Source organism: Suncus etruscus, chromosome 6 (assembly GCF_024139225.1).
Source record: "Suncus etruscus isolate mSunEtr1 chromosome 6, mSunEtr1.pri.cur, whole genome shotgun sequence".
NCBI lineage: Eukaryota > Metazoa > Chordata > Mammalia > Eulipotyphla > Soricidae > Suncus > Suncus etruscus.
The window spans coordinates 134541636-134683752 of record NC_064853.1 but is presented as its reverse complement, the minus strand read 5'-3'; the positions used below and the strand labels follow the sequence as shown (position 1 = coordinate 134683752).

Here is a 142117-nt window from a genome sequence, read left to right as displayed (position 1 = left end):
GGAATTCTGTCAAACTTTTCCAACAAAATCTAAATGGCTGAGGTGAATGAACTAAGCCACACTGTGTGCTCCCTAAACAGTTCAGACCCAGTAAAATCAGAAGAATGGAATGTCTGCCTCTCAGTGCCTGGTAAACCCCTATGAAGCCAGCTGGATTCTAGTGCTCATTTTTCATTTAGGTGACTGTCTATTGATGGCACCTCCCTTCTCTCAGCAGCATTGAGGTGTTTAATACATTACCTTTACATTTAAATGCATTTAATACATTACCTTACATTCCATTCCATTTAATCAGATTAAAGCTATTCTGACATGAGGCTGTAACCGTCTCCACTTACTGAGTGCCAAGATGCACCACATCACACTAAATGTCAGACTTGATCTCACTTCATCTCCATGATCACCCTATGAAGCAGGGAGTATGGCCTTTGTTCCATCCTTGGGAAACAACTTGAGGAGTTAAGATCACTTGCTCCAGCTCCCAAGCATCTTGCACAGAGTTTGGGGCCATTCTGCCTATGTATAGGCCAGGACTCCTGACCTCGTTATCTGCAACAGAACATTCTAACTCACTAATACTTTTTTTTTTTTTTTTTGGTTTTTGGGCCACACCCGGCGATGCTCAGGGGTTACTCCTGGCTGTCTGCTCAGAAATAGCTCCTGGCAGGCACAGGGGACCATATGGGACACCGGGATTTGAACCAACCACCTTTGGTCCTGGATTGGCTGCTTGCAAGGCAAACGCCGCTGTACTATCTCTCTGGGCCCACTAATACTTATTTTTATAATGACACTTATCATTAGAGAGAAGGACGGGTATAGAATGTTCCAGAAACATCCTGCAAGCTCACTGCCCTTTTGAACGGCAAAAAGATGCCCTTGCAGATGGACGAGCAAAATATAGGTCAGTTAAAACTCCTGGAAGGTCTCTTCCAATGTCCCCCAAGAAAGCCTCTGAACAGTTCTAGAAACTGCAGCTTCCTCAGGTCTGCACCCTCTCAGCAGTCCACACCAACACAGGAGCCAACTCCTGCCTCCAGGACACCAGGCTGCCTCGTTTATCTTGGCAAGGCTGCCCAAGGGATTACGTTTATATATTGAGGAGTGATTTAGACGTGGTAATATTTTATTCTCTTCCCATTTTTTAATCAAGGATTTGACTTGAAGACCTCCAATTGGCCAGCTGAGGAGTAATCACAAGCCAGAGTGGAGAAAGTGTGTGGCTAATGAGAGCCTTCAATTTAATCTCAGAGCACGACAACATGGAAATGGCACCACTTAACACCCTTATCTTTTTGGGCTCACACACCTTGCTGTGGGAGAGATATACACTTGCAAATTCTAAGCTCAAACAAAGTAATATTTCTGCATTTAACCAAGCTTCAAGCTGCTAAAAAAAAAAATGACTGTTGCACTTGGCACTGAACTTTGTTCAGTGCAAATAAGTGGCATCTATGGGGATTAAGGAAGAAGAAATATATAAAATTGAGACTGCCCAAAAGCTAAAAAAAAAAAAAAAAATGGGGCATTCATGGACCATCAAAACATACTCAACAAGGCACTTCTTGTATTTCTGCCAATTTGTTGTTTTTGGTTTTTTTCTTGGTAGGGATGATGGGGCCAAAGCAACAGTACAGTAAGGGAGGGCACTTGCCTGGCACAAAGTTAAGCCCACTTTGATCCCTGACATTCATATGGTTCCCTGAGCCCCGCCAGTAATGATCCATGAATAGAGAGCCAGCAGTTACCCTGACAACTGCCAGGTGTGTCCTGCCCCCGTCCCCCAAAATATAACTAGCAACTCTAACCAACCCCAGAGACCTGGGCCCTTCCCTTCTTTTACAAATATTGAAATGAGAAGTGGGGCATCTTCAACAATGACCCAAAGCCATGCAGGTCTGAAGAAGCAGAGCTGAGGTGTCCAAGACTCAGAGGCTGCCTCTATGAAAAGTCCCCAAAGGTAGTCCTGCCCCAAGTCACCTCACCAGCACCCTGCACCAGGAGACAGGGCTTAGGGTGAGCCTCCTACCCTGGATCTTCTCTCTTCCCCCAGGACTCCAGGCACACAGAGGCCAGAGCAGTGTACCAAGGACACCATTATCTATCTCTATCTCTTCACCTCTGTTCCAGCCTTTCATGTGTCCCTGACACAGCATGAATGGAACCCCATCTCCAACATCACCTCCCCCAGCAGTCAGGCCACACCAGAGCTCCAGGGGCAAAGCAAGTCCAGGATAGCTCCAGTAGGCAAGTCTCATGCACATCACCATCCCCACCTCCAAGCTTTAAAGGTCCAGAGACAAGCTGGTCATGATAGTGACTGTGAAGTTTGAGTCTGGGAAGAAAACAGACCATATTCCCTTCTCAGATTCATTTTCACACTGAACTTGAGGGAGAAACGGGGTGATACAGCTTCCTACCACCAGGACCCCATGCTAAGGCCTGAGGATGGAGGTCTCCATAGCCACCAGAATTACAGCTTAGAGGAGGTAGGTGGAGCTGGCTTGGGAGCTAAGTGTCAGACAGTCACCATGTACTGAAGTTTACACATGCCGCAATGGCTCTTGGGTGGTTACCGCTAAAGAGTGGAATATTTACACTGCTCTGTAATGAGGGAGGAAGCAATCATGAAACTCCTTAGAGCCCCACTGAGATTAGTTGATTATTTCACAGGAAATGCTGAAGAGTTATTGAAATTAAACTTCTCTTTTATTCCTAAAAATTAGATTTTTCTAAGTTTGTAGTGCCCCCCCCAAAAAAAAAACAATAATTCTTACTTTGGAAAGAGCACTTTGAAAACAGATGTTGAAAATGTTTCCCCATTGTCTACTTCCTAACTTATGTCCTGAATAAAAATTCTATTTTCTAACCCATGAAAATCTTCCAAAAGAAGGTTTTCAGTAGTTTGAACCCATTTTTAAAAATAAACCAGCTAATCTACATCTGACATCTAAGAAGATAAAAATTTCCCAGTTAAATTTCAAGCAAAATCTTTCCATAATGTGGTAGGTAGAATTTTAAGTGAATATTATGATTTGCCAAGTGAATCCAATTATACCCACTTCTCTTTGCATCGAGCCTCTGTGCAGTATTGTTTTGATTTTGATAAAAAAAAAATTTCAAATAGCCATCACGCTAGTCTAAAGTAGGGCAAAAACTCATCAAAATCAGTCTTTTACCAAGTTGTTTAAAAGCATAGTGAGGCATTAGTTCAATCCCATTGATCTCTCTAAAATATCATTATATACAACTATCCTATATCCTGTATTAATATTTAACTAAGAGCAAAAAATATTTTGCTTTTACCTTTGAATGTTTTGTTTCCACTCTCATAATTTTACAATTTCCTTGGCGAAGTGTTTTATCAGACATCAAGTATTAGCATACGGCAGAACCTGAATAAAACTTAAGCCAGACGAGTTGAGCACCATTTTAACCACACACGCACATATTAAAGATATGTGCACGGTATTTCCCTAGGAGGAAAACTATGCAAGTTTGACAGCTTCTGTTCCAGAGGCTCATGGTTAAGGGTTGAGAAATACAGAACACCAAAGCCTCCCTGCTCCCTCGAGGTCTCTGCCAGAGCCAGCACAGCTTCCAAGGCCAAATTCCTGCCATGGTGGCAGCAGATAAGAACTAAGCTGTGTGAGTTCCCTGAGTCCAGAGAAAGCCCCAGGGTAGCCCTCCAGCTATCTCAGTCTTAACAGGACTCAAGCTCCTAGAAAACCTTTGTAGAGTTTGAAATTTTGTGCCCGGCTAGTGTCCAATCATACTGATCCTGTCCTTGAGAGACTTCAAAATGCTCCCTCTGCCCAAAGTTTATAGCTCATGAATCATCTTCATTTTTCTTTTTTTTTTTCTTTTTTGTTTTTGTTTTTCTTTTCTTTTCTTTTTTGTTTTTGTTTTTGTGTCACACCCAAAAGTGCTCAGGGGTTATTCCTGGCTCTACGCTCAGAAATTGCTCCAGGCAGGCTCTGGGGACCGTATGGGATGCCAGGATTCGAACCACCATCCTTCTGCATGCAAGGCAAAAGGCAAATGCCCTACCTTCATGCTATCTCTCAGGCCCCTCATCTTCATTTTCAACTGATTTCTCTTACTAAATAAGAAATAAATACTGGGGCCAGAACAATAGTAAGCGGGAAGAGGGTTTGCCTTGCACACGGAAGACCAGGGTTCGATCCCCAGCATACCATATGGTTCCCCTGATCCCACCAGGATTGATTCCTGAGTGCAGAGCCAGGCATAAAACCCTGAGTACCACAGGGTAGCCCCCCAAAAAGTAAATATTGGGGCAAGAGGGATAGAAGAGTAAGGAGGGTGCTTGCCTTGTCCATGGTCAATCTAGGTTCTACCCTGGTATCCCAGATGGTCCCCTTAGCACCACCAGGAGTGATTCCTGAGCACAGAGCCAGGAGTAAGTCTTGAGAATCATTGAAAATGGCCCAAAAACAAACCAAAAAACTACAAAAAAATAAATCTTACAAGAGGAAATAAGGAAATCAGTTAATGACTTAGAAGTACATAAATTCAATGGATATGTGGGTGGCAACTAAAATAACAAGGTAGAAATTATTATTAATGTTGAGTCATATCTCCAATATATTCTAAATATATTTTAAGATATTCAAAAATATGTATACAGGACCTCTACAAATCATGTAGACTTTTCGCAATACACATTAACACACCACACATACCTACATACTTCATACACTACATGCATAACACACATAGTACATACATAACTATACACAAATACATGTATACACACATAATCACATTTAGTCAACTTACACTACACACATATTCATACCACATAACACACAAAGGCAAACACCATACATTACACACATATACAGACCACAATAACACATATACCCAAAATGCGCGAGATAAACCATATCCATTTACATGCAGAGCAGACATGCATACTCTATCACCACACATCAAATTAGAATCATCTCTGAGTGCTGGAGGTAGGAGGGGCCAGGAGTTTTACTGCTCATCTCTATTTCTTTACTATGACAACTATAGTAATTGCATTTTTTTTTCTTTTGGTTTTTCGGGCCACACCCAGCGGTGCTCAGGGGTTCCTCCTGGCTATCTGCTCAGAAATAGCTCCTGGCAGGCACGGGGGACCATATGGGACACCGGGATTCGAACCAACCACCTTTGGTCCTGGATCGGCTGCTTGCAAGGCAAACGCCGCTCTGCTATCTCTCCGGGCCCAGTAATTGCATTTTTAAGTTGATTTACTGGCCGGATTGAAATAGGAATTTCCATTGAGCTGGCCTGAGAGGGGTTTTATAACAACTCCCCCTCCCTGGGGTTTTTAATCCATTATCCCTTCACCCTGGCAGCACAGCAGCACTCCTACAACTACCTGAAATTGTCTTTCCTCCTTCAAAACCTTCTGACTTGGTCCACTGTGACAGAAAACAACAACAAAATCACTTATGATGTCGAGACCTTTACAATTTGCCTTTCACCACCCTCAGCCTCGCTTCCTGCTACTCTGTACCATGGTGCAGAATTCAGCCCCGCTGGGACTGAATTCACAATCCACTCTCCTGCCTCTTTTTATGCTTTTCTCTCTAAACTGAGCTTCATTCTCTGTATGTTCTGCTTTATTAACTCCTGTCAGTTCTCCAAAGGCAGACCCGATGTTTCTCTGCTGAGAAGTAATTTCTCAGACATTCTGTGCCCCCTTTCATTTTTTTTCCAGCATATTTCCCTGAGGGCCAGAAAGCTCCTCAAAGGGGGATCTGTTGCCACAATTTCAGGTGTTCAGCAGCAAACACCTGGAACTTTGACACCTGGAATTCTGACACCTGAGAACTTTGAGAAAATCAAGAGTCTCTGACCCCAGCACAAGTCATAAAAAATAAAGAGTTTGATTAAGTCCTTTTCCCCATAGGCCTGCAGTCAGGCCATCTTGCCCATGGTGTCCATAAAGGTGACTGCCTGCTGCTAATATGTCAGATACTGAATCCTTTTTTTAAGGTTAGTGGAGTGCAACTTGATGGGAGCTTTCCGTGGTTCTGAAGTGATTACCATATTTTCCGGCGTATAAGACGACTTTTGAAACAAAAAGTCAACCGAAAATCTGGGGTCGTCTTATACGCCGAGTATATCTCGAGTAATGTTTCAAAATGCCGCTAAACAAAAATTGTCTGAATATTGCCACAAAACAAATTTTCCAACTCGATCCTGCACCAATCACTGCAAGGTTGCTCGGACTGCCTCTAACTCAGCCAATCCAAGCAGGCTTTTGATGCATGCAAATTAGACAATGTTCTGGACCCGAATCTACACTGTCAAAAGCCTGCTCAGATTGGCCAGAGTCAGAGAGGAAGTCTATTCCAGTAGAACCTTTGAACCTTTGCTTGTTGTGATTGGCTCACGGTGGTACATACAGTTGCAGCACAGGAACATTCTGTCTGATACAGCGAATATAGGCCTAAACCTATGTTTTAACTGCAAAATTAGGGGGTCGTCTTATATGCCCAGTCGTCTTATACGCCGGCAAATACGGTAGGCACTAGGCCATCCCTCACCTCTCTTTCTTCACCCAGTAAGGGATTTTGGTGCCCTTGAAAATCTGAAAAGTCCCAGGCTCCAGATCAGGAACACAGTGTTAATAAAACAAGAATTAGTTCTGGGGCCCGGAGAGATAGCACGGCGGCGTTTGCCTTGCAAGCAGCCGATCCAGGACCTAAAGTGGTTGGTTCAAATCCTGGTGTCCCATAGGGTCCCCCGTGCCTGCAAGGAGCTATTTCTGAGCAGACAGCCAGGAGTAACCCCTGAGCACCGCTGGGTGTGGCCCAAAAACCAAAAAAAAAAAAAAAAAAAAAAAAAAAGAATTAGTTCTGAATTCTTGGTACTTACTCTGAACAAAGACTGTAAAGAAGAAAATTATATATGCCCACTCCTGATCAAGGTGAGTCAGGGCATGGGAATAGGCACCAGGGTAGATAAAAAGCAGTGAGTTTAATGCTCTAAAGACCATCCTTTCTGAGGCCAGAGAGATATCACAGCAATAGGGCATATGCCTTGCATGTGGCCAACTTGGGAGGGAGCCAGTTTGATTCCCGGCATCCCATATGATCCCCCAGCCTGCCAGGGGCCATTTCGAAGTGCAGAGCCAAGAGCAACCAGGTGTGTTCCAGAAATAAATAAATAAATAAATAAATAAATAAATAAATAAATAAATAAATAAATAAATAAAGTTAAAAAAGAAAGACCATCCTGGAGCCGGAGAGATAGCAAGGAGGTAAGGCGTTTGCCTTACATACAGAAGGACGGTGGTTTGAATCCCGAATCCCATATGGTCCCCTGAGCCTGCCAAGAGTGCTTTCTGAGCGTAGAGCCAGGAGAAAGCCCTGAGCACTGCCAGATATGACCCAAAAAACAAAACTAAAAAAGACCATCCTTTCTGCTCTCTCTGAAGGTAACACTGGAATGGGTTGGGAGACAAGTCACTCCAGACAAAATAAGAGAGTTCCAGGCAAATGAAGGTCCCAACAGAGAAGAGTTTGGTATCTTCAAAGAAACAATGGCAACATAGTTACATGAGTGAGGGTTCAGAGAGAGCAAGGATGGTAAAAAAAAAAGGGGGGGGGGCCCTCAATGCCAAAGTAAGGATTTCAAGTCAGTCCCACTGTACCGTGATAGTCTTGTGAATGAGGAGAGTGGAGAGTGCCATCCAGGCAAGGCCCATGAGGTGGACAGATGGTTCTAATATTCCACAGGTTTCATCCTGAGATTTTTCTGATTTCGGCCTTAATCAGACCTCAAATTGGATTTGGCAATAGGACCAGAGGGAGTAGTATGAGGAGCTGAGAAATGAGAGAACATTAATTTTAAGTGAGACATTAATTTTAAGTGAGACGAACTTAAAGGCAGGAGAAGTGAATGGGGCACAATCATCAGATCACTATGATAATAAACTCCCCACTTTCTGCCTGGTAATCTTTTCTGTTTATTATTAGATCTCAGTACTAATGATCCAACCAGATGCTCAATATGTAATTAACTACAGGGCAAGAGGTAGGTGAATAGCTCAGGAAATTATCACTATGACAATGATAGACAGAAGTAGCCACTCTGAAGATAGGTGCTAAAAAAATGTAAAGTTATATGCATAATACCTTCTCAGCAACAGGATTATAAACTGTAGTAAAACAGCCCTTAGATGGGCTTGGATGGATGGAGGCCTTTGTCCTTAGGCCCCGGCCACATGGCTCCATCCCCCATTAACCGGTGGGTCAGCAACTTCAGGTGGTCACGGCGGGTAGAAAACTCATCCAGAGACAGGCATCAGGAAATATAAGTTTTATTTGGCCTGGCCATCACGTGTGTGGCCTATATCATAAATCTATTTAAGCACACGCCATTCTTTTTTTTTTTTTTTTTTTTTTTGGTTTTTGGGTCTCACCCTGCAGTGCTCAGGGGTTACTCCTGGCTCCATGCTCAGAAATTGCTCCTGGCAAGCACAGGGGACCATATGGGATGCCGGGATTCGAACCGATGACCTTCTGCATGAAAGGCAAACGCCTTACCTCCATGCTATCTCTCTGGCCCTGCACATGCCATTCTTAGCTTGCCCTACGTCTTAACTTCTTTCAGCCATGTCTCCTCCAATCTCCATGCTGGGAAATTCCTTTGCCCTTCCAGTCAAAGGCCTTATCTAACCTTCCCAAGACCCCTCCCAGAAATGGGAGGGGTCTTGCAGATAAGATCAAGTTACAGAGGAAGAATGGGGGGATGGGGCCACATCTCCCCCTCCCTTAATATAAATGAATGATAACAAGGTTTTACAATCCTGACTCTGTCCTCAACCAAAGGCGGGTAATATTTCCATAGCAACAATGTAATAAAGTGAAAATTAACATACCAGCCCTTTTCAAAAATATAACATTTCTGCAAAATATACCATATACCTGTAACCTAAAAACTTTTTTTCGGGGCCGGAGAGATAGCATGGAGGTAAGGCGTTTGCCTTTCATGCAGAAGGTCATCGGTTTGAATCCCGGCGTCCCATATGGTCCTCCGTGCCTGCCAGGAGCAATTTCTGAGCACGGAGCCAGGAATAACCCTGAGCACTGTCGGGTGTGACCCAAAACACACACACACACACACACACACACACACAAATTTTTTTCAATGCTTTTTAACAAGTACTATCCTGGAACTTCTTTTTGTTCCTATACCTTTAAACTATTTGGGGGAACTTTTTGTTCCTATTAACTTTCCCTACACACAAGTACAAAAGCATAAATACAGAACATCCATTTTAAAAAACAGGCTAATACATCAAAATACACAGTAAAACATTATACCATTGGAAACATTAACTATGGAAAACAATAAAGTACATTTAAATCATTAAGAAAATGACTTAAATCAAGAGATACACATGAAGCAAAGTTAGATGCAGGTGGTTATAATAAACCACTGTATCTAATAGGAAAAAAGAAAAGAGCATCTGCCATAGATGCAGGCTGGAGGCTCGAGGGAACCTGGACACTGGTGGAGGGATGTGGACCATGGTGAAGAGATTGGTGTACAACTGTGCCTGAAGCTAATCACTAATCACTTTGCAATGCAGAACAATTCCCAAAAAAAGGCAAATACATTGTTAAAAGGAAAACTACTGGGATCAGAGCAAGAGTACAGTGGGCAGAGCATTTGCCTCGCTGGAGACCAACCAGAGCTCTATCCCCAGCATCCTACGAGATCCCCTGTGTCCCTCCAGTGGTGATCTCAATGCAGAGCCAGGATTGGTAAGCTCTAAGCATGGTTGTGTACGGAGGGGAACCCTTCTGACTAAATAAGGAAAATTAAACCAAAGAATTGGTGTCCACAGACTTGCCTCACACACCCCAGCTACAGGCGGCACAACCCACCAAGGACCGCCACCAATGACTTCACAATGTGCCTGACGAGTGAAAGAGCCTCTGAGTGTCCATTCCCTGTCTTGGAGGCCAAACAGGAAATCCGAGCAAAAGTTGCTGCATTGCACACAGGAGTGGGTAATGCAATGCAGTCTGAGAGCTTGGACCCATCTCCTTTCCCACTGCTTTCTTTCATGATACCTTTGGATATCTGGTCCTATCCAGGCTTCTGACTCTTGGGAAAGTTCGGCCATGTAAAGGTAAAAACTAAATGCCAAGTGAACTACCTCCTGGGGAGCGGTGGATATTCTTCATGGACCTCTTTCCTCACAGAAGTTGGGCATCCCTGAAGCGCATTAGAAGGCTGGAGCAGCACTTGCTCCCAACTGGGAGACAAAGATTCTGAACAATCTTCCTTCTTCTTCCAATTCTTACTGAATAGAGGCTATGTTGCATCTAGAACTCAAACACCAGAAATTTTTATTTTAAATGATCTTGAAAATGTGGTCCTCCATAACTACAATTTCCTAATTCAAAAAATAAATAATAATTATAACACTTCCTTCTAAATGTGCCTTGAACTGAAATCACTTAATAAAGAAAACAATGGATGAAGATTGCAAAATAGCCATGCTGCACATGACAGGACTCAAATCTCTTCCATATCCTTGGTCAGGTCTGATTCTCCCAACAACCACAGAAATTAAGTGCAGAGAGAAATAGTCTCTGTTCCACAAGTGCGAAAGAGAAAGAGCAGTTTCTTCAGAATTCACAAAAAATACAGATCCCAGATCTAGATCTGGGTGGGGTACAGACCCCTCCCTCATGTCACAACACCTACATGTTTGTTTTCTGGTTTTGTTCATTGGGGTAATTTTAGGGTTTTCTTTTTTTATTTATTTTTTGTTTGTTTTGTTTCATCTTGGTTTGGTTTTGGGGTCATACCCGGTGCCACTCAGGGGTTACTCCTGCCTCTGTGGTCAGAAATTGCTCCTGGCAGGCTTGGGGGACCATATGGGATGCTGGGATTTGAACCACCATCTATCCTGGATTGGCTGAGTACTGCTGTGCTATCTCTCTGGCCCCTCTATTTTTTGTTTGTGTTTTGCCTTCCAGGCAAACTTCCTGCCTCCTTCTGACTAGTACATCTCTCTTCCACTTTCAGGTCTTGTGGTAATTTTGCAATTCACTCCAGCCCTATTCCAAAGGTGTGAACCAAGAAGGTCCATTCACAGCACTGAGTCCCCCTTAGGGGCACCTCAGTTTACGGAGACCCACTGAGAGTCACTGAACCCATGGCTGACTCCAGGAAGAAAAGATATTGTCTAAGATTGCTAAGCTGTTGGACTGCAAACTATATTCCCCCATGGGAAATCCCTGTCTGGGTAAAATAATTCAGTAAAAAGGAGGACTGAGGGCAGAAAAACATAAATTTGCAGTGATTTCCTTTAAATACCTAGATCCAGCTATGCCTGAAGCTATGGTTGCCACATAGACTTTACTTTGGGAGAGCTAATAAATGCCATCTTCAAATATTTTGATAGCTTGGACTGTGTTTCAATTGTCAGAAGCTTGACAAATTGAGCCAATATTATGTTAGTTGGGATAGGAGCAAAGGCACTTCAGAAAGAAAAAAATAGTAACAATAAATAAATTTTATGGCTGAGATGTGGAATGTCAAATCACCTCATGCAAACCGGTGCCCTCAGCATTTTTTTATTCCCCATTTCTACCAATGGATGGAAGATAGAAGCAGAGTCAATAGACTTCAAAGCGTTTTTTTCTTGAACTTCAACAAATCAGTGGGATAATTCTCCCTGGGCATGTTAATGTCCTGGACAAAAAGAATAAAACACCTTATTTTTAATTCCATGAGCTTTAGATGTGGAAGGAAGGATAGCTGGTCACTGCAGAAAAGAGATAAAAAGAAGAGGAAAAAGTTTATCTCTATAAAGTCCTCAGAGGGAAAAGAGGAAATACTTCCACTCCATGCAGGATGAGGTTAAGCGTAGTTATAGTCTTGTTCTCAACACTGTCACATTTATCTATTTTTCTCCAGACCACTTATGGTTGGCATCCAAAAATCACTCCTGCCACTGCCAGGGATTGAGCCAGGATCAACCATGTGCAAGGCAAGTGCCTTAACCCCAATACACTCTCTGTGGCCTCTCATTTACCATCTGACACACAGTACATTAACTTATTGCCTACCTTCCCTTTAACAGCAGTTTCCACTGATTAGGGAGCCTGTTCATTCATGAGACCACTCCAGCTCCAAAACAAAGCAGGCCCACATGGCTAGTACTAATAGATAATGGTTAGACAAGGTAGACAAGGAGTTTACATTCTTCTTACTCTTGTTTAAATTATTTATTGCAACACCATTAAAATGTTAAATCTAAACCAATTGATGGTTATGTTCCACTATTTAAATAGAGTTTTAAATTCAGACCAAAAAAGCAGAAATGTGTGTAATAAGCAACATCTCCATTTACCATACCAATTGGGACCACAGCTGATTGAATCATGAATCACAGCAGCTTTGCTTTGCAGCCGAAACTACTCACAATCTGCACATACGCTGCAGACCTGGACACAAAATACAAGCACTTGTAATGCTGGGTCAGAATTCAGATGGACTGAAGTAAAAAGACTCGTCGGATTTCCCGGCTAGAACATAAAGTGACTCATTACAGGTCCTGGGGAATGTATGCAAAGGGTTTGGCACATGCAAAGTGTGCTAGAGGCACATCTAGAGGTCACATCGGCGCTAGAATCTGAGTTCAATCCCAGGCACTACATGGCTTCCCTGGTACTGTCAGGCCCAGCAGCCTTGAGATGCTGGTCTATGGCCTTTTGGGATGTGGGGTGCCAACCTGTTGTCCTGGGCAGGCAGAGACCAACCACCCATCAAGAGCTTCATGAGGGTGGGCGTGTGTCAAGGCAACGGAAGAGGTGCCAGAGCAAGAACAGAGCAAAGGATGCTTCCAGTCTCCCACCACAGGCACTTTGTGGCTCACTGTACACTGGAAGCTGCTGGCCCACTGTGCCAGAGATGGGACACAACACCCCAAACTCCATCCTGATGGAACTCACCAAGTCAGAGAGTCCACTGGCAGAACTTTCCGCATTTCCCAACACCAAGGTGCGGGGATAGTCTCAACCTGGCAGAACTTTCCATGTCTCCAACCACAGAGTGTGACATTGGCTCAGGAGCTGCAGAATTTCCAGATCTCCGACATGGGGTGGGGGGAGATCTCAAGCTGAGGGAGCACTGGGCCCCTGAGCTGCGGAGAAACAGAGACCGCCTCCCTGAGCGGCCCTCAAGGTACTGACACTGTGCACCCTGGGCACAAACATGTCAAACAGGCCACTTGGAGGGCATATGTCCTTCAGGCACGCCCACCACGCCAGCCACATCCACATGAATCCTGGGATGCCTTTGTGGCCACATCCATCACACCAGCCACCAGGAGAGCATGACCACAAGGAACACAAGGCCAGGACGCACCCATGCACGTTCAGGCTCGGAACAGTGTCCACCTGCTACAGATTAAAACTCCTGGTTTCAGGGGCTGGAGCAATAGCACAGTAGTAGGGAGTTTAACTTGCGCACGGCTGACCCAGGATGGACCTGGGTTCGATCCCCGGCATCCCATATGGTCCCCCAGCTAGGAGTGATTTTTGAGTGCATAGCCAGGAGTAACCACTGAGTGTCACCGGGTGTGGCCCAAAAACAAAACAAAAAAGAGAAAAATATATAAGATTCCTGGTTTCAACTGGTGATACTGTTGTTTTACTACTGGTGATTGAAAATTCACCACTAAACAAATTTTTTTATTGTTTTTGGGTCACACCCAGCAGTGTTCAGGGGTTCCTCCTGTCTCTACGCTCAAAAATCGCTCCTGGCAGGCTCGGGGAACCATACGGGATGCCGGGATTCAAACCACCGACCTTCTGCATGAAAGGCAAACGCCTTACCTCCATGCTATCTCTCTGGCCCCACTCTATACAGATTTTTCCACCAGTCAGACTGCACCAGCTGAAACCTCTTTGGTTTTCTATAACACGGACCTGACCATGGACCAGCTCACCACTCCACTTGTGCACGGCTACAAAGCAATGTTTCCAGCCTCCTGAACCGAGTTCACACCTGCCCCTGCCTCAGCAGAAGATGGGTCCAGAAGGTTCCTGTGATGTGAAGTCTCAGCAGGGCCTTGAGTATGATGGAGCTTCCCAGGGCTGGCCAGAGGAGTCGGGAGGGGCGAAGTTGGAGCTTGTAGGTTCAAAAGAGCGCAATTACCCAACACTTGCAAATCTCGGAAAGTTGCGACATAATTCTTCCTTGCACACAGGTTCTAATGATCTGCAACAGAGCAGAATTTGCTGTTACTAGAGCTTCTTTGGTAGCAATAAAATATTCCCTCTGAAATCTTCAAGATCCAGGAAAGTGAGAAAATGTTGAAAAAAATGAAATGGGGACTTTTCTGGGTAAGATGTGTTTTAAGTGACGGTGATGTAAATTAAATATGACCTTCCAGAGAACTGTGGAAAGTGGAATTCCATTGCACATATGTGTGTATATGTCTGTGCGCATAAATATGCATAACTGTGTATCAAATGTGCTTATTAAAATGGAGAGTGGAAAACAAACGAAGAAACATTGTCTCTCGGGGACTCGGTAGAAAACTCTCCAGTAATTCAAGGAGCATTTGCAGAAACAGTTTTGCTCTGTATGGTCACGAGGTTAGCAGGAAAGCAATGGGAGGTGGAGTGGAAAGTAATTCTTCCAACTACAAGCTCCTGGAACACTGAAGCGGACCAGTGTGGCAACTCCAAGAGAGCACCGACTGCTCTGGCTTCAGAAGAGACCGAGGTTTGTGTGTATTTAAAACGTGCTTGTTTTTGTTTTCTAAAGTGATCGAAAATTCTTGGCATCATCTGAGAACTACCTCAAGGACTCCAAGATGCAGCTTCCCTCAAATATTTTTATTCACATGAGTCCTTGACAGGTCCCCTCTGCCTCCCTGCTCTGTAGACTCCCCTGGGGACCTTTTCAATCACCAGTAGTAAAACAACAGAATGCCAGTTGAAACGGGACATTTCCTTTCAACAAGTAAATATCTTTTAGAATTAAAAAAAAAAATCTTTTAGTTACCAACCCCAGGGGAAGCCTGCAAAACAAAATGGGCCCATCTGTTATCTGCATAGCAAAGATGTGATGCCTGGGGAGAGTATGAAATGTCTTATAAGAGAACAAATCAATCTCTCTTTCGTGTGTGGCTCCCTCCCATGCTATTATGCTGATAATCATCTATTAGCAATTTCCTTTACAAAAACTGAAAACTTGAATGTCTGGGGTAAGGCAAGCCTTGTTAGGCTCAATGGGCCTGGAGAGTTGCGAAGAAGAGATGGAATTTCTCCTCTGAGTCTGGATGATAAAGGAGCCCGTTGAGAGATGAGGCCGCCAGCACACGGACTCTTGTAGGAAAGAGGTACTGAAAGCCCCATCTACAAGGGCCTCCTGTCTGCCTCCAGCATCCTTATCCTGAGGAGGGAGAGAATGGTTGCCTTCGAATAGCTCTGAGAGAAATCTTATGTTAAGACGCACTTGATGTTTCTATCTGCCATAAATCAGAATGTCGAGGCACACAGCACACGGCAGCTGAGATGCAGTGGGTGGGTTCAGAGGCTGGCAGAGTCATCTCTGTCCTCGGAGGCTGAGCAAAGCTTTTCCACTCACCGTCTCAGTTCCCCAAGTGCAGGGACATCCTCCCCGCACCAGATTTCTGAGTGCCTAACTGTGTTCTCACATATGTTAAAGGATGATGGCCAGGAATCTACAGGAGTTATTGGAGAGAGGGGGAAATATGCAGGGTCAGAGTTTGGCTAGAGCGTGGGAGACTGTCAGGAATCCCCATATTCCTACTTCTCTGGAGCAGCAACCCAAAGCAGCAAAAGAAAACCAGGGGTGGGGCTGGAGAGATAGCATGGAGGTAAAGCGTTTGCCTTTCATACAGGAGGTCATCGGTTCGAATCCCAGCGTCCCATATAGTCCCCCGTGCCTGCCAGGAGCAGTTTCTGAGCCTGGAGCCAGGAATAACCCCTGAGCACTGCCGGGTGTGACCCAAAAAAAAAAGAAAACCAGGGGTGAAGCTGGCTATGCACTGTCATCAGAGCATCCACTTTTGTCTGTATTTGCACACCTGTGTGGTATGTGTGTATGTTTGTATATGTGTCCATCCTAGGACAGAATTAAAGGGGAAAGATTATTGCAAAAAGAAAAAAGATAATTCAGTCTGTGAACCTCATTGGAGACAGAGAAGCCCTGGGAGTGAGGCATAAATTCAACATTCCTGGGGGTCAGAGCAATAGCACAGTGGGCAGAGCATTCGCGTTGCACATGACCAACCTAGGTTCAATCCCTGGCAGTCTCCAGAACACTGCCAGGAATAGTGCTATGGCAGAGCCAGGAGTAACCCCTGAGCACCACTAGGTGTGTCCCCAAAACAAACCAAAACAAGGGGGAAACAAACATTCCTTTCCTATGTGGCCTCTGAAAGGAAACATCCCTCATTTAGACCCTTTTTTGTTTGTTTTTGGGTACACTAGGTGACACTCAGGGGTTACTCCTGGCTATGCACTCAGAAATCGCTCCTGGCTTGGGGGACCATATGGGACACTGGGAGATCGAACCACAGTCCATCCTAGGTTATCTTGTGCAAGGCAGATGCCCTACTGCTTGCGCCCCTGCTTCGGCCCCTAGACCCTTTATTTATTTATTTATTTATTTATTTATTTATTTATTTATTTATTTTGTTTTTTTGGGCCATACCCATTTGATGCTCAGGGGATACTCCTGGCTAAGCGCTCAGAAATTGCCTCTGGCTTGGTGGGACCATATGGGATGCCAGGGGATCGAACCGAGGTCCTTCCTTGGCTAACGCTTGCAAGGCAGACACCTTACCTTTAGCGCCACCTCACCAGCCCCTAGACCCTTTATTTTTAAGGAGGAAGTTATTCCATGATGTACCCCAAGGTCATCCTCCTGCAAAGCCAGCACCTTAACTCCTGTACTATTTTTCTGACTCCCTAGAAGCTTTATTTTCAACTTTTTTGTTGTGGAGCCACACCAAGTAATGATCAGGGGAGACAACCTGGGTCTCCTATATGTTCTGTATATGCTCAGCATGCCAAATTCTTTGGCCTTTCACCCTGCTGCAGTGGATTGGGGATGGCTTTCTCCAGGAAATGTTCTCTCCAGCTCTGGATGTTTAGAATGCTTTGGAAGAAGAGAGAACTCAGGAGGAGGCCAACTTCCAACAGAGAGTCCCCCAAAGCAGAATGGCTAACATCATCTTCAGAAAAAGCCAAATGCCTTTTCCTCTCCCACCTCAGACATCTGTGATGTCCCAGAAACTTCCCAGTACACAGGGGATGAGGGACATGACTGTCCATCTTCACGAAGCTGAAAGCCTTTTCTTCTGGACATTCAACTTCAAGCCCAGGGTCACCCTGCATCAAGATAGAGGGCCAGGGACTAATGTGCAGCACTAGCTGGCTGCCTGCCCCACCCACTGGAAAGGATTGGTATGCCCAGAAATCATGAAAAAAGTAAAGACTAGGGCTGGAGAGATAGTATAGCAGGGAGGGCACTTGCCTTGCATGTGTTCAATCCAGGTTCAATCCCCAGCACCACATAGGGTCCCTGAATGTCACAAGAAGGATCCCTGAGAGCAGAGCTATATACCGAGTACTACCAGGTATAGTCCCCAAACAAAATAAAACAAAAAAAGTAAAACCCAGTCTCTGGGAGTTGGAGATAAAGGACAGCGGGTAGGGAACTTGACTAGCACACTACTGACCTGGGTTCAATCATTAGCATTCCATATGGTCCCCTGAGTATTTCTAGGAGTGATTCCTGAGTGCAATCCAAGCATTGCTAGGTGTGGCCTCAAAGCAAAAAAAAAAAAAAAAAAAACACTTTGGGGTTTGCTACTGCTTCACAACTAATCTTGGAAAAGACACCAAACAGAGTCTTTGGGTTGAAAACTCTGGGGCTTTGTCTGAGTGGAGGTGGGTAGCCTCCTCCTACCCCACCCCATCCCATAATTCCAGAAGCCCCAACAACCACACCTGCACCCAGAAACCTCCATCCCCATATAAACAGCCCAGCTTCACAGCTTCATGACTCATCTCTAAAGACACCAAGCCAAAGAACAGTCCCAGATCTACAGCTTTGGAGCACAGGATGCCTTCCAATTCCACAGTACTAAGAGCCCAATAGGAGCACAGCAAATTAAATGGAAAAGTAGCACAGAGTCAACTAAATAAACAAAAACAGGGCCGGAGTGATGGCACAAGCCTTGCCCGCGCTAGCCTAGGACGAACAGCAGTTCGATCTCCAGCACCAGGGGTGACTTCTGAGCGCATTGCCAGGAGTAACCCCTGAGCATCAAAATAAAAACAAACTAACAAACAAACAAAAAAGTAACACAGATTCATCTAGCACCAAACAGCTTGGTAAAGCCTCAGACAATATTTGTAACACCACCGTGAGATAAAACAATTTTCTTTCTTTCTTTTTATTTTTTTCTTTCTTTTTTGGTTTTTGGCCCAGACCCAACTGCTCTCAGGGGTTACTCCTGGCTCTGCACTCAGAAATCGCTCTGGCAGGCTCAGGAGGAGCATATGGGATGCCAGGAATAAAGCCTATTGGGTCTGAGCTGGGTCGGCCACATACAAGGCAAATGCCCTACTGCTTTGTTATCACTCTGGCCCATATAGAACAATTTCCAAAATTTTCTTTAACTAAATTATTTTTGATCATTTCATTTGCCATTTGGTTGTAACAAACAATATAAAATAAATTATTTTGTGCCTGCTAGGGAGGATACTTGGGGGCATAGGGAGGGAAACTGGAGACACACTGATGATAAGAAAATCTCACTAGTGTTAGAAGATTGAACACCAAAACAACTGTATTATGAACAACTTTGTAAACTACAGTTACTAAAAAATAAAGTTAGGAGGAAAGAGATTTAAAAACACAGTACTACACTTCACTTAGTAGTAAGAATGTGTCATGATTACAATAGAAATAATCAGTGAAAATTATCAGTGGGAAGCCCTAAGAACTGTTGAAATAACATGCAAACATATGGAAACATATTCAGCTTTACAAGCCATTGAAGACATGAAAATTTAAATGTTCACTCCTTCCAGTTTGGTAAGGATTGTTTCTCTAATTCAGAATCTATGGACAGGGCAGGGAGCAAATGAGGGAGTTCAGTTAGCAGCCCAGGAAAGTAGGACCAGCCTCTTGGAAAGCAATTTGCAGTACTTCTCAAATATCTCTAATTCTTTCATTTATTCATGTACTTTGGTGCAGTATTTCTACTCTGGGGAAATTTTCCCCAACAAACCTAAATAGAAATGTAAATAGATCCACATACATGTTCAGCAAATCATATTTATTATAAATAGGAATTTTAAAACAAAATACATCTCTTTCCACCAGGGGATAGCTTGGCATATCTCATGACAGAATTATCATGAGACATTAGTGTGTTTTATAAAAAGCTCATCATAATGCAAAAGCAACTTACATTTTTGAATATGTAAATCTAGATAGAAAAATGTCACGTAACAATTGCATATGGATATGTCAAAAGTCAGTAAAAGAAAATGAGAAAAAAAAATCTATTATAAATTGGGGCCGGAGAGATAGCATGGAGGTAAGGCATTTGCCTTTCATGCAGAAGGACGGTGGTTCGAATCCCGGCATCCCATATGGTCCCCTGTGCCTGCCAGGGGCGATTTCTGAGCATAGAGCCAGGAGTAACCCCTGAGCGCTGCCGGGTGTGACCAAAACAAACAAACAAACAGAAAAATCTATTATAAATTCTTAGATATGCAAACAATAAGAATGAGGCTGATTTCGGGTCACTTCCAGCAGCAGCATTGGAGATGGTGCCAGGAATCAAACCCCAGATCTGCAGCAGTTCTCATACTGCCATGTATTTTCTAGATGCTAAACCATAAGCATAAGTCATGCCCATGGCTAAAATCTTCCTGAAATTCTTTTCTAGGTCTGAAGATCTTCTAATCTGTTCATTCTAGTTCCCCAGAGATGATGTGGTCCCATCAGCAATTTGTCCCCTCATGCAGACCCATAATCCCTGAATGACATCAAACCTTACCACACTCACTGGCAACACTTGCAAATTCCCCATAGCTGCTGACACCATTGAGGGGCCTGGTGTCCCTTCATGACCATCGACTCATGGTCCAGTCCATGAAGTGACCCTAGTCCAGCCCATCTCCAAAGCAGCATCACCTTCATCATCCAGGCTTACCCTTGAATGTTGGCACTTTCCATTCCATACCTGATTCCCTTGTCCGGGTCACCTCACAGTGTCATGGCAGCTGAGACACAGAATGGCTTACAACTGACTACCAGTAAATCTGATCACTAATCACTAATCAACATCATGGAGAGAACACCGTATCTGGATCTCACTGTGACTGAGGTCGTCCTCCCAACACATACAGCATCCAATCCTCCTTGCCAGCACGGTGTGTTAGGTGAGTTCCTGCAGAGGCCTAAATGGACATGAAAAGGCAAGGCCCATGCAGAACCCCTTCCCCAAACCATGTAAATAACACAATCAGTCATGACTTTTGCCTCCAAACCCATAATCTTCCCTTTGACCTCATGCTCAAACCAGGAACCTATGGGGCCAAGACCCTCTTCTCAGAGTCATCCCAAACCTTTCAGTCATGGCCTCCTGCTTTGTGCTAGACTGAACCTACCTGGAAGGAAAAAAAAGGACTCTGCCAAGTCTCATAGCCACCTTCTGGGCTGCATCATGCACACTAGCTTTCCAAGCCTGATTCATCATCCCCTTCATTCCCTTGTTCCCTGCACCACCAGCTCCCAAAAGCCATGCCACAGTGTTGGAAGAAATTCTAGGGCTTGGGCGGGAGATGGCCAGGAGGGTCGGCCGTGTTTCCATGTGTCCAGAGACCTGTTTCAAGGGAAAGCGAACCTGAAGAAAGTTCTGAGAGCTGGCAACAGAAGAAAGACTTGAAAAGAAGACATATGAGTTCAGGCAAGAAAAAACAAGAACATTGATTGAAATTTCCCTGAGGCTTTCAACCTCAGTGGTTGGATGTACTGTAGAAATTGCAGTGGATTTATCAAATGCACAGTTTTCTTCGTCTTATTAACAAAAAGGCTGAGGACTGGCCTGACTCATGGAGGGATGGGGGTTCAGTATTGGAACCTGGCTGAGTGATAATCAGTGAGATCCAAAGGTATCCACACCAGAAGAGTTGGTATGGGTGGTGGTCTCTGTACGGGTTACCTCAGTTTCCACTGGTGTCCTGTGCCCCACATGGGCCCTCAGTAATGCACTGAGCCCAGAATCCAGCCACTTCAGCTCCTCTGAAAAACATCCAAGAGAGCCCTTCTAGACCTGAAAGTAGCTCCTGGATGCCTTCACACTATATCATCAGCCTCTGGTCACCACCATCCTCCTCAGGATCAGAGGGGATAGGAGGCAACTGAGTCAGCACCCAGGGACCAGGAGTGCCCGTTCACCAGAGCTAGCAAGTCGCACCCCTCAGCTGAGGCAATCCCACACAGAATGTCAACGCTGGGGCGTAGGAGGGAAGAAGCTGTGCTGAACTCCAAGAGCAGTACACAGATTTAGGGCGCCAAGACTTCCACATTCATTGTCCCATGCCGCCACCTGCTGACAAATAGAATGGCCTGCGTCTTCCCACATTCATAGGTCAATGGCACCACCTGTCTGTCACACTGGAGCCTTGCAAAAAGGGCGCCTCATCATGGGCTGGGAAATCACTCATTTTGCTCATTAGCTTTCTCACCAGCATTAATCCCATCTGGGACTTCCAAAGGCTACCCAGAGCTGCCCTGTGTCCCAGCTGCCTGAGGAACTTCAAACACCTACAGGAGCCTTTCCCTCTTTGGGCAGGACTTTTGCTTGATTTCGCAATGGTTAGCTTGTTCTGAATCTCCCAGTCTTCTTACACTGGTTGTGTTTGTATGGTTCTGTTCTATGAAATGGAAATGAAGGTTGGGTAGGTTTCTGAGAAGGGTCTTCCAAGAGGAGTAGAATAGGGGGATTAGAAAGAGGGGGAGAGAGAGACAGAGAGAGATAGAGAAAGAAAAAGACAGAGAGAGACAGAGAGAACACACAATGAACTAGAGTATATACATGTTTGCTTGTTGGCCACACCCAATGGTGTCCAGGGTTTACTGGTGGTTCTGTGCTCAGGAATTATTCCTGACAGGTCTCAAGGGACCCTATGTAGTGTCTGGGTCAGCCATGAGCAAGGCAAATATACTTTACCTGCTACCTATGTCTTTCTCCAGCCCTAAGAGCACATACTTTGTATGCAGCAGGCCTGGAGTTTTGTCCCCTGAGCACTAAGCCAAGAGTAGCTTCTGAAAGCTTCCAGGTGTAGCCTGAACAAAATGCAGGAAGTGGGTTATCTAGAAAGCACTTTTGTCCTTCCGACCTTCTGCCTGGAATACAAAAGTAATGATGGTCACTTCAGCAGCTGCCTTGGGAACATAAGATACAATACCACCACCCATCACTGAACTGGTAATCCCAGGCCAGAAGTACTGACCTGCAAGCTCCTCTGGACCAGTGGGACGTGGCCTGTCAGATACATATGCCACCATCCTCAAACTCTGTCCCAAAGGCCCCTCACTATTCGCATAGAAGAACCATGGCCATTCCTTCCTCACCAGTGGTCCTAGAAATCTCCAGCAAAGAGCAACGAGCAAGGACAGATAAGGGTACCCACAGGCTGGCTCCCCTTCCCACGGGCACTGAGAGGCCAGCATCCAGCCCAGTGACATTTATGAGTGCCATGAGGGAGCCCCAAACTCCAAAGGAATGTTAATTGGCTAAAGTCGCATGCCAGTTCTCCCCCACCCCTTACTGTTGTTTGTTTCCCCAGAGGTGCCTGGAGCCAGCCTGGGGAGGGGCTGAGCCAGGGGGTGTGACAGGGGGCAGGGCACAGGTCAGAGATGGGGACGGGATGGGGAACAGGCCAATGAGAAGCCGTAACTGGCCCTGACCTCTCCAGAGCCTTTCTCTTGCTGAGGGGCTTGGGGAGAGCCATGTGGATAGAAGGGTATACATGGGGCTCAGGCAGACCCTGGCCCTGCCTGGCACAGCTGCCACAGCCACCCCGGCAATGCACCACAAATGCTGGAAACCACCACAGCTGGGCATGTGAGCACCCCAACAAAGGCTGCAAATAAAAGACGATGTGTGAGCACCCCCAGCCCAGCCAGAAGCCCCTTCCCATACAGACAGTGTGTGATGTGAGCGCAGATGCTGTGAGCTGCCACCAGCATCACAACCAAGTGTACAAGTGACACTCCCATTCCTCCACCCCCAGAAATGATGCCCAAGGTCTGACCTTGGCTCTGCTTCCATTGACAAAAGAGGGTGATGAGAAAAATAAGCAGGAAACAGCTTGGAGTCCTAGCTCACAGTCTTAGAGAAGAACTCACAGGAACAGAAAGAACCAAAGTGCAGAAGAGCAAGAGAGAAAGTCTGCATGAAAGGCAGCCCCCATGGGTGCAACGAGCCCAGCGTGAACAGGCCAGCACTGACATCAGTTCATAGGGAGACCAGGGGTCCCCAAAAGCCAAACCAGGCCGAAAACGTGGTGGTCAACCTCTGCAGTGGACAACCCCTATGGTATCCACAGGCTGCAGCAAATGGGGTCTGCTGACATTTGGACCATCACTTCCATGAAGACACGGAAGTGTGCAGAACTGTGCTTACATGTATGTGTATCACGTGTGTGGTGTGTGCAGGTATATGTGTGGCTGTCGTGTGTATACAGCATATGTGTACATAGTGTGCATAAAGTATGCAGTGTATGATGTATACATGTAGTAATGCTGTGTGTATGTGTGTGGTACAGCCATGCCTTCTTGTGTAATGCGTGTAAGTGTGTAGTCCTACACATGCAGTGTGTGCATGTACTGTGTGATATGTACACAGCGTGCTGCTTTCATGTGTGTAGTGCAAGTTTGATACTGCCTGCGTGTCTATGTGTTTAGCGTGTGCCATTGTGTGGCATGTGCATTCTATCATGTCAAGAGTGGATGCTGTGGGTGCAGGTGCGCTTGTGTATGATTCAAGTGTGCTGTGAGGTTTGCAGTGATGTGTGTGCTGTATAACATGTGTATGAGTGGTGTCTGCTGTGTGTGCATACATTGTGTGTGTTTTGCCATGTGTTATGCCTATAGTACCAAGCATGTACACGTGTGCACATGTATGGTACTAAGTTCAGAGTGGTGTGGCCCATGTTTGGGGTGCAAAATATGAGTTACCTCTGTGGCTCTTTTCTTCTGTGGGGAGGGGGAGACTGGACTAGGACTAGGAAGGACCTGGCCCTATGACCCCAAGCCCAGCACTAACCCCCTTCGGGCCAAAGACCAGTGTGAAGGATCGGCTGGGAGCCCCTGAGCAAGGCTGGGTCAGCCCCTCAAGGCAAGCACCTGGACCCCTCAGCCCAGACGCTCTCCCTGCCCTGACCACGATGTGTGGGGACAGGACAGACAGAAAACCCTTCCAGGGCTCACTCGGTCGGAGTCGTTCTGCAGTCAGAACAATAGGTGGCGCTGTTGTCTGCAGTACTCTCAGGCTGAGGCCTTTCCCCCCCCCCCCCCATCCCTCACCCCAAGGCTGCTGGCAGCACCCAGCTGGGCAAAGCCCTTCTGCTCTCCTGAGCATCCCCCCACTCTACAGGTGAGTGAGCTAGCGAAGTTCACCCCAACCTGCCCCACAGCTTCTGGAGGGGCAGCACTGCGACAAAAGGGTGTGTCCTAGCAAAGGGTCAGTCCTGGCAAGTTCTGCTTGCTGGGGTGGGGGCACTGGCTTCTCACAGCGTCCCCAAGTTCCTACTCACAATTTGACACTTCTGGGAAGCCCCCAAACACCAGCCCTCTAAATCCTACCTACTAAGGAGTTCCCTAACCTCAGGCCAGTGTCACCCCTCCATGCCCTGCTGCTCCCAGATCACAGGAAACACACCTTGCAAAGGTACCTGCCCCTCAAGACTACTGTCCCCTTAGCCCATATACTCCCACAGCCCACTGTTCCTTCAGTTTCACTGTCCTACAGTCCACCTTGGCCTCACTGTCTCCCAGTCCTCACAGTCCCCCAAACCATACACAAGAACCCTGCTGTTGCCCAGTGTCCAGGACAGTGGCTACCACTCTGCCCCTCCCTTCCAGGGCCCCCCCAGTCGCCATCCTGATGCAGGCACAGAGAATGTGGGTCTGTCCTGGTGGGATGGGTAACAGAGCAGAAACAGACCCAAGGAGGTGGGCTGAGCCAAGGCCTTTGGGTCATGGACAGTTCCCATGGGTTCTACAAAGGTGGGTGTGGAGGTGAGGCACCCTGCTGGCAGCAAGCCCTGACCTTTTGCTGCATGATCCCTGGAGTTAATGATACCCCAGCAGCCCTGGGGAGCAGCCTTGACATCCCTGAGAGTCTGTACTTACCCCCACTGGCTGCTCTGGGCTTTGACTTCCAGACCAAAGGAGGAACAGGGGAAAGAAAAAGCCCCATAGGGTGGAGACCTCATACTGGCGATCAGAGTCCCCAATATCTCCACAGCAGGTGTCGGTCTCCCCCAGAATCTGTCTGTGCGTCTGAAATTCCCACTCCTGGACCAGGAACCAGACGCTGTCTGCAAGGGCTCAACTACGAAAAGGGTACGGTGGAAGCCTCCCAACATTCAGCATAAGGCTGGTGCCTCTGGGAGGAGGGCTGCAGTATCTCTGAAAGGCAGAATTCATGGGAGCCTGAGTTGCTCCTGAGTGATGGTCCTGAGTAAGAGTCCTAAATACACTCCTGAGTGCTGCTCTTGAATAACGGCCTACCTCTAAGTCTTGCTCATGAGTAATCATTCTGAGGAACACTTCTGAGTGCTGTTCCTGAGGAACAGACCTTCTCTGAGTGCTTGAGCTTCTCTGTTCCTTGAGTGCTGAGTGCTTACTGAGGTGTTGTGTGGTTCCTCAGCCCCGAATCAGTGAGTGCTAAGCAGTAAATGGAGTACTGACTGGTAACTGGGATTCTGGGCCCAGTATTACTGGAATACTGATGATTAGTGTGGTGCTGAATCCTTACTGAGGTGCTAAGTGGGTACTGGGATACTGAGTGATCCTTTAAGATCACCTTCCCTGGGTGCTAAATGATCATTGAATAGTTACTGAGGTGCTGAGACCAGAGCTTCCATCATGGGAGATTCCCCCCAACACACACTCCACGCCACCTGGTGGTGAGGGACCTCTGAGGGTCGCCCTAGTCCTTGGGCCCAGCCACACTCTCTGATCGGGCTCTGGACCTGAACCCCCAGGCCCCCTCTGCCAGGAAGGTCCCCTTCATGATCCGATGGTCACTGCTCTGCTTCCCAGAAGACACCCCGTGTCTCCCTGTCACTGCTCCCTTGGGCACGCAGCTGTTCCCCACCAGCAGCAAGGTCAATGCAAGCTTCGGGGCGATGGGGCTCCTGGCTGACCCCCATTCGCGCCCCCTCTCAGCCTCAGAGTCTCCACAGCCTGGCTTAAAGAGGAGCGGGGGCCCTGCAGGAGGTACGTGGTGACCTGGCATGCCAAACCCCACTTCTGCGTCCTGAGCTCTGGAACCCACCAGGGGTCCCACCCGCCCGCCCACTTCACAGATAGAGTGGCTGAGGTGGAGGAGTAGGCGGCCAGAATCTCCCCCTGGCCTAAGGGGGCCCCGGCTGGAAGGCTGGAGTAGAGTGTTCTCTGACTTGGCTCCGAAGCAGTGGAAGGCCCACATTCACGAATCTTGCTTCGCCAAGGACGGGATATGGCAGGGCAAGCCTGGGGGGCTGCAGGCCCGAGGCCCAGGCCACCCCCCCCCCAGGCGGCCCAGACTCCGTGTCACCACCGTGATTGGTAGACTAAACAGGCCGGGAGCCCACAGCCTCAAAGACCAGCCCCGCTGCTATCTCCCCATCAGCTGCGTAGCATTTAACCACTTTCTTCAGACACCCGCCAGGGCATGGTGGTTATCGTCAAAGCTGGCAGCAGTCATAACCCACAGGGCTGGGACATTTATCACCCCGGGGCCCCTGGGGACTTCAAAGGGACCTGAGGGTGGGGAGGGGCTCAGAGCGGCTGCTCCCCAGAGTAGGGGGTTCCTGGGGCTCCCTCCAGCTGCTGCCCCAATCAATAGGAGTGACTAGCAATAAGGTCATGTGTGCAGGGATTGTTGATCAGGCAGTGGATCCAAGGAATCAACTGCAGCACTCTCCCTTCCTTCCCTGTGCTGACATGTTTGCCCTTGTACATGGACAGCAGGAAACAGGGCTCAGAGTGGTGTGGCTGTGGGGTTCATACAAAGAAGGGTGAAGCACACACACCCCAGCTGCTAAGGATAGGCAGGCGGGTGCCAGCACCCAGATAAACCACCTCTTCTCTCACTGCAGTGACAGGCATGCTCAGGAAGAGGGGTGCAGCAGGCAAAACTCAGGAAAGCAACAGACACCGTTTTGACAGCACCGAGACTTGAAGGAACTGGCTCACACACAATATACCATGTGTACATGTGTATATGTGTGCATGTGTGTGCGTGTGTGTGCATAAAAATACATGCAGGGGAGGTGACCAGGTAAAAACTTGTGAGGTAGCAGGATAGAAACCTGGGTTTGGGTGTGAAGAACAAATGCTCTAGAACAATCTATTATATTGCTGGAAATAGAGATGGTGCCAGGCAGCATTCCTCAAAGAAGAGACATTTTACCAGTCTTAACTGGGATGAGAGGACAAAGCCAAGGGAAACTCAAAAAATAATCCAGGCTTTGTTTGTTCTTTCTTTGCTATTTTTTTTTTCATTTTTGTTGTTACGGCTTTATTGGTTTTCTTTTTCTTTTTTTTTCTTTTGTGTTGTTTTGTTACCTTTTCCTCCTTTTTCCCTTTTCTTCTTCTAAATTTATTTAACATTATTATTAACATTAACATTATAAATTCATTCATTATAACACCTAGATTTCTTCTAGGGTTTTTTTTTCTTCTTCCCCTTTTCATTTCTTATATTTCCAACAGAACCACATTACTGAAATCATCTCGCTCAGCCTCATAATTTGAAGGGGATAAATGGAAGGTACCAGGACTAGGCAGTCATATGAACATTTAGTGGAAATAAAAAATGATCAGACTTGAACACCAAACCCTAAGTCAATGACAACAGAATCAATATTCAATCTACAACAAGCTGTACAAGGGGGGAACAGTTACACTAGCATGGGGGGGGGTAAAAGAGGGAGAAGTGGGTAAATGCTGGGTAAAGGGATGGAAATGGAAGGAGGACACTGGTGATAGGAATTCCACTTTTTCATTATCACTATGTACCTTAAATAGTACTGTGAAAGATTTGTAACTCACTTTGGCCACAATAAAAATAAAAAAATAAATAAAAAAAAAACCCAGGCAGACAGGACTCAAGGGCAAGATTCAGGTGGGGAACTTACTAAGCAGATACTATTCAAGCATAGAATCTTCAGGGGCCATGGGGCTGGAGAGATAACACAGCAGTAGGGCTTTTGCCTTGCACGAAGTCGACCCAAGACGAATGGTGGTTCGAATCCCGGCATCCCATATAGTCCTCCAAGCCTGCCAGGAGTGATTTCAGAGCACAGAGCCAGGAGTAACCCCTGAACACCACCGGGTGTGACCCAAAAACCACCCCAACAAATAAATCTTCAGGGGCCAGAGCAGTAGCACCAATAGCACACAGCAGGAAGGGCACTTGCCTTGCACATAACTGACCTGGGTTCAATTGCCTGCACTGCATACGGTTGCTGAGCATAACAAAAAAGCAGCTAATTTCCAGGCGCGTCATTGTCCAACCCATTCATCTACTTTTCCCTCCCTAATTCTTCCAATTATCCAGCATCCATTCATCCATCCATCCATCCATCCATCCATCCATCCATCCATCTACTCATCCACCCATTTACTTATCCACCCACTCATCCATTTAATACCCATTTACCTGTTTATCTTTTCTTCCACTTCCTTCTTACATACCACATACACACAAACACACAGCACACATATACACACACATACAAAACAGATTTCACTAAAATCAAGACAGTTCTGTGCCCAGAGAATGAAAGATGCAGCACAGGAGCCATTAAAACAGGAGAAAACTTATGCAAATGGCAGACAGGCTGGGAAGGGAGATCCAGAGCATCTAAAGAATGCAGATAACTACCCTGACCAAACCGCACAACTGAGGCCAGAACAGGCACAGGCCCCAAAACTCTGACATTAAGATGCCACCAAGAAGCCATTGAGATGGCCTGCAAGTGCCCATGGAGAAATGCTTGTGCCATCATCGCCAGGAGATGAAAACCAACACCACAGCCACTGGGACAGTGACGCCCATAAAAATCCAGAACATATAACAGAATACCAGAGAGCAACAAGCTGGCTGAGACGTGCAGAAATGGGAATACTCAGGCACTGCTGGTGGAAACGTAGCCTGGAACAGATGTGATGGAAAGCTGGCAGCTCTTCAGGAAGCTAAAGAGAATTATAACACGATACAGCAGTCCCTAGGCGCAGACCCCAAATAATTGGGAACAGGGCCTGATACAGGACTGGTGGCGCCCTGCCCCAGTGGTGGCTCTCACAGCATCCTCCCACGGGGTAACAGGAGAGCCCACCCACAGAACATCACCCAGTCACAAAAGGGGATGGGACTTGAATGCCTGCTAGCACCAAGCAAAGCTTAAGAAACGTGGACAGGGGCCGGAGAGATAGAATGGAGGGAAGGCGTTTGCCTTTCATGCAGAAGGTCATCGGTTCGAATCCTGGTGTCCCATATGGTCCCCTGTGCCTGCCAGGAGCAATTTCTGAGCATGGAGCCAGGAGTAACCCCTGAGCACTGCTGGGTGTGACCCCAAAACCACACACACAAAAAAAAAAAGAAAAAGAAACGTGGACAAGCACATGTGAAGGTGTGAGACTCTGCGACTAGGGGACAGCAGATCAACTCTGTGGCGGGAAACAGGGTAGCAGGCCCAGGGACAGCTGCCTGAGCAGATTCTGTTCAAATTTATGAGATGGGGGACCAGAGCAGTGGCACAGCGGTAGGGCAAAATTTGCCTTGCACAGAGCTAACCTAGGACGGACCACGGTTGGATCCCCGTGCATCCCATATGATCCCCCAAGCCAGGAGCAATTTCTGAGCGCATAGCCAGAAGTAACCCCTAGGCGTCACCGGGTGTGGCCCAAAAAACAAACAAACAAAAACACTTATGAGATGGACTGTGATGATGGTCACATGGCGGCATGTACAGACTTCACAGCAGCCAGATACGCACTTGAAAATGGGAGTCTGGGAGCCTGGAGCTGAGATATGATTTTTCAAAACATAACAAGGCCCATTTCTGGGGCTGAGGATGCAACTAAGGAGAAGAGCATTTATCCTCCATGTCTGAGGACCTGGATTTGATCCCTGATACCACACACAACACACACACACACACACACACACACACACACACACACACACACACACACACACACATATATATATATGCTGGGTAAAAAGTAACTGAGGAAAGGGAATAGGTGCTGCTGAATTCCCCTTAGCTGTTTTTCTGAGACTGAGTTCTCAGAACGTCAGAAAAACAGCTAACTCTGGGGCCAGAGAGATAGTATGGAGGTAAGGTGTTTGCCTGGCATGCATAAGGACAGTGGTTCGAATCCCGGCATCCCTTATGGTACCCTGAGCCTGCCAGGAGCGATTTCTGAGCGTAGAGCCAGGAGTAATGCCTGAGCTCTACCAACCCAGCTAACTCTGATCCCCACCAGGTTCTGCACTGCCCTCTCCTCTTCCACCCAAACGATGATGTCTGCTCAGCAGGCCTCGTGCCACACCATGTATCTCCCGCAGAGGACAACTCAAAGAGGCCACCCAGGCTTGGCTTGGGCGGGACAGGATGAGAGAAATCTGGAGCCAAGGGCCTGCAGATGTGCAGGCCTTGAGAGCAAGAACTGTTTCCACATTCTGTAGCAGTCCTGGATGTTTACCCAGACCTAGGAGAGGTTATCTGTGTCTGGCCACTGTGCAGGCTCTGTGTCCATCCAGCTGCCCACCAGGCCCAGTCCTGAAAGGAGCCAGGATCTCATGCAAGAGGGCTGGCGTGCTGTGCCTGCATGTAGCATGTGTGTGCCTGTGTGTAAGCACATGCTCAGTCTGTCCGTGTATGCATGTGCTAGTATGAGTGCAAGCATTTGTGCATGTGTGTCTGCTTGTTGTAGTTGTGCTGGCATGTATGTATCTGTGCACACATGAACATGTAGATCTGTATGCGTGCGCATGTATGTAAACTTGTGTGGGTGTGGGGCTGGGTCAAGTGAGGCCCTGCAGGTACAGAGTCTGTCAAGCCCTGACTCACTGCATGGAATCCACACGTCATTTCCCTGTCCTGGGCCTCAGTTTCTGGCAGTGGGTGGGGGAGGGTGAACTAGGCTGAACTAGGCCCATGGACTTTCTGTTTCTGCCAACCCTCAGACCCCCAGGAACCCGAATATGTCAAGAGGGACCTTTACAGGGTGACCCCACCGTTCACCTGCACTCCGAAGCCGACACACCCTGATGAGACTCTCTGACAGTGCCCGGCGAGGCTTTCCTCTGCCACCCCGCCCAATAGCCATCACCACCCACACTCTCTGGCATGTTCCTGGCACCAGCCTGTTCTGGGAAAGGGCCTCTCTCCCTGCTGTCCAGCGCCCTGGGGGACAGTAGGACAGAGGCTCCTGAGACCCACACCCTTCCCTGGGGCGCTCAGAGATGTTATCTGCTCAGTGACTCACCCATCCGACATCACCCTCAGGGCAGGCGGGCACACAACTGGATACAGACTCAGACACAGCTGCGGGGGGGGGGGGGGGCAGCCCTGGGTGGGGTGGCAGGAAGGTGGGCCTTCCGGAAGATTCTAGGGTGGAGGTTCAATCTACAGGTTCTGGGAGGGGCGGGGTTCCTTCTGCATTGTTGAGGAGGGACAGAAAATTTGGTATCTGTACTCGGGAGTTCAGCAGAAGACTGTTAAGGGTATGGAAACTCTTGGTGGGCATGAGGGACCCTTTAATGCCAGACCCTGTCACTGAGGCAGGGAAGGGGAGAAGTCAGGGGTCTCCTCAGTGTCAGCAAGGGCCTTCTTAGGGTTCACAGGGATCAGGTGCTAACTTTCCTAAGGGAGCACCATGGCTGAGAGCAGAGATCACCACAGATCCTGTCTGAGACCTGCTTTTTAATGACCTACCTGTCAGTGAGTGACTCAGTTTCCACACCTGCAGCACCATGTGAACAACTGGAAGATAAGGTGGTAAGAATATGAGAGCAGGGCCAGAGATATTGTACAGTGGAGAGGGCACTTGGCTTGCATGCAGCAGAAACATTCAAGCCCCAGTACCCCATCTAGTGCCTCGAGCACTGCCAGAAGTAATTCCTGAGTGAAGAGCCAGGAGAAATCTCTGAGCACTGCTAGGTGTTACCCAACCCCCCCAAAATAATCCTGAGCAGATCCCAGGTTGATCACACAGAACTGGGGCACCTGACCCAGTTCAATCCCAAGCACCACCCCAACGACCTTTTAGACCGGAGCTGGGGGCAGACCCTCCCTCAGCACTGCCAGGTATGCTCCCCAATTCCAAACCAAAGCCACATACCAGGACTGAGGGGAGCCCCAGCACCCTTCTCAGCAGGACTTCTAGTGCAGCATACAAGGTAAAGCTGTACTATTTCTTTTGTTTTATTTTGCTTTTTGGTGTTATACCTGACTGTGCTCGGGGGTTATTTCTGGATCATACACAGGAATACTCCTAGAGGACGTGGGGAGCCTTCTGGGATGTTGGGGATTGAACCCGCAATGGCCATGTGCAAAGCAAGCACCCTCCCTGCTTTGATATCGCTCTGGCCCCTAAAACGGTACCATTTTTGAGGCCACATCTGTTTGATCTTAGCAGCAATGCAAATATTTCCTGCAGACTTTTTTGTTTGTCTGCCTTTAGATTTTTGTGTTTGGGGGCCATACCCAGTGGTGCTCGGGGTTGCTCCTGGCTTTGCAGTCAGAGATCACACCTGGCAGTCTCTAGAGACCATGTGGGAATCTGGGGATTCAACTAGGGTTGGCATGTGTAAGGTCAGTGCTCTACTTGCTGAACCACCTCTCTGGCCCCTGCTTGTTGTTTAAGATTAGTTTCACACAGACTCTGAGTGCTGCCCATTTGTGTCAGTCACATCTAAGTGTGATCTACCTGTGGCCCACATAGGCAGTCCCAATGTTCACGTTTCAAATGAACCCAGAACAGGGAAGTGGTGAGATGGGGAGAAAGCAGAGACTTTCCAGTCTCTCAGAGCCATCAGCTCTCAGATCTGCCATCAACACACAGCTCAGAGCCCATCTTGAGTTTTGCTCACTGATGATTTCAGTTTCCAGCCATAGAACCCTGTAAAGAGACATAAAGGTCAGCAAACCAATGAATATCTGGGTCTGGGTCTGAGGCCAGAGCTTGTCCTACCCCTCAGGGGGGAGAGGTGGCAGGGTGTGGGTGTGTGTGTGTGTGTGTGTGTGTGTGTGTGTGTGTGTGTGTGTGTGAGAGAGAGAGAGAGAGAGAGAGAGAGAGAGACAGATACAGAGACAGAGAGAGACAGACACGGAGAGACAGAGAGAGACACAGAGAGAGAGAGAGACAGAGAGAGACACACAGAGAGAGAGCCTCTGGCCCCTGAGAGCTGCCAGAAGGATGGGGCTAGTGGCCACATGCTGAAAGGAACCTTGTCAACAGGGAGGAGATCAAGGCACGGGTGCTGAAACCCACAGCCCTGGAGATAGGGTGGCAGCACCCCACAGACCTGAGCTCCCCACACTCCCCTCCAGATTCCAAAGGGCTCTGCAATCACTGCCGTCTCCTGTTCCAGAAAGGCTGCTCCATGGAGCCAGGCCTGCCCCCATCCATCACCCTTATCAGGGCTCTGAGGCATCAGGTCCTGGCCTGGATAGGCCCAGGGGGTGGGGGCCCTCGATAACAGGAGACACAGCTGTCCCCTGGGGGTGGGGGGACTTCAAAGTGCCGAAACTGAGATTTATGCACCAAGCGGCTCCCTCAGCCTAGTTCCCACAATCCTTCTAGGCATCTACTGGGCTCTGGTGAGTCCTTGAGACCCACCCACAGACCTATCACAGCCACCAGGCCTGTGCCGGCATGGGGTGAGGGGGCACTGCCCAGCTCTAGGAGGGGTCCATGAAGGGCAGGGCAGGCCTAGCAGACAGAACCCTAAGAAGTCCAGTCCCAACTGCTGCTTCTGCTCGCCTTCTCCTCCTCCTCCTCTTCTTTCTGGACAAGACCTTGCAGTGCTCAGAGCTTACCTCCAATTCTATACTCAGGGACAGGAATCACTCCAAGTGGGGCCCAGACAGCTATGGGGTGCGAGGGATAGAATCCGAGTCTGCCACGTGCATGGCCAGCACCGTCCCCACAGGACTATCACACAGTCCCTCAGCCCAGCTTCTTAGCTGCAGTAGTGGCGTCCAACCACACTGGGAGTGGCAGAGGTGGAGGTATTGGGGAACTCATACAGGGCCTGTCCACATTGGTGGGCACCCTAAGAGTTGTGGATGGAAAAAAAAATTGGAGGCCAGAGAGATAGCACAGTGACGTTTGCCTTGCAAGCAGCCGATCCAGGACCTAAGGTGATTGGTTCCAATCCCGGCGTCCCATATGGTCCCCTGTGCCTGCCAGGAGCTATTTCTGAGCAGATAGCCAGGAGTAACCCCTGAGCACTGCCGGGTGTGGCCAAGAAAAAAAGAGTTGTGGATGGTTGGTGTCAGTGTCAGGGTGTATATGCCTTGGCAACTCCTCAAGGATCTTCCAAAGAGACTGAGGATTGGAAAGAGGAGAAGGAGGGGTTGCGGTGGGGAGGGCTCTTGCCTGGCACATGGCTGGCCTGGGTTTGATCCTCTGAGCCACTAGGAGGGATTCCTGAGCACAGAGCCAGGAGTAAGCTCTCTCTTGTTGGGTATGCCCCCTCTCCAATACAAAGGAGAAGGAAAGGGAGGAGGGTGAGGAGGGAGAAGAAGGATGAGGAAGGAGCTAGGGAGCAAGCAGGGGGGTTGGTACACACTGTCCATGTGGGATACCTGGTCCTACCCCAGCACAGCAGGGCCCCCAAGCACTGCCTATAGGTGTGGCCCAGGTCCTCAAGCACTGGCAGAGCACTCAACCACCAGGGTGCTGAGTCTCACCAGAGGTGGCCCAGAGTCCTGAACACTGCTAGAAGCTGCCCTGGAAGAAAAGAAGAGGGAGGAGAAGGAGAAGGAGGAAGCAGAGATGAGGAGGGGGAGGAGAACTGAATTGGGAGGGACGACTGCAGGAGCAGGGGGAGAGGAGAAAAGGAAGGACTGGGGGAGCAGGGGAGGAGGGGGCAAAGATAGGGAGGAGGGAACAGAGAAGGGGAGGAGGCTGGAGCAGGTGTCCGGAGGATCAGTCACCGCTCTCAGCACTCTGGGAAGTTCTGCAAACATGAATGGGCAACAGTGGGTGACTGCTCCCCCGGATTCAGAGTTATCAAGTTCGACTCTGGAAAGTTATGACGGGCTTCATGAAATCATCACAGCAGAGAGTGCCTGTGAACCGTGCTGAGGGTGCTGATTGCTGTGCCCCCCAAACTCACAGGCTGGAGTCCTGGCCCTAGGCCTCCAGATACAAGCATCCCTGAGAGAAGGGGCTGGACATGGGCTCGGGGAGCTCACAGCGGCTCTGCAGCCTCCAGCCTCACGCTCACCCAGACCCGCTCAGGGTGGGGAGAATCTTCAGCTGCCCTGTGAACCCCCGCAGTGCTGTCCTGGGAAGGGGGGCACCAACTCCTCTCCAGAGCCTGGGCCAGTGGCATCTCACCAGCCCACAACTGTCAGCACCCTGAGAAGTGACCCTGTGTTCTTGGTCTCTAGGAGCTGGACTCCCCTGTAGGACACACGGTGCCCCTGAGACTGAGGTTCCCCAGAGATTATCCCTGGACCTGATTCCTCCTTCATCTCCTCCTCCTCTCCTTCCACGTCTCTTCTCCCTCCTCCCCTCCTCTCTCTGTACCACCTTCTCCAGCTCCTTCCTTCCTCCTCTCTTCTCCTTCCTCCTCTCCTGTCCTCAACTACTCCTCCTCTCTTGCCCCCCTCCTCCTCCTCCTCTCCCTCTTCCTCTTCTTTCCCTCCTCTCCTTCCTACTCTCCTCCCCTCCCCTTCTTTTCTCTTCTCCTCTCCCTCCTCCCATCCCTTCTCTGGGATTAAGTACTCAAAGACCCCCAGAACCTCCCCAGCACCCCTGTTCCCAGGTACCCTCACCTGGTGGTTCCTGGGAACCAAAGGACCTCAGCAGAACCAAAGGACCGCCAGACCCCCGGTTGCCTTGGAGACAAGACCAGGCCTGCCGCACACAAGGGAGGAGAGCAGGTCTCCAGAGCTGACTCTGCAAGCACCTTCCTGGGCGTGCGCAGCGCCCACAGCCCATGATCGCATTTTCCTTAATTGCATTAGCGCTGATGCCTGTGGGCCCCTGTGCTTTCGATCAGGTCTGGGAGCTGATAATCCATCCTGGCACAGTCTAGACACAAGTCACTTTGAAGCCGGTTTCAGCGGCCCAGAAGAAACCCTGTTCCCAAATACACATTAGCGAGCAGGCTGGTGGCTGGCACAGGGAGCCTGACTCCAGGCAGCCCTGAAGGGGGAATCTTGGGTCTGTACTCCTGGACACAAGGAGCTCAAGTCACACCCTCAAGTGTGGGGCCTGTCATATTCACCTCCTTCCACCAAGGGCAGCCCACTTGCTGGTCCCCTTTTCCAGGATCCCACACTCTGCTGTTTCCACACATGTCCCTGTGCTCCTGCCCACAGGGGCTGGTGTCTAGAGAGGTCTCAGGGAAAATATGATCCATGCTTCCATTCCCTCTCTCTGCCCAAGAGCCATCGATTAGAGGGTGCCTTTGGCCATAGAATACCCAGAGAGCTGCCTCAGAGCTGGAAGAACACATGAGAGTACATGAAAAAGCTTCTCTCTTCAGCCAGCAGAGAGAGCTTAGGGCTGGCCCAGAGCCCCTCACACCATTCCCAAGCTGTGTCAAAGGATCACCAGCCCTGTAGCCAGTATAGTTCCACAGGACTGCAAGCACATCAGGATCATATGGCACAGAACCCCAGCAATGGGAATTCTAGCTAAAGCATATGTCTCAAATCCCACCCATAAGGAAACTGAGGCAGGGAAGCAGGGCCCTGCTGAGGTATCTCGACAAGTAGGGGAAGATCCCCAGGGCCAATGCTGCCCATCCAGGTGGCCAAGGCTGGAGGCTGGAGGCTGGCGCTCAGGCAACGGGCCTGGTCTCTGCAGCTGGCTGGCCCCAGGGCAGTGCATTAGCTCCAAAGCCTGCACAATTGAAGGCAAATGTGATCCATATGGCTCAGGCTCATTGACACTTAAATCTCCCAAATATTGTGTTTTAGGAGCTGTTACTCACAGGGCCTCCAGAACCTACTAAAGAGGCAGGCCCCTCCCACACCCCCCACACAATCCTCTCTGCCCACCTCTCTAGGGAGGCTCCAGAGATGCAGGGAGTGAAAGAGACTCGGCCTCAGAGCTGGAAGGACCTACCTGGATGTGAGGACCAGACAGCAGGAAGTAGGGCCCCAAGTTGAAAGTGCAGCAAGTGCCCATCCACCAAAGCGGGGCAATTCACAGCAGGTGAAAAGAGGGCTTCAGGCTGAAATAATAGTATAAAGGGGAGAGTATTCACCTTGCAATCCGCCGACCCAGGTTTGATCCTTGGCACCACAAGGAGTAATTTCTGAGCAGAGATCCAGGAGTAACCACTGAACACCACCAAGTGGTTCCTCCTTCCCCTCTCCCCCCAAAAATGGAACTACAGTGAAGACTAAAGGATACAATTTTCGGATATCAGCCTGGATGGATTTCCATGTGGGAGACATGCTGCCTGCCACATATCACACCTGTCCTCGAGAAACACAACTGCCCATGTAAGTTACACAATGAATGAAGGCTCAGAGAAAGGGCTGGGAGCCGGAGGGAGGAGAACATTGGCTTTGCAGGCAGAAGGTCCCAAATAGTCTGATCCCCAGCACCATCCCACATGATAACCCCTAGAATAACACAAGCAAAAGTGTGAGCAACACGGCTCAAGTGTGCTCCTGTCAGGCACTACGACCACTGCACCAACCTGAGAAGAGTGAGACAGACAGGTATGCACAGAGACTGGAAGAGGATGAGAATTAAGGGAATGGGGAAGCAGAGAATGGGCTCTTCCACTAGTGGGGACACTCCACCATGGAGTGTGAGTACATGGGTGCTTGTTCCAGTCTGGCTCCATTACTTTTTTTTTTTTTTTTCATTTTGGTTTGGTATTTGGGCCACACAGTGGTGATCAGGCTCTGCCTCAGGATCACTCCTGGCGGTGCTCGGGGGACCAAATGAGATGCCAGAGATTGAACCCAGGTCAGCTCCATGCAAGGTAAATGCCCTCCCCACTGTACTATCACTCTGGCCTCTTCCAATTTTATCTCATTTTGGAAAACGACATAATAGTGTGCAAAAGCTCCAGACTGATGGGAGCCAGAGCGATAGACAGCGGTAGGGCATATGCCTTGCAAGCAGCTGACCCAGGACTGACCTTGGTTCGAATCCCAACATCCCATATGGTCCCCGGTGCCTGCCAGGAGTGATTTCTGAGCACAGAGCCAGGAGTTACCCCTGAGTGCCGTTGGGTGTGGCCCAAAAACAAACCAAAAAAAAAAAAAAAAAGCTCCAGACTGAGCCTGGGCAAAAATTGCTTAGGGCTTATTTCTGGCTTTGTGCTAAGGGATCACTTCTGGAGGTAAGACAAGCACTCTGCCATCTCCTTCTCTTGGCTAGGTGGCCTGTACACCAGATATGAGATTTACCATTGAGGCACACACCTAACTCTTCAGCAAGAAAGTTTTGTTTTTTGTTTTTGTTTTGTTTTGAGATTCCATTTTGTTTGGCCAACGTGTTCAATTCCAGTGCTAGGGCAGAAATGCTGAGAATGGTGGGGCCCTTCCCAACCCACAGTCTCCTTCATAAAGCAGGCCCCCAGGAATGAGGAGGGACGTCCAGCAGTTACCTCCTCTGGCAGGGATTGGAGAAGTGTGTGTTCAAGAAAGAGAACAGAGGCTTCTCCAGAGTGGAAATAAGCAAGGAGGGAGAGACATGTTCAAGGGAGAACACTGGCTTGAACAGTGAGTCTTTTGCAGTATCCTTTGGAGAGAAAATGTACCTTCCTTATTGTATTAACCATGGGCAACTGGACATCTGTTACAGCCTGGATACATTATTATAATTTTGCAGAACACAACAGTGTGGAAAACCTCTATCTATACTTAATGTATCTATCCATTTGTTCATGCGTCCCTTTCTTAATGCCCAACCATCCTGAAGTCACTATTCTTTCATCACCCAGCCCCCCCCACTCACCATCACTCATCCACCTTACCATCATTCATCTGTCCATGCATCACCATCCATCACCACCCATCGTCTGTCCATACGTCCCTTCATAATTCACCTACCATCCTCCATTCATTCATCTATTACTATCCACCGGTCGCCAGCCAGCCATCTGTCTGTTCATCCTTCTATTCATCCATCCTTCCTTCCATTCATCCATTAGTCCATCTTTCCATCTATGTATCCATCTGTCCGTCCATCTACCCATCCATCCGTCCATCCATCCATTCAATTAACCAACCACCCATCCATCATCCATCAGGCACGGGAGAAGCTCACGCAGAGGAGGAAACTCAGGCCCAAGACCCAAAGGCTTCAACCAAGTAACATGGAAGATCCCATTAAAAGGTTACCCCGGAGCCAGTGGGGTTGTGAGCTCGACACCTTTCCTGCAGCACTCCTCAGCCTCAGTGTTGGAGAGGGAGGCTGGGGGGCTGGAGGGAAGCCATGCGGTTGTAATGAAGCTCCATCCAAGTGCAGCCTCCGGAGCAAGGTGGCACTGTGGGCGCAGTTAGATTTAAGGATCTGTCAGCTTATGGTAGGTTTTTCTTTTTAAGGATTTCAAGGCAGCTGTAAACACGCGCTGCAGATGGAAAATCGCCTACCAACACCTGAGGGTTGCGGGGCTAGCGATGGATCTAGGGCAGGGTAGGGTTTGGGTCCAAGGACTGATGGAGCCGGGGAAGGACTGGACTGCCGTTGGCTGGAGATGGGCCACATGTCCATCCCACTGCCAATCGCTGCAGGGATGCAGATTAGCTGCTGCAGGGGTCAGGGAAGATTGCAACCCAAGAGTCGCTGAAGGCCTGGGGGAATCTCCCCTGAGTTGAGCCCGGCTTGACCTTCCAACACCTTCCAAGGAGACCTCCTGCGCCTTTGCCTCCGAAGGGCAGAGCTGCAACCTGCTGGTGCAGAAGGTCCATGTTTCTGGACGTGTGAACACAAAAGAGGAAGGAAGGCTGAGGGATCTGCCCAGGGCCACTATCGCAACCATGAGATTGGGGGAAGGGGTTCAGGGGCCTCACTAGCGGTGATCAGCTGACTCCTGGCGCTGGATTCAGGAATCCTGCGGGGGTGGTGGAGGGGCCTCGACTCTTCCTCCCGTCCCGACCCTCCCTGGGCCTCCTTGTCCAGTCCTAAGACTCGAGCCTCAGGGCTCCTGGGCAAGAGCACTGCACGCGCGTACAACGGGGTGGGAGGGCGCCCGCGAAGGCTGCCCGGAGCGGGGCGCGCACAGGCCCTCTCACCTCCACCGGGCAGCGGCTGATTTAGGAGCGCGCTCAGGGCCCAGAATGTAAACTGTTTCTCACCAGGAATGTGTAAACAAGCCTGAAAGCGACGGATTTGGGGCGGGTCACGTGGTCCGGCCGCCCATAAAACCAAAGCATTGATCTCAGCTCTCCAAAGCAGCCCCTAAGCTCCAGATGATGGACGGGCTGGGAAGCCGCAATCTCCCGCCATACATCTGAGGTGGCATGTTTGAAGTCCTCAAGGGAGTTATTTATATTATTTTTGCAACATGCACTCCCCGTCCGCCTGGCCACGGGATTTACAGGAACAAGGTTAAGACAGAAACAAGGTTCGTGGCCAGCCACTGCTAACTGGCTCTCTGTGCCAACCCAGGGCCTGCGCTGGAGCAAGCGGCCTCTCTAGCTTCTCTTTGAATCCCGGACATTTTCCTCTTTTTCCTTTATTTCTCCATTTTTTGGGGCGGGGGGAGAGGGACCATTCAGCAGTGCTCAGGGATTATTCCTAGCTCTGCAAACAGGAATCACTCTTGTCATATGGTAGTCCAGGGTAGAACACATACAAGGCAAGCACCCTACATGCTATACTGTCTATCTAACGGCCTGACATTGCTTTCTTTGCTTTTGTTGGTTTGTTTTGTTGTTTTTTTAATTTATTTAAAGGAAATATATCACACAGTTGACACAATTGTGTTTGTTTTGCTTTTGGGCCACACCCATGGCCCAAAAAACCGCTCAGGGATTGCTCCTGGCTAAGTGCTCCGAAATCACTCCTGGTTAGGAGGCATATAGGACGCTGGAGATTAAACCAGGTCCGTCCTGGATCTGCCCTGTGCAAGGCAAACGCCCTACTGCTGTGCTATCGCTCCGGCCCCTGACATTGCTTTCTAAAGGATATTTCAATTTAGTTTCTTCATGTACACAGACATCTGTGCATACCTAAAACGACCAGAATGGGGTGGGGAAAATATAAATTAAAATGATCAGAAATACATTAATTTTTTGACAGTTTGGGGGGCAAACAGTGATGTTCAATGCTCACTCCTGTCAGGCATCACTCCTGGCAGGGCTCCGGAGACCCTACGGGGTGACAGGTCAAACGCAGATTGGCCCCATGCAAGGAAGTGGCCTGCTCACTGGACTATCTCTCTGGTTCTCCAGTTGTTTGTTTTTTCGTTTTAATTTTATATATTTAAGGAGCGGGGCCTCCCTTAGCTATTTCTGGCTCTGTGCTCAGGGGCGACACCTGGTGGTGCTTGTGGTAGCATGTGGTGCTCGGATGGAACCCAGCTGGCCGGATGTAAGGTCTTGGCCCTTCCCATCTCTCCAGCCTAGAAACGTAGCTTCTTTAGGTAGCATGGGAAATTCTCGCTTCTTCTCATGTAGGGGGTGCCCCATCCTTGCCTCTCTGGTCCTGTTTCCTCCCCTCTACTGTATCTGACAGCCCCCTGAATTCTGCCTACGTTACCGCCTTTCCTCTAATGTGCATCTGTCCTTGTCAGTTTGGAAGGGAGGCCAGACCCTCTGACAACTGCTAATGCCCGAAGCCTCCATGGCCCACACTTCCCCAGGTAAGCTAAGATGCTCAGCCCCATTTCTGTTCTTCCTCCTACCTGGGATCCCTATTCAGCGTCACTTGGAGGGGGATGGCCCTGACCCCAGATTTTCCCACTAGGATTCTGCTGTGGGGAGAGTGGGATGTCATATCTGGAGGTGCTCAGGGCAGGGCTCAGGTACCCTATAGGGTGTCTCGTGGATCAAACCAGGGTTAGCCACACACAAGGAAAGCGCCCTGGTGTTGAGCTCTCTCTCCAGCCCGAACGTTTAGATGTTTTCCACCCATCTCGAACACAGCGTTTATGGAGATGTGGTATGAGGGCACATTTTTCTTTATCCTGCCTCATCACCCCCCATGAAACAGACCTCCCCTTTCTGCAGTAATGAGCCCCCTCCTCTGCAGAACATGAATCTCTAGTGCCGGGCCCTGATATAGGTCACTTGTTGGGCCCTGTGGGGCCCAGTGCCTCCCTCAAGGGCCTGGGATGGGGACTGAGGGGCTATAGCGTGTGTTCTGTTTTCTGGAAAGGAGCCCCCACCATGTTCTTTCCTCTCACACTTGACCCGCAGCCAGTGGGCTTATCAACACAGGTTTCTCTCCAAGCTTAAAAGCCCTTAATGCATTCCCACTACTCTTGCACTTAGGCCCAAAGTGGCATGAGGGAGGCGGCTGAGCTCTCCTGGGACCTGCTTCCACTGCTAGCCATTTCCAGGACCCCTTAACCCTAATGCCCAGGACCTTTTCACTGTCTGTCACTCTGTCCAGTCTCCTTTGTCACCAGAACTGCACCTTTACTTCACTTAGACTCTGGACCACCTCAGAGATACCTAACCCAATCCCTTGCCCACCCCACCCCCACAATGGTATTTGATATACACACACACACACACACACACACACACACACCACACACACACACACACACACACACACACACACACACACACACACGGTCTTGGTCCACATGGGTGTTCCTTGCACCAGTGGATGAAACCATGACATGAACTAGGAGTAAGGCCAATGTCCGTTCACTTGAAGACACAGTGTCTACCTGTCCCCAACCAAGCACCTAGATTTATCTCTGCCGCCTCCAGCCCAGACCCATGATAGAACACTGCTCCCTAAAATAAAGCACTGGTTCCCACCATGGAGCACTCCCCCCACCCCAGTCCTGGTCCTGCCTCCAGCCTCCCAGCCTTCCTGGCCTCTGCAAACCCCAACTACCACAAGTGGCTAATTCTCAAGGCCGACACAGAACACCTGGCTGGTGCCAGACCCCTCCTGGCTATGCCACGGGACTCCAGAAGGCCCTACTGAGCAGAAACCTGGGAGGGTCCAAGGGGTCCCTGAGACAGCACAGCCCAAAATCAATGCCAGAGTGCCCTGAAGACTAGCAAGTAGAGGTGCTGCTGCTGTCCTGTACACAGGCTCCCAGGAAGGGCAGTCAGGCCCCGTGACCCCAAAACCCGACCTCCAGCTAGCTGCAAGTCATCAGCCACTTTTTTTGTTTGTTTGTTTGTTTGTTTTTGGGCCACACCCAGCGATGTTCAGGGGCTACTCCTGGCTGTCTGCTCAGAAATAGCTCCCGGCAGGCACGGGGGACCATGTGGGACACCGGGATTCGAACCAACCACCTTTGGTCCTGGATCGCCTGCTTGCAAGGCAAACGCCACTGTGCTATCTCTCCAAGCCCACATCAGCCACTTTTGAGGACTTATCTGTGCTGGCCACAATGTCCACAGTGGGCCCAGGTGCTGGAAACACAAGCAACCCTACAGACTGATTTCTGGTCTCATAGGGGCCACATGGGCCTGACCAAGAGCTGTAGAGGAAATCTGAGCCCAGCACTGGGGTCAGAGTTCAGCGGGTCACAGTCAATGGGTTCACAGATCAGGCAGAGCTGGGTTCCTGAAGTCATCTCAGGTGTGGAGCCTCTGTCTCCACAGGTGTCAGGAGAAAGGTATGGGCTGGGGCACCCTACGTCTGTGTCCACCTCCCTCCCACTACTACTAAAGGCACTTCTGCCTGCCCAGACTCTAGCTTTTGCTTTGATTTATTTATGTAAATAGTTGTTCTTAGCAAATCAGCCTTCACAGGCATCTAAGCCCATGCCATAAATGGCTCACACTGCTGCACCCACCTTCACCGTTCTGGGAAGTTTCATCTTGTCCAAGGCCACCATAATGGTGACTCCTGAGCACAAGTTGACCGCTCTTGCTGAAAGATCTTGCTTTGAGGGAGCACAGTGCCCAGGAATATGAGGAGCCACTAGACTGCCCAGAGCCACACTGGTCAAGCACTGCCACTTATCACAGATCGTGGGGTCCTGTGTGCCTGAAGTTTCCATGGAGGCCCGTTCCCAGCACATAGGAGCACCTGCATGTCTTCCGGGGGTTAGGGAGAACTGTCACACTGATGCCTCCAGATCTAAGTTAGGGGGACTGGCTAGGGACCCAGAATCTTCACTATCAGAGCTTCTTGTGGGTCTAGAGAGTTCTGGACATTCCTCATGTGCCATCTACTCCTTTTCACAGGGACCAGACACTGGGACCAAACACTGCATGTGGAGAGAATGCAACAGAGCTTTAAGCCTGCTGCAGGGAGGTCTGGGGGTTCAGGTCCCAGGACCCTGAAGCCCTGCAGCTTCCCTGGGTCCTTGTGGGAACTCCCAAAGCAGGATCAGGTGCCAGAGAAGACTGAGGGTCTGGGCAAGGGGCGCCAAGCAGGGGCATTTGAATACACCCACGTGTATGGTCTCCCGGGGTCACTCATCTCTCATCACCCATTTTTCGTTTTGTTTTTGTTTGTTTTGGGGTCACACCTGGTGGTGCTCAGGGGTTCCTCCTGGTTCTGTGCTCAGAAATTGCCCCTGGCAGTCATGGGGGATGATATGGGATGCCGGGACTCAAACCAGCATCCATCCTGGATTGGCTGTGTGCAAGGCGAATGCCCTATCTCTGTGCTATCTCTCCAGCCCCAACCCCTTTTTCCAGAAAAGGAATTCAAGTCTTGCTGCCTGGACCAGATATCACCAAGGAAGCCCCTATTCAGTACCTAAGATAAGAAGAAAAGGCTCAGAGAGGGCCTGTTACTTTTAGCGAACACACAGCCCTGCCACACAGAGGGAGGCAGGGGAGTCTGACAGAGCCCCTGTGCTGACACCCAACCCTGCTCCAATTCATGTCCCCATCCCTCAGTTGCACGCAAAGGACTGGACTGGGCATTGCATATCTCCCAGGAGGCTCTAGTGGTGTCTATAACTGGGGGGTGGGTGCTGATGATATTGAGAATTCCCAGCCTGCCGGATTCTCAGTTCTGTGTCTTTTGCAATGTTCTTTCTGAAGTATTCTGGAGCATTCTGGGAGAGAAATTGCCAGCCCTCTGGCTCTCAGCAGTCAGCAATGCCTCATGTCAAGGAAGCCTTCCCAACATTCCTCACTCCCCCATAAAGGCCCCCCAGGCAACAGCTCATGGAGCACCCTGGGAGGCCCAGCCCGGAAGGGCCAGAACCCTTAGCAAGAGGTCCCTGGCTCATCTGTGGGCAGCCTGGAGGAGGGGGTCCCACCACAGCAGGCTCCAGGGAGCAGTGTCTGCTCTGGCCAGAGGCAGAGGGTGAGGTCATCCCCTTATCAGGCTAATTGCTACCCCAGGATAATCCAGTGCTCAGCTGGAACCCTCGGAATGGACTGGAGACAGGAGCTGTTATTGTCCAGATGAGGGGTGCGGGTGGTTGGGAGGGGCCAAGCCCACCCTCCTCCATTTCCCAGAAGCCTGGGGGCTGGGAGGACGTAGCTCGTGAAGGCAGAACTGAGGAGGGGGCACTAGTATGTGGACAAGCAGAACTAGCTTTAGAAGTGGCCAAGCAGATGCTTCTGATGGGGGACCCCCACCCAGCAGTGTTCAGGGCTGCTCCGGAGCTGCTCTCAGGGATCACTCCTGGTGGAGCTTGGAGAAACATGGGGTGCCAGGAAAGTGCTTCCATCTTTGACCCCAGCCAGTTCCTTCCTTCTGCACAGGAGCTTCAGAGCAGATGTATGTTTAGGAGAAGCTAAACCCACATGGCCTAGGAACCTCAGGGACAGGTCCAGGTGGGAACATAGTTTTGTCCCTCCCATTGCCAGAACTGGTGGAAGACCAGACACCCAGCCCAGGCTGACCCTGGCCTGAACTTGGGAGTCTATATCCAGAGCAACAAGTCCTGGCCCCTGCCTGCTTTGTGCCATGACCTCAAGAGAGAGGCAACTCTGCCCTCAGGAAGCGAAAGGTGCTGAGGAGAAAGTTCGGGAAGGTGATGAATGAAGGGATGATAAATGAGAGGCTGATTCAGTGGGTGGATACACAGATGGATGGTTGGATGAATGGATAGAGGGATGGCTGAGTGAATGAATTCATGTTGGGATGTATGACTGAGTGCGTGGACAAATGGGTAGATAAATAAATGAGTGAGTTAATGGATGAGTGAATGAATGAGTGAGTGACTGCATGGATAGATGGATAATTTAATGGATACATAAACTAGTGAGTGCATGGATGGATAGATGGTGAATGATGGAGTGATGAATGAATAAGAGCATAGATGAGGGCCAGAGAGATCATATAGATAATATAGAGGGTAGGGTGCTTGCCTATCACAAGGCTAACCTGGATTTGATCTCCAGAATCCCATCCCAAGCACTGCAAGGAGTGGTCCTGAGTGTAGAACCAGGAGTAACCCCCTGAGCATCACCAGGTGTGGTCCCCAAAACAAACGATAAAATAATAATTGAAAAAATGGAGATTGAGGAGCCAGAGAGATAGCGTGGAGGTAAGGTGTTTGCCTTGCATGCAGAAGGACAATATTTAGAATCCCAGCATCCCATATGGTCCCCCTGAGCCTACCAGGAGTGATTTCTGAGCTAGGAGTAACCCCTGAGCACTGCCGGTGTGACCCAAAAACCAAAAACCAAAAATGGAGATTGAAAAATAAGGATGTGGGGCCGGAGAGATAGCATGGACGTAAGGCGTTTGCCTTTCATGCAGAAGGTCATTGGTTCGAATCCCGGCGTCCCATATGGTCCCCCCGTGCCTGCCAGGAGCAATTTCTGAGCATGGAGCCAGGAATAACCCCTGAGCACTGCCGGGTGTGACCCAAAAACCACAAAAAAAGAAAAATAAGGATGTGCCAAGGGCACTTGGCAGCCTTCAAGTCGCTCTCAGGATGATGGGGCAAAGATAGGCAGGGCTCTGGCAAGGACCCAGTCACATTCCAGAAGTTTCTGGATTTATCTAAGACTCCATGAGCAGCTCGAGCTGCAGGCAGGATCCACCTGACCTAAGAATGCAACTTCCTCCTCATGAGATGGACTTGAGACTCCCATGGGCAACTTTGTGTCCCACATGGCTCTGGCACAGCCATGCCCCATTGCCAGGTGGACACCCACAAGGCCAGAATGCAGGATACAGTTCTTGCATCCACTTGACGCTTCCTCTCTCCTCACCACATCAGACAGCTGGTGGGCATCTCCTCACACTGAGTTCGCCTATCCTGTGGGTTTTAGATAGCCCATGACCCACCCATGTTTCCTCCCTGATGGCTGTATTAGTTTCAAGTCCTAAAACTTGTGCTGGTGGAAGGCAACCACATGGCATGCGGAGGCCTTTTCAGGGTTAAGTGAGTGCTGGGGGCTGAGACATACAAGCAAAGAAAGGCATCACTCACTCGCTCTCTCTCTCTCTCTCGCTCACTCGCTCACTCTCTTTCTCTTCCGGTGTGTATGTCTCTCTCATACACACACACTAGTCCTGGGTGCCAGATTAGGAGTCAAAAGAAGGAGGTAGGTTACACTGCAGAGCCTTAGGAACCCTGAGCTGTGACCCAGTGCAGGTGGACAAGGTTTGGGAGAGGCTTTGAAGCCTCTTTAAGAAGCTTAATGGGCCAGAGAGGTAGCACAGTAGGTAGAATGCTTGACTTGCATACTGCTGACCTAGGTTGGATCTCTGACATTTCTTTTTTTTTTTTTTTGGTTTTTGGGCCACACCTGGCAGTGCTCAGGGGTTACTACTGGCTGTCTGCTCAGAAATAGCTCCTGGCAGGCACGGGGGACCATATGGGACACCGGGATTCAAACCAACCACCTTTGGTCCTGTCTCTGACATTTCTTATGGTCCTTTGAGCCCACCAGGAGTAATTCCTGAGTATGTTGGGTGTGGCCTAAAAATAAAGAAGAGAAAACTTCATGTTTTTTCAGCCACTAAGGACCCCCCTGGAAGCTGGGAGCCAACATAGACCCACTCCAGCTGTGGTGAGCAGGGGAGATCAGAGGGAAGGAGGGTTGCTGAAGGGGCCTTATCTCTCCCTTTCTGGTCAGCCCAGCCTTATCTCATTCTTCTCCAGATCTCCTTGCTCCAGCTAAGGCTGTCTCAAGCCTATCCAGGGGGGCTCCATCCCTGGGGATATTGGGAACAACCCTTCCTTCATGGTCTGTGCCTGTGTAGTCAGTGTTTGACAGGGCACGTGTGTTCAAACACACCCTAATTCATGCGTTTAAGGAGCCTGGCCATAGCCTCAGACTGGTGCATCCATCAGCAGAAAGATGGGCCCCATAAACACAGATTGGGGGGCAGGCATTCCAGCCACTCTCTAGGATGCTGCCTCACTTCATAGTGACCAAATCAAGCCTGGAGATGTCCAGGAGATGAGGGTCCCAGGGCTAGCCCAGCCCCTTCAAGATATTACTATGCACCCCTAATAAAAGGGTCTCTAAAGTTGGGGAGATGCTTAAGGGGCTATGGTCAACCTGGCAGCAGAGGTCTTGGGTTTGAGTCCTGGCACTGCAGGACCACTGGGTTAGCCCTGAGCTGAGCTGGACCAGGAATGATCTCCGTGCTCCTAATCCCTATTTGGAATATCCACCCAAAAAAAATAATCTAAAAAAAGAAAATAGAGAGGTAGGTAATGGGTAAGCGACATGCAAGCGACCAACCTGAGTTTGATCCCCTGTACCCCATATGGATCCCCAAACAACACCAGAAGTGATCCCTGAGCAAGGAACCAGGACAAAGCCCTTAGCCTCAGGTGTGGCAGTAAACCCCAAAACAAAAAAAAGAAAGGCGACTCAGATCCATCCTTTGGCTGCATGATGTGGTGAGGTCAACCCTGCTGTGCCCCCATGTCTCAGGTGAAGAAACTGAGTCACAGGAGAGTATAAATGATTACAGAATGTGGCTGAGAGCAAAGGGAGCAGCACAGTGCTTCTGCTGCTGCTCTAATCTCTGGGATCCCTACAGCTGCTCCCCTTTCACCTCTACTTCACTGCCACCCTAATGGTGAAAGAAGAAGTCATGGCCTGGAGAAGGAGCCCAATGGACTCTGGCTTTGGTGCCCACAACAGCCAGGGTATGTAAGGGGGAATGCCACCAGACTCAGTTTTCCCTCCATTCCCTGTCTCAGTCCTGTCATCAGACCTCTGTGATGGGCAGTGAGGGAGAGTGGGTTAGTTTCTGGGCTGTAGACCCTGCCCCCCTCCGTGGAATGTCCAGGCTGCCTGTTCGGGGGCAGGGGCCTGCAGCAGGGTGAGACCCCCCACCTTGGGCTCCAGCCCAAATTGCCAGGCGCAGGCCTGAGAGGAGTGCCGGGCCCTGCAAGCAGTGACCAGGAGCCAGCCGGCCTACAGGCCATTTGTCCTCAGATGGGTGAGCAGATAAGGGAGTCTGGAGATAAGGTGGCGCTGCAGGCTCCGCAGAGAGTGGGGTGGATGAGGCCCCCACTCTGTGCTCCCTCCTTCCCACCCACCCCAGCCCTGCCTCACTCCCCTAAAAACAAAAAGCATACAATGAACCCTAAGAGGGAGCTAAGGCAGGGAGCTAAGTCTCATTAAATGGCTGCCTAAAAACAAAAAGCATACAATGAACCCTAAGAGGGAGCTAAGGCAGGGAGCTAAGTCTCATTAAATGGCTGCCTCAAGTTCTGAAGTCAAGACAGTTCCCCAGGGCCAGAGCTGTGGTGCAAGCGGTAGGGCATTCACCTTACTACGTGCTAATGTAGGACGAGCCTCGGTTCACTCCCACAGCGTTCCATTTGGTCCCCCAAGACAGGAGCGATTTCTAAGTGCATAACCAGGAGTAACCCCTGAGCGTCACTGGATGTGACCCAAAAAGGGGGGAAAAAAAAAGAGAGTTCCCCACAGTTCACAGCGTGGTAACCCTACTTATGGAGCAGGTGGGGTTATGTCCCATGGCCTGCAGGAACACAGATGCACATACAGGCCTTTGATTCTGGGGGAGGATCCCCACTTCTGCCTAGATGTCCTGGCCAGGAACAGGGCCAATGGACACCTTGGGCTGGATCCACTGCCCTCCACATGGGGAGCCTGAGTAAAACTGTGTGGTTGATGTCCACACATCTGCACAAATACCAGGGCCTGGCCTGGCCTCCCTCTGTCTCTCTGCAGGTCCTACAGGCCTGAGCACTGGGCATCAAGCAGCAGGACCCTGACCCTCCTCATCTGAGAAGCCATCCTCCCACATTCTGCAAGGACAACTAAGATTTCCCTGGAGGACCAGCTCCATCCCAGTCTTGGAGCTCCCAGAGAAGACAGAGGAGAGCAGAGTAGGAGGAGGCCGGTGCGGTGGGGACAGGCACTGGGGGTAGCCATCTAGCTGCAATTGGCAGAAACGAGCAGGCTTCCCAAGACCCCCAGTCACCCCACTTCTGCTGCTCCTCTCCTGGCCACCACCCCCAGCTTCTGCCCTTCCTCCATTTATCTGTGCTGGACTTTCAGGGAACAAAGAGCCCTGAAGACTCCATCCAGCACTGCGGTGCCGATGCAGCGGCGAGGATGTGCCACCATGCACCCCTGCCAGGGTCGCCTACTTGTGAGGACATGTGTAGGGCCCATGAGGCCAGGCATGTACTATGGGCCATCCTCAGGGTCTCCTGAGCCCTGGCCACACTCACCTCCTGAAATGAAGTGCATTCCTGACCTGGACTGGGCTGGGGTCAGCACAGCTGAGTGGATGCTGGTGGAGACACAACCCTCGTTTTCCTGTCAAGAAGCCAGGCTCAGAGCGGGGCAGTAAGTTTCCCATTGTCACACAGCAGCAGAGCCAGGACAGCTGATATCTGAGATGTTGAGCAGCCTTAGGGCAACTCTGGAGGCCTCTGAGATGAGATATACTGGTATTCAACTTCAGATGCTGTGCTTGAAAACCTGGGTGCAGAGGTCTAAGCAGGCACAGAACCTCCAGAAAAATGCAGGGAATAAACCTCACTTTCAGAATCCCCAACATGTGACTTGGCCTCTGCAGCATCTGCTGGGGTGGGGTGATTCTGGATTCTGGGCAACTGCTGTGTCCATCACAGTGGTTGGGTCTGTTCCCAGGAAGAAGTGGCACTACGAGGAGCCCCTTCCCTACTCTGGGCCTTGGTTTCCTGCATGTGTATCCCTGCAGCACGTTGGTGGGCAGCAAGACGGGCCATGGTGGCCATGGTGCACTGAGTCTTCTGCTGTCTGTGCCCACCACAGGGCTGGGGCCCAGGGGGCTTGTAGGGGGTGGGGCTGCCAGGCTTAGGCTGGGTCAGGTTGCGGGTCTGGTTAATGCCTCATGCATTAGGCCTGCAGCTCTCTGACAAGATGGTTGTTTCATTGGGAGCAAGGAGACAACCTTCTGTGGTCCACAGGGTTGCAGGAGCTCATCGAGGGGACTCGCAGCAGGGGGTGGAGGGTGGAGGGAGAGAGGGACTGCAGCCCCAGGAATGCCCAGGTCGTCTTGCAGGACGCCTGGGCTGCAGCCCTCAGAAGCCCCCTTGCCTCAGTGTTGCCTAGGAATGACAAGTTCAAGCTCCCATCTCATCCATATCTTTGGACCCAGAATCTCTGGGGTGGACGGGGGGTGGCACATGGAGATCCTGCTTTATCCCAGATGACTGGCAGAACTGGGCTGTCAAGATGCAGGTGCGGCTGTCACACAGCATGGGGATGTGGAGACGAAGGTCCACGGGCTTCCACAGCCACAGAACACGGCATCACAGGCACAAGGTCACAGGTCCATGGGGCTCCTGCACTGCTCTTGCTCGACTGAGGTCAAATCTGAGCGTGAGCACTTCCAGCTAGCCCGATCAACATAAAGCGCCGCCGCTCGTCCCTCCTTCACAGGTAAAGACAGCATCAGGGCTCCAGTCTCCAGGCCTGTGCAGCCGGCCAGACACACATGGACAAAAAGAAATGTGTAAACACACACGCCTATGTACAGAGATACATACATGTGTAGGCACGTATGTACATAGAGGAGAAACTCAAACCTTCCTGAACCTTTATCTCCTTAAATAGCAGAGCCAGCATGGCCCTCCTCCGCAAACTCCCTCCTCCCTGGCTTCTCACAGCAAGAGCCCCAGCAGTGCTTTGGTCAAAACAGGCTCTGCCAGCTGCTGGACCATGCTGACCTTCCCAGGCCCACCACCGAAGCCCCCACCTTCCCGGAGCCCACCACCACAGCCTCCACTGTGGTCAGCAAGGTAGCTGGGTGTGGGTGGTGGACACGATCCAAGGGAGGCCGGAGGAGCCCCAAGGGTGCCCTACCTCTCAAGCGGAACAGCACAGCCGTGCTCTCCTGCCACCACCACACCCCTCCCCCGCTGCCTTATCACGCCTCACACTTTGGGGGCACTTTGCTGCATGAGTTGACAGACCAAACGAAACAGAGGCGGCAGCAATGACCAGATGCTTTTCTGGCCACACCCAGGCCTTTGCCAAGGTGTCTTGTTTCCCAACACATTCCACAGTCATGTTCCTCCACTACAGACCCACACCCACGCCCTAATGAAAAGGGCCCTTCCCCTCTGCAGAGGGCCAAGCAGCTAGAACAGCCCTGTGCAGGGGGCCCTGATGTCAGGGTTCCAGGAGGATCCATTTCCTACTCCCAGTAAGGTGGGTTGAAGGTAGAAGGTGTCACAGAAGCAGATAATGAAACAAGGGCCCAGGGGGCACAGATTTGACCCTGTGCCACACAACACAGCTGGACAAAAGGGTCCTACTAGTGGAGGACTGCCACCAGGGTATGTGGAACAAACAGACGTACACTCACTGTCACACAAATTCACAGACATCACACAGATTCTCAGATATAGACACATTCTGTCACAGTAACACACATTTTAGGTTTTTTGGTTTTGGTTTTTGGGCCACAACCCGGTGATGCTCACTGATAGTCCTGGCTCTGCACTCAGAAATCTCTTCTGGCTTTGGGGGACCATAGGGAATACTGGGGATCGAACCGAGTCTGTCCTGGATCAGCTGCATGCAAGGCAAATGCCCTACCGCTGTGCTATTGCTCTGGCCCCAGAAACACATTTTTAATTTTGCCTTTGTTTTGTTTTGTTTTGTTTTGTTCTTACAGTTACAAAGTTGTTCACGATTGAGTTTCAGTCATACAATGTCCAAAACTCATCCCTACACCAGTGCAAACTTTCCATCATCAATGTTTCCAGTTTCCCTCCTGCCTTCCCCCGCTTACTTCTCTGCCTACCTCTATGGCAGACACTTTTCTTATGTGCGTGCGCATGTGCTGTGTGTGCTTCTTTCTCTCTTCCTTTTTCCTTTTAGACACTGTGATTTGAAATATTGCTGCTAAAGAGGTATCATACATATAATTTTGCTTCGTTCCAGCACCTAGTTCTTGTCTGGAGTGATATTTTCAACTATCGATGTCATAGTGGGCCTTTCTCTGCCTTACATGCACTCCCCTACTACTTTAGCAAATTTTCTACCATGGAATGGTCCTCCTAACCCTAGTCTTTTTTTGTTTTGTTTTGTTTTGTTTTTTTGTTTTTGGGCCACACCCGGCATTGCTCAGGGGTTACTCCTGGCTGTCTGCTCAGGAATAGCTCCCGGCAGGCACGGGGGACCATATGGGACACCGGGATTCGAACCAACCACCTTTGGTCCTGGATTGGCTGCTTGCAAGGCAAACGCCGCTGTGCTATCTCTCCAGGCCCTAGACTAGCTTCTTATTTAGAGCCATACACACTCTCATACAGGCACATATTCACATACTCTCACACAAATTCATAAGGCAGGGGCCAGAGCAATTGCCTCGCACGCAACCAACACAGGACAGATGGCAGTTCAAATCCTGGCATCCCATATGGTCATCCAAGGCTGCCAATGGTGATTTCCGAGCACAGAGCCAGGAGTAACCCCTGAGCTGAGTGCCGCCAGGTGTGACCCAAAAAGCAAAATAAAAAAAATTCATAAGGCACACACATATACAAATTCACACATACATTCATGCATATATTCACACACATGTTCTCTTACACAGAGACACACATACACACATATACTCAGAAACACAGGCATGAATATTCAAAGACACTGACAGACAGTCACATTCACACATAGAGACGCACGTTCCCTCAAAGACACACACAGACATATTCACCCACTTTCACCTTCACATATCACACAAATTCACACACTCACACATATACTCAGACACAGACACACACACACACACACACACACACACACAGATACTCAGATACAGATTTCATACACATCCTCCGTGCTGAGCCCCACCCCTGCCCCTTTCGGGTAGAAGGTGATGCAAGAGAGGGGGAAGGGCTGGAGTGGCTCTTGAGTGCTCTGGGGGAAGCAGTACTGCATTTGATCCATTCAGCTGCTCTTGCAGCCCCATATCCAAAACTTTATAAATCAGTGTTCCTCACAGTGCTCCCTGACCCAATTGATGGCCGGTTCTCACTACAGAGGGACTCAGCATTCAAGAGCTGCCTGGCCTGCGGTCAGAATGTACAGGGACCCAGGGAATGGTTTACAAATGCAGGTTCAGGCTCTGTGGGCTTGAGAAGGCATCCCCAAGTGAAACATTCTCTTAAGGGTGAAAACTTGAGAAAAGGCAAAAAATGTCATCCATTGGCTGGAGATATGGTATAGGAGGATAGTGTCTGCCTGACACATGGCTATCATATATGTTCCCCTTAAGCACCACCAAGAGTATTCCTAAGCACTGGACAGGGTGGGTCAACCCTTCCCCAATATAATATCCATAATCTCCCCTTGGGGCTAGAGAGATGAATCAAAGGGCTGGAACACAGCTTTGCATGTAGGTGTCCAGGTATGATCCCCACAACACAGGGTCCCAGGAGTGATCACTAGGTGTGACTCTAAAGCCTGAGAAGAGTGAACCCACGATCCCTTTGCTAGTACCAGGACTGCTGTGCTTTTCTGAGGGGTTTCTTTCCCGAGCCCATCAGGCTGGAGCTGTGATACTCTTTCTTCTCTTTCACTCTTTCTTCTCCTCTCTGAAATGCGCATGGGGCCTGGTACTCCTGTCAGCTGAAGGATGGGGCAGACCTGGGATCATGGCATTGAATGTGGCTGTGGGCCAGCTGGATAGGTCCAGTGCCCATCTCAGGGTCAGTCACCTGCAAGGCAAACACCTGGTCTGCTTTATGATTGCTCCAGCCCCAAGGATTGCTGACATATGGTCAGAATATAAAACTTTAGTAGGGACTGAAGCAATAGCTCAGTGGTAGGGTGTTTGCCTTGCATGCAGCTGCTCAGGAAGGACCTGGGTATGATCCCCGGCGTCCCATATGGTCACCCAAGCCAGGAGCAATTTCTGAGCGCATAGCTCGGAGTAACCCCTGAGCGTCACCAGGTGTGGCCCAAAAACCAAAAAATAAAAAATAAAACTATAGCGTCTACATGCCTCCTCTCTCTGAGAGTGATCTCAAGGATAGGTGGGGAAAGGCCAGTGATTTAAGTCACAGGTGCAGCCTGAGAGAAACTTTAAAAAAAAAAAAGTGAGGGGGGGAACTACAGCAGTGCACAACCTGGCCTTCAGGGGGAGCCATTGACAGCACCTGGGAGACAGCCTGTGGGCTTGGCCTGGGAGTTCAGTGCCTGCATCAGTGCCTGCATCAGTGCCATCTGCAGGACACTTCAGAAACCCGTCAGCCTGTCTGTCTGCTCAGGGACCTCCCTGTCCAAGTCCGGACCCAAAGGCCAGAGCCTGGGAGACAAAAACCACCTGAAGTTACTATCAGCACAGTCAACAGCAAGCGAACTGTCAGGCCAGGAGGAGGTAGAGAAGAAACACACACACTTACATGTCAGGAGTCCCAGTGACAAATATATCTAAGTTTGTGCAATTACATTTTTCCGTGAGCAGAAAATGAAGCACAGACTGTGTGTTTGGAGGCTGGGGTGGGGATCATAGCTTTCTAGGCTCCGAGACTTGGGGAACTCCACTATGAGCCAGACTGAGAGCTGAGGCAGAAAATCTGAGTCCATGGGAACATCAAAGCCCAGGGGGGTTAGAGAATGTGATCTCCTGGCTTTCCAAATGGCCCCTCATACCCTGCTAGGAGTGATTCCTGAATACAGACCCAGGAGTAAGCTCTGAACATCACCGAGTGTGCCCCCTCCTCCCCCCAAAGAAAGAAAGAAAAGAAAAGCATATGAGGGTTAAAAAAAAATGTACATGCACCGATCATTTTCTTGCTTTTATTGGATGTTGTTGGTTTACCTAAATGTTTTCTATTTTCCACAGTTAGCTCAAAACTTTTCTCGAGATATAGCCCTAACAGCTAAGAGTTTCTTTGCTTTTTTTTTCTTTTTGTTTTTGGGCCACTCACAGAAGTGTTCAGATATCACTCCTGGCTTTGCACTCAGGGGCTCAGAAAAATGTATGGGGTGCCAGAGATAGAATTCCCTCCAGCCCAGCTACCTGCAGGCAACACCTTCCTAGCAGCATTCTCTCAGGCCTGAAGAAGAGAATCTACCTGTGGCTAGGCTTCCCCCGGTCCCCTACAGAAGTCATCAGCATCATTGGACCCACATTTTTCAGACATCTGGTTCCCTTGTTGGAATCTGCCAGCAGCCTGACTTCCCAAGCCAACTCACCCCTGCTGCCTGCCCTCTCCTGCCCTGTCCTGCTTTGGAAATTCCTACAACCTGGGGTGGGGAGCCTGGAAAATGCCTACAGGTTTTTTTTGTTTGTTTTGTTTTGTTTTGGGGACCACACCCAGCAGCGCTCAAGAGTTACTCCTGGCTCTGTGCTCAGAAATCGCTCCTGGTAGGCATGAAGAGACCATATGGAATGTCGGGATTTGAACCAACTTAGTCCTGGGTCAGCTGCTTGCAAGGCAAACACCCTACCACTGTGCTCTCTCTCCAGCCCCCTAAGCAGTGATTTTTTAACTAGCCCTAGGAAGGTAAATGAATGAAATTTGTAGGAATCATCACTTTCCCCTTCCTTGGTAATAAACTCAGTTCCTCCCCTTTTCCCAGATGGGCACTTCCATGAGGTGGATTTGGCAGAGGCTAACCTCAGCCCAGATGTGAAGGGCCTCTATTTCCAGGTCACAATCCTAATATCAGAGTCCTTGGAACCAAAGTACAATGAATCATAGTACAATGAGTAGGATGTTTGTCTTGTAGGTGCCAACTCAGGTTCAATCAATCCCCCAGTATCCTATATAGTCCCTCAAGCACCACTAGGAATAATTCCTGAGCCCAGAGCCAGGAATAAGCCCTAAGCATAATCCCTGATATGTGGGGCCCAAAAACAAAAACAAACACAAAACATGAGAGCCGTATTTCCTCCGAACTATGAAAATATACAGGACGAGGGGCCAGAGAGGACAGAGGGGAAGGAAGCCTGTGTGTGTGTGTGTGTGTGTGTGTGTGTGTGTGTGTGTTGTGTGTGTGTGTGTGAATACAAGGAACCACAAACCTGGTTTGAATCTCCAGATTACAGGGGTCTTCAAATTTTTTTAAACAGGGGGCCAGTTCACTGTCCCTCAGACCATTGGAGGGTCTGACTATAGTAAAAACAAAACTTATGAACAAATTCTTATGCACACTGCATATATCTTATTTTGCAATGAAGAAACAAAACAGATACAAATACAATATGTGGCCCGCGGACCATAGTTTGAGGACCACTGCTCCAGAACCATGAGGGTGCAAGCCCAACACAACCAGACATAGTTCCTGAGCCCCAGCTGTACCTCCCTACTCTCCAATTTTGTCTCTCTTCCCTCATGCTCCTCTCCCTCTGGATTGCACAACACAGCCCTGCCAAAGTCCCCACAGATCTATGCACAGTCCCCTAGCCCAGCCTCCATCTTCCTGACCCCTCCCCTCTCCAGGATCTCATCACCTGTCAGATTTGAAGTTAAACAACAAGAAACATGGCAGGTGAGAAGCTGGGGAGGCATTTGGCTGTTTATGAGAATATTCCATTACCGTCGGATGCAAAATGTTTGGCGGTGTCTGCCAGCGCCTAAGCTCGGGGTGCAGAGGTTCCTTAAGGCTCCCCTGGAGAGATAGAGAAGGGATGTGCACTGGTCTCTCCAGCCCTGTTTATCTTCTCTGGCTCCTGGTAAATGACCTTGGAAAAACCGACTTGGGGTGGTGGGGGCGATGCCTGCTTGCCTGCCGGGAATCCTTCAGATTCATTCAATTAAGGGCATGCAGTTGGAGACATCAGGGGCTTGGTGGGCTCAGTCAAGTGACTGGGGCTTGGATACAGGAAAAAAAAAAAAAAGGAAAAAAAAAACGAAGACTCGATTTCCTCTGTGGAATTTATGGCAGGGAGCAGGGGTAATTGAATTCATTTCTGCTCTGGTTTCTAGGCTATCCTTTTCTGCTCTTTCTCCCTCTACCACCTCGGATGTTCTTTTGTATGTAGTTTGGGAGGAGGGGTGGCTGGGTTCCACTGTAGGTCTGGGGGAGCTAATGAGACCCATTTGTGTGGTGCCCTAGTGTGTTGGGGACTGAGGACCTGTTTACACTGTGCAGAGGAGGGGATCACTGCAAGCTCCCTGGAAAGAAGGTGTTTGAGCTTTGAGAGGGACAGAATCCGACGTGGTTACTGGTTTCTCCATCACTTACTTCTTCCATTTCCTCTTCCATCCCCAAGAGAGCTGGCCCACAGGGGACAGAGGGAGCCTCCCAGAACCCTCTCCATATTCTTCTGGCTGCTTCTTCTTCTTCTTCTTCTTTTCTTTTTCTTTTTCTTTTTGTTTGTTTTTGGGTCACACCTGGCAGCGCTCAGGGGTACTCCTGGCTCTATGCTCAGAAATCGCCCCTGGCAGGCACAGGGGACCATATGGGATGCCGAGATTCGATCCTTCTGCATGAAAGGCAAACGTCTTACCTCCATGCTTTCTCTCCGGCCCCTCTTCTGGCTTCTAAAAGCAGAAATTTCCCTCCTCAAATTGGAGGCAAAGAAAGAAGATGTGGAGAGGACAAAGAGAGCATATAGCATCTCTCCCCCACCAATCTACCATGGTCAGTGTCTTCTTCCCCGTGTAACATAAAATCCCCCCCCCCCCCCGCTTTTATTTTTAAACTCTCTTTTAAAGTATATTTTTAGGGGCTGGAGCGATAGCAGAGCGGGTAGGGCATTTGCCTTACACGCGGCTGACTGGGTTCAGGTTTGATTCTCTGCACTCCATGTGGTCCCAGAGCCTGCCAGGAGTAATTTCTGAACACAGAGCCAGGAGTGACCCCTGAGCACCGCTGGGTGTGGTCTAAAAACCAAAACCAAAGAAATAAAGTGTATGTTTCGAGTTGACAGTGGAGCTGAAGGAAGACCTAGCCTAAGCTCGGTGCTCAGCGGTCATTCACAACGTTTCTGTCTCCGGGCTCCGTTTTTACACTCAGGAAATTTCACCAGCCCGGGTAGCCTTACGGGGATTGGTTTTTCCCAAACCGGCTCTCAAGCGGAGACTAAGTCGCACACAGGCACTTCCCAGCCGTTCAGCCAGCAAGTCCTCGCCCTGTTCACAGCACAGCGAGGAGGGTCCATCCCACCACCCCTAGAAGTAAGGCCGCATCTGAGAAAGGCCCCCCGGGGCCCGGCTAGCTGTTTCTGTCCCTCTCTTCATCCCACCGGTCACGGATCTGCATTTTTCTCCCGGCAGATAGGGGGATTTTCTCGAAACCCAGTGTTTCTGCTGGCCCTCCAGGGTTGCGCGCTCGGCCGAGGGACTTGTGAGCCGGCCAGCGGCCCAGAGGGACAGAGCTTCGCCGCCCACCGCGGGCAGAGCCCCGGCCCAGAGCGCGGCTTCCGCTGGGTAATGGGGTCCGAGCTTAAAAAAGAACCAAACAGCGATTGTTTCTTGAGCCTCCTGCCCACCAGCGGACAGCTGGCCAGGACCGGCCGAGACTCAGCCAGCCACACGAGGGTCCCCCGCTCTCCAGTCCCGCCACCGTCGCCGGAGTCGGGGTGAATGACTCGTGCGCCCTCTCCGCCGGACTCGCGAGCGTTCTGCGGGCCAGCGGTTCGGGGAGTCGGTGCAGTGACGGTCCCGACCCCCCGCGGAATGCAGATCAGGCTGAGCCAGGAAAAGGCGCCCCGGCTGAAACGAACCTCGCGGGACCCCCGCGCCGAGGCCGGCCGGTGGGCGAGGGCGCGCCCGGCCTCTCCAGCACCCGGCCAGGGAGCGCGCGCCGCCCCGAAACTCACCGCCCGAAACTGCCCGGGAAACCTCCCGATTTAGGCGAAACCGCCCGGAATGCGAGCCACCTGCCCACGGGGAGGAGACGGGCCTGGCTCCCACCGCCCCGCGCCCCCAGACCCGCCCGGAGCCTCTGCGGAGACGCGCGGCAGGGCAGAGGCGCGTCTTCCATTGCTTGCTGCCTTTTTTCTCTCTCTCTCTCCCTTTTTATAATTTACGACCGCCGCGCCCCATAAGCGCCCTCATAAATTGGGGGGCCGTTTTCACCCAAACTCTGAGTTACGATTTTTCAAATAAATACGTTATCCCCATCAGAAAGATCTGTTTAGCTTAGAAGCCTGGCGAAGCCAGCAGAAGAGAGCGCAGATCCATGCACGGAGGAAGAAGCCGGGCCGGGATGCTGCTCCGACACATAAAAACTTGTGTAAACACGCTGTCATGTTCCGACTTTCGAAAGACGGAGGCAACCGAGCGGTTAGGAGATGTTTAAGTCTCTCCTGAATCCGCAGGTCCTGGCTGGGGCTGAGGGAAGATACGGGAAATGTAATATTCTTTTTCCACGAGCGTGATTTATGTTACTCCTTAGACACAGGGCAGCAAGGCTTGCCTTAAATAGATTTTATATCGTTGGAGGCCCTGACAACTCCTTGCATACATGCTCTGGCGTGCTCTCTCGCTCTCGCTGTGTCCTCTATCTCTTTCTCTCTCTCTGTGTCGCTCTGTGTCTGTCTGTCTCTCTCTCGGTTATTTTTGGGGGAGTGTGCAGGGGTTACTCCTGGTGGTACTCAGGAGACCATATGAGATGCGGGGATCAGACCTGCTCTGCTGAGTGCAAGGCAAAAGCCTGTTACTCTATTACTCCAGCCAGGTTTTTCTTTTTCTTTTCTTTTCTTTTCTTTCTTTCTTCTTTCTTTCTTTTCTTTCTTTTTCTTTTTTCTTTCTTTCTTTCTTCTTTCTTTTCTTTTTCTTCTTTCTTTCTTTCTTTCTTTTTCTTTTCTTTCTTTCTTTCTTTCTTTCTTCCTTTCTTTCTTCTTTCTCTTCCTTCTTCTTTCTTCTCTCTCTTCTTTCTCTTTTTCTTCCTTTCTTCCTTTCTTCCTTTCTTCTTTCTTCCTCCTTCCTTCCTTCCTTCCTTCCTTTCTTCTTTTTTTTTTTTTTGTTGTTTTTGAGTTTTTTGTATGTGTATGTGCTTTTGGTTTGGTTTGGATTTTGGGTCACATCTGGTATTGCTCAGGGCTTACTCTGACTCTGTGCTCAGGGATCATTCCTGGAGGGTTCAGGAACCAAATGGGGTGCCAGGGAGCTAACCTAGGTCCACCTTGCCTGATTTGTTTTTCTTAGAAAGGAACGTGAAAGAGAGAAATATGGCAACAAGCCCCCATAACTCGGAAAATTCTCTGCACAGTTGTGGAGGCTCCAAAATTCCCGGAGCTAGAAGGTGCTCAGAAAGTTAGAGCAATGTTTGGAGTCGCTTTGCCAGATCTAGCCCTCTCCGAAAGAGGGTGAGTGTGGGGAGAGGAAGAGAGACCCCTGGGGATTCTAAACAAAAGACCGTGCACCTTTCCAGGTTTAGGGTTTGCCATTTCCTTGGGAAGTCACCGAAGGGCCTCATCCAGTCTCAGCCCTACCCGACATCACCCCCAACTCTCATTCAGTCCCTCCTGCCGCAGCCCCAGCAGGTTGAGCCAGATTGGGGTTTTTAGGGGCGTTGTTTTTTTAGATGCTCCAAGAAAAGTTTAAGGGATTTGTCCTCCCAAGCTCACCCCTACCCCACGTCTGATTTATGGCACATTACTGTGCAACGCACTCCCCCAAGACACCCAGAATATTTTACACGGTGCTAATATAAACAGGCGGCCGGGCCACTTTTTATGGAGTTCCTGTAATTACGCACACCCTGACAGTTGCCTGATTTAGGGCCCTATTTAGATAAGGGGTCTGGTGAGGGGTTGGGGCAGGACTGTTGGTGGCGTCAAGGTCACAGGATGACGCCGTCGCCGCAGGAGCAGGTTTGGTCTCAGAGCGGAGCCTTGCCCCAGTCCAGGCCTGCGGGTACCAGGGCTCCCCATTGGCTCCACAGTCCCAGGGCCAGGCTCAATGTGGTCTGAGTCTTCTGGACCGAGTCTCCTGAACCTACAGCCCGGAATGGAAAGCTCCATAGGGTGAGTGTGAGCCCAACAGTGAAGGAGCAAGCAGGAGGGGGTGGGAGACAAGGAGGTGTCACCAGACAGAGTCCTGCAGGGATCCCTCTCAGATAGGAAAGTGGGGGAAGAGAAGGATGCTGTGAACCAACCCCCTCCTCTGGGGCCCCTATGGGGGAGACAGTTCTGGGAACACATGGGGGGGGGTGTTACAGGGGAGGGTCTCCACAACACCCCTTAAGCCCAGTTGTGTCCTCTCCAATCCCAAAGCCTGGCTGCTCCCATCCCAGTAGTGGAGGGAGAGCTGAGAAGCATCTTGCAATGCTGCAAGTGCCAGCCAGCCCCCCTGAAGGAGTAATGGAGGTGCCTTGAAAGGTGCCTGGACCTGTAGGAGATGGAACCTTTCCCAGTCTGGTGCCCAGTCTACCAACCTATGGAGTAGCAGACCCAAGCAGACTCTCTATGTTCCTGACTCCATTCTGAAAATGGGGAGAGGGGAGGGAAAGTGAAACCCATGAGGGCTGGGGGAATGCTGAAACTCAGGCTCTGCCACTCACCCTGTCCCAGACCTTACAGCATGGTGGGGGAGAGAGTTTGAACCCTCACCAGGGCCCCCACTGTCTGTCTCCCCCACATGTATGAACCAGGCTGAAGTCACACTGGGTGGTACTGGCAGGGGGGGCAGCACTGCAGGGAAAGAACCCCATGTAGAGCCAGGACGAGGCATAGAGTATGCACCCAAAAAAAGTGTGTGGGGTCTCCCAAACAATTGGGTGAGAAGCTGGTGCTTCTCTGTTTCTCCCCTGCCAGGCCTGGCCTGGCTCAAGGGCCAGAGGGTAATGGGGTAGAGGATCAGGTAGCTGAGAAAAGCCCACTCTTTTACCAGACCTGGGGGGCTGTCTAGCACCGGGGGGGTGGTTCTCAAGGGATCTCAGACTGTGGCCAGCATTGAAATGTGATTCCCATCTGGGTCAACCAGCTGGGCACAGGGGATGGCTTAGTCCACGGAGAATCACGGCGTTCCAGGAGCTCTCTAGGATTGGGCTGTGATGGGTGTGCATGTCAGTGTCCGTCATGTGTGTCAGCTCCACACCCCACTTAGCCTTTCTGCATGTCTCCTGTGACCTTGATGCCACCAGCCTTTATTGGGGAGCCCAGAGAACTGGTGCATGGTCTGCCTGTGCGTGCACCTGAGTGATGAGCCTCTGCACGCACTGCTGCTAAGACACTGGCCCGAGCAGCCCCACCATAGTCCTGGCCCAGGGCAGGTCAAAGACTGCGACGTGGGCGCCTGCAGTTTCTCCACTCCAAGTGAGCCTGCGACCAGGCCATTGGCCACTGAACAGTCTCCTGGCGTCAGGCGCGAGCCCCTCCAGCCTCTGAGCTCTTCCCGGGGAGCCTGGCTCCGGCTAGGCCCAGCTCCAGTGCTGCAGGCGCCAGGCGCCAGGCGAGGGTGAGAGGCGCCCCTGCCGCCCCAGGCAGGAAACGGGGCTCCCTGCCCCCACACCCTACTGATTCCCCACATCTCCCCAGCATTTCTGATGTCCCCAGTGCTGTTCCCTTCTAGCATTCCCTTGTCTGCCAGGCACAGGACCCCAGGTAAACGGGGCGGCGCGGTGGTCAGATGGGTTTTTGCAGGAATGGAGGGGGCAGCAGCGCCTCTCCCCACTCCCTTCTAAGGAAAGGCACCCATCCTTTGGCCGGACGGAGGTGGGTGGGCACAGCGCCCAGGTGTGAGGACAGATGCAAGAGGGCTGGGCAGTGACTCTAGGCGCCACTCCCCAAACACAGGTCTCCGCGCCCCCCCACCACCACCACACACACTCCAGGGAGGCAGCTGCACCAGGTGAGGGACGAGGCAGAGAAGGCCCAAAGTGCCTTCCCGCGGGGGTGACAAGGTGTGTCTGAGGCCAAGGAGTCTAAAACCCTTCTCCTCCTCCCCAAGACTCTGGGCGTGCTGTCCCAGCCAAGAGGCCATTTGGCTGGGAGTCCACGGGGTAAAGATGGGCCTCTGCGGCGTCAGAACCTCAGGATGGAGACCCAATGGTGGGCGCTTGGCTACACAGAATCGAGGCTATCAGGGGCTGGGCTTTGCGTTCTGGAGTCTAGAGACAGGAACTTTCCTTCCCCAGGCCTCAGTTTCCCTGTCTTCCAAAGCGCGGGTGGGGTTGGCAGCTGCAGGCAGCCGACTTCAGTTCCACTCCTCTTTGAGGAGGGCCCGCAGTGGGGGTGCCCGCCCCCCAGCTGAGAAGGCGGGGGAGGGGCCGAGGCAGGCGCCTCCCTGTCCCCCCTCGGGCGCAGGCGGCCGGCTGAGCGGACAGCCGACCGGCCCCCAGTCCCTCCTCCCCGCCCCCTGCCAGTGGCATCAAAGCCGCGGCCTTATATAAGCCAGACCCCCGCGGGAGGCGCCCCGGGTGCAGCTGCTCTCGCCTCTCGCTGGGGTCCCCCCGAGCGCGCCTCGAGACCGGGCCGGACTCCTGGAAGCGGCGGGCTCCGGCAGGCTGGGGCGCATGGGGCGGCGCTGATCAGGCTGGCGGCGCAGGCCCGGGGCCGCTCCAACATGAACCTCGTGGGCAGCTACGCGCACCACCACCACCACCACCACCCGCACCCCGCGCACCCCATGCTGCACGACCCCTTCTTCTTCGGCGCCGCCTCGCGCTGTCACCAGGAGCGGCCCTACTTCCAGGGCTGGCTGCTGAGCCCGGCCGACGCGGCCCCCGACTTCCCCGCCGGCGCCCCGCCGCCCGCCGCCGCCGCCGCTTTCGGCCCGGACGCCAGGGCCGCCGCGAGCCCCGGGCGGCTGGAGGCGCTGGGGGGCCGCCTGGGCCGCCGGAAAGGCGCGGGGCCCAAGAAGGAGCGGCGGCGCACGGAGAGCATCAACAGCGCCTTCGCCGAGCTGCGCGAGTGCATCCCCAACGTGCCCGCCGACACCAAGCTCTCCAAGATCAAGACGCTGCGCCTGGCCACCAGCTACATCGCCTACCTGATGGACGTGCTCGCCAAGGACGCGCAGGCCGGCGACCCCGAGGCCTTCAAGGCCGAGCTCAAGAAGGCGGACGGTGGCCGCGAGAGCAAGCGAAAACGGGAGCTGGTGAGCGGGAAGGAGGGCGCCGGGTCGTGCGCGCCAGGGGGTGAGGTTGGTGGTGGGGCAGGGGAAGCGGAGCTGGAGCCATCGGGAGGTGGGTTCCGCTTTTCCTTCATTGGTAAAGAGGAATCCTCGTTGTAGGGACTGAGCATAAATCATCTTCGCAGACACGATCAGGAAAAATCAGGAGTCAGAGAGCCAGAGAGATTGGCGAGGGGCGAGGGGTTGAATTCGCCTGGCTCTGTCACCAGCCTAGGCTTGATCTCAGTATCACATAGGATCTGCCACCTAGTTGGATCCCAGCACTGCCAGGACTGCCAGGTCCCAGAAGGAGAAGGAAGGAAGAACAGGGGAGGGAAGGAAAGGGAACGGTAGGAAAGAAAAGGGAAGGGAAGGGAAGGGAAGAAAAAAGCAGCTGAATGATGGAGCAATAGCACAGTTGGGGTTGGTGCTTGCTTCGCACAGGGCTGACTCGGATTTGATCCCTGGCATCTCATAGGGTCCCCAGCGCACCACCAAGACCGATTCCTGGGCACCGAACCAGGAGTAACCCTCAAGTATTGCCAGTGTGACCCCACAACAAAAACAAACAAGCAAACATAAAGGCCAGCTGGGGCACAATATAGCTTCATGTTCCCACTCTCTGCTCCAGAAAAGCAGGTGAAGAAAGGATGACGATCCCACTTGCTGGGTGGCTGCTGCTGGCTCTTCTGCTGGTGTGCAAGTGTGATGTATGCAAATGAGCGTCCACTGTATGCAGATGAGCTCCCCCCAGTCTCCCCCAGCGACCTCGAGGGTTTTGTGAGCCAGCTATGCATGGAACCAGAGCCTCAGACAGTCAGATTTGGGAGTAGAGAGCCTAGAACAGGGAGCAAAGAGCCAGCTGAGAGTCTGGATTGTGGACCCTAGAACTAGGAGCTGGGAGCCGGGAGTCTCTTTTGCTGCCCAGCTGGCTTCTCTCTGTCCTCTCCAGCCAAAGTGCCATGCCAGGCACTCAGGGCTCCTCCCCAGTCACTCTCTAGGTGGCTGACTTGGCTGCTAGAGACTGCTTGTGGCTTCCTTGGATTGCCGGGCTAAACCTGCCCCCCAAGACTCCAACTTCCCCCTGAGAGCTTGGGAGTGCCAGCCTTACACACCGTCAGGTTTGGCCAGGTCCACAGGGGCCCCAACCTCACCCCTTACAGCCAGAAGTGATCCCAAACCAGGAGTAAGCCCTAAGCACTGCTGGATATGGCCCCTAAAGAAATAAGACTAAACAATCCTCCTTCTGGGCTGGAGGACCCATGGGCCCTGAGGGAAGAAGTCACAGGGCAGTTGTAACCCTCTGAACACCCCAGTCCCTCTTAAAAGGAAATGGAAACAGAATTCACCTTACTTTCCTGCATAGCCAGCCACAAGGACCCAACTGGTAGCTGAGACTAGTCCAGGAGGAAGGCTGCAGCAGGAAGAGAGCATGCAGCGGGGAGCTGGTTGGCATAAAAACCACCCGTTCCCCTGGCTGCCCCCGCAGGACGCAAATTTCAATTCACCATAGAGAAAATTCTCCAAATCTCCAAATCATCACACCTAAAGAGGTGTTAAGACTAGTCTGGGACCTCACTGGTTCAGTGGCCACAGAAACTATTGATTTACTTCATTTATTATTTGAGGGTTTGTTGTTGCTCGGGGATTACTCCTGGCTGTGTCAGAGGCCCCCATGCAGAGTCAAGGATTGAACCAGGGTCTGCAAGCTGGGTTGGCTGCCTCAAATATCTTAACTCCAGCACTATCTCTCCAGCCCTTCTTTTTTAGTTTTCGGGTTTGGGATTTTGCCGTTGCTTAGTTAAAGGCTCCAATTCACAACTTCCCGTATTCCCCTTCCACTCTCCACTCCCCACATACACTCCGCTCTGCTCTAGGAGAACTGGAAACCTCTGTTTTTGTTTTCTGGCAGCAACAGCAACAGCAGCAGCAGCCACAGCACCAAGAAGCCTTCCCGGCCACGCTGGGCCCTGGTGAGAAGAGGCTCAAGGGGCGCACAGGCTGGCCTCAGCAGGTGTGGGCACTGGAGTTAAACCAGTAAGCCACCTGCGCTCTGCTGGACAGGAAGGCGGGAAGGCGGCGAATGCCTGACCCTCTACACACTTGGATCGCATGTGCAATGTCATGCAAATAGTTTTCATGGGATGAGAGAAAGAAATATCTAGAGATACTCCCTTGGCCAAGAGTGCAGCTCCCGACACTTGCCGACGGGAGGGGGCACTTGGGACCGGCGTGATCGGGCCAGCGCATCCTCACCACCCTCCTCGGGCGAATTCAGAAGCCGGAGCCCGCTGGCAGCACCAGCAGCCTCCGCTGCGACTTTCCCGGCGGAAACGCTTTAAGAGGGAAAGTCTGCTCTGCTCTGCTCTGCTGGCGCTTGCTCGAGAGCTCAAGGACGAGCCCAGGGAGGAGGAGAGTGGGTTTGCCCTCAACAGTTGCGGAGTTATTTTATGTTACTATTTCTCGCTGCACTTCCCAGTAGTTCCAAGGGACACCCTTCTTCTTTCTTCTTCCCCTCCATCCTCCTTTCCTTGTTCTTCCTTCCTTCCTTCCTTTCTTTTTTATTCTTTCCTGCCTTTGTTTCCGTTTTTCTCTTTTCTAAATTTTTGGGCACACCTGCCAGTGTGCAGGTACTTACTCCTGGCTCTGAGCTCAGGGGTCACTCCTGGCGGGACTTGGACCTGTGTGGTGTCAGGGATCGAGCCTGTGTCGGCCTTGAACAAAGCAAGTGCCTAATTTGCTCCTTCCCTTCCTTCCCTCCTTCCATCTTTCTTTCTTCTTCCTTCCTTTCTTTTCTTTTTTCCCGTTTTCTCCTCTCCCTTCCTTTTTTCCCTTCCTTCCTTTGCAAATAAAAACTTCCTGTGGGAGGGTTTTTAAGTATCAAACTACCTATCGTACCTGCTGAGTTCAGGTATTGTTCAGCCCTGTGCCCCCCTTTCTACCTCAACCCGTGTGACCACTCACTGCCCCTCCCCTCGCCAACGCAGTATCTAGGCTCTTGACTAATAAAATGTTTTCTGGAACCGTCGGCGGTGCCTGTGTTTCGTCTTGGCTGGAGTCCCCAGCCAGGCTCCACGGTTTGTGCTAGGTGAGGCTGTTCCTGCTTCTTTCATCCAAACCAAACAGCCGACCCAGTCTGAGGCAGAGGCCACAGGAAGGATTTTTCTCCCCAGCCCAGGAAAGTGCTTGGAGTCCGGAGAATATAGAGGGACAAGGCAATTTCAGGAACACCACCTCCGCCCCCAGGACCAGGGGGGTGGCTAGGCGCAGGGCGGAGGAGGTCTCTGCTCTCGCGCGCTCAAGTCCTGAAACGATGGTGCCGAGAGTGACGGTGGCTGCGCTCAGAACAGCGGGGCCCAGCGGCCACGGAGTCAGAGGAGTGAGCGGAGGTGAGTGGAGGCCTCGGGGGGCGCCGATAAGGTCCTCGCCGGAGCCCGCCGAAAGTGCGCCGACCCGGGCAGAGGAGGCCAGGGCGGGCTCGGGCTCGGCGCCCGGGGCTGCGGGTCGCTAGCCCTAGGAGCTGCCTCGCGCCCACCTTAGAACCGAGCCGCGCGCACAGCCCGGAGAGGGGTGCAGTGCCCGGCGCGCCGGTAGCTCCTGGTGTGGCGAGGCCCCGCGCGCTAGGGCGGGCACCAGAACCCTTGATCCTGGCTGCAAACGCAAGGAGGCCGACCTGGAGTGAGGGAGTTAATGACCAAGAGTTTACGGGCGCGGAGGTGCGAGGTTTACCCCGTTCTCTCACCCTAGCAGCACATCAAACGAAGCCCGAGTTCGGGTGACAGCCGCGAGATGAGCCGCCCGCCAGCCTGGCTCCGTGCCCCGACCCCCAAACTCGGCCCGCACAGTTGGGAACTCTCCCCCACACCCGCTATAAGTCCCAGCGCACTTGGGGAAGCTGAAAGGGAAGCAGGCGGTGGAGACCCTGCTCTGAGGCGCCAACCCCAATTCGGACCCAGCTGCCCAACATCCCTGGTGTGGGGGGGAATGCGCCTGCTCTAGGAGAGAAGAAGGGGATGTAGAGCCTCAGAACCACACGCGAAGCGGTGCTCCAGCCCTTTGATCAAGGCCCACACCAAGGCCCAAGGTGGTGGCATTAGCTTGTAGCTTATTGGGGCGGGGTGGGGTCGGGCCATATCCGACGGCGCTCAGGGGTTCCTCCTGACTCTGCGCTCAGAAATCGCTCCTGGCAGGCTGGGGGACCGTATGGGATGCCGGGAATCGAACCAGGGTCTGTCTTGGGTCGGCCCCTGTTGCTTTCCCCCCCCCCCCCGGGCCCCTGTTGTAGCTTCTTTTTCTTTTTAACGATCACCTTTGCCCAAAAAGTTTATGGGGGTGCGGATAAAGGATCTAGACCAAAGAGCGGGCACCATGGCTGTGTCCGGGGAAGTGCTTTGAGGCCGCAAAGCTGGAGGGTCCAAGGGGTGAGCAAGGTGAGTTCTGTAAATGGGGACCGCTCCTGGTAAATGAAGATTGTAAGTGAAATAAGAACCGGAATCGGGCGCTGACTCCGTTGCTGCCCCTAAGCAGCAGTAAATGAAGGTCCCACATCCCAGCCGGCCGCGTCTATGCCCACGGCATATGTCTATGCCTCGCTTCTGTGGCAGCAGCGGGGCTTTGCCAGTGCCTCCGACCCCCTCCGCACGGCGCCCACATTCGTCCCCACCCCTGCCAGTCCCCGGCATCCCGTCCAGACTTTCTCCTCCCCGCAACAGAGCTTGACATCCCGCAGAGAGAACGTGGATCCCCAAGAGGTGGCTATTTCTTTTCCACCTAAAGATGGGGTGACTCCTTCCTGCCTTTAAAACGTATTAACATATTAAAGCGTGTTTTGGGCCACACCCGGCTGCACTCAGAGATCACCCCTGACTTGGGGGCGGTGTTGCATTAAATAATTAGCGTTAAATAATTAGCGATGGATATCCATCCTTCTCCATCCAGATCCATCGCTAATTATTTAATGCAACGGGGGTGGGGGGGGGGGAGAATGGGAAGTCTGAAATGAAACCCTCAGCACTAGACTGTTCAGGTCGCAAAAGTAGCAAGTTTTGCACCCCAGACCTCCAAGCTCAGAGCAAGTCCGACCTAGAAGCCAGAGGTTCAGCTACACTGAAGGTCGTTCAAGGGCACGTTCGAGGCGGGGAATGGTGATTGGTCTGGCTACCCAGACCTGTCACTAACACAGCCCTCACTAGCCCCAGCTTATCCAAGACATCCCCCCAAAAGATGGGAAGGGACCAGAGTCCAGTCCCCCTCCCAGGGGCTCCACTAGGTGGATGCTGTGTGTCTAGTTTCAGCTCCTGGAGTGGGGGGTATAAAGGCTGCAGCTCTCTAGCTCTCTCTTCTCCTCTCTCTCTCTCTCTCTCTTTCTCTCTCTCTCTCTCTCTCTCTCTCTCTCTCTCTCTCTCCCCCTCCCTCCCTCCCCACACCCGGTGATGGTCAGAGGTTACTCCTCGCTATGCGCTCGCTCTCTCTCTCTCTCTCTCTCTCTCTCTCTCTCTCTCTCTCTCTCTCTCTCTCTCTCTCTCTCCCTCCCTCCCTCCCCACACCCGGTGACGGTCAGAGGTTACTCCTGGCTATGCTCTCAGAAATCGCTCCTGGCTTGGGGGACCATATGGGTCGCAAGGGATCAAACCGAGGTCCGTCCTGGGTCAGACGCGTGCAAGGCTAACTAACGCCTTACCGCTGTGCTATCCCTCCGGCTCCCAGGAATCTTTCTGCTAATGAAGCCTGGGGACTTTGCAGCACCTTACTGAGTGTGTCCACTTCCCTCTGCACTCTTGTGGAGTGACAAAGCATGCATACCAGTGACCGCCTGGGCCCACAGGCCTGAGCACGGTTGTGGTAGACAATGGCTCCACAGAAAAGTGACAGCTGCCTAGTGAGCCCCAGGCTTCCCAAAACCAGACAGTGAGAACCAAGGACACAGCTACCAAGTTCGGAAATGACAGTGACTGGTAAGGAACTGCCTTGAAACTTGTTTGGAAAGAAGAAAGAATTATACAGTGGGCAATAGTTTTCACAGTTGGGCTGTAAAACCTCTGAAGCTAATATGCACCTAGGAGGTGCATTAACTCTGGGGAAAGCTGTCTGTGACGCCCCACCACAGGCCTTCACACTGTCCCCAAACCCCAGGCTGCATTAGGATCCTGGACGGACCCCCTCCACACCACCCAAAAGTCATTCCTTCTATGGACAAGGAAATTGAGGGTGGAGGGGACTGGCTCCTTGAATTCCCTTTGCCCTTCAGAACCTCAATTTCTGCAGCCACTTGGGGAGCATGGACAAGTGCATTTCAGTGCCCTGTGCCTCTGCCCTTGCCCACAATTCCATGGAGGCTGCCTCTCCTGGGCTATTTCTCTAGGTGGCCAGAGGTCCTTTGCTTTGTTGTTTGGTTTGTCCCAGGTGGTGAGGCTGGGTCCTGCTTCCTCTGAGCATGATCTTGTTACCCATCATCAGTGTGAGAGGAGGCAGACAGGCAGGCAGGAAGGGCTCCTGCATCAGCTCCACTCCAGCATCCTGCCTTGCAAGCACCAGGAGTTGACAGGCCTCTGAAGTGTACCCATGGAGATGTCTTGGCCACAGTGCGAAGCCAGTGGGTTACACTGATGCTCCAACTCAGCTCTGCCTGGGCCATGTGCTGATCCCTGTCCCCCTACACACAGAGCACAGTAGCAAGAGCAGGAGGAACTAAGTGCAGCACACTAGCTCCCTGCAATCCAGCAATGTCACAAGATTTGTGGGATGCTCATCCATTAGCTCTGCAGGGAGCTGTAGCCTGCAGAGGGTAGGAAGCAGTTCCCTAGCCCTCATCTAGATATCTACCTCATCCTAGACACAGAAAGCCAGGGGACGACCCTCCCTCCCACCCCCACCCTGCAATGCTAGGGTTAGCCCTGGCATCCACTGTTCCTGACAAAGGAAGCCCCATCAAGGGGTTCTTCCGGCTTCCCTTGCCTGGAGATGGAGACACGGTCCTGGGGACAGTGAGCCCTTTTCCGTGCAGGTGGGAAGCAGTCCTGCCATTCCTGTTGGTGACAACCTTTCACAGCAGCCAGGTGGAGCTCGACCTTGTGTGTACCACCCAGGATGTTCTCAGGGGCCACAGGAAGGATATAGGTTGGATGGGGGTAGAAGGAGAATAGTCCCGGGCCCATGGGGACAGAGGGAGGCAGTAGCCTCAGTTTAGACCATGTGCTGGCCAAAGGCCATGCAGTCTGAAGCTTCTGCCTCTGCTGTGGGAGGCATGCTTGGGAACCCTTAGACCACCAATGGGGTAAATAAACCTCACAGCTGGGTTGGGGATCAGATCTTGCCCCATGGACACTCCTAAAGGACTCACTTTCATGTCCGTCTTAGACTAGATAAAGTGGAAACTGAGAGCCAGGGAGCTCCAAGACCAAACCTCTGCCAAGACCAGGCAGGTCACTGTTGTGGTCTGACCTCTCAGACCCCTCCTCTCCTTTACTCACCTTCCCCGCCCTCTTCCTCAGCTCTGTCCCCTAAAGTCTCTGCCTCCAAGAAGCCCCTGGAACTCTACCCCGATTCCCCTCCCTAGGCCCCACCTGTGCTGGGTCCCAGGTGTGCATGAGCACTGAAGGTCCGTCCATATGTGCTCAACTGGCAGCTACCTGACCTGGTCCCATGTCCCTCAGTGCTGTGACCTCTGTCTCCTGGCAACCACAACGCAAGCTCCACCCCAGCCAGTCCCTGGTCCCAGTCATGGACTCTGGTTAGCAGTGATCTTCTGGTGACCTTGAACTCCTCTCACCGCCCCAAATTTGTGACAAGGAACAACCTATACTGTGTGCCTGGCTCAGGGGTCCAGGCGTCCCCAGGCAAATGCTTTATCCCAGGGGGAGCAAACAGCAGGTGCATGAGGCTACTCAAGTGGCTTTTGGGGGGCTGGATAGCATGGAGATAGGGCGTTTGCCTTGCATGCAGGACAGTGGTTCGAATCTTGGCATCCCATATGGTCCCCTTAGCTTGCCAGGAGTGATTTCTGACCATAGAGCCAGGAGTGACTCCTGAGTGCAGCTGGGTGTGGCCCCCCAACCCCCCCCAAAAAAGTGGCTTTTGGTTAGTTTGTGTGGACAAGCCTTTGCACTTCTGAAACAATCTGGACAAATCCAGAACTAGGGGTCTGTGCAGGGACATTACAAGGGGACCTGAGTGGCGAATGTCAAAGGTCTGAGCCCAAAAGGACCTAAGGAAGCCCATGGGTGGGGGGTTATCACTAGCTACCTAAGGAGGCTGTCATGGCCGGAGTGATATGGGCAACCAGAAACACAGCCACAGAAACTTGGCCTGCAACCGAAATGGCCCCACACACTCCCCTTCCCAGATCAGGGACCCCCTTGGGCAGGAGACAAGATGACTGAGATTTGGGGCCCAGCACCCACACAAGGACATAGTGTCCCATCCTCTGTCCCCTACACCCTTTCCTCTTGTGGGCTCATCTGTCCCTTTGAAACCGTCAAGCAAGGCCAACAGCAGACACAGGTGTTCCCAGGGAGTGTCAACTACCAAGGTCAGTAGGTGAGATGGGACAGATTGGAGGTCAGGATCAGCTCCCTGGTCAGGGCATCCTCTCACACTGCCCAGAGCCTAGCCCACTGATAGGGTAGGGAGAAGGGCAAGTGGGAGAGCAGGTAACACTGCAGCCCACACTGCCCCCAGCTGCTGTGCCTGGTGCTAGGACCTCAGGGCTGCAGCCTAGCAAGCAGGCAAATCCAGTCTCAGCCCCAGAGATGCCACCTATAAGGTCTCTGGAAGATGCCAATGAACCAGCTCAATTCCCCCGATCCCCTGCCCCAGGATGTTCAGGCACAACTCTGCTGGACACCCCAACTAGCACTAGTTACAGCTCACATTTGTTCACATGTCACTGGGGCCCACCGTGTCAGCACAGACTGGACCACCGCCATATCCAACACACCCACAAACATGCTTTGCAGAAGCCGATTCTGGGCCATAAAGCTTTGTTTTCAGAGGATGCTTTGGCTGAGAGAATGCGAACTTGTGTTTCTGTTTTGTTGCTTCTGGGGTGAACCCAGAGATCCAGAGAGGTCAGTGGGCCACCACTGAGTCATGCCATGACCCCAAGTTAATTGAAAAAAAAAAAAATCAGGTCATTTCATAAAAAACAAAACATCATTTTACCAGTCTTCCCCTTGGCCGGGAGGATGACTGCTCACAGAACAAGCCTGAGGCCCAGCTCCATGACTCCTGCTAGCCCAGGCCTTTTTCCTACCCACTGTAGTGTGTCCATCCTTCAAGGCTGTACCCGGGATAGGCATGTGGGGCAGTTCCAAGGGGTTTGACCCCACTCCTGCTGGCACTGCTGGCGCATGAAGTATGCTCAGCATACAGAGGCAACGGGAAAGGTGAGCAGAAAGAAGCAGAGGCTGTGAGGAGAGGGAGGCTGGCCGATGCAGAAGGGTCTGCTCACATGGGAGCCCACCACACCAGGTCCCGCAGTCTTTGCTGCCGCATTCACAGGGCCAATGAGTGTCACTGGGCTTATCACCCTCTGCCTGGGTCAGCCAAGCCGTATTCAAAGAGTAACTGTCACTCAGGCTTGCCGCCCTCCGCCCGCTGGTCCAGCCGCCCTTTGTTGCTCTTCACCATGTAGATAAAGTAGGCCAGGGTCTCCTTCTCATTCACAGGGATGTTCCGAAAGTGCCGACTCACCGTCTACACAGGAAACAGGTGGGGAAACGAGTCACAAGTGCATCTCAGCTTGGCGGGGGCCACCCTGGGGAGATGCTCCCACATTCAGACCTTTAGAAGCACCGACACATCCTCAGCAGCCATGCATTGCACAGCAGCCCCATTACTGCCATGCATCAGCTTCCTCCCCTGTGAAAGTTTGGGCCCACCACCGGGACCAACCAGGGCCTGATGCAGCCCAAAGGGGTCCCCGAAGCTGCAATAGTACAGCATGTAGGGCACTTGCCTTGCACCTGGTTTCAACTCCTGGCAACATATGTGGTTGCCAAAACCCTGATTTCTGAGCACTAATGGGTTTGGCCAAATAAACAAGTAAACAAAAAAAAAAAAAACTAAAGCTGCCTCAAACCAATATGAGTCTGACCCAAGAACTCCTTTAAGTCACACCAAGTTCTCCCAGGACACCACAGACCCTTAGTTCCTGCTCCCAGCCTGGAAATGCTCCCCACCAGCCCAAAGGCTTGTGAAACCTTCAGAAGGGCGGGCCAGGAAGGTCAAAGCAGGTGCCTGTGAGCACCAAAGAGAAAGCAGACTAGGATAGGCTCTTGGACCTTTTGGGTTTTTTTTGTTTGTTTCTTTTTTTTTTTGTTTTTATTTTTGTTTTTTGCTTTTTGGGTCACACCCGGCTGTGCTCAGGGGTTACTCCTGGCTGTCTGCTCAGAAATAGCTCCTGGCAGGCACGGGGGACCATATGGGACACAGGGATTCGAACCAACCACCTTTGGTCCTGGATTGGCTGCTTGCAAGGCAAATGCGCTGTGCTATCTCTCCGGGCCCTTTTTTTTGTTTCTATTTTTGGGTCACACCCGGCAGTGCTCAGGGGTTCCTCCTGGCTCTATGCTCAGAAATCGCTCCTGGCAGGCTCGGGGGACCCAATGGGATGCCGGGATTCGAACCACAGACCTTCTGCACACAAGGCAAATGCGTTACCTCCATACTATCGCTCTGGCCCCAAATATTTTTGTTGGTTTGCTTGTTTTTCTTGGACCTGTTTATCTTTTCTCTAAGCACAGAATTACACCTGGCAAAGGAAGAACCTCCCCATGCTCTCAGCACCCAGTGCAGACAGACTGTCCTGGGGCCCAGGGGTTCAGAGTGAGCAAGAACCTGCTCAGGGATGCTCAGTTAGAAACCCACTAGCCCCCAGTCTGAAGAGGAGGAAAGGCTGGTAGAGACGAGACCGAGCACATAGAAGCCAGTGAGTGGCTGGGGGACGGAGTGCTGGGCTGTCCTTGGACCAGGGCCAGGGGCCAAGTGCAGAGAAGCGAGGGGCTAGGAGGAGGAGGGTGGGGTTGTGTGTCCAGAGCTCTGGGATCTTCCCTGGGGCAGGGATGAGGGTGCAAGAAGGGCTCATGCAACCTACTTCCGCCAGCTGTGCCTTATTGAAGCCAGGCCGGGTCTGTAGCTTGTAATGGCGTTTATAACGCCGAAGAGTGTTCACCTGCAGCTGAAACAGGTCCACCTGCCGGAGAGAGAGCAGACTAGAGGAGAGCGCCTGTGCACCCACAATGCGTACCTGTACAAGAGTGCTGCCCAGTATGTCTGCCCTCGGGACCGGTCCAGACCCCCGTTCCTCCCCTGGGTGTTGGGGGGCAGCTGGCAAGTGGCTCCCTCTGGTGGTGAGGGCAGGCCAAGAGCTGTGGGCTCTGCCTTTGCTCACTGCTCAAGGAGGGCACCAGAGCAGATGGAAGGCAAATATCCTCAAACCCTTGCCCAGGATGGCTGCTCACGCCTGCCAGGAACTCCCTCCTCAGGAAGCCAGGCAGAAGCCTCCACCCCAAATGTATCTGTGCAGTGGTAAGGACCACAAAGGGCCTAGCAGGGCCACAGTACGAGGGGCCAGAAGTGCCCTCCACCCCCACCTCAGGCACATCCACGTCCTGCTCAGGAGAGTCGCCTCCATCGTCACTGGTCTTCCGCTTCCTCTTGTTGCGCACACTCTGGATGAAGTTCTTGTGGAAGTCGCAGATGTAAAGATGCCTCACCTGTGAGGAATTGGACCCAAGTCCGTGGGAGTGAAGGCCTGCAAGGGGCCAGGACAGGCCCTCAATCCTTGATCCCTGCAAGCCGCAGAGCAGGTGGCCCCAAGAGCATGGGCACCGCCAGCTCCCAGGGGCAGGAACTGGGTGATGCACACGGGTGGGCAAGGTCAGGGCAAAGTCAGCCAGCCGTGAGGCTTGGTCCACACCTCCAGCCCTCCAAGGCTCTCCTAGTCCCACTCTGCTACCGCCTTCTTCCTAGAGAGGAGGGTGGGTGGGCCCAGACTGAGGCCTGCAAGCTGGTCCCCACCGACACCCCTTTCCACTAAAGAATGACCCGCCTAGGTGATAATGAGCTGACTTTGGTGGCAGCCAGGTTTTGGCGGTGCCTTCCGAGTCCCGTTCCCATTCCCATTTTCGTCCTTCCCCAGGACAGGAAGCTGCGCCAAGAGGCCCGAGGCGTGTTTCCAGTTCTGGTCGCCAAGGGTCTCTGAGACCCCTGAGTCACAGAACCTGTCCTCTCCCTGGGCCTCCAGGAGGCCCAGCGACTACTTCTTTGCTTCACTTTCTGCACCCTCAAACTCATGAGACCCAGCACTCGGGCTGGGAGGACGGACCCAGTTAGAATCGCAGTTAGATCCTGCACCCCCGCCCCAGGAAGCTGTGAGTGGACCAGACTCCAAGATTCGGAGAGGAGGCCAGAGGGCCCTGGCTCAGCCGCTGCAGAAGGGATCGGAGGACAGGGGCAGGCTGCGTGAGTGGCAGCGCCGCCGCGGGGACACTTGCCCGCTCACCACGGCAGCGCGGAGAGCCTGAGGCTACGGCTGGCCCCGGCGCTGTCCTCTGAGACTGCGGGGAGGGAAGGGAGTCTGTGCGGTGCGGAGGGCCGCCGCAGACTGGACACCCAGTGCGGCGCCTGACCAGCGCCGTGCAAGCGGGGGAGCGGCCAGGGCCCGGCGCAGGACCGCCGGGACCCTGCGGCGGCCTCGTCCGGGCCCTGCTCCTCCCGCGCCCAGCGCGTCCCTGGGCCTCCAGCGCCCCGGAGCCCTGCGGGCCGCACTCCCGCCCTGGGCTGGCCCTGCAGACGGGGCGGGCGGGCGGCGCACTCACGGCGCGGTCGATGTCCAGCCGCAGCCTCTTCTGCGAGACGCTCTTCTGCACGCGCTTGCTGAAGGACGCGTTGCCCGCGGGCCGCCCGCAGCGCCGGCCGTCGGCGATGAGGCAGCAGCTCTGGCCGCCCTGGACGCCGGGGCCGGCGGGCGCGGCGGGCGGCGCCGGGCGGGCGTCCTCGTCCTCGTCCCCCTCCTCCGCCGCCGCCGCCGCCGCCGCCGCGCCGAGGCCGTTCATCGCCCGGGCCCGCGGGGCCGGGGCGTCCTCGCCGCCCGCCCGCCCGCCCGCGGCCCCGCGTCCCCGCGTCCACCCGCGGCCGCCCGCCCCAGCCCCGGCCCGGCCGGCCGCCGCGCCCGAGCCCCGCGCCGCCGCGGACCGACGGCGGAAGTCCCGCCCCCGGCCTCCCATTGGCGGCGCGCGCGGCGGGGGCGGGGCCGCGGCCGGCGCTGGGGCTCCCCATTGGCCCGCGCCGCTGCCGCTCCCCGGCGCCCGGCGACTTCCTGGCCCCGGCGGCCGGGACGGGCTCCGAGGGAGTCGCGAGTGCGCGGCCGGGAGCGGGCCGAGAGTCGGCCCCGACGCTCTCGGGGGCAGCCGGGCTCGAGCGCAGGGACCCTGGTTAGGGTTAGTCAGGACGCGGCGTCCCCGGGCACTTCTGACTCCGGCGGAGGCCTCGCCACAGAGAGTCTCTCAGGAGCTGACGGCTGGAGGAATCTCTGTGCGGCCCGTGCGTCGACTCCGATTGCGGGACGTGGCGGGCCGGAGAGATGGGCCGAGGTCAAGGGCCGGCCTTGGGAGTCGGCCGACCCAGCTTGACCGCCTGGCACCTGTGGGGCTCCTGACCACTCCAGTGCGACCCAGGCCCCACTCCTTCCCGCAAGAGATGGGACTCCCTGGACAGACCCCGATTCGATTCGAAGCCCGGCCTCCCATAAGGTCCCCCGAGCCGGCCAGGAGCGACTTCTGAGCGCACAGCCAGGAGTAGTAAATCCCGAGCAATGCCGGCTGTGCCCCCCACCAAACAATGTGACTTACAGCGGGTAAGGTGTTTGCCTTGCACGAAGCCCACCAGGCATCCTGTATGGTCCCCAGAGGCTGCCAGAAATAAGTTCTGAGAGCAGAGCCAAGAGTAACCCCTCAGAGCCACACCGGTGTAGCCCCAGCAAAACCCCCCCCCCCATGTGTCTTGGGGCTTGGAACACATGATTTATATGCAGGAGCCCCAGATTTGATCCTAGGCCCCACACTGCCTGCCAGCACCCCCTGAGCCCCAAGTACCACTGGATGAGGCCCCAAAACAAAACCCATGATATAAACCTCTCTCTCTCTCTCTCTCTCTCTCTCTCTCTCTCTCTCTCTCTCTCTCTCTCTCTCTCTCTCTCTCTCTCTCTCTCTCTCTCTCTCTCTCTCTCTCTCTCTCTCTCTCTCTCACTCACATACACAAGCTATGTAAATCTATGCTTAGAATAAAAAGAAAAAGTAGACACATCACCTGCTACCTTCCACCATTTGAGAGATGATAGTTATGGCTCTCTTGAAATTGAAGGTCAACAGAGAAAAGGGGAAATAGTTGGAGGTTTTACTGTGTAGTTGTAGTTCTTTGATGAGAGAAACACTAACTTTTGCAATTAATTGGTTATTTTTCTTTTGCCAGGAACCCAGGTCCTGAGACTGGGGAGCCCCATTCCTGACCCCTTGATACTGTTACAAAAGGAGACACAGTTTCTCCAATATGTAGGAATGCAGATCTGTATATACTTACATTTGTGCTGTGCTGGGATCTTGGAATTGGGTCAATGCGTTCAAGGCATGGACTAAGGCATATCCATCTCTTCCTCCCTTCCTTGGGCCCACACCTGGCGGTGCTCAGGACTTACCCCTTCCTCTACACTCAAGAATCACTCCTGGCAGGGCTTGGGGGACCATATAGGGTGCTGGAAATCAGTTACCCACTGTACTTCAGCTCCTACTTTCTTTCTCTCTGAAGGGGATCAAAACCAGAACCTTCCTCAAGAGCACCAAAGAAGGGTTCTTTAAAGGAATATGGCTTTATGATATCCTTTTAAGATGCCTTATAAGTCACTCTGTAGGCCTACAGCACCCTCTGCTTGTCTGGGTGAGCTCACAGCACCCTCTGCTGGTCCAGAGTGTCCATTTCTACTCCAACACCTGCAGCTTAGGGGCAGATGTAGGGTGGGTTGAAACACCCCCACACTCTCCTTGTTCAAGGTCCAAAGAGGCTGTCCCTGACAGCCCTCTCGCAGCCCTTCCTCCACCCGTGACCACAGAAATCTGCATGCCCCCGCCTCAGTGATGATCACCCTACATCACTGACCTCCTGATCCCCCCAGTTTTGCTACAGCCTGCAAGAGACAGACATAAGCAGACATAAGCAGTGGGGGGCTGCTTATGTCTCCACCTAAGGATCACGCTCACGATGCTCCCCGCAGTCTCCTGGGGGAGCCCATTTGCCCTCGTCTCAGGCTCTCGGAGTGGCATCCCCTACACTCCAACCCCATTGTGTGGGTATTGGTCCAGTCTACCTGAGCTGTCAGCGGTCAGCCTTCTTTGTGCTGGAAGGGCAGGAGGGGTCTGTGTGGCCCCCGGTGAGACACTGGGCTAGGAGAAGGGGAGATCCAGGAAAGAAGTCGGAGACAGGTGGCAGAGAAGGAAGGAGCCAGAGACAATGTTAGCCAAAGACTGTAGGTTTATTCAGCATGAACACAGCCACAGGGGTGCAGGAGCCCCCTCCCACAGTGCTCTGCAAGGTGACAGAGCCAGGAGCCATGTGGAGCCCCCTCCAGAACCCTCCCAGTTCTACTTCCCACCTGTCATTGCCCCTTTGGGACCCCAGGAAGGAGGCAGTGAGGTGTTTGTTGTCCCTTGGGGACAGAGGCGGCAGCGGCCTGATCAGGATGAGCCTGATCAGAAACTCCAGCTCAGACTACGCCTTGCCCCACTTCCACATAGGAGCTTTTGGAAAGAGGCCTTCCATGCTTGGGGTGCGGAGGCCACAGTGGAAAGCACAAGGGGCCGACGTAGGGGAGCAGGCTTGGGGTGAATGGGAAATGCCTCCACCCTCAGTTCGTCATGTCCCCTGAGAAGGGCCCATGGCAACAAAGGGACCATGGGAGAGGCTTACTTGTGAGGTCCTTCTGAAGAACTTCCCACATGTTCCTGCAAAGAGAAATTAAACTCTCCAGAAACAGAGGCCATGATATTGGGGACGGGGAACTTCCTGGCCACGCCCCTGTGGCTTCATGCCCAGAATAGTCTCAGGGACAAGGGGCCCATTCCTTGGGCTGCACTGGGGACACAAGACTGCCTGGCCCTCTTGGGGTACAAAGTCAGAAAGTAAACTGAGACAGCTGCTGCACACAGTCAGACTCATCTGGACTTTCAGGTAGTGGGCAGGGACAGGGTAGGGGCAGAGGCCCTGTGAGGCTGGTGGCTCCGGCCTTGGCCGTTGCTTCCCACCCATGGGAGAGAGACCTGGAAACACACCCACCCAAGTCCCCTATCCTGCTCTGACAAGGCACTAGGAAATGTTCAAGTTTCGGGATTTCTGCAGTTGCAATTTTCTTCTCTGAAAGGCACCATCGTTTTTATTTGAAGACACTGCACTGCGCTCTCTGGAGGTTCTGGGGTCCTTGGGAAGGGGACGCCCACCCCCAACCAGGCCCTGATGCAGGCACATACAGGTGGGGATGTGGAGCCAGGCTTGTGCTGGGCAGAGTGGGGGTCTGTCCTATGTGCAACCACACTCCACTCTGCATCTCTTAATTCCTGTTCTGGGCCCCTGCAACCCAGGAGAGCTCTCAAAGGGGTCCCTGGCCCAGCTTTCCCCATCACTATTGCAGCGGCAGGTAAGCCTGTGAGGGGGTCTGACATGGGACTGAAGGGGGAAGGGGCAGACATGAAGGACTTGTGGGGAGCAGCGGACTCCCGGGATCTTTCCTTCTCTGCAGCTGTGAGCTAGGAAGGCTGCAGTAGAGACACCTACACCCACACTCTGCACAAGCTGGGGGACAAGCCGGAGGGAGGGCTTGCTACCCCCTTGAAGGTCAGAGACACTGTAGGCTGCTGAGGGCAGGCTGGATACCAGGAACCAGCTTCCTGGGGTGCCTTCCAGCCTGTATTAGTGACAGAGTTCCTCCTGGGCACAGGGGTGGGGAGGACAGCAGAGTAGAGTGGGACGGAGAGGAGGAAGGCTGGGAGAAAGACAGGAAATGAGACTTCCTTGAGGTTCTAGGGTCCCTCCAAGACCCCATGTTGGAGTGTCCAGCCAGGCAGCGAGGGCTGACTCAGAGTCGAGTCCCAGAGAGCCCAGGCCAGCCTCCTCCTCCCCTAGCTGCCACCAGCCCCCTCAGGCCACTTGAGACTCCTTCTCTAGGTCAGCTCTGTGAGGGGTGGTCCCCTTCGTGCGCCTGCAGAACCGATTCTGGGGGATGCTGGCTCACTTTCCAGCAATGCCAGCACCAGACAGGAGCCGTGCCGCAGGGTCTGGGCAGCCTCTCACAGGAGCCCGCTGCTGTCATCCAGGCAGAAGGCCGAGCTGGGCGGCTCAGGACCTGCTGAACTGCTCCAGAACCGAGGCGTTGACGAACTGGAACACCCACTGCTGGGTGCGCGAGGCAGGGTCACAGGTGCTCATGAAGACCCGCCGCTCACTCTCACTGCAGTCCACACAGCTGCCGCTCACTGGGTGGTACAGACTCTTGTCCTGCAAGACAGCAGGCATTGGGGAAGCTGCAGCAGATGGGCACGAGGGGCATCGGGCAATACAATGTATTGGCATGAGGGGACACTGGACACTCCCTACAACCGGATGCTCCAGCACATAGTCTGATGCTGTTGGACTGGCCCCACAGTACCTGGGATTTGGACACAATGTGCTCCCACAGTGGCCATCACCAGGCCTCAGGGAGATCTTCCCTAAGGCAATTAGCTGCCAACTGGAGTTATTTCCAGAAAACCAGAACTTTTTATTTGAGGGGTGGGGGCCTGGGCCATACCCAGCAGCGTTCACGGATTACTTCTGGCTATGAGCTCAGAAATCACTCCTGGAAGGCTCGGGAGATGATATGGGATGCCGGGAATCAAACCTGGGTCTGTCCAGGGTCAGCCACATGCAAAGCAAATGCCCTACCACTGTGCTATCTCTCCGGCCCCAGAAAACCAAAACCTCTGTCTGGAAAAGCCAGAACCTCAGAGTGGTACATGTGAAGGGAAATGAGCACAGATGGATTGTTTTAGTTTTGGGGGTCACACCTGGCAGCACCCAGGGTTTACTCTGGCTCCGTGCTCAGTGCTCACCCCGATTCCATGCTCTGGGCTCATTCCTGGCTCAGTGCTTGGGGCTGAACTCCTGACAGGCTCAAGGATCGAACTGGCCGCAAGCAAGACCAGTGCCTCCCCTGTGCTCCATTATGGGCCTTTAGGTGGCTATTTGAGAAACTTTCCCTGGCCGGGGTGAACAAGGCCTGTCCAGGCCTGGCCTGCATGAGCTCCGGAGTAGAGTGTCAGTCCCTGGCAAGCACAGCCCTGAACCTTTGGGCCCACACAGCTGTGCTATGCCCAGAAAGGTCCCACACACACCTCCATAGCCCCCTTACCGAGCGATATTTCCACAGCTGGTTTCCCTTCATGCTGTGGCAGTCATAGAGGGTGACGGGGCTGGTGTGCGAGACCGCATCCAAGCAGAGCTTCTTGGTGTGCTGGGGGTCCCCGGGCCGGATATCCTCCCTCCAGGTGAGTGTGAACACCTGTGCACAGGCAGTGTCAGTCCAATGGCTCTCTGCCTGCAACAGGACAGGGACTGGCCACCGCCAGGATCCCTTCCTACAGACACGGGGCTGGCCATGGGCCTGTAGCAGGATACAAAGCTGGCTGGCCATCTGTGACCTGCCCTGGGGGACAGGGTGTTTTATAGCCTCTCCCAGGTGCCCAGGAAGCTCCCAGAAGCCCTGGCCAGGGTCTGAGTGGGGTGTGTCCCCGGCCTCACCTGCATGCTGCTCCATGCAGCCTCACCCAGGCCCTGCACGCAGTTTTCCATCTTCAGTGGGGAGCCAGAGGCTCCATGCTTCGTGTCCATACACAGTCCCATGCCTACATTGCGTATCTGCATTGGGAGGGACAGAGGAGAAGATGGGGGTCTGTGAAGGGTCTGCTATGAGCCTGAAGAGGCGCTGAGCCCTGCCTGGGTGGGTGGGGACTCCTAGGAACACGCTGAGGTCCAAGCACAGCCGCTCCTCCTGCCAGCTTCTGGACTGCCCTTTGCGGGGCCCCAGGGTATTGGAGCCCCACTCACCTCCCCCCAGGCAGCAGCCGGGGGCTCCACAGGTGGGTAGTGCTTGGGCAGGTCCCAGGCGATCTTGTTCATGAACCACTTGAAGCTCTTACAGTTGAGTCTTGCACGGAGCTGCTTCTGGGCAGCCACGTCTCCAGCTGAGAGGTGCCGGTACTCGGGCCTGCGCTGGTAGATGTGTTCAGCGAACTCGTCCATCCATACCTCTGCCACACGCTTCAGGTTCTGGGGCAGCGGGTGGGGGGCAAGCCTCATAGCTGGAGCCCCAAAGAACTGGGGTTTCACCAGTTTCACCTCAATACCGATAACCCCTCCCAGGAAAAAAATGCTAAAATCACCTGGAGAGGCAGACTAGCCCATTTCCAGGAGGGGTCTACGGAAGGGAACAAAAGGGTTGCTTCAGGGGTTAAGGGGAAAGATGAGGAAGCAAGAAGCGGCTGGAGGAACAGGCAGTATGGAGGAAGGAAACAGGCTGAGATGCTGGGTGGCTAAAATAGGCTGATTAAAAGGTTTGAGCTTAGAAGCCACACATGATGTCTAGGGCCTTAATAAACTGATGTCTCCTGAACCTGACTGCCTGTGGATCATTTCTTCACCATGAGCCTGAACACGCAGATCGGCCGGCTGGAGGGGGTTGCAGGCGCGTGGCCCAGGCCAGCAGAGAAGGCCTTACCATCTATCCATCACCATCCGCAACCATCCAGGACTCAATAATTAATATGTATTTCTACAAATACCCATCAGGGATTGAGGGTATGGTACCTGTTGAGGGCTGGTACCTGTTACTAATGCTCCCCAGTCCCTTTCCAGAGGCAGATGGAAGATTTGAGTCCCTGGAGTGGACAAGTGGGCAAGTGCTCTATCCTGAACAGCCACCTCATGTTAGTGTCTATCCCTTGTCTGTTTCTCCATGGGCCCTATGTCTGTCCCTCTGTTGGTTCTTTGTATGTCCCTTTGTGGGCCCTGTCTCTCTGTTGGCCCTTTATCTGTCCCTCCATTGGCCCTCTGTCTGTCTCTCTCTCCATGGCCCTCTGTCTGTCTGTCCCTCTGTGGCTCTCTGTCCATCAGAAGCTTTGGTGCCAGGGTTACTAGACCTGAGGCTACCCCAGGGCCTTTAGAATGACAGCGCCTTACCAAAGGGCGTTGTCATTGGAGCCTCGGGCCACTAGAGGGCAATATGGCTGGATCTCCCATCCTTGCTATAGTGACAATCACCCTCAAATCACCAAACTCTGGTTTGTCCAGAATTCAGAGTTGGGTGCAAACTCTGTGCCTGAGTGGTGGGAAATGGGGAGGAGGGCGCAACCTGAGGAGACAGACCCTAGGAGGAGACAGCAGCCAAGCAGCGTCAAGGGCAGCTCCCCCATGGCTCTATACTGTCTGGGTACCCTCCCCCTCTTTATTTTCTTTTACTGTCTGTCCAAGACACTCACTCACCACCATATAACTCACAGCTACCACGAGAGCCAGGCCGGAAACGCTCTGGCTGACTCATTTCCGGGGCTGGCCAGATGAGGCCAAAGCCGTTTCCTGGTATCACTGGGGAGTTGAGGTGAACCTGACACTCTCGTGGATTCTTTTATTCTTTGGTTTGAGGACCACACCCAGCGGTGCTCTGGACTCACTCTGGGCCCTGTGCTCAGGAACCACGCCTGGGGGGGGGGGGGTGGGAGCCCAAATGAAGTACAGGGATCAGCAGTGTGCAAGGGAAGTGCCTTAACCCTTGAGTTATTTCAGGATCCTGAAATAATTTCTTAAACCTGTGATTTCAAGAACCTAGTGGGGTCGGGGGGGGGGGGGGGACAAGCCATGAAAAATCAAGCCCCGACAAAAGCCTCTCCTGGGTGAGGGGTGATGGGTGAGTGTACAAGGTGCTGCTCTAAGCAAAGATGGCTTGCAGGTGCCCTCCCATCTCTTGCACAGTGGAGCTGGGTGGGGCTCTAGGGCAGCCCCAGGAGGGGTGGGGTGCAGGTAGAGACCCCAGTGCCCTCTCCCCCCATCAGCTTACCCTGGCGAGGCTGACTCCGGCAGGCACTTTGTAGGGCACATACTTGCGGTAGATATGGCCCACACGGGAACAGGGAATGTCCTCCATGCGGCCCCCACACATCCATACCTGTGGGGGGATGGACAGAGATGAGCTAGGGTCTACAAAGTGGGCAACCATGGGTGGCCTGAAGATCTGTGAGCCACAGTGTCCAGGAGATGAGCTCAAGGACCCCCATTTGCTTCTTGCCCACTGCCCACCTCTGTGCAAAGGGCTAAGGGCCTGGCTCAGCTACTTTAGGAGGCTGGGGTAACCAGCAGGAGAAGCAGAGGGACCAGTATTTAAGCCTGGCAGTGTTGGGGGGCAGCCATGGCTCTCTGCAACAGCCCCAATCCCTATCTAACATTGGCTTATGCAAAGGTTAAGTTTGGGACCCCCTGGACAGTGCTTAAGACTGATTCCAGCTCAGTGCTCAGGGCCACTCCTATGCAGTGCTGGTGATAAACCTGGGCCTCCTGTGAGCCAAGTCCAGACTCTGGTCCCTGGGTCTCTTGGTCCTCCTTGAACCTGGGCCTGGGACTCGCCCTGCCCATTAGTACCCACCTGGTTCCCACTGCATCTGCAATGGCCACGAACCACCTACTCATGGGGATGGTGCCAGGGCCCCCCATCTGCAGCAGCAGCAAAGGCACCAAGTGAGGGCTGAACTGAGACATGGGGACATGGCCAGGATGAGGCACCTGCACCAACAGTGGCAGCCAGGCCATGAGCCCTGATGCCCAGAAGGAGCCCCTTGTCCCTGACTGCTGTCCTGCGGTTCACTGCTGTCCCCAGACCATATGACCCCTGCAGGATACCACTGCTGGCTGGGAGAGGGAATGGTTGAGGGCTACCCCCAAGCAGCTATTAGGGGACACCTTCCCCAAGCTGAGCCTATGTCAGTGCTTCTCAAATAGTGGGGCGCTCGGTAAAGGGGGTGTGCGTTTAACCTCGGCAAACACTGTCATAACAAGCTAAGCCCCATGTTTATGTCTCTGTATGTCTCTGGAGCTGAGAGTTACTGTGTCCTGCTTCAAACTGTGTCCTGCTTCAAACCGTGCTTCGAAAAGCTATGCATTGCAAAACATGCTCGTTGTAGCCATTAATCCAGACATCACCTCTGATTAAAAAAATCAGCTCAAATTGTTTTATATATTTTTGTTTTGCAGGTTAAAGTTTTTTTTTTTAATAAAGATACTATTTACAGTCATGCGGGGGGTGTGAAAAAGGTTTTCTTCTTCCTAGGGGGGCATAACAGAAAATAATTGAGAAGCACTGGCCTAGGTCAAGTTCCCACAAACACAGGTGGGGGGCCACGTGTGGGACCCTGGAGGGCCTGCTGTGGGAGGGAGGCAGAGCTGGTGGGAGTGAGTCTATCCTGTGGGGCAGCATGCAATGATGGGCCAAGGGGTCTCACCTTGAAGGAGATCTCGTACTGCTCCCCTCCCCAGATCTCCAGGCCAGGGTCATACCCGCCTAGCTCCCAGAACCACTTCCGGTCCACGGCAAACAGCCCACCAGCCATCACTGGCGACCTGTAGGGAGAAGCAGGTCAGCTGATGGGCCTGAGCCTGTCCTCGAAGGGGACACACTGCCCGGAGGAGAGGCCAGGCCTCCTTCACAAGTGATCCTTGCTGGGAGCAGCCAGGTGATACCCCCAAGGTGGGGCAGGGGTGGATACTGGTTAGCCAGAATCATGGGAGGTTCTAGTGCAGGGGCAGGCGGCCTTGGTGAGGACAGGGAAGTGCAGCCGGCAATAGGGGCAGTGGGCAGCAGTGCGTGTGCATGCATGTGAGAGATGTGTGTGCACGTGTGTGTGCATGTGTGTGGACATGCATGTTTATCAGTGCCCGCATGTGAGTTCACGACTGTGTCAAAGTGCACGCATACACGCATGCACGCGTATGCCTGTGTTTGGGGATCCCCGAACAGGAGCCGCACTCACTCAAAGGGGTCGCTGGGGTCAGCCTTCTGCAGCTCGGGCGGGATGGGGATGCGCTTGTAGTACATCTCCCAGTCGAAGGCGCCCCGCATGGCGTCCCCTGCCTGCGTCTCGTAGTGGAAGTCATCGTGGTCGATGACATCGATCATGGGGCACACGATGACCTTGTGGTTCCGTGCGATGCGGTCTGAGGGGAGAGGAGCCAGGAAGTGGAGCTCAGTCAAGCCTCCACCCTGTGACGTGTCCCGCGCCTTTCGCGGTGTCTCTGGAGCCCCGAGGGCGTGGGGCGCGTGGGACCGACTGAACACCCTCCTGCTACATGTCCGAGCAGGAGTGGTCACAGCTATGCCCACCGCTCAGCACAGGGCCTGTGGGCTTCTGCAGCCCCTGGAACCCCCACCCATTGGAGCAGACCGCGGGAGTGCCTCGGTGCCTCACCCAGCAGGGGTGGCAGCCAGTTGACATTGGCCTCACAGTGCGAGTCTAGGAAGGTGATGACAGCCCCGGTGGCAGCGGAGGCGCCGAGCATCCGGGTCCTTATCAGTCCCTCCCGCTTCTTGGTGCGAAGGATCCTGACGCTGGGGAATCGGGCCATGTAATCTTCCAGTGGCTTCTTCAGGTGCTCTGTTGGGGGGGAAGGGTGTGCACCGAGGAGTCATGGAACAGCACCCCCAACAGCTGTTCTCGGACCCCTCCCTCCATTTCTCAGTTTGGAAACACATCCTGGGAAGTTGCAGGGCAAGCTGGGAAGGGGGGACCACCACCCACCTGGACCCCCAAAGAACCTGCTTTTCTCTAGGGTGTCAGATGGGGGCAGCTGTCTGTTGCTCGGAAGGGGCCCAATGTAACAGGGACGTGCATGTGTCCCTGAGCCCACTGCCCAGGTCTGTGAAGGGGGGGTACCTGGGGGGCAGGACCAATCCTGAGTGTGGGGAGGGAGGGAAAGTGAGGGTGCCGGGCCAGGGCAGCAGAGGAAAGGGTGAAAGGCCCCCGACACCAATACACAGGGCCAGCTGAGGAGGAGAGGGAAGAGGAAGATGCACCCAGGGCTGCGGTGTTGAGCTGCAGCAGGTTCCTGAGACCACTTGGCACTGAACAACTGGCCAAGCTGTGCAGAGAGGGGCTGACTCACTCTGAGGGTGCTCATCCCTGCACTCCTGCCACCATCTGCACCAGCCCCTAGTCACTCGTGTCTGAGGGACCTGTGCTCTTAAAGGATGGCTCACAGAGACATATTAGGATGGCTCACGGAGACATATTAGCTTTCGTTTGTATGCTGTATGTTTGAGGGCTACACTGGTGGTGCTCAGGACTTATGCCTGTTTCTGGCTCAGGCATCACTCCTGGTGGGGCTGAGAGGGCCAGTCGGGTGCTGGGGATTAAACCTGGGTCAGCTGGGTACTGGTCCTCGCTGTGTCCAACTAAACTATGGATCAACACTGGTCCCATTCACGATCAACAGCCCTTTTGGACATAATCCAACAGCAGGCAGGTTTCAGCTGCCTGTCCAGCCTCCTAAAGGCCAGGAGCCTGCGGCCTGCTCCCTCTCCTCCAGGGCCGGTGGGAAGAACCTGGGCAAACCCCAAACTAGCCGCTCCATGGTCTCTATGGGCAGGTGAGAGGAGAGAAAGGTTTGCCCTCTGCACATGCCAGCCCAGTCCCTCCAGCAGGCCCCAGGATCCTCACTTGGTGGGCCCAAAAACTTCCATGGCGAGCTATAAGTTCTGGGCACTGCAGCCGAGCCAGAGATACCCACAATGTATCTATTGGAATAATGGAAGTACTGACTGTCATTTGGGTCACGTGCTCCAGCCCCCTCCCACCTGATATGTGACGCCAGTCAGGGGCCTCCCTTCCATGGGACTGCAAGTCACTGAAGCTGCATAACATGGGCAGACCCTGCGTATGCACACACACATACAAATGCACATACTCACATATGCACGCACCATTCTCACACACATGCTCCCACATAAGCAAACACACATGGACAAATGCACACGATGTTTCCTCACATGCACAGTAGTACAATCTCACATGCGTGTACATGCACACTCATATATGCTCACATACAAGCTGCTCTCTAGGGACCGTCACCGGAAGGGGTTCTAGAGAGAAGTAGCCCCTGGGGAGGTCCCTGGGAGGGGATCGTGGAGAGGTGACAAGAGAGAAGTGTCCAGCATCCTCTGGGAGAAATGCAAGTATCAGTTAGATGCTACCGCCCCATGAAACACTGGGCAGAAGCAGGCTGAGGGTGATGGGAACCTACGCCCTTCCCTGTACTGAATAACTGAGCATCTCCAAGAGGGGAACCTGGCCCCTAAACAGGCAAGCCGGGGAGAAGGGGGGTCACTGTGACAGGAGGTGGCTCCAAGGTCCGCCCACTCTTCTCCTGTGTGCAGAGGGATGGAAGTGAGGGGCGGGACAGGAGGCAGCAAGGATGAGGGGAGAGGATGGACAGATAGGGGCAGCCAGCAGAAGGGAGGAACAGCCACCTCTGTCACTGAAGTCATCCACCAGCAGGACCTCGGCCAGCAGCTGTGGGGGCGAACGGTGGAGCACACTGTGCACCGTGCGCAGCAGGGAAGACCAGCCCTCGTTGTGGAAGGGGATGATGATGCTGGTGTTGGGGAGCACCTCCAGGTAGCGTTTGCTGTTGCAGCTGTGGGAGACACGTGGCATGGGCTGAGAAGGTCTGGGCTCGGGCCCTGGCACTGCGCCGTGGTGCGCCTCAGCCACGGCCCCGCCCTGGGACTCTGGAGATGACCCCTGGCCTGCTGCATCCCTCCGGCGGGTGGCCGCTCCCTGCCTGGTCTATCGGGAGGGCCCAGCTTCCCTCCTGAATAGTCCCTGAGACCTCTGAGCTCCTGGGCATGAGGCCGGTGGATTGGGAGGGGCCCTGGACAGACGTTGCCATGTGCAATGTGCTGAGGAACTGTCAGGCGCTAGTTGGGCCCACTGGGTTCCCCTAGTGCAGGATACCGCAGTGCCACCCATCGATGGAACAGAAAGTGGCCTACCCACTAGTCTCTGCTGCATGTGTGGCAGAGGCACGTACCAACACAACCCTGCAAACTCTCACAGGTATTAGTGACAGGCAGCCCACTCAGGTTTGATCCCAGCACTGCATAAGGTCCCGTGAGTCCTGTTGGAAGTGGTCCGGGAGCACAGAGCCTGAGCACTAATGGGTGTGGCCCAACCACATCCCACCCCATCATCTCCAGCATTCTCACCCCCAGGTTACTCAGTGCTTCCCCGCCTTCAAATGCTGCTTATCTGTGTCCGCTGGCCCAGAGCCCACAAGGGAGCCTGGCAGAGCTGAGGGCTTTGTTGGTTGTTCTTTTCCTCCAGTTCTGCCCTGGGAGGCAGGACAGTGATGAGGGAGAATGTGGTCCCCTAAGGGTCATGACTGAAGACCCAAAGCACTCCTGAGTCTGTTTGAGGCCAAGTCCTGCCCCACCACCATCCTTCACTCCTTCAGGGTCCCTGTCCAGCACAGCCCTGGGCTAGGCCTGACCTCTTCCTGGCACTGGGCCTGGACAAGCTCCAGGCAAGACACCAGGTACATGCAGGGCTGGGCCCCCTTCTCAGCTATGCCTCCCGAGACTCACCATCCAGGCCTGGCAAACCCTTCTTTCACATGTGTCTCCTCTTTCTGCTTTTGTGACTCCAACCTCGTGCCCAGACAGGACTTTTCCCCCTCAAAGTACACTCATACCTGCGCCTTCTTCTTATGACCATGCCAACTGTGAATGCCACCTACATGGTAAATCAGCCTGCCCATGAGGCATGATGCCCCCCAACCTAGATCCAGGATGTCAAGGGGACATGGAGTGCCAGAAAGGGGGATGGCCCACCGAGGCAAGGATGCGGGTACATTCTTGCCAGAAAGCACAGCGCGAACGATGGCTTAACTGTGACTTAGGGAGAAGGATGCCCCAAAGCATCACAGGACTGAATATGTGAAAGACTTGAGCCCTGCAAGGAAACAAGGAAACACTAAATCTGCGCTGCAGACAGCAGAACTGGACGGAGCTGCCTCCCAACCATCATGGACGATCTTGGACATATATGCTCCCACCCCATCATGGATAACCTCAGACAGAGTAGCTAATCACCTTAAGCACACACCCTGTTTTAACATCCAGAGCACACATGCTGTTTACCCCAATTCCCTTATTCTGTCTTCCCTAAACACAGAAGCACACACCCCGTTTTAATCCCCTCTTACATCCTACCCGACTGGCTGACATGGAGTCCACACCTTACTCTCCCCTAATATAAATATCCATTTCCCACCTAAAATAAACTGAGTTACTCTTCTGAAGCGGCTGGTGGATGCTTCTTTTGAGTGTCAACTTGCCTGAGATCCGATTTCAACAGTGACTTCTACATCTTGGGATCTGACCTTATCGGCCTCATTGACAACACACTTCTATTCCCGTCACATTTGAGTGTAGACATGGTTCCTGCCCATCAAGATGCGTGTGGGGGGCCGGAGAGATAGCCTGGAGGTAGGGTGTTTGTCTTGCATGCAGAAGACGGTGGTTCGAATCCCGGCATCCCTTATGGTTTCCCGAGTCTGCCTGGAGTAATTTCTGAGCATAGAGTCAGGAGTAACCCCTGAGCGCTGTCAGGTGTGACCCAAAAACAAACAAACAAAAAAAAGATGTGTGTGGACTCGCTTCCTTACCATCAGGATGAGTGTGGACATGAGTTGTTGGGGAGCTGATGCTCCTACTCCATACTGCCTAGGGAGCCTTTGTGTGTGCTGCTGAGCAGGAGGGTTGAGAGAGGGGCTGGCCCCCCAGTAAGACAGGCAGAAAACAGGCCTTCTGGCAGCCAGCTGGCCCCCAATAACTACAAGCCCAGCACCTCAGCTGCCCCCAATTTCTGCTCCTGGTGCTGTTTCTGGAGGGTCCAGCACAGCCAGCACACACAAATAGCCTTCATCCTTCCCTGGATATGCTAGAGTCAAACTTCAGTCAGAAGGAATAAATCTCAGCATCTGCTGGAAAAGTTGTTTAAGTTCAAAGAAATAGGAATGAGGAAGCAGGGCAAGCCCCTCATTTGTTCAGAGCTTTGGTGCCGTGAGAAGACACCCACCCCCACCCTTCCAAATGAAAGGCCTTAACCTTTCTAGAAAATGACCTCTGAGAGTAAGCCCGTTTCCCCAGACATGGTCCTTCACTTTATGCTAAACCCTGAAAGCTGTTCGCATCTCAGGGGAATGTTCATGACTCGCATGAGACCAAAGTCCTGGTTCCAGCAAACCACATCCACAGTGTAGGGAATAATCATGGTCCGTGCTCCAAAAACCCTCACCTGTAGTCAGAAATCAGAATCCATACTCCAATAACCCATATCTGCAGAATCTGAATTACATCCCATGTTCTAACAACTCACAACTAGTGAGTCAAAATCACAATTCATGTTCCAATAACCCATAATCTAGAGTCAGAAATCACTGTCTATGCTCCAACAATTCATAGCTACAAAGTTGGAATCACAGGCGTGCTCCCAACAAGCCATATTGACGGAGTAGGAATCATAGTCCCTGATTCACAGCCCATATCTACACGGTTGGAAATCAGTCTGTGTTCTAATAACCCACATCTACTGAGACAACACCACAGTGCATGTTCCAATCACCCACATCTACATAGTCGGTAATCACAGTCTGTGTTCCAATAGCCCACATGTAGAGAGTCAGGAATCACTGTCCATATTCCAATGATACACATCTACAGAGTTGGAATTAGTCTGGATTCTAATAACTCAAAAATACAGAGTTGACGTGGCCTTCCCTGGGTGCCAGCTCAGATGGCCAGAAGTGGGTTCAGGTGGACTCTTAGTGGTCCTCAGGCTCCCCCCGCCTCCGTACTCCAGGGGGGAGGTACATGGGGAGGAGGGCGGGCAGACATCTGGCTTCTGGTTTCTTCATTGAGTCTGGAGACCAGCTCTTGCCAGGTTTGGGGTTTGGAGAGGCCCCATACCGGAGCCCTTCTCCCTAGCCTGGGGAGTGCTGGGAGGCTTGGCTCCAAGTTCCCTCAGAAATATCTGAGACAGAGATCAGAGATCTCAGAGTGGGGAAACCCCACCAGGAGAGCAGAAATGAAGAGTGTCAAGAAGTAAAATGTGGGGCTGGAGAAATAGCATGTACGTAGGGCATTTGCCTTGCATGCAGAAGGACGGTGGTTTGAATCCCAGCATCCCATATGGTCTCCCAGGCCTGCCAGGAGCAATTTCTGGCATAAAGCAAGGAGTAACTCCTGAGAGCTGCTGGGTGTGACCCAAAAACAAAACAAAACAAAACAAAAAAGTAAAATATGTCATGGAGTGAGAGATCTTTGAGGGAAACATGGCTGCTAGGGGGCTAGAGAGGCTCAGAGATTCTGTGTCATGTAGCCTAGAGAATGAAGGACAGGCCCAGAGAAGCCCCATTATGTAGGGCCTGCCCCAGCCTCTAGACTGTACCTCTGGTGGGGGGAATCCCAAGAACCTACGACCGCAGCTTCACACTCACTTTGGGTGCCGGATATCCGGGAGGGAGCGATTCAGGGAGATTCGGTCACTGACGTAGATATTGAAGCCATTCTCCCGATATGCCTGGTCTACCCGCTCCGAGTCCGACATGGGGTAAGGTCTCCCCTGCTCGCCGGGCCCTGTGGACAAGAGCACAGTTAGCGCTGCCCCACGGAAAGCCATGGCAAGTCTGAAGACGTGGAAAGAGGTAAGGTGCTCAGCTTTCAGGAAGTTGCACCCCAGCACCAGGCCGCTCTGTAAGCCCCAGATCCCTCTGGCTGTGCTATACGGGGGAAGATGCAGGTTCTAGGGAGGAGTGCAGGAGGCAACGCGAGGCAACCCTGTCACAGCTGCCTCGCCTTCATGTCTGAGCCCGTGGCCCAGCTCGGCTCCCGACCATCAAGCATGGCCCAAGCAGCTCCTTCTAGCAGCTGAAGCCGGGTCTCACATCAGGGCTGAAGTGGTAAAGACTCTGGGTAGCACTAGAGCCAGACACGGAGTCCCATCAACAGTCTCACCTCTGTGAGAACCACAGTCCAAGATGGCTGCAGAGGGTCAATGACAGAGGTTGGGGGAGGCAGACAGCTGTGGGGCAGTGAGCACAGCTAGGAGGAATGGGGGGGGGGGAGGCGTCACATGGCTGTGGTGTTGAGAGGCAGCCCCAATCCTGCCAGTTGAGTCCCCAAGACTGGTTGGATCGATCTTCTTTCCATGTGGGCCTTGAGAGGGACCTGAGCCCGTGTGTGTGTGGGGGGTGGGGGGCAGGCCTAGCCCACTGAGGGATCAATTCATGCAGGCACAGGCTATTACTGACCCTTGTTTTAGCAGTGGAAACTTCTGTGAGGGGAGCCGCTTCCTGCCACCCACAAAGCTGGAGGGGTGGGGCCTGATGGTGGCAGAGCAGGCGGGGTACATAGGACGGCACCTAGATTTGGGGTGCAGACACCCCAGGAGCCCCACATGTATACACACACATATGTTCAGCCACGTACGATCACACAGGGCAAACACACAAGAGCACACATGGTCAGTTACATGAGAACACACATACACAACAATCAACCAGCACAAGAACACACATAAATTTAACCAAACATGAGCACACACACTGAACCACACAAGAGAACACATAATCATATAACACTTAACCACACACAAGCACATGCATGTTCAACCACTTTTGGGCAGAAACACATTGCAACACGCAGTGCACACGAACATACACGTTCAATCACAGAGGAGCGCATTCAGACATACACTCGGCTACACATGCATGTACCTGTTCAACTGCATGCACACACACGTTCATTCACACGTGTACATGTGCGTTCATACAGACCCATATACATACAAACACCCTACCACACACTGTCCTGTCCCTGCCTGTGCAGACCCTGAATTCCCTACCTACGCGCTGTGCATCCCTCCTGATGGCTTCCAGGTCGTGCCAGTCCTTCAGCTGTGGCCCATCTCCTGCCTTCTGCTGATTGTGGGAGCCCTTCAAGATAAAAACAAAAAAGGGTGAAGAAAGCAGAAAGGGGAACAGATTTTTGTTCTTGTTTTGTGTGGGGGGTTTTGGGTTTTGGGTCACACCCGGCAGCACTCAGGGGTCACTCCTGGCTCCACGCTCAGAAATCACTCCTGGCAGGCTCAGGGGACCATATGGGATGCCGGATTCAAAGCAATGACCTTCTGCATTAAAGGCAAATGCCTTACCTCCATGCTATCTCTCCCCCCACCCCGCTTTTTTTTGGATCACACCCGGCAGCACTCAGGGGTCACTCCTGGCTCTACGCTCAGAAATTGCTCCTGGCAGGCTCGGGGGACTGTATGGGATGCCGGGATTCGAACCACCATCCTTCTGCACGAAAGGCAAAAGCCTTACCTCCATGCTATTTTTCTGGCGAAAGGGGAACAGAGTTTAACTTGAGTTGGGAACCCAGGGCCCCATGACCCGAGAGGACTAGGCATGACCACCCAGAAGTCTGTGATCGCAGCATAGGGCACCTCTGTGGAGTGGGGAGCAGGAAGCCAAGTCCACCCCCCCAATCTGAGCCCCACGTCTACCCCTTTTTTTTCCATATGCCAGCTGCCCCCGGGGCCAGTATTTCCTTGTCATGGGAGGCCACAATCAGGGTTCATCAGCCAAGAATGGGTTCTGGGACTGTTTCCTCTCTCCAGGCAGTCAACTGTCTCAGGTTACTTTCCTTTCCTCATATCCCCAGATACCCTTTGAGCTGTAGGAAACTAGGGTTGCAATGTGAAGGGAGAGTGGCAGCGCTGGCGGAGGGAGGGATGCAGAAATCACATCCTACAGGGAATGGGAACTGGATTTGGACTGACTGCCCCCAAGTCACCAGCGTCCACAAGTTTTTACTTAACATTCCTCCAAGAGAACTGATTAGCGCACACACAGATGCACGCAGACGTGCACACACAGCGGAATGTTAATCCTTTGTCTAATCACCGCTTAGAGAGCCTCTTGAGGGTGGGAAGAGAGGAGGTGAAGGCGCCCAGGAAGAAACATCTGGACACTGCAGTCCCCTGGCCCTGCAAGGCACGTAACATGCAGTGGGCCTTCCCGTGGCCGACAAGCATCTGCAGCCCATTCCAAAGGCCCCCCACGCAGCTCACAATGAGCCCCATCACAGGTTAAAGACATGCTAGCTACAAACACATATTTCCCCCCTACAGAAATCAACCCCCACACACAGGCCGGTCACATTGCAAGATCACACCTCCCTGGGCCTTGTAGGTCACACCACAGAGGTTGGCAGAGCTGAGGGGATAGCCCAGAGCACCCAGGGGCCTGAGAAAGGAGTCCGAGGCTTTTTTCTCCCTTCTTCCCTGCAGCTGTGGTGACCACAGAGACGTGCAGAGGACCCACTGCCATCAGAGAGGAACCAGGGTGGGGCCGGTCTGGGCTCAGCGGCATGGCTGTGGACAAGCTGATGAGTGGGAGGGGAGCACGGAGCCCCTGGGAGGCACAAGAGCCCAGGAATCTTGGCCCCAAGACTGCCAGAAACAGATTTTTCCTGGTGCCCAAAGATGGGACAGGATGGAAGGTTTGAGAGCGACAGGGGTAGGTGTAGCAGTGGGGTGCTGGGTTCATGGTGAGGGGGCTGGAGGCAGGGAAAGTGTACAATGAGTGCTAGGAGCCTATAGTGGCTGCAGGTAAGCAGTGAAGCCAGGCAGTGGGATGGTGATGGGTTGCAGATGGCCTGAGAGCAGGACCCGGTGGCCCCAAGAACTGAGGGGATAGGACTCCACCATGGATCACTGACCACTGGCCCCTGCCTCCTGCAGGGTTGTGGGCCAAGTAGGCCCGGCCTTTTATTTTATTTTATGTATTTTGGTGGCAGTCCTCAGGACTTACCCTGGCTCTGTGCTCAGGGATCACTCCTGGTGGGGCTCAGGAGACCATATGTGGTGTCAAGTTAGCTGTGCACAAGGCAAGGACCCCACTCCCTGTACTATTGCTCTGACCCAAATCTGACCTTTTATTATTATTTATTTTGGGGGTTCTGGGCCACACCAAGAGATATTCAAGGTCCGTTCCTAATTCTGTGCTCAAAGTTGGCCCCCAGTTCTGGCTCAAGTATGTGGTGCTTGCTATTAGATTTGGCCAGCCGCATATAAGGCAATGTCTTCCCCCACTCTCATTCTCCCCTTTTCCAGACCATGAATGGCTTTTCTCCCAACTGGTCCAGAGGCCAACCAGACCCATTTCCTATCCCACAGCCACTGCTTCTAGAAAACGGCCTTTTATCATGGCCAGGACTGATCTGAGTCTGCCAAAAAGAGGAAGGGCACAGGGAGGGGCAGGGGACAGTGACAACCCATCTACCCACCCCACTCAGACACACGCTGCTCTGAAGACAGCTCCAGAAAAGGCCATTAGCTGCCAATGGTGTGAAAGCTCATTAAAGGACCTTTTAAACAGCAGAGAGAAAGAGAAAAAGCCAAGATGTTCTGTAACGTCTGTTATCTAAAGGGCAAATGGAGCCTTGAAGCAATGATTGCTGTTCTCACCATGATCCTTGGAGAAAAATGCCCGAACTATCTAGGGAGAAAAAAACAACAATTCCACCACCCACCCACCCATCCACCCACCCATCCAACCATCCATCCATCCATCATTCATGCATGCACGCATCCACCATCCATCCTTCTACACACCCACCAATCCTTCCATCCATCTACCTATCCACCTTTCCATCCAACCTTCTACCTACCCACCCATCTACCCATTCATCCACCAACCTGACCATCTGTCCATCTTTCTGTCTATCCATCTATCTTCCCTCCCTGTCGTCTGCCACCCACCTGCCCACTAGTAGTGTCCCTCCTCTAAGGGGCAGTGAGGACTCTGGAGCAGGACCTGAGATCTAAACTCTAGCAAACAGGTTTTGAGCCATGCTTCACCCATCTCCTCCTGGCCAGTGTGGCCCAAGCAATGCTAGAACTTGGGGACCTCATACTAGTGAGGGAATCTAAAACGAATGCCAACACCCCACCTGGCGGAGTGTGGAGGGCTGAGCCCATGCCAGGGACTGAACTCAAAGCCTCAAACTCTGTGCCTTTCATGTGTTCCTGTGCGAGTCAAGCTAATGTGCATTGATGGGGCCCAGGTAGTATGGGGATGGAGCCAGAGTTTCCTGCATGTGAGGCCTGGATTCTGGCCTCCTCTCCCTAGTATCTCTCCAGCTCTGAGCACATACACCCTGCCTATCTTGCCACTCCCTCTCTATTCTCAGAGACACAAGTCCTAAGGTACCATGGCTGAGTGTCCCATATTCCCTCATGTAGTACAGCAAAGCTCCCAAGAACAATCTCAGATCCATGCCTTGGAGTGGGGTGTGCCCTTCGGGTGTCCAGGTGACTTCACCTCCTTTCAGAAAGTTCCATCTCATAGGAAGAGTTAAGAGCTGGGAAGCAGGGTGGTAACACCCCCTTCCCAGCCACAGGAGTCCCCCAAACCACCCAAAGGGCTTATCTGCTACACTCTGGCTTCCCTTGAGTCCTACTAAGGTGGTGCCCATGGGACACTTGTTCCTGGAGAGAGGATTGGGACCACTGCCAAGGGCTACAGCTGCCACCGTGAGGAGCCTGGTGCCACAGAAGGAAAGCACTAGGAGGGACACGCGACATGGGGCAGAGAAAGTGCCATGGGCCAATTTATCCCAATGAACAGCAAACAAATCCCAGCCTCTGTGTACCTCTCACTCCCCATGTGGCAAGACAACAGCTACACCCATGGCCAGTCCCAAGTGCAGGTGTGGTCACCGCAAGGACACAAGAGGTGGGAAGTGTGGGCAAGACTCCCAAGGAAAGCAGAGGTTGTGGTGGGGGTGCCTATGTCAGGGCACCTCGGATCTCAGTGAGGGGGAATAAAGGATTCCAAGAGTGATACATCAGGATCTACCACCCATACCCTGGACCATGGCTCACTCCAGTTCCTTCCTCCTCCCTAGCAGAGGCCTGGTGGCATCAAGTATACATTCCACAGCTCTGAGGGTCTGTCTGCAACATCTGGTGCCCAGTAGCCATGCTAGAATGGCAAGGTAGGTGGCCCTCGATGGCAGAGGGCAGGGAGGGACCATCAATGGATTCACCTCACCGCAGCCTCTCCAGGTCTCTCCAGCCTAGCACTTGTCAAAATAGAGAACAAATCCCCAAGTCAAGAAATGAGTTGTATCCCCAGCATTGGCAGCTGAAAGCAGCCAAGATTATGAGAGGATTTTGAGGGCCAATCATTTTAAGTCTCCTACCCAGACACACAGAGGTGAGAATTACCTCTCACTCGACCAGGTCCTCTGTGCTTTGGAGGTCGCAGGCCCAGGACTATCCCCTGGCCACTCAGGACCGCACTTTTTCCTCAAATCTCATTGTTGTGGCTTCCAAAAGCTGACCCCAGGGAACTGGAAAGAAAGCAGAGCAGCAGTAACAGCGACTGCCTATGGTAAAGCACCTGTGAGTGACTGTGCCCATTTGACCACCTGAATCCCCCTGGAACTTCTTCATCAGATCTCCCAGACTCGATGAGCAGTGGGCAGATATCACAGACCACAGGGTCCCTGAGGCAAGGCATATGGAGAGAGGGGGGTAGGGAAGGGAGGGCAAAAGATGGAGAGAGGGAGAAAAATGGAGATTAAGAGATGGAGAGAGATGCAGAGGAGAGAAGGGACAGGAATGGAGAGAAGAGAGACGGAGAGAGGAGTGATGGAAATGGAGAGAGGAGATGTGAGGGGAGAGAAATGATGAGAGAGGTGTGAAGAAAGAAACAGAGAGAGGAATGGAGAGGAGAGAGATGGTGGCATCATCCAGACCTAGATAAGAGGATAGTTGATGGGTTGTGTGAGAAACCGCACCAGCTGTGGGGCAGAGGAGACAGTTGACTCAGGGTAAGGGTTTCCTGAGAAGGTTCAAATGGGAAGGGGTCACCCCCCATTCTGTAAGTCATCCTGGAATGCTAAGAAACATCCTCAGACATGCCGAGTAACTGTGCCTGTGTGTTATCTGTTATATGTTTTTCTGTGTGTGTATGGATTTCTTATGTGTGAGTGTACATGTATGTCTATAAGTATGTTGATCTCGTTAGTGTTCATATTTGCATGTGTGTCTTTGTGTGTCTGTATCTGTGCATGTTTGTGTGTGTCCATATTTATGCTCGTGTATCTGCACGTGTCTTTCTGTGTCTCTGTGTATCTGTGCATGTCTTTGTGCTTGGGTGGGCCTAATCCAGGCCCTCACACATGCCAGGTGAGTGTTCACTTGCTGAAATCAGTCCTGCTCCTCCTCTAAAAACCCTTCACTGTACTGCCCAAATCCCCATGTGCCTTGGCAGCTGCAAGTGCGGAAGCAGACCTTGCAGGCTGGAGGGAAAGCTCAGGGCTCCGCGTGGCCAAGAGGAGATAGACTGGGCATCCCAGCAGAACTCCCTGCTTGCTGACATGTGGAGCAAACTGGCACCATACTACACATGTTTCCATACCCTGAGGCAGAGATGTGGGCTGGCAGGCTGCAGCCTTGTGAGTCTTCCAGCTGCCCTCAGGGATGGATTCCCAGCCCAGGACATGGTACATTTGCTAATGGGCCAGTTTCTCTGGTGGGAATCAGAGCGATCCTGCACGGTGGTCAGAATTAGTGTCAAGTGCTGACTAATGGCTGTGGCAGCTCACTGGATGCCAAATGCCAGGACAGAACAGTCCATCATGGGCCAGCACTCCACATACCAGGGGTTAGTAGATCTTGGGGAGATCAGCTTTTTAGCAGATTTTACTTAGAGTCCCCATGACTCCTATCGAACTTTAATACTTTTGACATGGCTGTGAGAAGTAGGAAAACTTAACATTTAAGCAGGAAACAAGTTTCACAATGATGTGCTTAGGGCCTTATGTTGCCCAGGCCAGGGAGGCCAGGACAGAGGGTGTGGAGAGTATAGGGCATAGGGTACAGGGGCAAAGTTCTGGGAGAACACAGGGCATAAGGGCATAGGGTAGAAGGCAGAAGACACAGAAGGGTACACATGGGAGACCCTAGCAGCAGCTGCCACCAAGATTCCAGGCTCAGCTCATTAAGTTCAGGCTCCAGCCGCTCTTCTGAGAGTAAAATCTGTGCCAAAGAGAATGTCCTTGCATGCCTTGCATGCAGCCAACCTAGGTTCGATTCCTGGCACCACACATGATGCCCAGAACCCCACCAGGAGTAATCCCTGAGCACAGAGCCAGGGATTATCTCTGAGCACAGTCCGATGTGGCCTAAAAATAAAACCAAACAATAGCAACAACAAAAACCCAGTACACACCATATTAATCCATTGGTCTGAGCTTCAAGAAAAAGTAAAGCTCATCTATGGAGATGGAAAAAGGGTTGATGGCTGCTGGGCGCCAAGGAGGAAGGTGGAACAGTGGCATATTTGAAAGCTGGGGGGCCCAAGGGAACTGAGGGTGATGGATGTGCTCCCTGGCTGGGGGTGATGTTTCCTGGGGATAGACATGTCAGAGCCCTCCAAGCACACTCTTGAAACGTGCAATTTGCTGTCTGCTCACTGAATCTCCACAGAGAAGTCTCCAAAGATCCCCTTCAGAGCAAAATTGCAGAGCCTCAAACCAGAGATAAAGATCTTCAAAGTAGCCAGAGCAAAAGCAGATTTAACTTAAAGGAATTGTACGACCTCTGACTTCACAACAGCGGTAATGGAACCCAGAAGCTGGGAGCGCTGGACTGAGCTGACACAAGGTAAACAACTGTCAAACTGGAAATGCATGCACAGCGGGAAGTGGAGCAAAACAATGGAATCCTCCAGCAAAATCAAAATGCGAGTCGCAAGCCCAGTGCCACTGTCTATACACAAAAGCAACTGTCTGCAGGGTCTGCGGGCCAGTCAGAGGCAGCCACAGTAGCTGAGGGAATGACCTGCAGTAGGAAAGGATCACTAATTTTCTCAGAGAGGTTTGGGTGTCTGCCTAGCATTGGAGTTCACCCCCTTAGCACTACCTGGTCCTCTGAGCATTGCACCAACGGGACTGAGAGGGCCCTGATCACCCCTAAGGGGCCTGTCCATTCTCTGCAGTACAGGGCCTGAAAAGCACTGACTCCTGAGCCCTTACCTTGAATTACTGGCATAAATGGCTGAGAATTAACATGGGATCCCCAGATCACCTGAGACCCACTCAAGAAGCCTCTTCCATTCCAGTGACAGTGAGAACCATGATCCACAAACACCATGTGTAAGCCAGGCCAGGGAGCCAAAGGCAGAGAAAGGGCCAAGTTCCCTGCTGGGGTCAAGACAGGGAGAAGCAAATGAAGGAGCAAAGCCCTCTAAACAGTTCAGGTCTGCCTCACTGACCAGAAATGCCAAAATTCTTGAAAATTCCTGGCAGGACAAAAGCATCCCTCTCTGTCCTTCTCTTGGGCCCCTGCAAGCACTGAGGTATGCCCTGTGCAGTGAGAGAGTCAAGGAGGGGCTGGAGAGGGGTCTAATCAAGACCGGGAGACAGAACTAGAGATCCATCCCGTCCGCTTCAGTACCGAGGACCTACTGCAGTCCTCAGTTATCAACGGCCTTCTGTGTCCCCAAATACCTACCCACAATAACCAATCCCTGACTGTGACCCCCACTTCCCTCCCCAGCGAAGACAAGCATCTTCCTGCACCAATTTCAAAATCATGGGGGACTTCCAGGTTCCTGGTGATTGGGGTGAAGGGTCCCTCACCATCATTCCCCTAATGAGCCTCCCCTCCCCCAAGCTTGTCTCTGGGTTGGCAGCCCCTCCCTCCCTCACAGGGCCCTGCGCAAATGTCATCTCCTCTGGAGCTTGTGGTAATAGTCCTAGTCAGTATAATGGCCACTGTCTCACATTCTGACAGGCCTGCAAGCTCTGCTCAGGAGGTCCTGTGGCCCACAAGCAAGCACATGGGCAGAGCCTCCATGCTCTCACTGCACAAATGGAGGTGTGTACCTGTGAGAGTGTGCGTGTATAAATGTATATGAGTATGTATACATTAAGTCTTTGTTTATTTTTTATTTTGGGGGGGTCACACCCAGCAGCGCTCAGGGGTTCCTCCTGGCTCTACACTGAGAAATCGCTCCTGGCAGGCTTGGGGGACCATACGGGATGCCGGGATTAGAACCACCGTCTTTCTGCATGCAAGGCAAACACCCTCCCTCCATGCTATCTCTCCGGCCCCGCATTAAGTAGCTATGTAAGGGTGAGTCTGTGTACAAGTGTGAGCGAGAGCATGTATGAGTGTATCTATGAGTGTGAGAGAGTGCGGCTGGGGAAGGCATCGCTGCGCTTTTCCAAGTCTCAGTTCTTTGTCTGTCAAATAGAATTTGTCACTAGGCAAAAGCACACACACACAGCATGTACAGTGTTTATTTACTATCACCAAGGTACAACCCCAGATCCTCTCTTCTGGAGGTGGGTGTTCCCACATATGGCGGTCCCTGCATCATTTGAACTCAGTTCTCAGGTGCTAACTACATTCTGGCGACCATATCCAGCCTTAAAGTGAACAGACACCAATCAACATGTAATGTCTCATCGATGGATGCCTCATTTCTATTAGATACTTCTGACACCAACTAAGAAACCAAGAAGACCAAGTACACGAAGGAGGAATAAAATCATGGGTATGGCTTAGACAACAGATTTGCATCACAGAATGCATTTAAAGAAAAAGAAAAGAGGGCCGGAAGAGATAGCACAGCGGCATTTGCCTTGCAAGCAGCCGATCCAGGACCAAAGGTGGTTGGTTCGAATCCCGGTATCCCATATGGTCCACCATGCCTGCCAGGAGCTATTTCTGAGCAGACAGCCAGGAGTAACCCCTGAGCAATGCCGGGTGTGACCCAAAAACCAAAAAAAAAGAAAAAGAAAAGAGAGGCCAAAGAGATAGTACAGCGGGTAGGGCACTTGTCTTGCACATGACTGACCCTGGTTCAATCTCCAGCATCTCATATGGTTCCCCTGGGCCTGCCAGGAGTAAACATTGAGCATTGCTGGACATGGCTAGAAAGGGGTGGTGGGCGGAATAAAAAGAAAATAAAGGAAAGAGGGGCTGGAGAGATAGCACAGCGGTAAGGCATTTGCCTTAGACGCAGAAGGACAGTGGTTTAAATCCTGGTATCCCATATGGTCCCCCGAGCCTGCCAGGAGCGATTTCTGAGCATAGAGCCAGGAGTAACCCCTGAGCACTGCTGGGTGTGATCCAACTCCCCCCCCAAAAAAAAAAAGAAAGAAAAGAAAGGAGAGAAAGAAAATTGACTAGACCTAAAAATCAGCAGGGCCAGAGTGACAGCACAGCAGGTAGGGTGTTTGCACTGCATATGTCCGACCCCAGGACAGACCCAGGTTCTATCCCAGGCATCCCATATGGTCCCCCGAGCCTGCAAGGAACACTTTTTGAGCGCAGAGGCAGGAGTAACCCCTGAGCACTGCCAGGTGTAGCCCCCCCCCAAAAAAAAACAAACAAAAAATAAAGTTAACAGGAAAAAAAATTAATAAGCACTCAAATAATTAACGATGGTGGTGGATGGTGAAGGATGGAGGTCTTTGTCCTTAGGCCCCGGCCACGTGGCTTCATCCCCCATCAACCGGCGGGTCTGGGGTCCAGGAAAGCGATGGGTATTGAACTCACTCACAGGCAGGCATCAGGAAGCATCATCTTTATTCATGCCCTATTCACCACATGTGTGTGGCCTATCTCATAACCTTTCAAGCATTCAGCCATTCTTAGCTAGCCCTGCCTCTTAACTCCTTTCAGCCATTTTCCCTTTGACCTCCATACTGGCCAAAGACCAGCAGCCCGAGAGCCAGCCAAAAGCCCTAATCCCCTCTGGTCCATACCTTATCTACCTTTTCCAAGACCCCTCGCAGGAATGGGCATGGTCTTGCAGGTAAGGTCAAGTTACCTAGGGAAAGGGTGGGGGATGAGGCTTCAGGTTACAAAGTGGCCACATACAGGAAACAAATTTTCTCCCAGCATGGAAATTTCCTGTAAGAAATGTAAATTGCAAGGCCTGAGCCATACATAGTACGTAGGGCATATGCCTCGCATATAGCTGACTAGGATTTGGTCCCCAGCTTCCCACATGATTCCCTGAGCCTACCAGCTGGACTTCCTGAGTGTAGAACCAGGAGTAAGCCCTGAGCACTGCCAGGTGTGGCCTCAAACAAAAACAAAGAAATGAATTATAAATAGCAACAACTAATCTTCCAAAAAAACAGGACAACCTAAGACTTTTCCCAGGTGGACCTACCTATGGCCTGACACTAAATTATTGCAGCTTTATAGTTCTTGAACAGTGGAGCCGCATGGCAACAGGACACCTTAACATGTCAACAGAACTGTCAGCCATTCTGATGGGAAAATTGCAGTGGGAGACCGCCAAGCTCAGTGAACCTAAAAAGTAACACGGAAGGCTCAACTAGCACCAACCAGCCCGGTAAACCCTCAATGACTTTCGTAAGACGTCGAGATATAATGATCACTCTCTGATTCTGACTGATCTAAATTTTGATAATCCAGTAGCCTTTATGTCATAAGGAGCAACATAAAGTAAAGATTGGGTGAGGAACTGGAGAGATGGGTAGAAAGAAGGTCACACTGGTAGTGGGATTGGTAATGGAACATTTGTTTATTTATTTTTTTATCTATTTAAACACCTTGATGACAAACATGATTGTGGTTGGGTTTCAGTCATGTAAAGAACATCCCCCTTCACCAGTGCAACATTCCCATCCCCAATATCCCAAATCTCCCTCCTCCCCTCCCCACCCCCGCCTGTACTCCAGACAAGCTTTCTACTTCCCTTATTCATTCACATTAATTTTATTGATTGATTGATTAGTTTTGTGGGCCACACACAGTGGCGCTCGGGTAATTCCTGGCTCTGCATTCAGAAATTGCTGCTGGCAGGCTGAGGAACCAAATGGGATGCCAGGAATCGAATTGGGTCCCTCCCGGGTCAGCTGAATGCAAGGCAAATGCCCTACTGCTGTGCTATATCTCCGGTCCAAGGTGTTGGAATATTTAATGCCCCCCAAAAATAGTATTATGAACAAGTTGGTGAATCATGGTGTCATAATGAAAAAAAAATGATAAGTTGCCTGCAAAGAGTGTAAATTGCCTATGAGAAATGTAAATGTCATATGAAGAATGCATATTTTGTGAGAAATGTAGTTTTTGTGTTTTTTGTTTTTTGTTTTGGTTTTTTGGGCCACACCCGGCATTGCTCAGGGGTTACTCGTGGCTGTCTGCTCAGAAATAGCTCCTGGCAGGCACGGGGGACCACAGGGGACACCGGGATTCGAACCAACCACCTTTGGTCCTGGATCGGCTGCTTGCAAGGCAAACGGCGCTGTGCTATCTCTCCGGGCCCGAGAAATGTAGTTTTTGAGTCCAAAGTGATAGGACCAACGATAGGCTGATTGACTTGCACCTGGCTGACCTGGGTTTGATCCCTGGTCTCCAACTCAGCCAGGAGCAACCCTGTGCACAAAGCCAAGAGTAAAGTCCTGAGCACAGCCTGGTATGGCCCAGAAACCACCCAAAAAATAAAAGCAATGTAAATGGCAAATGGTGTGTAGAAAATGTCAATTTCCTAAGCGAAATTCTAATTGCCTGTGAGAAATGTCAATTTCACGTGAAAATGTCAACTTCTTGTGAGAAATGTAAATTGTCTCTGAGAAACCTAAGTTCCGTGAAAATGTAAATGCCATATGAGAAGTGTAAATTGACTGTGAGAAATGTAGATTTCATGTGAGAAATATAAATTTTAGTGCTGGAGCAATAGTACAGCAGATAGGGTGCTTGTCTTGCATGTGGTCAACCTGGTTTTGATCACTAGAACCCTATATGGTCCCCAGCCCCAAGTCTAAGAGTGACCCCAAGAGTGATTCCTGAGCATAGAACCAAGAGAAAGCCTTGAACACAGCCTTGCATGGCTCAAAAACAAAGCAAAAAAGAAAAGAAAAACACAAATTTCTTGTGAGAAATGTACATTGCTTGTGAGAAATATAAAGTGCCTTGAGAAGGGTTGGAGCAATAACACAGAGGTAGGGTGTTTGCCTTGCATGTGACTAACCCAAGACAGACCTGGATTCGATCCCCGGCGTCCGATATGATCCCCCAAGCCAGGAGCGATTTGTGGCCCGAAAAACAAACAAAAAATTGCCTTGAAAAATGTCAATCTCCTGTGGGAATGTTCATTTCCTGTGTTCCTGTGATAAATGCAGTTTTCAGGACTAGAAATAGTACAGCAGGTAGGACCCTTGCCTTGAACACAGCTGACCCGGGTTCGATCCTCAGTATCCCCTCTTGTTCCCTGAGGACAGCAAAGAGTGACTCCTGAGATCAGAACCAGGGTAAGTCCGAACAGAATCATGCGTGGCTGGTAATCAAATGTAACCAACCCCTAATGCAGAGCCAGGAGTAAGCCTTGTGAAAAGCCTGGTGTCACACACACACACACACACACACACACACACACACACACACACACTACCTGAAACTTTCTCGCCAGAAATGTAAACTGCCAGTGAGAAATCTAAGTTTCATGAGAGAAATGCAAATTTCCTGTGAGAAATAGAAATTGCACATGAGCTGTGTAATGGCTGTGGACAATGTAAATTTCATTTCCCCACCTTAAGAACAGATACAGAGGGAGGGAGGGAGGTAGATGAGAGAGAGAGAGAGAGAGAGAGAGAGAGAGAGAGAGAGAGAGAGAGAGAGAGAGAGAGCCATGGCAGCAGGCAGAATCACAGCAGTGCTCTAGAATCTCAGACCAGAAAAAACATGTTGGCAATCTGCCACAAAATTAAAACCATGGGGCCAGTGGTAGGGCGTTTGCCTGGCACACAGCAGACCCAGGACAGACTCCAGTTCGATTCCTGGCATCCCATCTGGTCCTCCAAGCCTGCCTGGAGCGATTTCTGAGTACAGAGCCAGGAGAAATCCCTAAGCACCGCCGGGTGTGAGACACGCCCCCAAAAAAAGAAATGAAACCCATATCCTAAACATGCCCCCCAGCCATGGTTTCTGCAGGTATTCACTTTAAAAGAACAGAACTCATACTCACAGAGTCCCAGTCACGGCAGCTCACAATCAGGAGGCCACCACAGAAGGGTCGGCAACCACAGCAATGAACATTCAGAGCCAGGGAGCAGAAGAGCCTCTGGACAGAGGGAGAATCCTCCCCAGGGGCACCTCCGTACTTCCCACCCTCCTGACACCATCACACTGGGCTGGGGGAAACCGTCCTGGGTGGTCCTTATTTATGGGTTTCCAGGGAACAGAAACTTCTGCAGAAAGGTAGAAAGCAGGTGGGAGGTGACTGGATGGGGGTGGGGGGGAAACAGGGGAATGTGCCCTGTGGGTCCTGGCAGGCCATCTCTGGGTCACTGGTCACCAGGAGTTTGGCTGCATGCTGAGATGATCAAGTTCCATCCTTCAAGCTGCACTGCCCTTCCTTGGTTTCAAAGGCCACTCTTGACTGTTTTCAAACTCAAACAGGCTACATTCTGCAGTGGAAAATGCTGGTGGAGCAGACAGGGCCAGACTCCAGCAGGAAGCACTGTCTGCAGGTGACCACAGTCTTGGATGCGGCTTCCTCTCCAGGCCCACCAGCACAGCCCCTCCAAGCTGGCTGAGTCCCAGGCTGCATTCCTGTGGCCTCTGCCTTCTCCCAGGCCCCCGATGAGTCATGATGGGAAAAGCAAGAGTGACTGCAGCCTGGTGTGACCGCACAGACCCAGGCCCAGCTCAGGGCAGTGAAAAAGCAAGGTCACACCCACCTCCTGTGTACTTCCTCAGACACCCTTTCGGAGACAATCTCCCAAATGGCTGGTGTTCAAGTTTAACTCAACCCAATTTGGGTTGGGGGGGGGGGGGGCTTTTTGACTTCACCTGGTGGCACTCAAGGATTACTCCTGGCTCTGTGCTCAGCAATCATCCCTGGTTGGGGGACCATATGGGATGCCAGGAATCAAACCACCATCTATCCTGGATCGGCCCTGTGCAAGACAAATGCCCTGCCACTGTACTATCTCTCTGGCTCCTCAACCCAATTCTGAGAACATGAGCAAGGGCTAGAGACAGCATGTTAAGACACTTGCCTTGCAAACATGGAACCCCAAATCATCCCCAGTAGCCCCATGGTGTCCCCCTCAAGCCCCATCATGAGAGCAGAGCTGAAGTCAGCCCTGAGTGCCACCAAATGTGGCCCCCAAACTCAAAATAAAATTAAAAAAACGTAACTGATTTAGAAGACAAGGGGAGTCCACAGAAACACAGGAGCCCGCCTCTCTCTTTTCCAAGACAAAGATCTTTGCTCAGGGCTGCATCCAGCTAGCAGCTGAGTGGGATCTGCACCCCCTCTCACTTGCCACAGACCCTGCCCTCACTGTCCAGTCTGGGGGGCCCCGCAGGTGTGATTTGGAGTGGGCCTCTCCCCCATTCCCCAAATCCTGCCCAGTACACGTACATCCTGGGATCCACTGGAACGTCTTTCCATGAGGCTGGCTTGGTGAGAGGGGGCACACTTGGACATAGGTCACTTGCAGGAAAGTTCCTTTGCCATCCTCTCAAGCCTACAGCTGCTATTCTGTGGAAACCTCACAGTCCCCGGGTATTTAGCTCTCAAGGCTACAGCTCCTCCTGCCTCTGGCATCCTCAAGCTCCTTCTCAGTCAGTACATGTCCTCTCTCATGTCCAGCCAGAGCCAGAGTGGGTGAAAGCAAGCAGATGGAGGTACGGGCGGCCCAGAGTTCTCCCCTCCAGAAAGGAGAAGCTCCGGCAGGAACAAGAAGCTGAGAGAAGAGCAGAGGCGGGCACCACAAGTTCCAAGCTTGACCACATCCTCAAAACTGACTCTAACCTAGAGAGGAATCCCCAAACAAGCCAGGCCATTTGAAAGACAAACTGAAACCTACTGAATGGTGAGAAGTGCACACATCCCCTTTCCCGGCACTGCCCACATCACAGCTGGGGTCTTGTTTTACAGGGTACTAGAGGCTCTCCCCACTCTGGAGAAGCCTGTGTGCTCGCTCTTGGACATGTAGGCCTTTGTCCCTCACATCATCTCTAAATAAAACTGCTCAACTTGACGGCATGTCAGCTCCAGAAATTCTCCTCCACAGCGTTCGATAACATCAAATCTGGGACTCTGGACAGAGGCCAAGTCTGACCTTTTCCTCTAAAAGCAAATGCCGGGCTCCAGCCTGAGCCCAGCGGGGACTTGAACCCAGGCAGGAAGTATGTGGAGACCTTAAATGAATTTTCCTAGTCCCAACCTCCGTCTTTTGGAAGGCGGCAGCCCTGGCACCTCACTTTTGCCATTGTTAGCAGACCTGCCTGGCCTCTATTCCACTGTCCCAGTGGAGGACAAGTAAGTGGGATGCAGAGGCCCATATTCCTGGCGCCAATCCTGGTGCTGCCCCTGGTACTTTCAGCTCTCTAGTGTGTCTCCACAGCCTCCCCTGGATAAAAATAGGACTTGTGGCGGCAGTGGATTCCTATTCTATAAGCCAGCACTCCCACATCAGGGAGTTCCCACATCTCACAAAACAGCATACGCCCTGAAGCTAAAGGAATTATTCCCAACTTTAAAATAAGGAACATGTTGAGGTTAGTTTATGATTGTTGTTGCTGTCACTTGTTTGTGGTTTTGGATTTGGGGGTCAGACCCAGAAGAAGGAGGGGGCAAAAGGGAACAGAGGAATTCTCCAGGAACCCAAGGCAGAGAACCCTGCCAGCAGAGCCTGAGCTCAGCTGTGTTCAGATCTCTCTGATGGGAAAGAAAGAAACCTCGTGAGATACCCCCGTTCAAGCTCAGGGTTAGAACGAGGACAGAAATGGACTCTGTCCTGTACTCCCTGCAGAGTTCATGCCCTGGCTTGATCTGCTTACAACTGAGCAGGTGTGTCTGAGCGTGTAGACGAATGTATGAGTGCACATGCTTGTGAAAGGGGAGTGGGAAGGGGAGGAGGACGAGAGGGGAGGAGCTGTTTTCTCTTATTTTCTTTGCAAGTGGGTGTAGTAGGGAACACAGCAGCTTCTGCCACCCCCTGAACGGAACAAACCCCACAATAAACTGGCAAGGAAGACAAATACCAATTCATTACAGAAAAAGATCTGTTTAAAAAATCTATTTAAGGGGCTGGAGCAGTGGCGCAAGCGGTAAGGTGTCTGCCTTGCCTGCACTAGCCTAGGACAGACGGCGGTTCGATCCCCTGGCATCCCATATGGTGCCCCAGGCCAGGAGCGATTTTTAAGCGCATAGCCAAGAGTAACCCCTGAGTATCACCGTGTGTGGTGGGTCCCCCCCCCCAAAAAAAAAACCCAAAAAATAAAAGGTCTATTTAACCTTTATTTTTAAGTGGAGATGGGCAGTTTGGGTCACATCCAGTGATACCCACGGCTTACTCCTGGTACTGTGGTCAGGAATTACACCTGAAGATGCTCCGGGGACTATATGGGATGCCGACAATCAACCCGGGTCAAATGCGTGCAAGGAAAATGCCCTACCCACTCCAACCCCAAGAAAGGGATTAATTCTGAAGGATAAATTCAGGATCAGGATCAGTTTTGGATCTTCTAGAACAGAATTGCCCAGTTCTTAATTTTGTTTGCAGGCTGCTATGATCCTCAGAGACACCCAAGTTAGGGAAACATTTTCCCAAAAATGTCTTAGTAAAGGTGTGGGTGCCCGGGGCAAGGATGGCCAGTCCACAGTCCTGTGTTTGAGGAGCCTCGGGCCTAGAGTGCTGGGATGGGATTGGAAGAGCATCAACATCAAGGTACCCCCTGCCCAAGAGCTGGCAGGGGCACAGTTCCTCCCCGAACAGAAGCCTTTTAGCCCATAGACACTGAGGAATAGGCTCCCACAGCTCCCCTGGCTGTACCAGCTCAGAGCAGGTGGGCAGCTCTCAAGGTGCGTGAAGGGAATGGGCAGTCCTGGTCAGCACTACAGGCCTCTGCTTGGGCATCATGGAGGGAACAGACAGCCTTCACCTCACACGGGAAAACAGCGGAACAGGGAAGGGGCTGGGCCTACAGACCAATCCCCCTTCCTGAAAGGTCACCTCCATCCTGGGCACCAAAGGGGCAGATCACGTGGCCCCCTCAAAGCTCAGTCTGTCAACACAAACTGCCGTGGGGCGCTCAGGACAGGCACATGCAGAGCATCAAGTGCACAGGGCAGATGGGGAAACCAAGGCAGAGGTGAGGATGCCTATGGCACAGAGGTGAGGGATCTAGGGTCTCCCCAAACAGGGCCAAGTAACGAAAGGGGCCCTGGCCATGAGGCCCAGCTGGTGTCTCTGCGCTGTGCCAGGAGCTACACTGAGGTACACTGAGCTACACTTGAGGCTTGGGGCCTCAAGAAGAGAACAGCTGGGGTGAGTGAGGATGGGAGCAAATGAGGAGCGCTTAGAAAGCCCCCCTCAGCTTTCAGGCTAGAACAGAGACCTGAAGGGAATCAGGCAGCATCTGGGCAGCTGTGTGTGTGCGCACACAGAGGGACGCATGAGCACATGTAGGTGTGCAATATGAGAGTCTCCATCTGGGAAATGTGAACATGGCATACCTGTACTACATATGTGTACATGTACGTGTGCAAAGGCAACATGAGCTGTATTCGTGTACGTGAGCACTGTTGGCTGTATCAGGCAGCGCAGGCACGTCGGCATGTTTGTGTGTGGCACACATGTGAAGGTGTGTACATGCTTTGTGCTGCATGATGCAAAGTTGGTTGTGTGCATGTATTTGCATGTGCACACTGCACTGTGTAAACACATGTAAACTCTCCACAGACAGTCCCATGCAGCGGTGGGCTCAATCATAGTCAGGGGAAGAATAGGAAGGACGAGGTGTGAGACATCTCAGAACTTTCCGGAGCAGCCCACCTGCCTGCCTATGACACGATCACATGTCTGAAGAGCCAGGGTGCCATGTGGAAAAAGGCGAGCTTTGTGTCTCGAGTTAGAATCCAGAGGCTTTCTTAGTCCCCGTTGGGGCATGGGGATGGGTGGGCCACACCTGGGGTTACTCCTAGCTCTGCACAAAGAAATTACTCCTGGCAAGCTCAGGAAACCATATGGGATACTGGGGATCAAACCTGGGCCAGTCCCCATTTTCAATGACTCAGCCACAAAAGCCGATCTCAGCATGCACAATGAGGCTATTCCTGGGTGTCAGCCACTTGGCCATGACAGTGAGACATTCCTGCCCCAGGAAAAACACATTTGATGAGGGGGTGCCTCCTGAGACCCCACAGGACGTCTCCAGGGGATGTACCCACTCCAAGTCTGCTCTTATGCCCACAGGCCTCAGCCTAGCTTTGAGACTGGTTGAATGGGGAGGGTTTAAGCAGAAGCATTGGACAGGGTCAGGAGGGGCTGTTGGGCTGTTGGGCTGTTGATGAGCTGTTGTCGGTGGGGGTTCCTTCATCTTGGGATGACCCAGGGTCTTCTCTGGTGCCAGCCCTTCATCTTCCTGGCTGCCTCATTCAGTGTCAGGCCCCTGGCCCCTCACAGAACTGCCCTGCAGACTAGGTACAGACATGGCCCATAGCAGCAAGAGCAAAGGCCGAGTCCCCCCATTCTCGATGATTCCCCCCTCCCCGAATCAGAAAGAATTGGAAGGCAAGGTTAAAGTGTTGCCATGCATAAGGCTATCTGTAGTCTGATTCCCAGATCCCCATGTGGCCCCTTGAGCACAGAGTTAGGAGTAAGCCCTGAGCAGAGAGAGCCAGGAACAATCCCTGAGCAGAGCCACAGGTAAGCCCTGAGAGTGAGCCCTGAGCACAGACCTAGGAGTAGTCACTAAGCACAAAGCCAGGAGCATCTAGCCTTTAAGCTCCAGGTTTGCAGCTTGTGTCCAAGTTCACACATCAAGTTAGAAATGACAGAAAGAGAGGCTTGAGTGATAGCACAGTGGAGAGGATGCTTGCCTTGCATAAAGCCAACCTGAGTTCAATCCCCATCATCCATATGGGCCCCTGAGCACTGACAGGAGTAATATCTGAGTACAAAGCCAGGAGTAACCACAGAGCAGTGTAGCTCAAAAAGTAAAAAATAATAAAAACAATGCAAGACTAAAAAGTCACCTTTGCCTTCCTGTTCTTTCCTCTCCTCGTACTGTGAGAACACTGTGTAGTTCATGTGAACATCTAAATGTTCCTCCCACAATGTTTTAGGGGAGGTCATGAAGGGACTTAAAAAAAAAAAAAAGAAAGAAAGAATGGGGCCGGAGAGATAGCACAGCAGTGTTTGCCTTGCAAGCAGCCTATCCAGGATCTAAGGCGGTTGGTTCGAATCCCGGCATCCCATAGGGTTCCCCGTGCCTGCCAGGAGCGATTTCTGAGCGTAGAGCCAGGAGTAACCCTTGAGCGCTGCCGGATGTGACCCAACAACCAAAACGAAAAGAAAAGAAGGAAGGAAGGGTTAACAACCACCAAGCCTATCCGCTACTTCCCAGACCCCCAGCACTCATTCACTCACCAACTTGTCATCAAAGTGTGTGACCCTTCACCCCCATGTATGGCACATACACGCACGCACACACTCTAACTGCCAGCATCTTCCAGGCACAGCTGCAGAAGCGGCTTCACACACACCACACACACACACACGCGCACCTGGGGAGCCACTGTGTTCTGAGAATTGCATCCTCTGGGCTGACATTGGCCCCACACCTCACAGTGAAAGGGAAGCAAGTTTCCAGAACCAACACCAGAAGGCTAGAGACATCCCAAGGGGCTTCCTTAGAGTCTCTCAGTAAGCCCATAGAGGTAGAGACCAGGGGGTGAGTCTGTACAACCTGGCTCGGGGATTTCTGGGCATCTCTGGGTGCTGATGTGTTGCCACCAGGAGGCCTCGGAGCTCCCCTGGGGTGTCAACAGTCCCAGGTGCAGCACTCCAAAACTGCAGAAGTGACATTCTCAGGGGCTGTGGCCCCACATGTATCTGTAGGCCCAGCCTCACATTAGCAATTGTCCCGGGGAGCTAAGAGACAAGGCCTGAAGGTGGTCAGCTGTTGCCAGCAGGAGGGTTTACCCACAAGATGGAGTGTTGGGGCATAGAGGGACCTGCAGGACACAATCAGAACAGGAGGAGCTGAGGAACAGTGTGTCTCTGGAACCGCTACAAAAGCCCTGCAACCACAGCAAGGGTGGGGTGGGAGGGAGAAACAGGAAGGACCTGTCAGTTAAGCTGGCCTGAGAAAATTGGGCTCCTGGGGACTGCAGAAACGAAAGAATACTTCCTGGAGGCACCAGCTAGGGCAAAGGGAGAAGCAGCAGGGGCCTGGGCCCACCCCGGAAGCATCAGTGCCAGACTCAGGGGCCAGAAGATTGGCATCCATGTACACACCTGTCCCCAGCAACCGACCAAAATGACATGGCCTTCCCGCCTCAGAGAAAGCACCCCACAGGGCTGACCCCAGTCCAGCCCTGAGACCAGGCTTTGTGGAAGGCGCCACTGCTCAGGCATCCTGGCCCAAGGAGCACAGAGGACTCTGCTCAGGCATTGCTCAGAGAAGCACCAGGGCCTCCAAGTCTCAAAGGTCCCACACAGCTGGGCCTGAGAGTAAACAAAGTGGGGAAGTGACACACAGCCTTGCACACAGCCTACCAGCATGCAATCCCTGGCACCCCATAGGGTTCCCTGAGCCCTACCAGGAGAGATCGCTGAGCATAGAGCCAGGAGTCAGTTCTGAGCACTGCTGGGTTGGTCCCAAATTTTAAAATAATAACGAAAATAAAAAGCCATGAGATACACATGGACAAGAAGCATCACATGAGGCTCAGGGCTCGGCACACACGATGCACAATGCCCGCTGAGCTGTAGACCTCCTCAGACAATCCAGCATCCAGGCACAGAGGACATCAGGGTGGGGGCAGGCTTGAGTGCCTCGCTAGCCCACCGGGGAAATTGAGGCCCACAAATGCCAGGGCCACAGCTAGGAATCATCTCTGGGCTTGGTACACTGGCCTAACAGGGAAAAAAAAAATGGAAACAGGAGGTTTGTGGGGGTGTAGGGAGAGAGAGTGGCTCCTGGATACTTGTGGGCAGGGCATGTCCTCCTGGCTTCTTGAAGTGTTTCAGAGGTCACTGCCACACCTGCAGGAAGGAGGCAGAGCCTGGAGAAACAGGACATTTTCCAGGATGTGGGCAGGTGTGTCCCGGAGGTAGGGGGTAGGGCTGAGGGTGAAGACCCAGAAGGTAGCTCCACCCTGAAGTAGGTCCAGGTCCACCCACCCCCTGGCAGTGATAGCACAGGAGACCCAGAGATCTGGACCCTCAGATGCAAATTAGAGACTGGGAGACATTCCAAGGTGCCTCTTTAACCCTCTGTGCTCCACTGCTGGGCCCTGGCCACATGACACTGAACACCTGCCCCCTTTATAAAAGACAAAAGTGGAGCCAGAGCAATGGCGCAGAAGTAGGGTGTTTGCCTTGCACATGGCTGACCAGGATGGACCTCGGGTTTTGTTTTGTTTTTTATTGTTTTGGGGCCACACCCAGCGTTGCTCAGGGGTTACTCCTGGCTGTCTGCTCAGAAATAGCTCCTGGCAGGCAGGGGGGACCATATGGGACACCGGGATTCGAACCAACCACCTTTGGTCCTGGATCGGCTGCTTGCAAAGCAAACACCGCTGTGCTATCTCTCCGGGCCCGGACCTCGGTTTGATCCCCTGGCATCCCATATAGTTCCCCAAGCCAGGAGTGATTTCTGAGTGCATAGCCAAGAGTAACCCCTGAGCATCACCGGTATGGCCCCAAAATAAATAAATAAATAAATAAATAAATAAATAAATAAATAATAATAATAAAAAGGTCAAAAGTTTGGGGCAATAGTTTACAAAAGTGAATATCTACAAAACCAAAAATGTTTAAGAAAAGGTGGGGGCAGGCCAGAGAGATAGCATGGAGGTAGGGCATTTGCCTCTCATGCAGAAGGACAGTGGTTCAAATTCCGGCATCCCATATGGTCCCCTGAGCCTGCCTGGAGCGATTTGTGAGCGTAGAGCCAGGAGTAACCCCCTGAGGGCTGCCAGGTGTGACCCAAAAACTAAAAAAAAAAAAAAAAAAAAAAAAAGAAAGAAAGAAAGAAAGAAAAAAGAAAAAGAAAAGGTGGGAGCAGGTCAATTTTAGGAGAAAACAGGCCCCAATGGACTAGCCAGGCCAAGAGGGATAATCCAGATCACAGGAGTGGAAGAGAGGCCAGTAAGAGGGAGGAGGGAGGAGAGGACAAGGGGTAGTCTGGACATAGACTCCCCAGTTCTGACATAGGCTCAGGTCCACACCCCCCTTTGGGGGGGAGGCACTCTGGGTATGGACAGATTCCACCTGGGTGTCTCTAAATGGGACAGAGGCTGCCAACAGGTGGTGGGATTCAATGGTCAGCGCCCTCTCACTGGCTCAGACACACCCACCCATGGGACTCAGGATCCACTGTCCATCCCAGCAGAACAGGGATTAGGACCCAACTTTCAGCCTCAGGCCCAGACACCAACACCCTGGGGGAACAGACAAGGCAAGAGGTTACTTGGTTGGGAAGGTGAAAGCATAGGGGCCCTAGCCAGGAAGGGAAGCTTCTGTACTTGGGGGTGGGGACACACCTGGCAGTGCTCAGAGCTTACCTCTGACTCAGGACTCAGGGATTACTCCTGGTAGGAATCATAGAGCCTATGGGATGACCTGGGTCAGCCAAAGTGCAGGCAAGTCCCCCTCAGCTGAACTATCACTCCAACCCAGAAAAGCTTCTTTGGACTCAATCTCCCTTCCATTCCAGCCCTGCCTCGGGACCCAGGTCCAGGCCCCAGATGTTTCCGAGGCCACACCAAAACACCAAAGGACAAGAAAAGCAAAGCACTTCCACCAGCCCCAATGTGTTTCTGATTGGGGAATGGTCTACGATGTCCAGGATCCCAAGGCCACAGGTGAGACCCAACAAACAGAACGAGGGGAAGAGTATCAGTGTGTGCATAACTGTGGCGGAAAGCGCAGCTCTGGGAAAAGTCAAGTCTTGTCATCGCAGGTGCTTTGGGGTTCAAGTTCCTTCCCACGTCACTCAACAGTGGAGACTCTTGTCCCAGCTGCTGCGGCACACTCTGACGCAGGCCTCCAGCTTTACACAGGAAAGAGGGATCCTGGACCCAAACGAAGAGGAGCAGAGCTCAGGGCTTCCCTGGCTCTACAAAACAGCTGCCTGCGAGGTCAGTGAGCACCAGGGTCTCTATAGAGCAAAGTGCCAGGCCTGGGTTCAACAACTGTCCTCAGGGCTCAGCCCCACAGCCACTTGCGCTTTTCCACCTGTAGAACCCCGGATGTCTCCCTGCCCATCGGTGTGCAGAGAAGGCTCTCCCGGGATCTCTGGCAGCCTGGCAGGCTTGGTGCATTCTGGCCAATGAGGCAAGGGAGGGGCCAGCTGCCCACCAAGGCCAGCTGACACGGTGGCCAGGGCTGGTGCAGCCCCGGGGCCTGCATCTGCAAGCAGCTGAACAAAGGGGCTATGTGGGGACTTGGCAGCATGGCAGAGTGGCAGCGGGTGAATGCTGGCTCCAGAATACCCTTCGGCTGGGCAAGGGGACACGGCACCATCGTGCTGCTCCCCCCAGCAGAGGCCCCTGCAAAGCAAAAACGTATTCACGCCTCCAGCCCTAAGCCCGTGTGCAGCTCTTCTTCCTGGCCACTATGCTTCTGATCCAAAGAGAGCCACTGAAGCCTCATGGTTGGATGCAGCGGTCCACTCCAGCTAAGGGCGGCCAGCAGCCCCTGTGCCTGTCCCCACAGCAGTTCCCACCAATCAGCTGAACAGTTCTCTCCAAAAATGTCCAAGAGGCAGGCGGCACACGTGTGTGTCCAGGGGAGAAAAGGACAGTGGGGCACAAGGGACACAGGGAGATGTAGTGGGGCAGCCCCTGTCCTCCCACCACCCTCGCAGACAGCCCCACAAGCCCAGCTTTGGGGAGTATCTGAGGGGCTGTGAGAGGTGTCAGGGGCTCGCGGAACGGGGCCTGCTGAGCTCCGACCTACACAGATACAGGGGGAGGTTCGGGGGGAACATGTACACGAAGTTATAGGGCATTGGTCTGAGGCGATGACAGAGGCCTCCACCCGTTCGTTCCAAGCGTCCAGCTTCTTTCCAAGTGGATTCAAAGAACACTGGCCCAGGAGGTGCCGTCCCGTCCCCAGACAAGCCCGCTCACGGCGAGGAGGGGCCGCCCGCTCCTAGCACTCCGCTTCGGTGATTCCTCGGACGCGAAACTCCTGCCAACTCAGGGGTCGGCGGCGCTCCCTCCCCTGGCCCACCTACTCGCAGAGGGAACGGGGAGGCGAGGGGCGCACAGGCTGAGCCCAGAGTTTGGCGAAGAAGTTGGGGCGCAGCTCTGCAAAGGGCAGCACGCGCCCTCGGCTCCGGGATGGGGCGCGCCGAGGTGGCTGCGAAAAAGCCCGGCCCGTACCCGCCCGCAGCGAAGGCCCACCGAGAGGGGCGACCTGGGGACCCCGCCCCGGGCCCCACGTCTGGCCCGCCGGCGGCCCCGGAGGAGGAGGCCGAGGGAGGCGGCGGGGCCGGAGCGGCCGGGCGGGGAGCGCGCTGCTCCGGCCGGCAACCGCCGCGCGCGAGCGGGGAGACGGGAGCGGCGCCGGGCGGCCCGGGACGGGCCCCCCGAGAGCGGCCGGGCCCCCCGGGCGACTCACCTGCCGGACGGCCGCCTCCGCCGCCCCGGGGGCGCCGTCGGGCCGCCGCTCGCGCTGCAGCGCCCACAGCCCCACGTTGGGCGCCGCCACCAGCGCCGCCAGCACCAGCGCCGCCGCCTGCAGCAGCCGCTTCTCCTTCCGCCGCATCGGGCCGCCGCCCGCCCGCCCGCGCCCGCGCCCGCGCCCGCAGCTCCCCGCCCGCCCCGCGCCAGCTCCAAGCGCGGCACTTCCGCCGCCGCCCGGGGCCCGGCCCAACCCGGCCCGCCCGCCCCGCCCGCCCCGCCGCCCCGCCGCCCCGGGGTCCCTGTGCCCGCCGCGGCCCGGCCCGCCCTCCCTCCGCGGGCCACGCTGGCGGAACGGGCCCCGGGCGCGTGCGGGTCCCTGGCCACGACCGGCACTGGGTGTCCACTCCACGCGGGCCCTCTCTGAGCCCGCCCCGGGCCGCGTGCTGCCCCCGCAGCCCCTCCAGGCTTGGCCCCCGCGGTGGCAGGACACCCGAGCTCCCACTTCTGCGCCGGACATCTGGACAGCCTGCACGGCAGCTGCCTGCCTGCTGAGTCGCTCCCCTGGCTCCCCCACAGTCTTTGGGGGAGTCCTGGACCCCTCTCCCTGGGTCCTGGTCCAGCTCTTCCACGCAGAGCCGCTCTTGCCCCTCGAGAGCTCTGATGGCACCATTCACTTGGCGGAGAAAAGACCTGTCTTTTTCAACACACCGTCATGTACCACAGGTGGCACACACTGACAAGGCTCATTCCACACAAACCGGGGTGCCCATCTGTAGACGCAGTCACCCAGTCACTGCCACTGACCCTCCTGCCATAAAGGCTGGGCGATCGGGAGACGGTGATGTCCTTGGAAACACTGGCCTCGTGGGACTGCCAGGACTCCTCTGCTGCTGCCTCTAGATTGGCCATGGGAATGCTTGCCTGGCAGCTAGAGCGTCTCTGTGCCAGCGCCTCATTAATGCCTGACCTCATCACCTCCCCTGGGAGGCGGCTGCTCTCTCCCACCTGCAGCCTTGGATCCCAGATCTCTAGAATGAAGCTGTTTGACCCACACCCTGTGGCCTCTGGGCTCTTGCCTGCCTTTCAGAGCTCCACCTGACCCGCTGCCCACTAGCCCCTGCCCCCTCTGTTCCTTGCTCCTTCACTAGCTCATTTGCTCCCACTAGCTGTTCTCTGTACCTCAGGTCTCCTCTGTCTGGCCCATCCTGTTTCTCGGCTCATATTTCAGTGTGGAAAGCTGACGTGAGCAATTCCACGTCAACCACACAAAGCACAGAGACAGTCCTGCTCTCCCTACCCTAGAGTCAGTGTCTTGGGTCCCTGGTCTGGATGCCCCACGGTGGGCTCCGAAGCACTAAGGCTCTGGGTTGTGCCTTCCTCTGGGTGGCAGGTCCACGAGATGGAGCCTCCCACAAACTCCCAGACTTCTTTACAGAAGCCCAATGGGGTATGGGCGGGGGGGGGGGGGGCGGCATGGCAGATCTGCCCCAGCATCACTGGGCAACCCTGAGCACAGAACTGAGAGTTCTCCTCCAACACCTCCAAGTTCCCCCAAGCCCCAAACAAACCAGACACCACAGAAAGACAGGACCCTCAAGCTGAACTGGAATGTCCAGGTCCACAGTCCACTTCCGCCTAAAGGCCCCATCTCTGTAGATTCAATGTTCACTTCCCTCTATGGCCTCGTCCCAACAGCCCCGTGTCCACTTCCTGCTTAACACCCCTCCCAGCACAGCAGCTCCTGAGGGCCTCAGGGGGATCCAGGCCTGGGTCTCCTGCAAGATCTTTCCAGAAGGATCATCTAACAGTGCCATTGCCCTTTACACACAGTTCTGAGCCCCAGGCCTGGCCCTCCCACCGTGCTGCTTAACCAGCCTGAGTCCATCCCCCTCCCAGGCCTGCCTGGAGCCAAAAAGCTTCCATTCTTCAGAGGTTGAGATGAATGGGACAGCTGGCAGGGCCGAGAGATGACCCCAAACAGGGAATGAGCTTGGAAGAAGCAAGGTCTCACTTGCTGACTGGCAGGCGACTCCCAGTTAGGTGAGGTTCCTACTGAGGGTGCGAGGAAGTCTTTCTTGTCTGGGAGCTTGGGCCAGGCTTCTTTTTATTGTTTTATTTATTATTTTTATGAACTTTTTAAATTAATATCTTTATTTAAGCACCATGGTTACATGGTTCGTAGTTGGGTTTCAGTCATAAAAAAGTGCACCAGTGGGGCTGGAGCAGTGGCGCAAGCAGTCGGGTGTTTGCCTTGCATGCGGCTAACCTAGGATAGACCACAGTTCGATCCCCTGGCGTCCCATTTGGTTCCCCAAGCCAGGAGCAATTTCTGAGCGCATAGCCAGGAGTAACCCTTGAAGTGTCACTGGGTATGGCCCAAAAACCAAAACAACAACAACAATAACAACAACAACGTGAACCAGTGCACTTTGTACTTACTTTTCACAGCACCCTTCACCAGTGCAACCTTTCCACCACCAATAGCCCCCATCTCCCTCCTCCCCCATCTTCAAGCCTGGCATTCTATTTCTCTCACTACCATTGTCCTGATAGTTGTTAGTGTAGTTATTTCTCTAACTGCATTCACCACTCTTTGTGGTAAACTTCATATCATGGGCTGGTCCTTTCAAAACCCCATCTCCTGGTTCTGTGCTCAGAAATTATTCCTGAAAGGCTCAGGGGACCATATGATATTGGGGATCGGAGCTGGGTCTGCTGCCTGCAAGGCAAATGTCCTACCCACTGTGCTATCACTACAACGCATTGGCAGGATTCTTTGTGAATCCTGGAGAGACTGGGGAAACAGGGCAGGGTATATGTCAAGGACAAGAGGTCTAAGGTGGGCCAGGAGGAGGTAAGGGGCCCTCCTCATGTGTTGCACTGTGCCTCCAGCCTCTATCCCTCTCCCCAAGAGGCTGTTTGCACCCCCAGTCTCTGTCACCTCACTTTCTACTGATTGTTCTCCCATGCTGGTATCTCCACTAAATATCTTTTTTTTTTTTTTTAGGTTTTGGTTTTGGGTCACACCCGGAAGCGCTCAGGGGTTACTCCTGGCTCTATGCTCAGAAATCGCTCCTGGCTGATTCAGGGGACCATATGGAATGCCGTCCTTCTGCATGAAAGGCAAACACCTCGGGGCCGGTGAGGTGGCGCTAAAGGTAAGGTGTCTGCCTTGCAAGCGCTAGCCAAGGAAGGACCGCGGTTCGATCCCCCGGCGTCCCATATGGTCCCCCCAAGCCAGGGGCAATTTCTGAGCGCTTAGCCAGGAGTAACCCCTGAGCAGTATACTCTGGTGAGTATCTATCAGATCCCCTTCCTGGGTAACTCTGTCCCTCCACCCTCCCCATGCTGTTCCCCCTCCATCTGTCTGTCCCATGGAGACTATCCTGCTATCCCCAGGACCTGGGCAGGAGACCTGCAGGCTGCCCCATTTGGGGACATCAATAGAGGAAGCCCGTGGCTGCCTGTGCCCCAGCCTTCAGGAGCTGGCAGCAAGGGCCGCTGACAGAAGTCAGCCCAGCAGGGGGTACCAGCATGAATCTGCTCGGCCTGTATCAAAGTCTGAGGCCCAGGCAAGGGACTGCTCCTAAGTTAGTGCTCGATCCCCAGGGTTGCTGCAGGCAGCTGTTCTGGTGTGCAAACTGACCACCAAGCCAGGGGATCCTCCACCCCAGTGTTTTTCAATCTTTTTGTGCAAAGGCACACTTTTTTCATGAAAAAAAAAAAAATCACAAGGCACACCACCATTAGAAAATGTTAAAAAAAAAAAAATTTAACTAGGGGGCCGGAGAGAGAGCATGGAGGTAAGGCATTTGCCTTTCATGCAGAAGGATGGTGGTTTGAATCTCGGCATCCCATATGGTCCCCTGTGCCTGCCAGGGGCAATTTCTGAGCGTAGAGCCAGGAATAACCCGTGAGCGCTGCCAGGTGTGACCCAAAAACCAAAAAAAAAAAAAATTTAACTCGGTGCCTATATTGACTATATATAAAGTAATTCTCTTGAATAAGAATCAAAGAAACACAAATTATTTTATAATTACTTTATTATAAAGTAATAAAGTATTTTATAATTGTTCATATTTCTGTTCACTTATTCAGTGTGAAACCTGGGCCTGTTTGGCTGAACACCAAGCTGATATTCTAGCAGGAATGGAAGAAAGACACACATGTACCTCTTCGTCAACAGCTCTGTCTTTAGTTTTTATAGTCCGTAACACGCGATTCGGCTCACAAATAGACGAATCACGCCGAAGCCCCATGCTACGGATGAAATTGGAATTTTTCCCACGGCACACCAGACAATATCTCATGGCACACTAGTGTGCCACGGCATAATGGTTGAAAAACGCTGTGCCACCCATTAAGCTTCCCTAATCTCAGGTCCGGGGTACCAGAGTCTGCTCATTCTGTAACCTGCCCCCAACTTCACTCTGTCCTCAGAGATGCAATTCCTGCTTGACAGGCCCCTCAACCAAGGTCACTGGACAAGCCTCTCCAGGCTTTGCCACTCAGATACCAGATAGCAGCATCCTACAGAGCTTTACACGAAGTCTGGCACAGAGCCTTACATGGAAGTTCTCACAGAACTTTACATGGAGTCTCACACAGAGCTTAAATGGACCCTCACACGAGGCCTACACAAGATCCTGGCGCGGAGTCTTACAAGAGCCTTACATTGAGCCTAGTATGAAGCCTTCCACAATGCCTCACACAGCATGTCCCACTCTGCAGACACCCTGGGATGACCGCCACGTCTAGCTCCACAGAAGGCCTGGGACAGTTAAGTGACTATTGGCTTGGTGGGAATTTATGGGTTTGGTTTTGTTTTTATTTTGGTTTTTGGACTACATCTGGCATGATCAGGAGTTACTCCTGGTAGAGCTTGGGGAACCATTTGGGATGCTAGGGATCCAATACTGACCAGCCTCATTCAAGGCAAATCCCCACCTCACAGTATTACCAACCTGGCCTTGGTAGGACTTGAAAGTGCAGCAGCAAGAATCTAGAGTGATAATATAGAGAGATGTGGTCCCCTGAGATCCACCAGGAGAGACACCCAAACACAGTCAAGTGTGGCCCAGCATCCAAGAAACTAAGAAAATAAAATCTCGGAGTAGCCTGCTCTGGACGGGAGGAATGCAGAAGGTGCTGGGGTCTGGTCAGTCTCAGCTGCAATCTCTGCACACTCTTCCCTCCCTGTCCTATAAGGATGGACTTATAATCCCTAGAACCTGTGTACTTGTCCATCACACATGAATCCTGTCCTGGGATTCACATAATCAGGATGGCTAGAGGGATCAGACTGTAGGACACTAAGTCACTGGTCCTATAGACAGACTGAGGAACCTGAATCCCAGAATGTGGGTTACTTCAGCTACTGGAAGAGATCAGAGATCCCAACACACCCCTAACAACCCCATGCCTAGGAGATGAAATCAAGGCCCACCAGGCTGAGCTGGGAAAATGCCAACCCCTATGTCTAAAAGCACGAATATTCCTATTCAAGTCTGTGAATGCAAAGGGAGCGAAGTGATAAAAGCATGAGGGATTGTAGGAGAAAGGCGACCCTGGTGTGGCCATGATACCAAAGATCATCAGAGCTTTGGGTCCTCGGCCATCATGGACTTTGTGGGGCCCTCCCTACACACCCATGTCTTCCCACTTCAGCTGCCATGGCAACTGATACAGAGCTGTGCAGTGTGGACCTGAAGGGTGTGCAAACTCTCCAGGAAGGCAAGGACTGGCTGTAGAGATGCCACCTTGCCACATGAACTGAGATGGGGGAGGCCCCGTCTACTTCCCCCTCCACCCCACCATTACCTCGTAGTCAGGAAGTGGAGGGTTGGGAACCAGGAGAAGGGAGTTAGAGTGAGAATAGGAAATCTGAGACTATAACTCTCAGGCTGAGGCTACAGCAATAATGCAATGGGTAGGGCATTTCCTTAACACATGGCTGACCTCGATTTGATCCTCAGAAGCACACCATCTGCCTGAGCACTGCCAGGAGTGAACCCTGAGAGCAGAGCCAGAGTAAGTCCTGAGCATAACAACAAAAACAAAAAACAAAGTGGGGGAAGGGGCAGAGAGAAGAGTTAGAAAAAAGCAAGAGCACAGTGGGTAGGGTGTTTGCCTTGCACAAGGCCAATCCGGGTTTGCTCTTGGGCATCCCATATGGTCCCTGGAGCCTGTCAGGAATGATTTCTGAGCACAAAGTCAGGAGTAACCACTGAGCACTGCTGGGTGTGCCCCCCCCAAAAAAAAAGTTAAAAAAAGATGGTTCTGATGCAGGGAAAAAATCTGATTAAATGTAAATACAAATGTGAAAATGCTTTGCATATCACAGGTTGTTACCATCTTCACCATCATCACCACGACCATCATTATAACTGTCAGAGTGATAGTACAGCAGGTACTGGCCCAGAGGGCAAATACCTTGCACACTCTCAGTGTGGGTTCAATTCCTGACATCCCATATGGTGCTCTGAGGACCATCAGGTGTAATTCCTTAGTGCGAAGTCAGAAGTGAGCCCTGAGAACCGCCATGTGTATCCCAAAAACAAACTAACAAAAAAGATTTTTTCTTTTGGTTTTTGAGCCACACACAGCAGCACTCAGGGGTTCTCCTGGCTCTCTGCTCAGAAATTACTCCTTTGGGGACCAGAAGATATGCCAGGGATTAAACTTGAGTTGGCCATGTATAGGCAAATGCCCTATATGCTGTGTTATTGCTCTGGCCCCACAAAAAATAAAACTTTTATACTCACCATCATCACCACCGTCCACCAGATACTAACTATATGTCAGGCTCTCTACTACAGGCAGAATTTAATCTTTTTCTTTTTTTTTCTTTTTTTTTTTTTTTTTTTTTTTTTTTTTTTTGGTTTTTGGGCCACACCCGTTTGACGCTCAGGGGTTACTCCTGGCTATGTGCTCAGAAATCGCCCCTGGCTTGGGAGGACCATATGGGACACCGGGGGATCGAACCGAGGTTCGAAGCGCTTGCAAGGCAGACACCTTACCTCTAGCGCCACCTTCCCGGCCCCTTTTTTTTTTTTTTTTTTTTTTTTTGGTAATCTTTTTCTTATAATAAGCACCTGTGAAGGGCTGGATCAATCCTTGGTATCCCATATGGTCCTCTAAGCCCTCTAGGAGTAATCCCTGAGTACAGAGTTAGGAGCCAGGAATAATTAAAAAAAAATAGGGCCCGGAGAGATAGCACAGCGGCGTTTGCCTTGCAAGCAGCCGATCCAGGACCAAAGGTGGTTGGTTCGAATCCCGGTGTCCCATATGTTCCCCCGTGCCTGCCAGGAGCTATTTCTGAGCAGACAGCCAGGAGTGACCCCTGAGCACTGCCGGGTGTGGCCCAAACACCAAAATAAATAAATAAATAAACAAATAAATAAATAAAACTAAAGCACTCATGAGAAATAGTATTAACTCCATTTTACAGAGAAAATCAGAGTCACCAGCACTTGATAGATGTATCTTCATCCACACTGCTACTTGGAGAGGGGATTCCTCTCAAAGGAATGGCCGGATTCCTGGATATGTGTGCACTTGTCACGTTCACCACATGTGTGTACTCACATATCCACATGCATGTATGCATTCCTGTGCTCAGATGTGTGTACATCTATGTGTGCATGCCTACTTGTTTGTGTGATAATGTATATGTACACGTGTCTGCATGTATGTGCGTGCATGCATTCTTGTGTGTGTGTGTATCTAAACACATGTGGGAACACAAAGACTACTGCCTGGGCTATTGGTCTTGGCTCTTGCATTGGTAGCACATTTGGTTCCTCTTTGCACAGGGTGTGGAGAGGGTCTTGGCTGCTCTATCTATCTATCCATCTATCTAATCTTTTTCTTATAATAAGCACCTGTGAAGGGCTGGATCAATCCTTGGTATCCCATATGGTCCCCTAAGCCCTCTAGGGGCTCTCCGGCATTAGGAGAGCTGTGGAATGAGCCAGAACTGGTATAGTTAGCCCCTGAGTGCCAATGTCCTGGAGAAGCCATTTCTAGTTTTCCCTGTTCCTTTCCTTGTTTCTGATCCAGAAACAAATATGCAGACAGGAGAGGAAGAAGGTGGTTCCCTGCGAGGAGATAGATTGACCCCCACTCTATTTGCTTCAACAGAGAAAGGGAGTCCAAGAACAATGTGATTTCCCTGACAGTGGCCGGCACTGCTCGGCTCTCATAAGAGGCATGGAGGTGATGTGTGCTCTTCCTAGGGGGACTGTCTGATCAAGGGGGACTCAGAGGGAAGATTTTCAGATCACACTCTGCTTTTCCATGGAATCAGCAAAGCTGGAGAAAATAAAGAGGGGAAGTTTTCTTTTTTTGTGAGGGAGGGCCACACCTGTTTGATGCTCAGGGGTTACTCCTGGCTCAGCGCTCAGAAATTGCCCCTGGCTTGGGGGGACCATATGGGACGCCGGGGGATTGAACCTCGGTCCTTCCTTGGCTAGCGCTTGTGAGGCAGACACCTTACCTCTAGCGCCACCTCACTGGCCCTAGGAGGGGAAGTTTTCTAAAGCAGTTCTTTCAATGAAGAACAGGCTATGTGGACACAGAGTAACAGTGGGAAGGGCCTATATCTGAATGACCATGAAGGAAGCCACCAACAGCTGGCTACAGTGCTTCCTGCTATCTGTGGTCTTTGCCACTAAACTCATTTCCATTGAATGTGAGTGGGCCCCTCTCATCACCTTCGCCCTCCAGCTGACTGTCTTCCTTTCTTCCTCTTCCTTTTTTACTTCCTTCCTCCCTCCTCTCTCCATTTTTCCTCCTTTCCTCCTCTCCATTCTTCCTTCCTCTCCCTTCATTTCTTCCTTTCATCTCTCCTCCCTTTCTTCTTTCCCTCCTCCCTCTTCCCTCCTTCCCTCTTCCTTCCTTCCTTTTTTCTTCCCTCCCTCTTTCCTTCTCTCCTGTCTACTACTTCCTTCCTTCCTTCCTTCTCTCCCTCCCTCCTTTCCTCCTTCCCTCCTTCCTACCTGCCTCCTCCAGCACTCCTTTCATTCCTTCTGATTTCCTATGCACTCAGCATGTCTCTGGCTGAGGACTGCGTGTTCACAAGCTCTTGTGCTCTTGTTGTTTGCTTGAAGAGTAGTAGTAGGAAGAGTACAGAGGAAGGGGCAGTCTGGGCTTGCTGAGATAACCCCAATTTGTACATGTGGACTCAATCTGGGTCCCTGACATGTACCTGCAGGTCTGGGTGCTGAGCAGATCAGATGGCGGCTGCAGTGGAGGAGAGTGGCGAGTGAGGTGGAAAGGAAGTGCCATCTGTGGAGGGTGCAGGGTGTCCGCTGGAAGCAAATGGTGCTGGCACCCTTTGAAAAGAAACCAGACAAAGACGCTTTGCCTCTTCCTGTCACCTTGCCTTTCCCCAGGCAGCTGATGTTTCTGGGATGAGTGGGGGAGGGGTGTGTCCCACACTCTTTGTTCCATGGCTTGTACACTTGCTGTGCTCTGGCCCTTGGAGCACCGCAAGGATGGTGCTCAGGGACCCATGGACCCCACACTTGCAAGGCAGATGCCCTACTCTGAGCAATCTCTCCAGATCAGGGTTTTCTGAATGCCTGTTTTCAGTCTGTGGCTGTCTGGCAAACACGGCTCATCTCAGTTCCCAGGAGCCAGGAGAGCTGCAGAAGAGGGGATGATTCTGGGAGACATGCTCTCTTCCACACACACTTCCTCACAGGTGGCCAGTGGGAACAGGGTGGGGCCTCCCCCAGACCTTCTCCACCAGCCCTTGCTCAGATTCCCCCACTAGGAGAGAAGTGGAGGTGCAGACAGAGCCGGATGTCTTGGTCCCAGATTGGAGCTGAGTCACTGAGGAGAGGGAGGAAGTAGGCAGATAAAAAGCAACAAAAGGGGCCAGAGCCATCAGAGTCCAGGGACTTTGCCTTGCGTGTGACCAACCCGGATCCAAGTCCCAACATCCCATAAGGTTCCCTGTGCCCGTCAGGAGTGATTCCTGAGCGCAGAGCCAGGAGTAACCCCTAACCCCCCCCCCCCCAATAAAGGCAACAGCGTAATTAGTAGGTATCACTGAGAAAGAGGTCCTGGTCATAGGACACTGGGAAGGTGCTGGTCTAAGCTCAACTGCAAGTCAGAATAAAAGAAAGGGTATTCTGAACAGAGAAGAGACTGCAACTTAAAGCTGGCAAATAAGCAGCTACTCTGTGCCTGGTGCTGGGGGTGGGACAAGTGGGTCTCAGGGATCCTCATACAGGAGGGAAGAGGCCTGCTGACTGCAGGGGAGAAGGTGTGTGCTTGTCTGTATGGGAATGTATGTGTGTCTGTTTATGCATATCTCTGTATGTCTAGTTCTATCTAGCTGTGTGTGGGTGTGCTGGGGCAGAGGGCAGTGGAAGGTTGGGGTGGGATGCAGAAGAGAAGCACAGACAAAGAGCATTTGTCTGTGGTTTTGGCCCCCTGTTTTTTTGGGGTTGTTTTTTGTTTTTTTGGTTTTTGGGCCACACCGGGGCGGTGGTCAGGGGTTACTCCTGGCTGTCTGCTCAGAAATAGCTCCTGGCAGGCACGAGGGACCATATGGGACACCGGGATTCGAACCAATCACCCTTGGTCCTGGATCGGCTACTTGCAAGGCAAACACCGCTGTGCTATCTCTCCGGTCCCATTGGCCCCCTGTTTTATCTCTTTCTGGTCCTCCTGCAGTCCCAGAGGAGAAGCACAGACTCTGGGAGGCTGTGCCAAGGGCTGCCCATGCCCCTCTTAATAGATCAGTCTCTTCCTGTGCAGTGGAAGCCAAGGCACACGTGAAAGAACTCACACTGCCGAGCGGCCTACATGATCACTGCCAACGAACTAGCAACGGGTCCCCATGAATGTGCCAAGCACGGGGCACGGGTGGCTGGGAACCCTGGAAAGAGGTCTGGCTCTGGCCTTGAGTCTATACCAGTGTCCTTGGAGAGTGGGGAAGGGCCTCTGTCCCATCTATCCCATGAGATGGCTCAGATTGCTCTGTCTGCATCCCCCACCTCTAGAAGTAGGGTCACACCATACCCTGAGATTCAACAGCTGGGCCCAGGAGGGTGCACAGCACATGCGGGAGCTGCACAAGAGCAGGAGTCTCATGGGGTTCTCACAGGCCTTGGGGTCCTTTTCCCTTTATGCAAGTCAGAACATTAGGTGGCAGTTTCCAAGCAGTTCATCCATTTCTTACAAATAGTCCCAGGGCATTAGGCACCAGGACTGAAGTAGGAATCAGGGGGTTCTCCTGGCCCCACCAAGGTGACTGGGATGAGAGGATAGGTCCTACCTCCTCAACACTGTCTGTGTTTGGCACGGGGTCACACCCAGCAGTGCTAGGGATGGAACTGGATCAGCAGCTTACCAAGCCTGAGCCCTGACCTCATCTCTGCAACTGGGATGGGGGCGAGGGTTAGGCAGGTGCTTAGGGCACAGTCAGAAGCCCCCTACCTCCCAGGGAGCATGTGATATGCAAACAGCAACAGGTGTTGCTGGGGGTCCCGAGGCAGCTGATGTTTCTGGGATGGGGGGAGGGGTGTGTCCCACACTCTTTGTGCCATGGCTTGTACACTTGCTGTGCTCCAGGCAGGAAGGTGAGAATGGCTTCTCCTCTAGATCGAACTGTGAGTATCTGTCACACCAGTCCTCCTTCCTGAGAGTCCCTCAGGAAAATGCTCCCTGCGAAGAGCTCAAGTAGGAGAGCAGGCAGTATAGCACCGGCTAGGCATGGATTCAGGGGACTGCCTGAAGGGACCCCTCACCTGGGGGCCCACGTCAGAAGGACTAACACGGGGATCAACTGCCCTGTATGCAACAACCTTGCAGGGGCTGTGCAGTCAGAGCCAAAGAGAGGACGGAAGCTATTCCCCAGGCCCCAATTCCCCAGGCCCAGGCAGCCTGAGCCATCCCAGCCTCTGCACATGAACCCTAAAAAATGTAACCATTCAGTATCCAGTGAGCTGTTGAGTATCTTCCCAGCCCAGTCCTAGTGCCCAGGTTTCTCTGGGGATCATGTGGCCCAGCCTGCCACTTAGCTCTCCCCAGGGCCTGTTTTTTCAGCACAGCCTCCACCTCACCCCCAGGGACAGTTGTGTTGCATACACATTTGCATGATGTCCACCCCTGACTCTTCCTCTCATTCTTTTTCTTTTTCTTTTTTTTTTTTGGTTTTTGGGCCACACCCAGTGATGCTCAGGGGTTCCTCCAGGCTATGCGCTCAGAAGTCGCTCCTGGCTTGGGGGGCCATATGGGACGCTGGGGGATAGAACCGAGGTGTCCTAGGCTAGCGCTGGCAAGGCAGACACCTTGCCTCTAGCGCCACCGCCCGGCCCCTCCTCTCTCATTCTTACCCTCTATCTAGTTGTCTGTCTCTCTGCCTCCCTCTTTCTGTCTGCCTTTGTCTGGCTCTGCCTCCTTGAAGGACGCTGGTTTACTTTGTGGTCTTTTCTGCAAAGTCTTAGCCAGTAGTGATTGGAAGAGCGGCACCTGCTCTGATCAGCTCCCAGTCTCGGCACCCATTAAGTGACACAGGGGCAGGGAGGTTCAGGGTTCCCACATCCCTGTGGGCCTGCTCTGCTCACTTGCCCAGAGATCAGAGACACCAAGTATCTTTTCCTTGCAAAGCATCTCTCAAAGTGACAGGGCCAGATGATTCCCAGTCTCCTGGTGGGTGAACTTGAGCACATTGTGTTTGAGCCGAGGTTGCGTCACATCCAGCGGCGCTCAGGGATTATTCTTGGCTCTGTGCTCAGAAATCACAGCTGGCAGGCTCGGGGACCATGTGGGATGCTGGGAATCAAACCAGGGTCTGTCCGGGGTTGGCGGCGTGCAAGGCAAATGGCTCTGGCCCAACTTGAGCACATTTTAATTGATGGATGGATGGCCTGACTTTTCCATCAAGACAAAATTGGTGAAGAAAAACTGCTGTAATCTGTACTAGAAGGAGCTGAAACCCTGTACCCCCGCCTCCCTGCACTTGTTCTGCTCTTCTGTTTGAGGGAGATGAGAGAAGACCCTACATTGCCTCACACAATCTGCCACTCGGGTGCAAACTGGCCGGGCCCTCAAGTTAACAGTTCTGACAGACAGGCTAGTCCCCTGGGAAAGGCTCTGCTCCATGCTGGGGAGCTAGCTAGTTGGCAGGCTGCCCCCCCCCCCAGTAAAGGTGTTTCCCCCTACACAGCATTGGAGCTGGACTTTCCTACTCTCCCAGCCACACTCACACACTCATCACTTCTCTAGCCTCAATCCCTTCCTCTCAAGGTATTTAGGTATCTGCATTTAAAACAAGTGCCATGCTTCTCCCCTGGTTTTTCTGCCACTGGCAGGCAGAGGTGCAAAGCTCCAAGCACTCTGAATGGCTCTATAGCAACAGCCAACCGCCGAATGGTGGGATCCTCACCTCCCTCTCTCCGAAGAGGAGACATATTTAAGGCGGAGTTTCAAAGAGGTGAAAGAGGCATGATTTGTCACCTCCAGATCTGTTGGCCAGTTTATGTGCAGGTCACGCTGAATGTCCCACACTCTGTGTGCATATAGAGGGGAGGGGAGGGGATGTCCCAGACCATAGGGAAAAAATAAAAAAGTTTCGTTTTTGGTTTTGGGACACACTGGGCTGCACTCAGGGATTAATCCTGGCTTTGCATTCAGAAATCACTTCTGGGGGCCGAAAGATAGCACAGCGGTAGGGCGTTTGCCTTGCACGCGGCCAACCCAGAGTGGACCTGGGTTCAATTCCCGACATTCTATATGGTTCCCCGAGCCTGCCAGGAGTGATTTCTGAGCACAGAGCCAGGAGTAACCCGAGTGCCACTGGGTGTGGCCCAAAAATAAAAACAAACAAACAAAAAATTAAACAGAAATCACGTGCATGCATTTACCCTACCCACTGTGCTAACGCTCCAGCCCCCCAAAATAAATTAGAGTTTGTTTTTTTTTTTAAAGAAAACCACAGTGATAGTGTAGCTGGTAGGAGATTTGCCTTGCGCATGGCTGACCTGAATTCAATTATGGGCTCTCTCTATGCACCAAGCACTGGCTGGTGAAGACTCCCACTTTGGGTGGGGATGCAGTCCTTGTTGCCGAGACTGCAATGTGTGAAATTCCTCAGAGGAAGAAGCACCTTTTGGGGACCTCATTCTTTTATTTTTTTATTTTTTTGAATTTGGCTACTCCTAGGTACACTCTGGGATTACCGTGCTAGGAAGTGGCTCCTGGCAATGTTGGGTTACGGCGAGAGGAGAATCACTGCAGTTCCAGGGTTACAACCTGGCCCTGCAAGCAGAGCAGGTCTAGACTGGCTAAGGATCTCTTGGATGCTCCCTGGCGATGCTCTCAGGACATGGCGCCCACCAGGCTTGGGGCAGCTATCAGGGACCAGGCACAAGAACTAGGTACAGGTTCAGCCCCCCAATGGCAGTGGTCAGAACTGATGCTGTTGGCAAGAGGCAGCTCTGTGTAGGGAGACCTGTGGGGAGGCCTGGGAGACTCAGCACCCCGCTGACACATGCGGTGGGGACACCCCCACCCCAGATGTAGCACCTCCCAAGTTGGGCTTTTAGACAAGTGACTTCACTGCTTGAACTTTGCTTCTGGTGGAGTTGATGGAGATGTGGCCCATCAGACTTCCTCTCCTCAGTGTGTGCAGCCCTCCTAGAGGGGTGGGACCCAGCTCTCAGAGGGACTCAGATGAGTAGGCCTGTGGGGGTCTAATGTGCAGAGAACTGTGGGAGAGCAGGTCTTCCCAGAGATGGTGAAGGAGATCTGGACCATCTGCTTCCACAGTCCACACTGATGTGATGTGATAAAAAGTGATGGAAATCTGGGAAATTGAGGGAAACTGGCAGAAATTCATGGTCATAAGGGAGAGTAAAGGAAGGTGATAAAAAATTCCAAATGGGGGGCTGGAGAGATAGCATGGAGGTAGGGTGTTTGCCTTGCATGCAGAAGGATGGTGGTTTGAATTCCAGCATCCCATATGGTTCCCCAAGCCTGCCAGGAGTGGTTTCTGAGTGTAGAGCCCGGAGTAACCCCTGAGCATTGCTAAGTGTGACCCAAAAAACGAACAAACAAAAATGAATTCCAAATAGAGCCAAAGTGGTAGCAAGTGATAGGGCTGCCTTGCACATGGCTGACCCAGGATGGAAGTGGGGGTTCAATCCTCAGCATCCCATATGTTCCCCCAAACCAGGAGCGATTTCTGAGCACAGAGCCAGGAGTAACTGCTGAGCATCACCAGGTGCTGCCTAAAAAGACAAACAAAAAAAAAATTCCAAATACAGGAAATGCCAAATCACTGGAGTGCAGCAGCTGGAGCAAAACAGTTCTGTGCAAAATCCTTTGTTCTTCAAAGCATCAGCCTTAACTGCAATTTAGCTTGTATAAGCCCATCTGCCTGTTTGCCCGCTTGCTTCCAGAGTTGCAGACAAAAATTGAGTGCAGGGGCCAGAGCAATAGCACAGCTATGTGCAAGACAAACTTCCTGCTCCTGATTCCCTCCTACCCCTTTCGCCCCTGCCGAGTAGAATGTGAAAGTCAACCCATGCCTGGAATCTGCACTCACTTGAGCCACTGTTTCCCTCTTTCTTTCTTTCTTTCTTTCTTTTTTTTTTGGTTTTTGGGCCACACCCGTTTGATGCTTAGGGGTTACTCCTGGCTATGCGCTCAGAAGTCGCTCCTAGCTTGGGGGGACCATATGGGACGCCAAGGGATCCAGCCGAGGTCCGTCCTACGCTAGCGCTTGCAAGGCAGGCACCTTACCTCTAGCGCCACCTTCCCAGCCCCTGTTTCCCCTCTTTCATGTCAGCTGGTCCTCATCAGATTCTTATCCGCCCCAAAGAACTCTCAGCCCCTCTCAGCCTGAGAGCTGTCCTTACAATACCTGACTACACACTACCTCAGCTGTCTCCACAACACAGGGTTCCACACTCCATTGTCCCAGACAGCAGGCCCCCACTCAGCCCAGGCACTGGGTGCCACGGTAAGGGGTCAGCCTCCTTGCTGGAGCTCAGGAGGGAGTCCTCACCTCACCTCCTCCCAGGCAACTGCAGCCTCTGTGAACTCAGCTAACCGAAATCAACAAAAGGCCAACAGCGAGGCTGGCAACAAAGAGCGACACTTCAGGGGCTGGAGTAATAGCACAGTGGTAGGGCATTTGCCTTGCAAGCAGCAGACCTGGGACAGACCCAGATTCAATCCCCAGCATCCCATATGGTCCCTCGAGCTTTCCAGGAGTGATTTCTGAGCACAGAGCCAGGAGTAACACCTGAGTGGCACCTTGTGTGGCCCAAAAACAAACAAACAAACAAAAAAAAGAGCAATATTTCACCCAGGCAAACAAAGGCATGGCTCAGTGGATTGTGTTTGTCCCAGAGCTGGAGTTGCTGATTGTCAATGAGGACATCCCCTCCTGGGCCACATACCCCAGAACCTCAGCTGTCTCACTTAACAGGAATAATGGTTCTTAATGAAGTGCACCCCCAGAATGGCTGTGACTGCAACAGTGCCAGGGACAGGAGGCTGCACCCCAGCTGCCCGCACTGTTCCAATCACTTCTTCTGAAGTGGGCACTGACACCCTGGCTTCTTCCATCCCCAGATGAATAAGCAGCCGAGCTTTAATGGGGAGTGGAGGGGGCAAGCTGGGCATGATGCTTCATTCCTATGGAACTATTTCTACACCCCTTATTCCCAAACACCCATATTGGCCCCACTCTGGAATTATGTCAGGGTACCTACCTGAGAGCTGGCACTGGGATGGCACGGGCGCTGTCCGAGGTGCTGACACTCAGAGTTCTCAGGAAAGACTGGGGAAGCCAGAGAGCTGAAAGGATACTAGGAGAAAGAGAAAGTCAGATGGTGGAAAGTCACTAACTAGGAGGAAGAGGAAGTCAGTGGACTGGAAGGACACTAGGAGGAAGAGGAAGTCAGAGGCTGAAAGGTCACTCGGAGGAAAGAACTCAAAAACAGTTGTTCAGGATCTTTGAGCAGGTTTGTAGGCAGGAGGGATGGTCCCTGGAGTGGAAACCTGCAGTAAGATCTGCTCACTTCTCTCTGAAGTGCTGATGAGCAGATTAGCCCTTGTTTCCAGATCTTTTCTTACTCTTATCTTTCTCAGTTGCATTGAAGGGACCGGCTTCTCAGTCCGAAACTCTCTGCCCACAGCCCCAATACCAGTCATTATCAGAGAGCTGGGGAGAACCAGCTTTGCGCCTGGAGCAGATTCACAAGGCTCTGCTTTATCTCTGCTTGAACTGAAAAAGTTTGGCATCTGTTCTGCCCACCAGTGGAACTGGATTTCCTTCTCCCTATTCAAGTACAGCTGCACAGGAAGAGGCAGAAGCTGAAGAAAGGGGTTCAGAGTCCTCGTCCTCAATTAGCCAAGGCTCGGATCATATCCCAAGAACCACCTCCTACAATTTCCATGCACCTTGGAGGCAGATAAGGATCATTAATTGTTCCCACACACCACAGAAACGGCCATAGTTAACTTTCCCAAAATCAGATAAATGGTCCCCATTAGAGCCAATGTTTGATAGGAGGATGGTTTAACTCCTGAACCTTCACTGTGATGCTGCTAAACCACCATCACCAGAACTATGGGAAGGTGAATGTGATGATGTGATGACAATGATGTGATGGCGGCAGCTATGATGGATAGTGATGATGGTGATGGTGAGCATGTGGCGGTCATGATGGTGATGATGACTATGGTGGTACTTATGATGGAGAAAGTGGTGACGTTTATCCTGGCGGTGGTACCTAGGACAGGGACAATGAGGTTTTGATGATGGTGGTGGTGGTGATGACGGTAATGATGGGGATAATGGTGACAGTGGGGGCCCATGAATGATGATGCAAGTGCTGATAATAATACATGGCAGTTACATTTCTATTCTTGAACGATTCTCATTCATTGTGCACTTAAAACCTCCCTATGACCAGTGAGGTAGGTTTTATGATGGATTCATAGATGATAAACTTGAGTCCCACAGAGACTGGGTGCTCTTCCAAGTGTCCCAGGTGGATCATGAGTGACTCCACTAGAAGGGACATACCCAGGGTGAAGGCTCAGCCTGTGTGACTCTGCTGGAAGGCCATGCCTAGGTTTCCCTCAGGGCTCTTCAGGGATCTAGCCTTTGATTTAGGCCATTACTTAAGTTTTGGACAGCTGCAGTGTGATCAGGCATTTTGAAGAAAACTCAATCAAGGTCACACATGGAGGACCTGGATGTGCAGAAAACACATCTACATCATGTCAAACCTCCCAGAGTACAGAGCGGACTCTGTGGTCTCCCCTTTTCATGCATTGTCTTGGTCTTTTCTCCTTTGCCATTTGCCCATCGGGTAGCAATATCACTCTGAGGTTCCTAGGACCTGGACCCTCTCTTTACTCTGGTCTTGCTGCCTTTCCTGAGCTCCTTTCTCTATTAGTATTTCTGTCTCTGGATCCCTCCTGAAATTCTCATGTGCATCAAGTCAATTTCATCAAACTCACTCACACTGCAGCATTAATGGCTTAATATGGCATCCTTCTGGGTAAATGCTTTGTGTCAAACACGCATCTAAATGCTGGGCAGAGGGTGGGGGATGTCAGGAGCCAAGGAGGCATGCGTGGGGCCTTCCTGCTGGGGAAATCACCTGACAGGGAGACCTGGGAGGGCCTGGCATGCACTCTTGTGGCCAGTGGTCTTTCTGGACCAGAGCAGTAGCTTCTGGTTAATCAGGGGTTCTACAAAGTGGAGGTCAGACTTTTTGTCTGCAAGAAAGTGGCGGCATTAAGATATCTAATTTCAAAGAAAAAAAGATATCTAATTTCAGAAGTCGAATCTGTCAGCAGCCAGAAAGCTTAATTAGAATCGCTAGTAAACATGGTGCACATCTTGTCAATTGGCTGAGACAGGGGACTTGGTGCCATCAGCACTCTGGGGAGCCTGTGTGGCGTTGTGCTACTCTGGAGGCCTTGTATGCTGGGAGCTAATGAATTCAGAGGCACAGACGAAGGTTTAGAGAAGAATGTCTGTGCCTGGCTGGCTTCTGAAGAGCCACTCATTTATTTGAATTGCTTCTCAGATCTGGCCTCTGTGATCAAAGTAATGAACAGCCCCTTGGTGAGGGAAGGAAAAGATGGCGGGCTCACCGAGGATAATGAGAAGAAAAGCAGTGAGCAGTGACTCACTGTTTGTTTTGTTTTTGTTTTTGTTTTTTTGTTTTTGGGCCACACCTGGCATTGCTCAGGGGTCACTTCTGGCTGTCTGCTCAGAAATAACTCCTGGCGGGGCCAGGCGGTGGCGCTGGAGGTAAGGTGCCTGCCTTGCCTGCACTAGCCTAGGAAGGACTGCGGTTCGATCCCCCAGCGTCCCATATGGTCCCCCAAGAAGCCAGGAGCAACTTCTGAGCGCATAGCCAGGAGTAACCCCTGAGCGTCACAGGGTGTGGCCCAAAAACCAAAAAAAAAAAGAAATAACTCCTGGCAGGCACGGGGGACCATATGCGACACCGGGATTCGAACCAACTACCTTTGGTCCAGGATCGGCTGCTTGCAAGGCAAATGCTGCTGTGCTATCTCTCCGGGCCCGTGACTCACTGTTTGTAAGTGAATCATTCACGAGTCACAAAAGGCTGTGACTAACTGCCATGAGAGGTGCTCAGAGAATGGGGTCCCTGCTCTGTTCCTGGATCCTGGGCGCCAGAATTAGGGTCCTCCTAGGGAAGGTTTGTGAGTAAAGGAGGAGCCATAGCAGGAACCATAGGAGCTACAGGAGTGACCATAGAAGGAACTATGTGGGGAGCTGTGGGGTCCTTGGTTCTGAACCAGGAAGAATGCCATTTTGTTTTTGTTTTTGTTTTGGGGTCACACCCAGCAGTGCTCAGGGGTTACTCCTGGCTCTATGCTCAGAAATTCCCCCCTGGCAGGCACAGGGGACCATATGGGATGCCGGGATTCAAACCACCATCCTTCTGTGTCTAAGGCAAACACATTGCCACTGTGCTATCTCTCTGGCCCCAAGAATGCCATTTTGTAAAGGCCACATGACAAGCTCTCTTAAGGTCCTGAACAAGGAGGAATGCCAGTTTTTTGTTTTTTGTTTTTGGGTAACACCCGGCAGCGCTTAGGGATTACTCCTGGCTCTATGCTCAGAAATTGCTCCTGGCAGGCTCGCGGGACCATGTGGGATGCTGGGATTCGAATCGCTGTCGTTCTGCATGCAAGGCAAATGCCTTACCT

At 52.3% G+C, this 142117-nt stretch overlaps 3 protein-coding genes across 3 annotated transcripts; 1 reads left to right on the top strand and 2 right to left on the bottom strand.

The window, feature by feature from the left end:
- Positions 1 to 65509: 65509 nt before the first annotated feature.
- HAND1 (heart and neural crest derivatives expressed 1) lies at positions 65510 to 68099 on the top strand. The gene is made up of 2 exons (XM_049776097.1): positions 65510 to 66043; positions 67992 to 68099. The coding sequence occupies exons 1-2, from the start codon at positions 65510 to 65512 to the stop codon at positions 68097 to 68099; spliced, it is 642 nt and encodes a 213-aa protein (XP_049632054.1).
- Positions 68100 to 75019: 6920 nt separating this feature from the next.
- SAP30L (SAP30 like) lies at positions 75020 to 79132 on the bottom strand. Its single transcript, XM_049776098.1, has 4 exons — positions 78877 to 79132; positions 77650 to 77772; positions 77151 to 77249; positions 75020 to 75751 (listed from the first exon to the last, which is right to left on the bottom strand). Exons 1-4 carry the CDS (start codon positions 79111 to 79113, stop codon positions 75626 to 75628), a joined length of 585 nt encoding a protein of 194 aa, XP_049632055.1. The 5' UTR covers positions 79114 to 79132; the 3' UTR covers positions 75020 to 75625.
- Positions 79133 to 83220: 4088 nt separating this feature from the next.
- GALNT10 (polypeptide N-acetylgalactosaminyltransferase 10) lies at positions 83221 to 122033 on the bottom strand. The gene is made up of 12 exons (XM_049776056.1): positions 121887 to 122033; positions 97081 to 97171; positions 95675 to 95813; positions 91644 to 91810; positions 89587 to 89772; positions 89152 to 89335; positions 88624 to 88741; positions 87189 to 87296; positions 85184 to 85405; positions 84878 to 84994; positions 84489 to 84638; positions 83221 to 83596 (listed from the first exon to the last, which is right to left on the bottom strand). Exons 1-12 carry the CDS (start codon positions 122031 to 122033, stop codon positions 83438 to 83440), a joined length of 1788 nt encoding a protein of 595 aa, XP_049632013.1. The 3' UTR covers positions 83221 to 83437.
- Positions 122034 to 142117: the final 20084 nt, after the last annotated feature.

Coding starts and splice junctions, on each gene's coding strand:
- HAND1 (XM_049776097.1), top strand. CDS start 65,510: ATGAACCTCGTGGGCAGCTACGCGCACCACCACCACCACCACCACCCG. Junction 66,044..67,991: donor GCAAGCGAAAACGGGAGCTG/GTGAGCGGGAAG, acceptor CAGCAGCAGCAG/CCACAGCACCAAGAAGCCTT.
- SAP30L (XM_049776098.1), bottom strand. CDS start 79,113: ATGAACGGCCTCGGCGCGGCGGCGGCGGCGGCGGCGGCGGAGGAGGGG. Junction 77,773..78,876: donor GGCTGGACATCGACCGCGCC/GTGAGTGCGCCG, acceptor AATTCCTCACAG/GTGAGGCATCTTTACATCTG. Junction 75,752..77,150: donor ATAAGGCACAGCTGGCGGAA/GTAGGTTGCATG, acceptor TTTCCTGTGTAG/ACGGTGAGTCGGCACTTTCG.
- GALNT10 (XM_049776056.1), bottom strand. CDS start 122,033: ATGCGGCGGAAGGAGAAGCGGCTGCTGCAGGCGGCGGCGCTGGTGCTG. Junction 95,814..97,080: donor GAGGGATGCACAGCGCGTAG/GTAGGGAATTCA, acceptor TCTTGTCCACAG/GGCCCGGCGAGCAGGGGAGA. Junction 91,811..95,674: donor CCGGATATCCGGCACCCAAA/GTGAGTGTGAAG, acceptor TGTCTCCCACAG/CTGCAACAGCAAACGCTACC.